This window comes from Apium graveolens, chromosome 8 (assembly GCF_009905375.1).
Source record: "Apium graveolens cultivar Ventura chromosome 8, ASM990537v1, whole genome shotgun sequence".
NCBI classification, from domain to species: Eukaryota; Viridiplantae; Streptophyta; class Magnoliopsida; order Apiales; family Apiaceae; genus Apium; species Apium graveolens.
The window spans coordinates 263,288,039-263,432,217 of NC_133654.1; the positions used below are offsets into that span (position 1 = coordinate 263,288,039).

Consider the following 144,179-nt stretch of genomic DNA (forward strand, 5'->3'; position numbering starts at 1 on the left):
TAACGTTTAAAGTCTGTAAAAATGTCAAAGAGCAGACTGAAGTCTTTTTCTTTAAACAGTATCAAGCCTAAGAATTCTATCTGGAGGAAGATCAAGAAGATCGTGCCTCAGAAGAATTATGAAGAAGTATGGAGTTGAATAAATCTGTTTTAAGAAAAATATTCTAAGTCAAGATCTCTACAAGTCACAAATTTAGTGTTATAGAGAAGTCATTCGAGAACTCCAAATGACTTATCGAGAACTCGGGAAAGCTACTAGAGAACTCAGAGATATCGACAAGTCAATTGAAGATATGAAGATTGGAGTTATCGACAAGTCATTTCTTCACTAGAGAACTCAAACTTATCGACAAGTCAAATGTCATTAGAGAACTCTGAGATATCGATAAGTCAATTATCACTAGAGAATTCTGAGTTATCGACAAGTCTATTAGTCACTAGAGAACTCAGAGATGTCTATAAGCCAAAGTGAAGACATGAAGTGGAGAGATCTCGACAAGCTAAATTCTCTTATAGAGAACTCAAAGACCTCTACAAGTCTAATCAAGTATAGGATAATGAGAGATCTCGATAAGCCATTATACTTATCGAGATGTCAAGTTCTCTATATAACAAACTGTAGTTCACGAAGTAAAACTCAAAGTACAAAGTGCAGATCAGTTCTATATCCAAGATTAATAATCAACTAATAATTCAACCAAATGGATTGACAAGTCTACAAAAAGCAGCTTGAAGAGTGTGCAAGATCAAGGGTGAAGATTAACTGACAAAGGAAGATTAAAGTTAACACAGTATGCAAAGATATGCTAAGCCAGAAATGGAAGATATACTTTTCCTAAAATGGAATGATTAGTAACAGCTTACTAAAGTGAATAGCATGTCTTATTATACACTGTGTAAACCAGTAGTTAACTAAGATATAAAGTTAACACTGGTCCTTTGTTAAAAGTAACAATTTAGATCAAAAAATCTTGTATTTCTCTCAAGAAAGAAGCTAAGCTCTTTAGCAACAAATAGCCTAAAAATTTTGTAGCAAAATGTTCTTAATTTTAATATAAAATTAAGTGAGTTTTGAAAGATTTGTGTTCACTGTTATTGCTTGTTTAATTTCAGTATTAATACAACTCACTGCAAGAATTAATTCACTTTGTTCACAACCATATAAACTGCAAAAAAAAGCATAAAAACATAAAAACACATTCACCCCCCCCCCCTCTGTGTGTAACTCACTACCTAACAATGTTATAATATGAAATTATAGATGTTTGCATACAAGTACTAGGATAATTTGAATTAGCAAAAAAATGTACTAAGATAATGTGGTATGACTATTATATTTTTCTACGTTACTAGTAAACTACGCTTTAGGTCCCTGCACCTAAATGCATATTCTTTTAAATATCCACATTTATATTTAATTTCATTTTTATTGTGGTCATAAATACAGTACGATGGATGGATGGATTAAACTTCCAAAATTCAGTAAAGGATATATGAGAGGGGTCAGAGATTTTTTACGGAATGTATTTTCTAGATACTCTGTAGGTGATGAAATCTTATGCCCCTGCAAAGACTGTAGTAATCGTAAATAGCATCACGAGGATGTGATTTATGACCATCTCGTCTACAATGGTCGATCTCCATTCATGTGAACTGGATTTTGGAGGTTTGTGGGCCAAATTCCGAAAATATAAAAATGGAGTGTGAAGAGGGTATAGATTTTGGAGATCATTTAGGTGATATGTTACACCATACAGAGATGTGTCAAGATGGGGTTTTTGGTAAGCAAAAATGAAGAAGCTAAAATATTTATAACATGTGTTGGTGCAAATTTAAAGTATATTCTCTAAAACAAATAGAAGCCAACTTTTCCTTTTTCAGAAAAAGATTTTGAAGTGATAATATGCTTTAAACTCTCACTGTATGGTAACTAAAGAAGTAGTTTATGAAGTCTTAATCACATCAATTTGACATTTACTGAATAAAACATACATCTCATTAAGTTTACCATGGTCTTCAACTTTCGTACTGAACACCTCAATAGATGCTTTAATATTTATACATTATGAGGTTTGATGTTATAACTTGTGTGCCTGTTTTAGCTCTTTAATAACATTTAAGTGATAGGAGATTTTTTATCTAAGAAACAATATAATTTAGAACATGGGCATCTATCACAAGATTAAAATCTATGGATAAATCATGCATCTATTTTCCATTCTCATGCAATTATACTTTACCTAACTCGTTCTCTTTGTATGTACACAATCACTATTACATGTCCAAGAAATAAATTCAGGAAGCATATTTAAAAAAAAATAACTAATTTAAAAAGTCGAATTCATTCCAATGAATACATATTTTCCCTTGTATTTGGTGAATCTTGAAAAGGTGATGTTTGATTATATTATGGTAGTAATTGAACATGAGTTGTACGCACTCGGAGTAAGGCAGAAACATGAATCTTGAAAAGTAGATGTTTGATTATAATTATGTGTAATGGAACACTTGTAATAATAAAACTCAATTCGGAAATTACTCAACAACGACAATGTTTCCACTACTGAACTCCTCGCTTACTACTTATTACAAATTAAAACGAATTGACAGGAAGCTTTCAAGAGGCCCCTTCTCTCCAGATTCAGAATATACGACTACACAATACTGAATGCCTAATTTCTTTCCTCCTCATTCCCTTTACTACCTCCTCCGTGCATTGACTTATTTTCCCTTGTTATTTTCCCGATCCAATTTCTTTTGGGCTTTCAACTCAAGTATACTTGTATAACTGGGCCTTACTCACCTTTTGGGCCTTGATACATCACAATACCCACCCCTGCAAGTTTCACCTTGTCCTCAAGGTGGAATGCATGAAAAGGCTGGTCTGTGAGATACTTATCTTCCCATGTCACTTCAAATGGCGGAAGTCCTTTCCAATGAATTAACACATCCCCCCTTACTGCTTTACCGGTCTTCACATGTCTGGTATCAAGCACCTGCTCAGGCTCCATTTTCAGTTCAAGTTTCTGTATAAGTTGGTATGGGATGTAGTTAATGACTGCTGAAGAACCAATTGATCGTTTAAGTTGAGATATATGAAAGACGAGATGGATCTTACTGGAAGGTGGGAGGTCCAGTTTGTAAGCCATGTTTCCCACCCGTTGAGTGATGGTAAACGGTCCATAAAACCTGGGAGCCAATTTTTTATAAGGCCTGCGTGTCAGGGAACTTTGTCGATAAGGCTAGAGCTTTAAGTAAGCTTGCTCTCCTACTTGAAACAAGTCATCACAACGTTTTTTATCTGCAAATAATTTCATACGTTGTTGGGCTTGTATCAGGTACTACTGAAGATCATCCAAAATAGCTTCCCGTTCCTACAATAACTCATCTAGGCTATTAACCTGAGTTCGTCCATGACATATGTGAATTAGATGAGGGGATCACTGCCAAATAAAACTTTGAATGGACTTTTTTTTGTTGAAGTATGCGGGGAGGTATTGTATGAAAACTCCACCCAATGAAGCCACTTCACCCATAACTCCGGCTTCCCTCCAATAAAACACCGTAAATATGCTTCCAAACCTTTGTTAACTATCTCGGTTTGACCATCCGATTGTGGATGGTAGGCTGTGTTACGTTGCAAACTGGTCCCTTGCAAACGAAAAAGCTCCTTCCAGAATGTACTTAAGAAAATTTTATCCTGATCGGATACAATCGATTTGGGAAACCCATGCAAGCGCACTACTTTCTTTATAAACGCCTCTGCCACCATGACTGCACTATAGGGATGTTTGAGCCCTATAAAATAGGAATATTTAGATAAACGATCAAAGACTACTAAAACTGAATTGTACCCCTTGGAGAGTGGCAACCCGTCGATAAAGTCCTTGAATATGTCGTTCCAAACTGAGGTGGGAATAATTAGTGGTTGCAGCAGCCCTGTAGGGGACTGTTGGGAACTTTTCTGTTGTTGACAAATACCGCAACTACACACATGCTGAGCTACATCCCGTCGCATACCTACCCAAAACCACTCCCCTTCTAATCTCCGGTAGGTCTTCAATTTTCCTGTATGCCCACCCATGACTGAATCATGAAATCCGGAAAACAAAACTGGGACAAACTTAGAGGTTCTTTGTATAACATAACATCCTTTATATCTCAATTTTCCATTCAGCAAATGAAACCCCGGGTATTGTCTGTCCTCATCTTGTAACCCTTGTTTAATGCTTTGAATCATGGTGTCTTGTGTGCAATTTCTGTCTCTACGTCATCCCAATGTATGCATATAGATGTTACCGAGGCTCCAAGGCCCACCTCTGTACTTCCCTTTCACGACAGTGCATCAGCTACGCGGTTTGCCACCCCTGGTTTGTATTGCACCTCGAAATCAAACCCCAACAACTTTCTAACCCATTTTGGTACTCCATATTTACGTCTCATTATAGCATCAAGTGACGTAAACTCTGTTGGTCCGTTTATACAATAAAATGACGGCCTAACAAGTAGTGCTTCCATTTTTGTATCGCTAAGCACATGACCATTAACTCCTTCTCATAAACAGATTTCTGCTTAGCCTGAGGCCCCAACAATTTGCTGAAAAAGGCCAGGAGCCTATTATCTTGCATAAGGACTGCCCCCAAACCATAACCGGAAGCATTAACTTCTATAAAAAATGGTTTTTGAAAGTCGAGCATAATGAGGACTGGGGGACTAATCATAGCAGCATTTAAATTCTCAAACGATTTCGTTGCAGCCTCTGACCAATCAAAATTATCTTTCTTGAGTTGTTGTGTTAGAGGTTATGCCAATTGTGCATAGTTCTTTACAAATTTACGGTGGTACCCGGTTAAACCAAGAAACCCTCTAAGCTCTCGGAGGTTTCATGGCTGCTTCCAATCCATCATCGGCTTTACCTTTTCATAATCCACAACAACTCCTTCCTCTGAAATTACATGTCCTAAGTATAATACCTTTGTTTTTCCTATTTCACACTTCTTGAAATTTTCAAATAGTGTGTGTTCTTCCATTTTTTCTAGGATTGACCTTAGATGGTTTATATGCTCCGTTTTAAATGTACTACATACTAGTATATCATCGAAGAAGACCAAAATAATTTTTCTAAAAAATGGAAGGAAAATATCATTCATCAACGATTGAAATATAGCTGGGGCATTCATAAGGCCGAATGACATTACTACAAACTCGTAATGGCCATCGTGGGTTCGAAATATAGTCTTATGGGTGTCTTCAGCCTTTACCAAAATCTGGTGATACCCCGCTTTCAAATCAAGTTTAAAGAAAACTCGTGCACCGTGCAATTCATCGAGTAACTCGTCAATTATCGGAATGGGATGCTTGTCGGGAATAGTTTCTTTGTTTAGAGCTCAGTAGTCGACACAAAAATGCCAATACCCGTCCTTCTTTTTGACTAAAATCACTGGGGCTGGAAAACAGGCTGTTGGATGGTTTAATTAGGCCTGCTGCGAGCATCTGATGGATTAAACGCTCTATTTCATCTTGTTGACTCTGCGGATAACAGTATGGTCTCACCCCGACCGGATTGCTGCCTTGTTTAAGATTAATGGAATGCTCATGCCCTCTTTTCGGGGTAACCCTGCTGGTTCCCGAAACACCCCCTTGAATCTGTTCATTATAGTTCACAAGTTTTGGGAATACGGATTAGCCTCTCCTCCCATGTTTCACTGTTATCCACCTTCAATTTCTAGTTGATTGCATTTGAGCCAAAACCCATTATCTTCTTTTCGTAAACTCTTCAACATGGCTTTAAGTGATATTCTAGAACGAACTAATGAGGGATAACCTACTATCATAACTGCGTTGCCCCCTACTTCGAAATTTATCTCCTGAATTTTCTAATTAGTGGGGACCAGTCCCAAAGTTTTGAGCCATTGAACTCCAAGTATGAGATCTGATTTACCTAGAGTCAATGGTAAGAAATCTGTCAAAACTTCTATTCCCACTATCCAGAAACAACTTCACCCCTTACACATGTCATTCCCCCGAATTGCTTCCCCATTACCTAACAAAATGCCAAAACAGCCAGCCTTACTCACTGGAATCTTCAACTGCTCAACCAAATTCAGCGACAAGAAATTGTGGGCTTCCCCATGATCCACCATAACTACCACCTCTGTTTTGTTAATCAATCCCATTAGCTTCATAGTTTTCAGATTTGTTAGCCCAATAACCGAGTTTAAAGACACCTCTGTGATCCATTCTTCCGTAGGTGATAACAGAGGATCACTGCTTGCACCATCAGTCTCCTCCTCGTCTTCTTCACTCATGAGTAACACACTCAATTCTTTCTTTCGACAACGATGACCCATCGACCATTTGTCGTCACAACGGAAACAAAATCCTTTCGCCTTCTTTTCTTGTAACTCCTTCTCAGTGAGTCGTTTTACCTCTCACAGTGGTTTAATTCCGCCTCTGCTGTAAGTACCAGCTTTTGGTGAATAAACCGAAGCTTGAGACTCAAACCCCCAATTCCCAACTTTTAGACGTAGTAGTTGGAATTGATGGTAGTCCAGCTGTAGAGTATGACACACTATACCCTCTCCTTCCAATCGACGGAAACACACCAATTTTTATGGAACCCAAACTCATCCTCCTCACACATGTCACTCTGTATTTCTCCTCTAGTCTAACAGTTAATTCCATTGCTTGATCTAAATTAACTGGGTTTAGGAGTCTCACCTCGCTTTTATATCGTCCTTCAGCCCATTAACAAAATGGCCCAGCAGAATGTGTTCTGGAACTCGATCCAACGGCGTAGCAGTCTCTATGAACTTCCTTCAGTACTCAAGCACGATGGTCTCCTGGGTAGTGGCTAACCATTGTTCGTATAAGGAGCCACCATTTTCTGGGCGAAATTGTCGTAACAGGAACTCTTTCAAATTTATCCAATTTCGAATGTATCTGCGTTTATGTTCCCATTGAAACCAACGTAACGCATCTCCTTCCAATGCAACGACTACAACTTCCATCATTTCTTCCTCCGTCAAGCGATAAAAACCAAAGTACCTTTCTACCCGAAGAACCAACCATCCGGGTCTGTGCCATCGAATATTGGCATATCCAGCTTCCTATACCTCCAATTTCCCGGACCTCCACCTGACCCCTTGCACCATACCCATTCGACCCATATACAGCCCCTTCTATCACTTTTGTTCCTAATCCATTACTCATCCGACCTCTCCCAACTCCTCCAACCCTATTCAAAGATCCAATATGATTAGCGCTCCCTTCTCCCTTGTCTCCTCCTGTTGACAACATCGTATGCAACCTCGTCATTATCGAACGCATCTCCGATTGAAACTTAAGTTGTTCGTTACGCAACATATTAATCATTTGTTCTTGCTGCTCTTGAGAACGACTAATTTTCCCTTCTAATCGGCGGGCCAACTCATCTACCAATAATTTCGTCAGAGAATGCTTCATCGCACTTACCGCCGTCCCCACTGCTTGCGCCACCATCTCTGACATTGACTCCTCTACACCCCTAGCTTTTTCTTCTAGCTAATCGATGCGTTGATTAACTGTTGGAGGACCCATGAAATTAGGGCTCTCATACCACTTGTAATGGAACACTTCTAATAATAAAACTCAATTTAGAAAATACTCAACAACCATAATGTTTCCACTACTGAACTTCTCGCTTACTATATATTACAGATTTAAACGAATTGACAGGAAGCTTTCGAGAGGCCCCTTCTCTCCAGATTCAGAATATACGGCTACACAATACTTTTGATCGAGTGCTTACATTACTTGTCCAACAGCCTCAATTGCCCTTCAGGTAACACAATTCTTTCTCCTAAAACTGTGTCATACTTTACCAGTCCCAGCCAACCGGCTAAATGCCCAGCACAACTCTTTAAATTACAAATGCAATATCATGCCTTAGTTCTGCTGCGTTAGTAAGCAATCTAACAGAGACACTTCCACCCATTTTCAGTCCACCAGGTATCTAACAAGCACTTCAACTCATTTTTAATCGACCCATTTGAGAATGGCTTTGTTATCCATCTGCAGTAGTGGATGTACTAACAGGTTAGTAAAATCCACTATTATTTGAACAAAATAGAAAAATCATTGCACCTTTTTTTAGCCCCGATATAATTCCTGTAAAGAAATTAGAGATTAGAGGTCGACTTGGATTGTAAAAGGTGCTAGAAGTCCATAAACTTCTACAAAAATGCAACTAATAGCAAGTGCAAGTAATAGTAAAGCTAAAACTGCAGAAGTCCAGTTATTTTTTTACAACACAGCAGGAAAACAATATTGCATCTGCTACCGACAATTACATAACCAACAAACCACCACCTCCACGAATCAATGGAATAATGCATCTACAGGACGATAAAGGGAAAAAGGTTTGTCTAGAATGAGAAGCTGAATTACCAATGAGTTCCTTGCCAAGGTTTGCCTAGGTGAATGTTGGGTCTTTGAATCGTTGATGCCGGCTGAAGTTTCATTGTTTGTTGAACGCACAGCAGAGGGATAAAACTGTAACATGTGACGTGGCTTGAGTTGTTGCTCTGACATGGATCAAAACGTTTCCCCAAGCATGTTGCCGTATTAAATACATGAAAGATAGCTAATAGATTAAAAAGAACAAAGGAATACAAACTTACCAAAACAGATAACAACACTGAGATATACGTGCCAATATGTTTGGAACGAAATCCTGAATACATTACTTGACAAACAAAAATAGTTCATGCTACTTAATAATGAAGAGACATGACTAGAAGAAATATAATAGACCCCCAACAACGCAAAATTAAAAATAATTAAAAATGACTTCAAACTGCAAAGAATAATTAAAAATGCAAAAGACCCCCAACAACGCAACCCAGACTACAAGTAGTAACGTCTACACAGTGATGCTTCTAAGCTGATGTTTTGCCGGGGAACTGCTTCCCTTTAGCGCCAAATAATTTCTGCATCTAAGGACAATCTGGGGAACTGCTGCAATTCTTGTTTAATCCTCAAATTCTCTTTAGGGTCAGAAGATTTAATGCTGCAGAAAACTGAAATGACTTTTAGCGAAGGACAAGATGCAAGCAATTGCTTTATAAAGTAAAGCGCATATCTGGAATCCACGAAACCCTGTATTTTCACAGTTTGGAGTTGGTCCAGAAACATGTCTTTCCAATCTAATGATCCCAAATAATCTTCAGTTTCTAATTCTGTAGAACTCAAACTCTTCACTTGATCAAGCGCCTACATGCAAAAAAAAAGTTACAACCATAACTTAAGCATATTAACATTAAAACTCGAGCCTAAACGTACAAGATTAATACAAATAGATCAATGATTAATGTATACAAATCTTAAACTGCAGCTTTTTTAAATCCACAAGCAGGCACTTTTTAAGATGTAGAAATCGCTAAATACTTTGCTTCAATCTGTTCCATACTTGAGCATGTAAAAATTAAAATTCAGATATACAAGAATATGAGTTTACAAGCACATTCCCATCAGAATTTTCATAACTTGAAAATCATTAATTACATTGCATACACTAGTTCTCACCAGTACAAGGCAAAGATCTTGCAAGTTTGGAAAACTTCTGATCAAGTAAACAACTTTTGAGATCGGGCACAATTCACATAATTTAAGCCTGCACAAGGTCAAATTTCTCACGTTATCAGCTTTTGTTGTAGGCCTCATGCTTGTCACATCTGACGGAGGCGGCCCCAAAACCTAAACAAACACAATAAATTAAAATGTTGGTCACGCCAACGCCTTATAATTCTTTATTTTCTGCATTAACAAGTTCAGTACAAAACTGAATTATAATTTGCTAACCTCAAGGGTGGGTCCACCAAGAACTAAACAACTTAAGGTAGGAATTTCACCGAGAAGCTTGATCAATTCGTGGACTTTTATCATTTTTGAATTTGCAGCGGTGAACACAAGACCCAGGTATCCTAGTTTTTTGGTGCGTTGTAACCACTGCCAATCAAATTTTGTGCGTATCTCGAAATACAGACTTTTTAAATTGTTACCCTTTCTAAATTGGCGGGCGAGATGTTCGATCCCTTCACAGCGCCACAGATGCAAAATTTTAAGTTGTTTCCCAAATGTCATGTCACAAGTAATTGAGGTATCAAAAAGTTCAACCGTTGTCAGACTAGTGAAGCTTCCAGATTTAAAGAATGGCGCCAATGCCCAGTTAAAGAGCCTTAACCGGGTCAATTCTGGACAAACAAATAAAGAATAAGGAAGTCTGAAGATCTCCCTCTTCTTAAAGGAAAAATCTACAGACCTAAGCCCCTTGTCAGACAATTGATCAATCCAAAGTTGAATGGAACAGTAACGAATCACAGGAGTAATGTATAGATGAAAGTACAAAATGGGGCCTGTGCGAGATGAAAGAATCATATTGACGACCTTTTTAAATTCAGATGGGATTGTGTCTATTTCTTTTTTTGAAGTCAGCTTTGAATAAAATCGTGTATCGAGAACTAGGAACGGACAATTACACCAATTATTTCTCCAAAATTTTGAGAGGACACTTGTTCTTGCCACATCATGAGTCGGCAGAAGGAATAAGATAGGATCAATCAACTCCTGAGGCAAGTTGCTTATCTTGTCCTCCTCATAACCACTGAAGTTAACGAGTTGCCTTTTTGAAACTGGCTCAGCAACAATGCCTCCGCAATCCATTAGCCCCCTTTTGACATCACCTGTCATACTTTTGTTTGAACTAGTCTTTTGTTTGACATTCCATAAACACAAAAATCAGAAGATGTATAGAAATAACTATGAATGTAATCAAGAAAGCAGCATTTGTACAAATAGAAGATGAGTACATATTGAGTAACCCAGAGTTTCAAATCATCAAGCTCTAGTAAACCGAGCTATGGAGATACCAGTAGATCAAGTACGCACGTACGATTTACATTATCCCCCCCCCCAAAAAAAAAATTTAGAGGCCAAGGTTTTTTTTCTACCACCATTTACAATTTATCAAATCAGTCCTAAAAGGGTTGTGAAATACTTAACCCGAAACAGGATTCTAAAACTATCAAACATAATCGTAAGTCCAACTAGATATTCATGAAAGAACAACACAAAGGCTTCAAATGTCAAATGTAGCATAGGATCAAACTATAATCTATTCTCATGATTCTAAGAATCACCTATTTAACCCATCCATTATAAGGAGCTCTGCCGGTTCACCAAATCTGATCAATTGCTAGGTAATTTTCTTAAACTAAAATTACAAGTTTAGTGTGTTTAAAGTTATCATAGTATCTTAATATATCCGACTAGTGCCCTGATTAATCATCCTATTAATTCCTATTACCCAATTATTGTATTTTAAAGTATTAAACGTAAAAGCAAGTTCAACTATAGATTTGTGAAAGAACAACAGAAAGGCCTCACATGCCGAATATAGTATAGGATCAAATTTAGATCTACTCCCAATGGTTCAAGAAATCACCTATTTTAATTAAGCTTTACAAGGCTCACCCAAATTCAATTTTTAAAATCCGATTAATCGCTACATATTTTTGTACAATATATTCGATTAGGGCTCCGATTAATCATTCAAATTAATTATCGATTACTTGATTAGCTACGTGATCTTGCAGATCAGTTCCGATAATCGGATTTTACAAGATTGGCTGCTCCTAGCAATTGAACACAAGTTTCGGGGAGTTTAAATTATTAGTTTGCATGCGTGGTTTGAGGTTTTTGTATGTTAAGCAACACATAGTGAACAAATTGATGATAACATGTAATGATCTCAAGATAACGCGCATCATGCATGTAACTAAGAAACAACACTATACAAAAACTATCATGAATAATAATAATAATAAAAAAAAAAAGATTATAAATAGAGAGATTACCGGAAGATTAGTCAGCCAGGTTCAAGCAGATCGTGATTCACTCTGTACCATCTCGTGGAGTATTTATAAAGTCCTTATATACACGAATTGACCAAAATACCCTCTCTCCACAAATAGACTAAAATACCCTTATGTGAATCAAATCAAACCAACCCATAAAATTTTTAGCCCATTTGTTTTATAGACCAAATGAGGCCCTATACTTTCAACGCCACATTTGCAATTGGCCCGGTATAAAATAAGACTAGTTCATTATATGGACCTCGTTTTGGTTTTGGTCTTCTCATCATCATTTTCATGTTCATAATCTTAAATTTCTTTTTTTTTGTTTTTATAATTCTAATTTAAAATTCCACTTGTTTTCTGTTAGTTAATATAATATAATTTTTCATTTCTACAACTAAATTAATGTTGTAGAAATGAAAAATTATATTATATTTGCAACTAAAATATTAAGACTACACTGTTTTCTTAAATTAATATATTTAGTATAATAAATAAATCACCGATTTTACCGTTTAATTACTCGATTAATCTTTTTGATATATTCTGTCGATTCGATTTTATAATCTGATTAATCACTGCACCATTTTCTTAAATTAATATATTTAGTATAATAAATAATTTTTTTTATAGAAGGACCACAAGACTCAATCAGGCTGTTATTTGAGTTTGAAGGAGAATCAGTCAAGCATCACAACAAAATTAGCAACCATAATTCGAAGTGGGAGAAAAAGAGGGGGCGGTCGGAGAAAAAGAAGGAAACTGTTGGACCAGGACAAGACGGCCCAAAGGAATTATAGTTAGAATAATTGCAGTACATTATGTAAAGCCCAAGAAGGCCCACATTGTAAGGATTGAGCCCATTTGGGACTTAGTATAAATAAAAGACAACAATCCCGTTTGAAGGGGTTGGAAAATTAAGTAAAGAAGATCATCTCCTAAAACTGTAGTCTAATAATAATAATAATATTATTGGAACATCATTTGGCGCTAGAAGGAGTTCTCCTTTAACAAGATCCAACCAGAAGATGATTGTAGAAGAGCTTGATCCGGGAACCGCCGGACCGACTCAGGTAAAGGAGTTGACGGCAGAAGATGCCGCCGACCCCTCGACCCACAGCGATCGCGAGCTCCCTAAACAACCGGCATTGAAGCCGAAGTGTTTGTTCCCTCCACCTGAGGCTCCTCCAGAAGATCAATTTCTGGGCTTGAAGGACTCACTCCAAAGGGACAGAAAAAGAAAAACTGTGTCAGATCAGCGTTTTAGAGTTCGAACTTCTAAAGGAAAGAAAGTCCTCTCGAGCGACATGCGATTGCATTTGGAAAAGAAAGAAAGGCTAAAAGCCCAAAACCAAGAGAATCCAGAAGACTCACTTGATTCAGATGAAGAACTCGAGTTTCTAGAACACGAAGCTCAAAGATTGCAGGCTAAGCTTGAGCGAAAACGCGAGATTCACCGTCTTCGTCGAGAGGTCCAACAAGCCCAAGTTCAAAATGAAGGACAAGGCGATGAATTTTATGACGAGGACGATGCTGAGTACGAGTATGAACCGTCGGCAGAGTCAACATATTCGCAACCACGCGAACGTCGACAGAGGACAGTGTCATCTGCCGATGTCTCGCGTCAGACAGAATCCACAGAATCTATATCTCACGAGGAATTCGCTAAAATGCAGGAGGAAATCGCCCAGATGCGTACCTTGATGAGAAATCAGGCAGGCTTTGAAACCGTTTCCGAGAGCCCCCTATCATTAGTGCTTGAGAAGGCGCGCATCGACAGGACATTGAAGACACCTGCTCTCGATCATTTCGACGGATCCTCGGACCCGTTAGCATTTCTAAACATATTTGATGGTCGCATGGCTTTCTTCGGCCACTCGGAGATCGCTAGGTGTCAGTTCTTCTCCACTTGCCTTCAAGGCACGGCTCTCCGATGGTACAGTAACTTGCCATCTCGGTCAATCGACTCGTGGACAACTCTGAAAAGCAAGTTTCAAGCCCGATTCTCCAGCAACTACAAAGGAATCAAAGTTACAGCATCCTTGATAACAATGCATCAACGCTCCGGCGAAAGTCTCAGGAGTTTTCTAACCCGGTTCAGAGAAGAGATAGCAGAAATTCCAGACTTAATAGAACAGATGGCTGTCAATTTCCTGACAGCGGGCATCGATAAGTCTAGGCATTGCCTCCTTTTAGAAGAGATCTTTGAAAAAAGACCAAAAACCCTACAGGCCGCGTTCCAGATTATAGAACACCGCATGATGCTTCAAGAAGCGGTAAGCTGTATACAATCTCCACGGAGATCGTCAAAATATGAACGACGCCCAAGCTACAGTCCACGATCCCCTGCGAGGGAAAGGCACCGAGAGCGCCGTAGGTCGCCCCCGCCTCGCACATCGGACCTTCCCCGAGGGATAGAAGAGAAAGAGATTGGCAGCCCCACAATCGATCTGAAAAAGAGTTCACTAAACTCAACACCGAAAAAACGACAATTTTGGCGGTGTTAAAAACGGAACCGGATTATCGCCCTCCAAGACCCATGAAACCAGGAAGACCCCCAAGCTCCAGATATTGTGAATATCATGAAGACACCGGCCATACAACAGAGCAATATTTTCAACTTAGCAATCTCATCGAAGGAAAAATTCGTCGAGGGCAACTAGTCCACTATGTGTAGCACGATGATGAACCCAGACGTCACCATCGAGGCGAGGACGATCGTGTAATCGACGTTATTTTTGGTGGCGTAGCCGCCGGGGGCCTCTCCCACAACTCTCGCAAGATTTATGCTCGAGAAGTCTTTAATGTCAATCCCTCGACAGCTAAACGCCCTCGAGCGAATCCCTCCCCCTTCATCTCTTTCTCTGATGACGATTATCGTCCCGGTCTCATCGAAGGTCATCAAGATGTTCTCGTCATCACAACACGTGTGGGAAATAACACGGTTAAGAAAATGTTGGTCGATAATGGTAGCTCTGTCGACGTGTTATATCACCATGCTTTTTCCCGAATGGACATAGGAGATCGAAGACTCGAAAACTCCCGAACCCCGTTATACGGGTTCACAGGCAATGAGGTTCACGTTGTAGGAACCATCGACATGCCAGTGCTTTTTGGCTCCCCACCCTGTCAGATTTGGAAAATGGTCAAATTCCATGTGATTAGCGCTTCCTCAAGCTTCAACGTCATTTTGGGACGAACAACGATAACCGCACTCCGAGCTGTAACATCTATCTCCCACTTAAAAATGAAGTTTCCCACAGATTTCGGCGTGGGAAAAATGATTGGGGATCAAGTAACAGCAAGACAATGCTACCTAACCACCGTTTCTCCAAGAAAAAAACAGAGGAAGAGTTAGAAGTCAATCAAGTGCTAGACATCGATCCAAGAGAATTGATCGACTCATCCACAAGCAATTCATGTTCCCCTCTCGAGGAAACAGAAGATATAGAAGTATTTGAAGGAAACCCCGATAAAACAACAAGAATTGGCAAAAACCTCTCATCAGATCTCAAAAAAAAAATCACGAACCTCATCCGGGAATTCTCCGATATTTTTGCTTGGGTCCCGAGGGACATGCCTGGTATCCCAGAGACCATTGCTCGACATTCGTTGCACATCAGTAAGGACACCAGGCCTGTGCGACAGAAACAACGCATATTCTCGGCCGAGAAAAGAGCAGCCATCGACCAAGAGGTCGACAGACTCCTCGACGCCGGCTTCATCGAGCCTGTACAATTCCCCACATGGATATCGAACGTGGTTCTGGTTAAGAAAAGCAATGGGAAGTGGAGAATGGGCATTGATTATTCAGATGTGAATAGGGCGTGCCCTAAAGATTTTTACCCTTTGCCCAATATCGACCAACTCATCGACGCCACAGCGGGAAATGAACTCCTGTCCTTTATGGATGCCTTTTCGGGGTATAATCAAATTAAAATGGATTCCCATGATTGGCAACAAACCGCTTTCATCACTCACAGGGGGGTCTTTGGTTACAAAGTAATGTCCTTCGGATTAATCAATGCGGGCGCTACTTTTCAGCAGACAATGGATAAAATATTCTCCTCGCAGATAGGAAGAAACATGCTAATATACGTCGATGACATGATCACAAAGTCAAAAGCTACCTCCGACCACGTGACAGACCTTCGAGAAACGTTCACCAACGCAAGGGCAAATAACATGCGACTGAACCCGGTAAAGTGTTCATTCGGCCTTACTGCAGGTAAATTTTTGGGGTTCCTGGTTACCCAGAAAGGCATCGAGGCCGATCCAGCTCAGACAAAAGCTATTCTAGAAATGAGCAAACCAAGATCCATTAAAGACTTACAAAAGCTCACAGGGTGTATAGCCGCTCTTCGAAGGTTCATTCCTCAATCTTCAAAGAGATGCCTCCCATTTTTCTCTGCAATGAAAAAAGCTTCCAGATCATCACAGTTTCAATGGAATGAAGATTGTGAAAAAAAATTCACGGAGTTAAAGATGTTTTTGACAAATCCAACAGTTTTAACGCGACCCTTAACAGGCGAACCGCTACGAGTATATCTCTCAGCTTCCGACGAAACTGTCGCGGCAGTATTGGTCCGTGTCGATGAGGGAAAATATATTCCTGTATATTACATCAGTCACTCACTCCGAGACGTGGAAACAAGATACCCTCAAGTCGAGAAACTCGTATACGCTCTCGTTGTCGCGAGTCGAAAGCTACGCCATTATTTTCAAGCGAGAGAAATCCATGTTCTGACCAATCTTCCTCTAAAAAGAATCCTGCACAAGCCCGACATAACAGGCAGGCTCGCAGCTTGGACCATCGAGTTAAGCCAGTTCTACATCGAGTATAAACCTCGAACGGCGATCAAGGCCCAAGTTCTCTCAGATTTCGTCGCTGAATGCCAGTTCAAATCCAAGACAAATAAACCTGAAGATGATCAATCTCGCCCGTGGCTTCTGTTTGTTGATGGCTCATCGACATCCAACTCTGGAGGAGCAGGTGTCATACTAATCAGTCCAGGAGGATTCAAAATCCAACAGGCTCTCAAGTTCGGGTTCTCCGCCACAAACAACGTGGCTGAGTACGAGGCACTCATCGCCGGGCTAAAGCTCGCATCTGATCTCGAAGCAGAGGTCATTGACATATTTGGGGATTCTCAGTTGGTTTCCAAACAGATAAGTGGCGAATTTAAGACGCATAATGAAAGGATGGCCCGATATTTAACAAGAACACAAGAGCTTCTTAGCAAATTCCCTTCATGGAAAATGTCAAACGTCGACAGGGAGGAGAACCAGTGGGCCGACTCTCTAGCCAAACTGGCCTCTTCCAACCTCCCTACTAATCTCAGCCCAACGTACGTCGACATTTTGGAGACCCCCTCTATCGACCAAGTATCAGTTAATCAAATCCAGGCTAGGCTCGATTGGCTCCAACCCTTCCTTGAGTACATTATCGACAACAAGTTGCCTGAGCATAAGTCCGAAGCCCGCGCTCTCATGTTCAAAGCCAAGAACTACTGTGTTGTGGGTTCGGAGTTATATCGACGTGCCCTCTCCGAGCCTCTACTCCGTTGCTTGTCTCCAGAAGAGGCCCTCCAAGCGATCATAGAAATACATACGGGAATCTGTGGTGAGCACCTAGGAGGGAAAACATTAGCCCTCAAATTTATCCGACAGGGCCTATTCTGGCCTACAATTCGAAAGGATTGTGAAGAGTACGTCAAGAAATGTCAAGCATGTCAGCTGCATGGAAATGTAAACCGTCGACCCGCGACTGAGCTAAACTCTATTCTTAGCCCGTGCCCCTTTTTCCAATGGGGAATAGATATTGTGGGTCCCTTTCCAAGATCCAAAAATCAGTGTCAATACATCGTAGTCGCTGTGGATTACGCAACCAAATGGGTCGAAGCAAAACCCCTTGCTAAAATTCGAGAAAAAGAGATGATAGAATTCTTTATGGAATACATTGTCTTCCGCTTTGGGATCCCCAGAATCTTAGTTTCTGATAATGGCACTCAGTTTGTAGGAAAACAATTTGAGGAGGCCCTGCTTGAATTAAAGGTCCAGCATATCAAAGCATCTGTAGCATACCCCCAAGCAAATGGACTAGCAGAGGTAACAAATAGAACCATCCTACAAGGCTTGAAGAAAAGAATTGAAGAAATACCTCGATATTGGGTCGATGAACTTCCGAACGTGTTGTGGTCGTATAGGACGACTCCCCGAAGTGCGACGGGTGAAACTCCTTTCCGACTTGCATACGGAGTTGATGCCGTCATACCTGTTGAGATAAGTCTCACATCACCACGGGTCGATGTATTTGATCATGTTCTCTCTCTCGAAGGTCTTCGCCTTCACAATGACTTATTAGAAGAAACAAGGGAAGAAGCCCGAATGCGGATGATCGCCCAGCAAGAAAAACCGGCAAGGTACTTCAACAAAAAGGTCAAACCCAAAGACTTCAAGGTTAACGACCTCGTCTTAAGGCATCACAACCCACTGTCTCAGGAAAATTCAAACCAGCATGGGAAGGCCCTTATCGGATCTCGAGACTTGTAAGTGCGGGGACCTATGAGCTTGCACACCTCGACGGGAAACCCATCAAAAATGCTTGGAATGGGATTCATCTCAAAAAGTTCTATCAGTAATTCAATTTCAGTTGTAACCTGTTATCTTGAGGCAATAAATGCCATACCAAAGACAAACCCTCGATGCAATGAGGGTCGTTATGAGACCCCCATCGAGGGGTGGTTAAATTATGATAAACAAATTTCTTTAATTTGGTCCAAGTAAAGAACATAGACTTTCGCTTTCTTCATTCCTTACATAACCAACAAAAAATGAAAGGATAACCTTCGAAAACTTTCATCGACGTAAACATTTCAAAAAAAGGGGGGGGGGGAACTCGAAATCACTCATCTTTAGGCAAATATCTATACAGTCTCATCACGTCGACGAGCTGAGGTATAGAATCCCTCTCATAATGCAAACACTCAAACATAAACTCGATAAATGACTTAATATTTCAAATTCGAGGCAAGTAGATAATAAAACCAGACAATATGCAACTGCTTACAATATGGAAATAAACTTAGACCATGGTCCGCGTATCCGAAACTTGCTACAAATCCATCATCCGGTGTTATCAATCAAATTCTTAAACATATAAAAACATTCAAATCCAGTTACAAAGATCCACAGGGCATACCCCGCCTTCATGCATTATCACCCTTCGACGCTAGATCACGAAGATAGTCATCGAAGGCATGACCCTCGACGGCAAAACCAGCCTCTTCCATCCTTCGAAGACATTGTCCGTAACCATCTCCCAAAGCATCAGCAATATCTTCAACAGCTTTCTCTACTTCTTTTTTCAAGTCTCCATTTTCCTTTACTATCAACTTGTAAGAGTTATCAATTCCTTCGACCTGTCGATCCAAGCCTTGACGCTTGCTTTTCTCCTCATCAAGCTCCTTTTCAACCTCGAGAAGTCGACCCTCGAGTTCTCGCACCCTCCCACTCGATGCCTGCTCAGCAACTTCCATCTCAGCAATCTTCCTTGACAAGCTCAGTTAGTTTTTCTTATATCGGAGGAGAAAGCCATAATGTTGTTTCGAAATATATAATTGTACCCGAGGGGGAATTCCCAATTGGAGAAACAGCGCCACAACATGAATCTTCCACCAACACCAAGCTGGCCACCTACTATTCTAGCTACAGGTTGAGGCTTGTATGCAACCACTTCACCACCTTCATCTCCTGTTATAAAGAAGATTATGTAATAAAATATTTGCATTTTCAAATTAATATAAATCTCTAACCTGCCTTTACCAGCTTACTATGAGAAGCCAAATGTCTAGAAGCCTCATCTAAATGGAAGCCAAACATAAGGTGAATAAAATAAGACATCATATAATTCTACATTTATTGAATAAAACATACATCTCATTAAATTTACCATGGTCTTTAACTTTCGTACTAAACACCTCAAGAAATGCTTTAATATTTATAAATTGTGAGGTATGATGTTGTAACTTGTGTGCCTGTTCTAGCTCTTTGATAACATTTAAGTGAAAGGATTTTTTTTATCTAAGAAACAATATTATTTAGAACAGGGGCATCTATCACAATATTAAAATCTATGGATAAATCATGCATCTCTTTTGCATTCTCCTGCAATAATACTTTACCTACTTCGTTCTCTTTGTATGTACACAATCATTATTACCTGCCCAACAAATAAATTCAGGAAGCGTATTTAAAAAAATAACCAATTTAAAAAGTCAAATTCATTCCAATAAATGCATATTTTCCCTTGCTTTTGGTAAATCTTGAAAAGTAGATGTTTGAGTATAATTATGGTAGTAATTGAACATAAGTTGTACACACTCGGAGTAATGCAGAAAAAGAAATATATATTTTGATGGAGTGCTTACATTACTTGTCCAACAGCCTCAATTAACCTTCAGGTCACATAGGGCTTTCTCCTGAACTGCGTCATACTTCATCCGTCCCAGCCAACCGGCTAAATGCCCAGCCCAACTCTTTCACCTGAAAATCCAAAGTAGAAGGATAGTAGGTAGCAATAAGACAACAGTAAGCAAAGAAACAAAAGAAGGTACAAATGAATTGTTAAACTTAGTTTATTTACTTCTTGGAGGAAGAAAACAAGATGAAAAGGCTGGAGTAAACAAACCATAATACAGTCTCAGAAATATTTAGACCCAAAAGAGAAGAATATACAAACAAGTGAACAAAATAATATATGTAATAGAAGCCCAAGATCAGACCCAAACCTTCATTCTCTATCAACCTCGTGAATGAGTCCATCACTAACTGTACCACTTTGTTTTTTTTCAGTAGCTCGTACAAGACCTCAACTTCACTTTCACCGAAGAATCTACAGGAAAATAAAGGAAAAAAAGGAATGTCTAGAATGAGAAACTGAATTAGTTCTTTACCAAGGTTTTCCGAGGTGAATGTTGGGTCTTTGAATCGTTGATGCCGGCTGAAGTTTCATTTATTTGTTGATCGCACAACAATAACAAGGGCATAGAAATCAGACTTTAATATTTGACGTGCCTTGACTTGTTGCTGTGACGTGGAATTAAATGTTTCCCCAAGCATCTTGCAGTATAAAAGTACATGATAGATAGCTAATAGATTCAAAAGAACAAAGGATACAAACTTAACAAAACAAATAACAGCACATGATAAATAGCAACATGCTACTTAAAGAAAGACAGAACTTGAAGAAATATAATAGTACATTCTAAGCTTTTCAACTAATAGTCTGAAATATATGTTTATTTTAAAAGCTGGTAGTCTGAAATTACTTCAAACTGCATAGAATAATTGAAAAGGCATAAGACCCCCAATAACGCAACCCAGACTACAAATAGTAAAGTCTATGCGGTGATGCTTATAAGCTGATGTTTTGCCCGAGAACTGCTTCCCTTTAGCACCAAATAACTTCTGCATCTAAGGATAATCTGGGGAACTGCTGCAATTCTTGTTTAATCCTCAAATTCTCTTTAGGGTCAGAAGATTTAGTGCTGCAGAAAACTGAAATGACTTTCAGTGAAGGGCAAGATGCAAGCAAATGCTTGATAAAGTAGAGCGCATAACTGGAATCCACGACACCCCGTATTTTCACAGTTTGGAGTTGGTCCAGAAACATGTCTTTCCAATCTAATGATCCCACATAATCTTCTGTTTCTAATTCTGTAGGACTCAAACTCTTCACTTGATCAAGCGCCTACATGCAAAAAAAGGTTACAACCATAACTTAAGCATACTAACATCAAAACTGGGGCCTAAATGTACAAATCCCAGACTGCAGCCTTTTTAGATCCCCAACCAGCACTTTTTAAGACATAGAAATCGCTATATACTTTGCTTTAATTTGTTCCATACTTAAGCATGTAAAAAATTTAAAATTCAGATATGATATACAAGAATATGATTTTACAAGCACATTTCGATCAGCATTTTCAAAACTTAAGTATCACTAATTACATTGCATACTCTAGTTCTCACCAGTCCAATGCAAAGATCTTGCAAGTTTGGAAAACTTCTCATCATGTAAACAACTTTTGAGATCGGGCACAGTTTACATAATTTATGGCAGAAAAAGCTAAAACTTCTCACGTTCTCAGCTTTTGTTGTAGGCCTCATGGTTGTCACTTCTGAGGAAGGCGGCCCCAAAACCTAAAATACACAATGCATTAAAATCTTAGTCACGCCAACGCAAAATATTTCTTCCTCTGCATTAACAAGTTAAGGTAGGATTTTGCTAACCTTGAGGGTGGGTCCATCAAGAGCTAAGCAACTTAAGGTTGGAATTTCACCGAGAAGCTTGATCAAATCGTGTCCTTTCATCATTTTTGAATTTGCAGGCGTGAGCACAAGACCCAGGTATCTCAGTTTTCTGGTGTGTTGTAACCACTGCCACTCAAATTTTGTGCAATTCACAAAATACAGGCTTCTTAAATTGTTATCCTTTCTAAATTGTGGGGCTAGATGTTCGATCCCACTGCAGCGCCGCAGATGCAATGTTTTAAGTTGTTTCCCAAATGTCATATCATGGGTAATTGAGGTATCAAAAAGTTCAACTTTTTTCAGACTAGTGAAGCTTCCAGATTTATAGAATGGACCCACTGCCCAGTTATAGAGCTTAAACCGTGTTAATTCTGGACAAACAAACAAAGCATAGGGAAGTGGGAAGGCCTCCTTCTCCTTGAAGGCAAAAGATACAGTCCTAAGCCCCTTGTCAGACAATTGATCAATCCAAAGTTGAATGGAACAGTATCGAATCGCAGGAGTAACGTATAGTTCAAAGTATAAAATGGGGCCTGTGTGAGATGAAAGAATCATATTGACGGCCTTTTTAAATTCCGATCTGATTGTGCCTATTTCTTTTTTTGAAGTCAGCTGTGAATAAAATTGTGTATCGAGAACTAGGAACGGATACGTACACCAAATATTTCTCCAAAATTTTGAGAGGACGCTTGTTCTTGCCACATCATGAGTAGGCAGACGGATTAAGATACTAGTAATCAACTCTTGAGGCAAGTTGCTTATCTTGTCCTCCCCAGAACCTCTGAAGTAAACAAGTTGCCTTTTTGAAACTGGCTCAGCAACAATGCCTCTGCAATCCATTAGCCCCCCTTTGAAATCACCTGTCAAACTTTCGTTTGAACTAGTGTTTTTTTGACATTCCATAGTCACAAAAGTCAGGAGATGTTATAGAAATAACTATGAATGTAATCAAGAAAGCTGCATCAAAATAGAAGATGAGTACATATTGAGTAACCAGAGTTTCGAACCATCAAAATCTAGGAAACCAAGCTAGAAAGACACTTCTAGATCAAGTGAACACGTGCGATTTACATTATCCTCATGAAAGAACAATAAAAAGGCTTCACATGTCGAATATAGCATAGGATCAAACTATAATCTACTCCTGTGATTCTAAAAATCACAAATTTAACCCATCCATCCCCCGATTAATCTTTACAAGGAGCTCTGTAGGTTTGCCCTTTAAAATCTTATTAATTGCTGCATATTTTTCATAAACTAAAATTAAAAGTTATGTTCAAAATTATCATATTATCTTTCCGTGAAAAAAAACATCATATTATCTTAATAAATCCGATTGGTCGTCTGATCAATAATTTCAATTAATTCCTGATTACACGTATTCTAAAGTATTAAACGTAAAAGCAAGTTCAACTATAGATTTGCCGAATATAGTATAGGATCAAATTAAGATCTACTCCCAATGGTTCAAAAAATCACCTATTTTAAATAAGCTATACAAGGCTCACCAAAGTCCAATTTTTAAAATCCGATTAATTGCTACATATTTTTATACAATATATCCGATTAGTGCTCCGATTAATCATTCCAATTAATTATCGATTACTTGATTAGCTACGTGATCTTGCAGATCAGTTCCCATAATCGGATTTTACAAGATTGGCTGCTCCTAGCACTTCAACACAAGTTTCGGGGAGTTTAAATTATTAGTTTGCATGCGTGGTTTGAGGTTTTTGTATGTTAAGCAACACATAGTGACCAAATTGATGATAACATGTAATGATCTCAAGATAACGCGCATCATGCATGTAACTAAGAAACAACACTATACAAAAAAATATCATGAATAAAAATAATTAAAAAAAAGATTATAAATAGAGAGATTACCAGAAGATTAGTCTGCCAGGTTCAATCAGATCGTGATTCACTCTGTACTATCTCGTGGAGTATTTATAAAGTCCTTATATACACGAATTGACTAAAATACCCTCTCTCTACAAATAGACTAAAATACCCTTATATGAACAAACACAACGGAAGAGATTTACTGAAATGCCCTCAACATAGACCGAGAAATAAAAGAAATGGGCCTTGTAATTAGGTTTGTAGGTTACTCCTGTAGTTTTGCTTTTTAACTTATCTATTTTGTTTTGGTTATTAAATTTAAATATATAAATAGTGTTATATATTCTGTAAACTACTACACACATAATTTATTTATCCTACTGAACAACAATCATAACTTATCCTATCATTAAAAAGAATAAAAAAATAGTATTATATATTCATTAAACTACTAAATTATTAAACTACTTGATATAGTATACTTATTCTATTAAACTACGACTGTAGGTTGTCCTATTATTTTTATATATTTATATAAATAATTTTAAATTATAATATAATGGGATAAATAAAAAATTTAAATTGAAATACGTGCATTGCACGAGATTTAAGGTAGTATGATATAAATCTTAAAATAACTCCTATTACAGGTAAATGATGATAATTAATTAATATTCTCGGAATTGAAAAAATATATCAATTAATTTATTATATAATTAATCGATAAATTAATAATTTATTAATTTATCAATATATTAATAACTTATTAATTTATCACTAAATATCATTTCTAATTTTTTAACTTATAAAAAATATATATACAAAAATGTTATTGATTATCATAATGCAATGGTTATTGGTTATCCCGAGCGAAAATGAAGCAGTGGTATAATTGTTGAATGATGAACAAATAATTAATAGTGTTATGAAAAATGAGAACAAAAATGAAGTGAAAGATCATATTATTGAGAGTTAAATGCAGGATGTTTACCTGTAGTTTTCTAAGCAAGTTTTGTACCTCAATTATCTAATATAGCAAACTGTGTACCCAACGTTACATTTCCTTTGTTGTACATTTTGTGTACTTCCGTCCAAGGGACGTTGACACCATTAAATATTTATGGCAAAAGTGGATGAAGGTGGTGATGAAAATGCAATTTGACACAGTAATGGCTATAACCACCCGATTTAAAAGAAAACGGATCAATATGTATAGGTAAAATCATTCCAAAATAAAAATCTCTAACCCTAGAGTTTCAATAAAGCTTAATTTTGTAGTTGAGTGGCTGAATATTGTTTATGTGGACGCTTGATGGTGATTCGAACTGCTTAGACTAAGAATAATGTGGGGAAGAGGTTCGTCAACTGCGTTCAAGGCTGGCTAGGGTGCAACTACTTCCAATGAATCGAGGATCCTATTTGTCCTCGGGGTCGAGCTGTGATATGTGGTTTATTAGCATGATGAAAAGGTCTTGAAAATTTTGCATATGGGAATAATTCAAATGGGGGTTCCAATGAAAATGTGCAAGTGATGAATGAGGGTCATCGAAGTGTTTGATTTTGTTGTATGTTGTCCTTGCATTTTATATTGAGTTGTTCTTTAAAATTGCAAGCAAGGACCAATGTAATGCCAATAAATTAGTCTTGAATATGTACATGGTGTATTGTTTTTAAGTTTAATGAATGTACATAATTAGTAATGAGGCTCTAGTTTCGTGGATTGTAATTTAGCATTTTCAGTGTTATATTTTTGCAAGTTAAATGAAATTTAATGGCATGTTTTTATGCACAATACATCAGTTAATATACGATAAAGCAAGAAGAAAATAAATGGTCATTTATCTAGATAATGAGGATTTTATTACATGGCCATAACAGTTACAAATATAGTGACAAAATAGGCTTTAAGACATCTTTTCTGAAGTCAAAATTGGCCTATCGATGGATGGTGACACAATTAGCTCATCAAAGCCACCATCATTAGATGTGACTTTGTTAGCAAGAGCAGCAGCTGCAATGTTTGCAAAGGAAGGAATGTAAATAAGCTTAGAAAGCTTCCATGATTCAGACATGATTTTTTTGATCGTGCAAATTAACTCATACATCTCAAAGTAGTGCTACCCGGTAAAGATATAATTGTTTACGCGGGTTGAATATAATTTTACTAATAAATCAAAGTCAGGATGTAAGATCAATAATAATTTATTAAATTTGATTAAACTGTTATAAATTCTCTCAAGAAATTGTGATGTTCTTGAGACCTGCAACGTTACAATAATTTTCGAGATAAATTTAATCAAAATGATAACCTATTTAGTGTTTATATACTACACAACTACTATATCAATTACAAGATATGTTATAAATATATTTATCTTGATTTTATACGTATCTCAATTAACACTTACATTCCTATAAATCAAGAACCAAAAATAAACATCTCCTCAAATACTGGAACTGTATAAATCAGTAGATACTGATTTATCTTGTTATCCTGACAACCAGTCTGTTATTCCCTAACAATACAACAAGAATTACATAAGGGGGGGTTGAATGTAATTCTAGCTTCTTTTTGAGATTTATAAAAATGTTCTAACTTAATACATATATAACAGTGTTTGATTTGCATAGTACAGAATGAAAGAATTATATAAATCAAAATACAAGTAATAAAAACACAAGCTTTTAAAACTCTCTGGTGGATTTGAATGTATCCATCATATATATATATATATATATATATATATATATCAGGTTGAGAACTCTATGTAGCTTACAAATGGCTCACAACTGCTTTACAAGTAGAACAAACACACTACAGAGAAATTCTTGACAAGTACAACTTGGTTTATATATCACCAAGTTTACATAGCAATACGACAAGATAATACAACAAAACATATCTAGCCTAACTCCATGCTGCTTCATTACTCTATTCCCGCATATTTGAAAATCTTCATAACTTGCATGGAAATGGTAATGCTTCTTTATTCTCATAATCCTGCTTAACAGGCTGCCACATTCCTTTTGCATACAATCAACGAATGTGACTGTCAAGTCACTATCAACTGCTTTTTTGAATTTAAGCATCTGTTGAAGCTTCAGTGGATCATTCGTTGAAGCTATGTATGATCATCCGTTGATACTCTGGATGATCATCCGTTGAAACTTTATAGAACATCCGTTGAAGCTTTATCTGAGCATCCGTTGAAGCTTTGTGAAGCATCCGTTGAGACTATCTTTTAGCCAGTTAACTCCATTTCACTTACACAAAGATTTCAAGGCATCATCTATTTATAATTGGCCAACCTATCTTGTATATCAACCTAGTAGTCAACATGACTTAAACATTTCTCACTAATTTAGTTCACTAAGCTTATACAAGTATGCAGAATTGTGCTACTGACCTTATTTTACATAAGCTACTCTTTCAACGGATAGTGAAGTAATCATCCGTTGAAAGCTACAAATTCACTATGATAAATATACTAAGGTGTTTTGTTTAACTTATCATCAAGTTCACAACATATTCCTAACACAGTCATATCCTGATGACTGTCTTCATCTTGACGTCATGTAGATCCTGAGGGCAAATCCTGATGCCATGTAGCTTCCGAGCAGATCTTGATGTTTACATAGAGCATTCTCACCCAAAAATCTCCCCCAATTTATGTTTCATGGAATAAGCATAAATTCTATACTCTGCTTGATGCCAAAAACAGGAAGACAAAATGTTGAGTAGAGATGCATAGAGCATACTCAGTAACTTCTGTTAATATTAATTTCTTGGTTCTTCATAAACCCTTGAGTATCTCTTGATGAAAGATTTAACTCTCTCATCTACCTTCATTCTGAGAAGTTGCTTTATTTTGATCTTCAAATTTCTTTCATATTCGGTTTCTTTAGATAACTGATATATGGCAGCTCTCAAGTTCCCAATAGGAGTTCTTTCTACCATCAAATCATCAAAAAATACATGACTAGTTCTCAGACCTTCAGTATTAAGTGTCAACTATTATGAACTAAGAATTATTTTAAACACAGATGTACCCCTTTTCATTTTTACTTTTTGATGTCTGTAGTTCATGTACATAGAAATGTAGTGACCAAAATATTCAAAGCCGCTATCTTAAATTCTTCTTCTGATTGAATACAAACCAAATCATACCATTCTTTAGATGCTTGATTCTCAACAATTAAAAGATAATATATATATATGTATATATGTATATATATTTCAACTCCTTGGTTGACATCATCAATAGTTCATCAGAAGAACAAATTTGAACTTGATCACCCTCTAGCATTAACTTGATTTTCTCTATTTGGTTTTGAACCATCATGTTAGTCAACAATAATCTTCATAGCTTCAAGCCTGTTAAGATGATCAGCAGTGACTTCCTGGTCAGGTCTATCATCCAAAGTAAAGTTTATCATCCTTGGATTTATAAATTCAGCTTCTTCATATCCAATTCATGGTCCAGTATGTGACCTCAACAATCTGAGACCTTGTGTTTGTCTCAACCACGATGGTGTATCTGATTTTTTTTCCACAACAGGTTGAATTTGATTTATTTCTCTCATTCCACCAGGAATATAGTTCATCTGAATAGAACAATAAATGTCATTTATTTTTTCCATTTTCTGTCTTGTTTTCTGATTGGAAGATACGTCCTTGTCCTCTTCTTTTCTTTAAGATTTTCAACTCTCCATCTTGTCTTTTTTGTATTCTTGAGTATAGCATTAAAATCAGCATTTTCCTTGCTCACTGCTCTCCTAATTCTTGCTTCTTCTATTCTTTTTTCTTCATCGACTTCAAAATTATGAGAATCAATAAAAACGGAGAGAATCATGACATTCAGTTGCTCTTGACACTCTTGATCCTCTTCTGAGCTGACCTTTCTCATAGCAGCTTCAGAACCAGGATTTACAAAAGTATTTCTTGAGTCATGATCGTGGTTTGATCTATCAGGATGACTTATGTCAGGATCAGATGTTGATGGTTGCCCATAAGATTGATTTTCTAATTCCTCATAAGATTCTGGTCCAACATGATTCAAATTCCTTATTTCACCTTCTCTTGGCATGAGATTGAGAAACATTAGATCAATAGGAATATTTGGAGCCTAAGACTGAGATGTCTCATGAATTTCTTCAATCCTGATACCACTTAATCGTGTCCTTCTTTGAGGGGGAACAATGGCTTGACTTGAAATGGGAGTCCTTCATCTTCCTCCCCTTCTAGCACCTCTAGGTCATCCGGCTCTTTCTCTTCCTCTAGATGGACCTTCACTTCCAGCTTGAAATTGTTTCAGAATTTCCTCCTATTTTTTTAATATTTGTTCTTCTGTCATGTCAGAGAATTCATCCACTAGATGTGTAAAAGCATTTATATCAAATAATTCTTCAACTCTTTTATGTTTGTGATAAAGAGTGACAATTTCCCCTTTCTTTGTCTTATAAGACCTATAGAACCTTTGTGCATCTGTAGAATTATTAATGATCACTTCATCATCCTCAGGAATTGCAGATTGTATTTGCTTTTACATCAATATCTGAGAGTGAGAGACTGTTTCAGTTTTAAAAGTGTTTGCACCGTTTTTAGGGACATGAGTTGACTGTGTGGTTTGTGTTTGAGTCATGATTCAAGCTCTTGATTGTACCAAAACAGCATCAGCGGTCCCTGTGTAATGATTTCTACCATCGTCATCAGTATTGGCATCATGTTTCCTCGATACCAACTCAGGCAGGTGCATATTTTGTCTGACTTACCTTCCCCCTTTTTTGGCATCCAATTTTTGATTTGTAGCATTTTGAGCTAATTCACCGGCAGAAAGCCTATCAAGCATAGAGTCTTGTGTAGATTTCACATTCAGCAACTCTTAGCAAACCCCTAATGCTTATTAGTGCCCTTGATGGTAGTGACCAAATCATCCACTTGATCTTTGAGTGCAGAATTATAGTCCTTGATGCCTGAGATTCTTGAAAGCAAACCCTTGACCAAAACTGTAGAGGCCTTGACAACACTGTTGAGATCAGGATTATTGATAGAATTTACAGCATGATCAATAAGAGTGTGGGCTGCTTCATAAGAGATTTTCTTATTTGGCAGGCTCCAAGAATTATTCCATTTATAATTTTTGTGATGATTGAGAACTGGAGTGTCAGGAACTAATGCATGTCATGGTGAAGAACCAAAAGCAAAATGCTTAGAGGCCTCCAAGACAGCTTTAAGAGTTTGAGTCAAGATCATCACTATCATCATCACCACCATCATCACCAGTAATAGGTGGAAAATCAAGATCAATATTAGGAATTGGTTCTTCAGCTATACCCTTTTAGCTCTTGATCAGCTTTAGAAATGGAAGGTACAACATCATGATCTGTCCCTGAAACAAAGAAACCAGTAACACATAAGTCTCTCTTTTCTTATAAAGTGATCTCATCACTTCTCGCACTTATATTACTTTTGATAGTAACCTTTTTCTCACTCTTTTCTCTTAAAGCTACCTCTCATTTTGCTAGTACAGGAGACCGCCTTACAATATTTTGATTTTTTACTAATTATTTTCCCTCAGTCTCACAAGAAAGGCCCACTTCACTCACAACAGAAGAAATAATAGAGGGCTGAGAGGAGTGGTCTGCAGTCATATAAATAGGGGTATCCTCATATAAAGGTCTATTTATATTCATACTGACAGATAACGTAGAAGTGTGAAAAGAAGATATACCTTGTGAAGCAGGCTCCAAAGGTAGAACCAAGATAGCTCTGGTATTCTATTTTTCAGCAATTATGTCAATATCGGGATCAGAATTTGAAGAGTAGGATTTGATGCATTAGGATGAGCACTGTCAGAAATTGGCTTTAAGTCAGAAAACATGATATTACCGTACTACTATAAAATGTGCCACTACGCCATAGGTTCACCTCCGCAACACCATTACGGTAGCTCAACTAATTTATCCACCGCAACCTTGCTTTTGTAATGTTTCCGTACAGTAAACATGATTTTACCGTAGACTACTATAAATTTTTTTTTTTGTCTAATTAAATAAATTTACTTTTAAATACTAGAAAGATATATGTAATTTAATTTTTCAATATAAAATATAATGATTTATATTAAAGTTGATTATGATATTTGTATTAAAATATTGTATTTAAATTGTAATAGTTTGAAAATGATTAAGCTATAAAAAGTAATTATATATATTTGATTTTTCTAAAATTTAAAATTAAATATTTAAAATTTTACACACAAATGAATATATGTATATATAATAGTAATTATACTATTACTAATACAAATAGTGGGGTACAGTTGCAAAATTTAATATAATTAGAGGGGACAGTTGGAAAATTTAATAAGCAACAAAAAATTTAGTAAAGCCTGCTCTTGTTTTTAGTAAAGCCCACACATCGAGGCAAACATTCTTTTCTGTATTTCTCTCTTTGACGCTCTCACTCTTTCTCTCTTTCTCTCTTTCTCAGTTCAAAATCAACGAATTCAAGTATACATTGAGTTTTTAAAATCTGGGGACCTTCAAGATTTGCTTAATTAGGGTTTGAGTTGGAGCCTAGTTAGTAGGGGTGTGCATGGTGCGGATTGGTGCGGTTTTTAGCATTAACCGTAGCCAAACCAATATATGCGGTTCGGTTTGGTTAAATTCTATTAACAGCCACCAAACCATTTAAAACGGTTTTTCGGTTTCGGTTGACCATTCATCAGTTTCGGTTTTTATTCGGTTTTTTATACATTTTTTATTTGTACAATTTTTTGTTGGTAATGTGTTGGATAAAAAAATGACATCAAGTTAAATAATAATATTACATTAACACCAAAGATTTATCACTTTAGAATTCGTTAAATAAAATTGATATATTTCATAAAGTTATTTTTTGAATGTATAATTCATATTATCTTAAATAATAGATACGAAATATGATAAAAATATATGTTCACAACAATGGAAAAAAGAGTATATATCAAAACATATGATAAAATTGGTTATATATATTAAAAAATTATGATTTAAGAGTATTTACATATTAATCTTAATTAATTTATGGTATTATACTATAAAATTATACTAATGTTAAGTAAATATTTATGGTATCTTATCATATTAATGTTAGGTAAATTTTTAATTAACAAAATATTAGAACCGGGTTATGATAATTTATACATGTATATATACATAATTATATATATATATATAATTATATATAATATAGAGGTGCGGTTAATTTCGGTTCGGTTTTGATTAAAAACCGGAACCGAAACCGCACCGCTAATTCGATTTTTGTCGATTCGGTTTTCTTCGATTTTTCTAGCGGTTTGATTTTTTTCGATTTGGTTTATCGGTTTTTTCGGGGGGGGTTTTCGGTTTCGATTTTTTTGCTACCCCTACCAGTTAGGGTTTCAATTGGTGGTTCAATTTTCGTTTAATTACGGCTTCAGTTGGCCTTTTCTTGTCTCATAAGGTATTATTCTTTCACTCTTACTCTCATTATGTTTCAGATTTGGGGTTAATTTAGGGTTTCGATTCCGGTTCAGATTGAGTTTTTTTTTAGTTAGGGTTTCAAGTATGTTTGTTTATTTTTAGTATGTTGTTAAAATTTGCCCTTATCTCCCCCTCCATCCCCCCTCTCTCTCTATATGTCTCTCTCACTGTCTCTCTCTGTCTCTGTCTCTCTCTCCCCCCCTCTCTCTGTTTCTTTGTCTTTGCTATATCCCTGTTAAGTATTTTATTCTTGTTGCATTTGTTTTGGTGATTTTGTTTTGTTTAAATATTTAAATTTCAATTTAAAACAACTTGAGTCGATGCTTCTTCATCGTGATATTGTTGGCTATTTATGTGTGCCATATGCCATATAGTTTAGAAATTTTGTTCCCGCATTACTCTTACTTTAGAAATAATGTTTTTGTTATTAAGCAATAGTCTGTCATTTAGTTGCGTACAAGTAGTTGTGTTTGTTGTGCAAGACATGCCTGAACAATTACAAGACTAAGTCAAATTGACAACCCTAAGTAAGTTGTATTGTAATCTTAGTTTGCATTTTTGTATTGTAACATTTAAAGTCTGTAAAAATGTCAAAGAGCAGACTGAAGTCTTTTTCTTTAAACAGTATCAAGCCTAAGAATTCTATCTGGAGGAAGATCAAGAAGATCGTGCCTCAGAAGAATTATGAAGAAGTATGGAGTTGAATAAATCTGTTTTAAGAAAAATATTCTAAGTCAAGATCTCTACAAGTCACAAATTTAGTGTTATAGAGAAGTCATTCGAGAACTCCAAATGACTTATCGAGAACTCGGGAAAGCTACTAGAGAACTCAGAGATATCGACAAGTCAATTGAAGATATGAAGATTGGAGTTATCGACAAGTCATTTCTTCACTAGAGAACTCAAACTTATCGACAAATCAAATATCATTAGAGAACTCTGAGATATCGATAAGTCAATTATCACTAGAGAATTCTGAGTTATCGATAAGTCTATTAGTCACTAGAGAACTCAGAGATGTCTATAAGCCAAAGTGAAGACATGAAGTGGAGAGATCTCGACAAGCTAAATTCTCTTATAGAGAACTCAAAGACCTCTACAAGTCTAATCAAGTATAGGATAATGAGAGATCTCGATAAGCCATTATACTTATCGAGATGTCAAGTTCTCTATATAACAAACTGTAGTTCTCGAAGTAAAACTCAAAGTACAAAGTGCAGATCAGTTCTATATCCAAGATTAATAATCAACTAATAATTCAACCAAATGGATTGACAAGTCTACAAAAAGCAGCTTGAAGAGTGTGCAAGATCAAGGGTGAAGATTAACTGACAAAGGAAGATTAAAGTTAACACAGTATGCAAAGATATGCTAAGCCAGAAATGGAAGATATACTTTTTCTAAAATGGAATGATTAGTAACAGCTTACTAAAGTGAATAGCATGTCTTATTATACACTGTGTAAACCAGTAGTTAACTAAGATATAAAGTTAACACTGGTCCTTTGTTAAAAGTAACAATTTAGATCAAAAAATCTTGTATTTCTCTCAAGAAAGAAGCTAAGCTCTTTAGCAACAAATAGCCTAAAATTTTTGTAGCAAAATGTTCTTAATTTTAATATAAAATTAAGTGAGTTTTGAAAGATTTGTGTTCACTGTTATTGCTTGTTTAATTTCAGTATTAATACAACTCACTGCAAGAATTAATTCACTTTGTTCACAACCATATAAACTGCAAAAAAAAGCATAAAAACATAAAAACACATTCACCCCCCCCCCTCTGTGTGTAACTCCCTACCTAACAATGTTATAATATGAAATTATAGATGTTTGCATACAAGTACTAGGATAATTTGAATTAGCAAAAAAATGTACTAAGATAATGTGGTATGACTATTATATTTTTCTACGTTACTAGTAAACTACGCTTTAGGTCCCTGCACCTAAATGCATATTCTTTTAAATATCCACATTTATATTTAATTTCATTTTTATTGTGGTCATAAATACAGTACGATGGATGGATGGATTAAACTTCCAAAATTCAGTAAAGGATATATGAGAGGGGTCAGAGATTTTTTACGGAATGTATTTTCTAGATACTCTGTAGGTGATGAAATCTTATGCCCCTGCAAAAACTGTAGTAATCGTAAATAGCATCACGAGGATGTGATTTATGACCATCTCGTCTACAATGGTCGATCTCCATTCATGTGAACTGGATTTTGGAGGTTTGTGGGCCAAATTCCGAAAATATAAAAATGGAGTGTGAAGAGGGTATAGATTTTGGAGATCATTTAGGTGATATGTTACACCATACAGAGATGTGTCAAGATGGGGTTTTTGGTAAGCAAAAATGAAGAAGCTAAAATATTTACAACATGTGTTGGTGCAAATTTAAAGTATATTCTATAAAACAAATAGAAGCCAACTTTTCCTTTTTCAGAAAAAGATTTTGAAGTGACAATATGCTTTAAACTCTCACTGTATGGTAACTAAAGAAGTAGTTTATGAAGTCTTAATCACATCAATTTGACATTTACTGAATAAAACATACATCTCATTACGTTTACCATGGTCTTCAACTTTCGTACTGAACACCTCAATAGATGCTTTAATATTTATACATTCTGAGGTTTGATGTTATAACTTGTGTGCCTGTTTTAGCTCTTTAATAACATTTAAGTGATAGGAGATTTTTTATCTAAGAAACAATATAATTTAGAACATGGGCATCTATCACAAGATTAAAATCTATGGATAAATCATGCATCTATTTTCCATTCTCATGCAATTATACTTTACCTAACTCGTTCTCTTTGTATGTACACAATCACTATTACATGTCCAAGAAATAAATTCAGGAAGCATATTTAAAAAAAAATAACTAATTTAAAAAGTCGAATTCATTCCAATGAATACATATTTTCCCTTGTATTTGGTGAATCTTGAAAAGGTGATGTTTGATTATTTTATGGTAGTAATTGAACATGAGTTGTACGCACTCGGAGTAAGGCAGAAACATGAATCTTGAAAAGTAGATGTTTGATTATAATTATGTGTAATGGAACACTTGTAATAATAAAACTCAATTCGGAAATTACTCAACAAAGACAATGTTTCCACTACTGAACTCCTCGCTTACTACTTATTACAAATTAAAACGAATTGACAGGAAGCTTTCAAGAGGCCCCTTCTCTCCAGATTCAGAATATACAACTACACAATACTGAATGCCTAATTTCTTTCCTCCTCATTCCCTTTACTACCTCCTCCGTGCATTGACTTATTTTCCCTTGTTATTTTCCCGATCCAATTTCTTTTGGGCTTTCAACTCAAGTATACTTGTATAACTGGGCCTTACTCACCTTTTGGGCCTTGATACATCACACTACCCACCCCTGCAAGTTTCACCTTGTCCTCAAGGTGGAATGCATGAAAAGGCTGGTCTGTGAGATACTTATCTTCCCATGTCACTTCAAATGGCGGAAGTCCTTTCCAATGAATTAACACATCCCCCCTTACTACTTTACCGGTCTTCACATGTCTGGTATCAAGCACCTGCTCAGGATCCATTTTCAGTTCAAGTTCCGGTATAAGTTGGTCTGGGATGTAGTTAATGACTGCTGAAGAACCAATTGATCGTTTAAGTTGAGATATATGAAAGACGAGATGGATCTTACTGGAAGGTGGGAGGTCCAGTTTGTAAGCCATGTTTCCCACCCGTTGAGTGATGGTAAACGGTCCATAAAACCTGGGAGCCAATTTTTCATAAGGCCTGCGTGTCAGGGAACTTTGTCGATAAGGCTAGAGCTTTAAGTAAGCTTGCTCTCCTACTTGAAACAAGTCATCACAACGTTTTTTATCTGTAAATAATTTCATACGTTGTTGGGCTTGTATCAGGTACTACTGAAGATCATCCAAAATAGCTTCCCGTTCCTACAATAACTCATCTAGGCTATTAACCTGAGTTCGTCCATGACATATGTGAATTAGATGAGGGGGATCACTTCAAAATAAAACTTTGAATGGACTCTTTTTTGTTGAAGTATGCGGGGAGGTATTGTATGAAAACTCCACCCAATGAAGCCACTCCGCCCATAACTTCGGCTTCCCTCCAATAAAACACCGTAAATAAGCTTCCAAACCTTTGTTAGCTATCTTGGTTTGACCATCCGATTGTGGATGGTAGGATGTGTTACGTTGCAAACTGGTCCCTTGCAAACGAAAAAGCTCCTTCCAGAATGTACTTAAGAAAATTTTATCCTGATCGGAGACAATCGATTTGGGAAACCCATGCAAGTGCACTACTTTCTTTATAAACGCCTCTGCCACCGTGACTACACTATAGGGATGTTTGAGCCCTATAAAATGGGAATATTTAGATAAACGATCAAAGACTACTAAAACTGAATTGTACCCCTTGGAGAGTGGCAACCCGTCGATAAAGTCCATGAATATGTCGTTCCAAACTGAGGTGGGAATAATTAGTGGTTGCAACAACCCTGCAGGGGACTGTTGGGAACTTTTCTACTGTTGACAAATACCGCAACTACGCACATGCTGAGCTACATCCCGTCGCATACCTACCCAATACCACTCCTCTTCTAATCTCCGGTAGGTCTTCAATTCTCCCGTATGCTCACCCATGACTGTATCATGAAATCCGGAAAACAAAACTGGAACAAACTTAGAGGTTCTTTATAAAACATAACACCCTTTATATCTCAATTTTCCATTCAGCAAATGAAACCCCGGGTATTGTATGTCCTCATCTTGTAACCCTTGTTTAATGCTCTGAATCATGGTGTCTTGTGTGCAATTTTTGTCTCTAAGTCATCCCAATTTATGCATATAGATGTTACTGAGGCTCCAAGGCCCACCTCTGTACTTCCCTTTCGCGACAGAGCATCAGCTACGCGGTTTGCCACCCCTGGTTTGTACTGCACCTCGATATCAAACCCCAACAACTTTCTAACCCATTTTGGTACTCCATATTTACGTCTCATTATAGCATCAAGTGACGTAAACTCTTCTGGTCCGTTCATACAATAAAATGACGGCCTACCAAGTAGTGGTTCCACTTTTGTATCGCTAAGCACATGACCATTAACTCCTTCTCATAAACAGATTTCTGCTTAGCCTGAGGCCCCAACAATTTGTTGAAAAAGGCCAGGAGCCTATTGTCTTGCATAAGGACTGCCCCCAAACCATAACCGGAAGCATTAACTTCTATAAAAAACGGTTTTTGAAAGTCGAGCATAGTGAGGACTGGGGGACTAATCATAGCAGCATTTAAATTCTCAAACGATTTCGTTGCAGCCTCTGACCAATCAAAATTATCTTTCTTGAGTTGTTGTGTTAGAGGTTATGCCAATTGTGCATAGTTCTTTACAAATTTACTGTGGTACCCGGTTAAACCAAGAAACCCTCTAAGCTCTCGGAGGTTTCATGGCTGCTTCCAATCCATCATCGTCTTTACCTTTTCATAATCCACAACAACTCCTTCCTCTGAAATTACATGTCCTAAGTATAATACCTTTGTTTTTCCTATTTCATACTTCTTGAAATTTTCAAATAGTGTGTGTTCTTCCATTTTTTCTAGGATTGACCTTAGATGGTTTATATGCTCCGTTTTAAATGTGCTACATACTAGTATATCATCGAAGAAGACCAAAATAAATTTTCTAAAAAATGGAAGGAAAATATCATTCATCAACGATTGAAATATAGCTGGGGCGTTCATAAGGCCGAATGACATTACTACAAACTCGTAATGGCCATCGTGGGTTCGAAATACAGTCTTATGGGTGTCTTCAGCCTTCACCAAAATCTGGTGATACCCTGCTTTCAAATCAAGTTTAAAGAAAACTCGTGCACTGTGCAATTCATCGAGTAACTCGTCAATTATCGGAATGGGATGCTTGTCGGGAATAGTTTCTTTGTTTAGAGCTCAGTAGTCGACACAAAAATGCCAATACCCGTCCTTCTTTTTGACTAAAATCACTGGGGCTGGAAAACAGGCTGTTGGATGGTTTAATTAGGCCTGCTGCGAGCATCTGATGGATTAAACGCTCTATTTCATCTTGTTGACTCAAGGATAACAGTATGGTCTCACCCCGACCGGATTGCTGCCTTGTTTAAGATTAATGGAATGCTCATGCCCTCTTTTCGGGGTAACCCTGCTGGTTCCCGAAACACCCCCTTGAATCTGTTCATTATAGTTCACAAGTTTTGGGAATACGGATTAGCCTCTCCTCCCATGTTTCACTGTTATCCACCTTCAATTTCTAGTTGATTGCATTCGAGCCAAAACCCATTATCTTCTTTTCGTAAACTATTCAACATGGGTTTAAGTGATTATCTAGAATGAACTAATGAGGGATAACCTACTATCATAACCGCGTTGCCCCCTACTTCGAAATTTATCTCCTGAATTTTCCAATTAGTGGTGACCGGTCCCAAAGTTTTGAGCCATTGAACTCCAAGTATGAGATCTGAGTTACCTAGAGTCAATGGTAAGAAATCTGTCAAAACTTCTACTCCCACTATCCAGAAACAACTTCACCCCTTACACATGTCATTCCCCCGAATTGCTTCCCCATTACCTAACAAAACGCCAAAACAGCCAGCCTTACTCACTGGAATCTTCAACTGCTCAACCAAAACCAGCGACAAGAAATTGTGGGCTGCCCTAGGATCCACCATAACTACCACCTCTGTTTCGTTAATCAATCCCATTAGCTTCATAGTTTTCAGATTTGTTAGCCCAATAACCGAGTTTAAAGACACCTCTGTGATCCATTCTTCCGTAGGTGATAAAGGAGGATCACTGCTTGCACCCTTCAGTCTCCTCCTCGTCTTCTTCACTCATGAGTAACACACTCAATTCTTTCTTTCGACAACGAGGGCCCATAGACCATTTGTCGTCACAACGGAAACAAAATCCTTTCGCCTTCTTTTCTTGTAACTCCTTCTCAGTGAGCCGTTTTACCTCTCACAGTGGTTTAATTCCGCCTCTGCTGTAAGTACCAGCTTTTGGTGAATAAACCGAAGCTTGAGACTCAAACCCCCAATTCCTAACTTTTAGACGTAGTAGTTGGATTGATGGTAGTCCAGCATTAGAGTATGACACACTATACCCTCCTCTTCCAATCGACGAAAACACACCAATTTTTATAGAACCCAAACTCATCCTCTTCACACCTGTCACTCTGTATTTCTCCTCTAGTCTAACAACTAATTCCATTGCTTGATCTAAATTAACTGGGTTTAGGAGTCTCACCTCGCTTTTATATCATCCTTAAGCCCATTAACAAAATGGCCCAGCATAATGTGTTCTGGAACTCGATCCAACGGCGTAGCAGTCTCTATGAACTTCCTACAGTACTCAAGCACGATGGTCTCCTGGGTAGTGGCTAACCATTGTTCGTATAAGGAGCCACCATTTTCTGGGCGAAATTGCCGTAACAGGAACTCTTTCAAATTTATCCAATTTCGAATGTATCTGCGGTTATGCTCCCATTGAGACCAACGTACCGCGTCTCCTTCCAATGCAACGACTACAACCTCCATCATTTCTTCCTCCGTCAAGCGATAAAAACCAAAGTACCTTTCTACCCGAAGAACCAACCATCCGGGTCTGTGCCATCGAATATTGGCATATCCAGCTTCCTATACCTCCAATTTCCCGGACCTCCACCTGACCCCTGCACCATACCCATTCGACCCATATCCACCCCCTTCTATCACTTTTGTTCCTAATCCATTACTCATCCGACCTCTCCCAACTCCTCCAACCCTATTCAGAGATCCAATATGATTAGCGCTCCCTTCTCCCTTGTCTCCTCCTGTTGACAACGTCGTATGCAACCTCGTCATTATCGAACGCATCTCCGATTGAAACTTAAGCTGTTCGTTACGCAACATATTAATCATTTGTTCTTGTTGCTCTCGAGAACGACTAATTTTCCCTTCTAATCGGCGGGCCAACTCATCTACCAATAATTTCGTCAGAGAATGCTTCATCGCACTTACCGCCGTCTCCACTGCTTGCGCCACCATCTCTGACATTGACTCCTCTACACCCCTAGCTTTTTCTTCTAGCTAATCGATGCGTTGATTAACCGTTGGAGGACCCATGAAATTAGGGCTCTCATACCACTTGTAATGGAACACTTGTAATAATAAAACTCAATTTAGAAAATACTCAACAACCACAATGTTTCCACTACTGAACTCCTCGCTTACTATATATTACAGATTTAAACGAATTGACAGGAAGCTTTCGAGAGGCCCCTTCTCTCCAGATTCAGAATATACGGCTACACAATACTTTTGATCAAGTGCTTACATTACTTGTCCAACAGCCTCAATTGTCCTTCAGGTAACACAATACTTTCTCCTAAAACTGTGTCATACTTTACCAGTCCCAGCCAACCGGCTAAATGCCCAGCATAACTCTTTAAATTACAAATGCAATATCATGCCTTAGTTCTGCTGCGTTAGTAAGCAATCTAACAGAGACACTTCCACCCATTTTCAGTCCACCAGGTATCTAACAAGCACTTCAACTCATTTTTAATTGACCCATTTGAGAATGGCTTTGTTATCCATCTGCAGTAGTGGATGTACTAACAGGTTAGTAAAATCCACTATTATTTGAAAAATCATTGCACCTTTTTTTAGCCCCGATATAATTCCTGTAAAGAAATTAGAGATTAGAGGTCGACTTGGAATGTAACAGGTGCTAGAAGTCAATAAACTTCTACAAAAATGCAACTAATAGCAAGTGCAAGTAATAGTAAAGCTAAAACTGCAGAAGTCCAGTTATTTTTTTACAACACAGTAGGAAAACAATATTGCATCTGCTACCGACAATTACATAACCAACAAACCACCACCTCCACGAATCAATCGAATAATGCATATACAGGACGATAAAGGGAAAAAGGTTTGTCTAGAATGAGAAGCTGAATTACCAATGAGTTCCTTGCCAAGGTTTGCCTAGGTGAATGTTGGGTCTTTGAATCGTTGATGCCAGCTGAAGTTTCATTGTTTGTAGAACGCACAGCAGAGGGATAAAACTGTAACATGTGACGTGGCTTGAGTTGTTGCTCTGACATGGATCAAAACGTTTCCCCAAGCATGTTGCCGTATTAAATACATGAAAGATAGCTAATAGATTAAAAAGAACAAAGGAATACAAACTTAACAAAATAGATAACAACACTGAGATATACGTGCCAATATGTTTGGAACGAAATCCTGAATACATTACTTGACAAACAAAAATAGTTCATGCTACTTAATAATGAAGAGACATGACTTGAAGAAATATAATAGTACATTCTAAGTTGTTTAACTGATAGTCTGATTTTTTTTTCTAAAACGTAGTCTGAAATGACTTCAAACTGCAAAGAATAATTAAAAATGCAAAAGACCCCCAACAACGCAACCCAGACTACAAGTAGTAACGTCTACACAGTGATGCTTCTAAGCTGATGTTTTGCCGGGGAACTGCTTCCCTTTAGCGCCAAATAATTTCTGCATCTAAGGACAATCTGGGGAACTGCTGCAATTCTTGTTTAATCCTCAAATTCTCTTTAGGGTCAGAAGATTTAATGCTGCAGAAAACTGAAATGACTTTTAGCGAAGGACAAGATGCAAGCAATTGCTTTATAAAGTAAAGCGCATATCTGGAATCCACGACACCCTGTATTTTCACAGTTTGGAGTTGGTCCAGAAACATGTCTTTCCAATCTAATGATCCCAAATAATCTTCAGTTTCTAATTCTGTAGAACTCAAACTCTTCACTTGATCAAGCGCCTACATGCAAAAAAAAAGTTACAACCATAACCTAAGCATATTAACATTAAAACTCGAGCCTAAACGTACAAGATTAATACAAATAGATCAATGATTAATGTATACAAATCTCAAACTGCAGCTTTTTTAAATCCACAAGCAGGCACTTTTTAAGATGTAGAAATCGCTAAATACTTTGCTTCAATCTGTTCCATACTTGAGCATGTAAAAATTAAAATTCAGATATACAAGAATATGAGTTTACAAGCACATTCCCATCAGCATTTTCAAAACTTGAAAATCATTAATTACATTGCATACACTAGTTCTCACCAGTACAAGGCAAAGATCTTGCAAGTTTGGAAAGCTTCTGATCAAGTAAACAACTTTTGAGATCGGGCACAATTCACATAATTTAAGCCTGCACAAGGTCAAATTTCTCACGTTATCAGCTTTTGTTGTAGGCCTCATGCTTGTCACATCTGACGGAGGCGGCCCCAAAACCTAAACAAACACAATAAATTAAAATGTTGGTCACGCCAATGCCTTATAATTCTTTATTTTCTGCATTAACAAGTTCAGTACAAAACTGAATTATAATTTGCTAACCTCAAGGGTGGGTCCACCAAGAACTAAACAACTTAAGGTAGGAATTTCACCGAGAAGCTTGATCAATTCGTGGACTTTTATCATTTTTGAATTTGCAGCGGTGAACACAAGACCCAGGTATCCCAGTTTTTTGGTGCGTTGTAACCACTGCCAATCAAATTTTGTGCGTATCTCGAAATACAGACTTTTTAAATTGTTACCCTTTCTAAATTGGCGGGCGAGATGTTCGATCCCTTCACAGCGCCACAGATGCAAAATTTTAAGTTGTTTCCCAAATGTCATGTCACAAGTAATTGAGGTATCAAAAAGTTCAACCGTTGTCAGACTAGTGAAGCTTCCAGATTTAAAGAATGGCGCCAATGCCCAGTTAAAGAGCCTTAACCGGGTCAATTCTGGACAAACAAATAAAGAATAAGGAAGTCTGAAGATCTCCCTCTTCTTAAAGGAAAAATCTACAGACCTAAGCCCCTTGTCAGACAATTGATCAATCCAAAGTTGAATGGAACAGTAACGAATCACAGGAGTAATGTATAGATGAAAGTACAAAATGGGGCCTGTGCGAGATGAAAGAATCATATTGACGACCTTTTTAAATTCAGATGGGATTGTGTCTATTTCTTTTTTTGAAGTCAGCTTTGAATAAAATCGTGTATCGAGAACTAGGAACGGACAGTTACACCAATTATTTCTCCAAAATTTTGAGAGGACACTTGTTCTTGCCACATCATGAGTCGGCAGAAGGAATAAGATAGGATCAATCAACTCCTGAGGCAAGTTGCTTATCTTGTCCTCCCCATAACCTCTGAAGTTAACGAGTTGCCTTTTTGAAACTGGCTCAGCAACAATGCCTCCGCAATCCATTAGCCCCCTTTTGACATCACCTGTCATACTTTTGTTTGACATTCCATAAACACAAAAATCAGAAGATGTATAGAAATAACTATGAATGTAATCAAGAAAGCAGCATTTGTACAAATAGAAGATGAGTACATATTGAGTAACCCAGAGTTTCAAATCATCAAGCTCTAGTAAACCGAGCTATGGAGATACCTAAAAGATCAAGTACGCACGTACGATTTACATTATCTCCCCCCCCAAAAAAAAAAAAATTTAGAGGCCAAGGTTTTTATTCTACCACCATTTACAATTTATCAAATCAGTCCTAAAAGGGTTGTGAAATACTTAACCCGAAACAGGATTCTAAAATTATCAAACATAATCGTAAGTCCAACTAGATATTCATGAAAGAACAACACAAAGGCTTCAAATGTCAAATGTAGCATAGGATCAAACTATAATCTATTCCCATGATTCTAAGAATCACCTATTTAACCCATCCATTATAAGGAGCTCTGCCGGTTCACCAAATCTGATCAATTGCTAGGTAATTTTCTTAAACTAAAATTACAAGTTTAGTGTGTTTAAAGTTATCATAGTATCTTAATATATCCGACTAGTGCCCTGATTAATCATCCTATTAATTCCTATTACCCAATTATTGTATTTTAAAGTATTAAACGTAAAAGCAAGTTCAACTATAGATTTGTGAAAGAACAACAGAAAGGCATCGCAAGCCGAATATAGTATAGGATCAAATTTAGATATACTCCCAATGGTTCAAGAAATCACCTATTTTAATTAAGCTGTACAAGGCTCACCCAAGTTCAATTTTTAAAATCCAATTAATCGCTACATATTTTTGTACAATATATTCGATTAGGGCTCCGATTAATCATTCCAATTAATTATCGATTACTTGATTAGCTACGTGATCTTGCAGATCAGTTCCGATAATCGGATTTTACAAGATTGGCTGCTCCTAGCAATTCAACACAAGTTTCGGGGAGTTTAAATTATTAGTTTGCATGCGTGGTTTGAGGTTTTTGTATGTTAAGCAACACATAGTGAACAAATTGATGATAACATGTAATGATCTCAAGATGACGCGCATCATGCATGTAACTAAGAAACAACACTATACAAAAACTATCATGAATAATAATAATAATAATAAAAAATATTATAAATAGAGAGATTACCGGAAGATTGGTAATCAAAAACTATGCATGTAATGCAGATCGTGATTCACTATGTACTATCTCGTGGAGTATTTATAAAGTCCTTATATACACGAATTGACCAAAATACCCTCTCTCCACAAATAGACTAAAATACCCTTATGTGAACGAACACAACGGAAGAGATTTACTGAAATGCCCTCAACATAGACCACCGAGAAATAAAAGAAATGGGCCTTGTAATTAGGTTTGTTTATAGTGTGCCACAGGGCACAGGTTAAGGTCAATGTATTATTTCAAACGGACTCCTGTAGTTTTGCTTTTTAACTTATCTATTTTGTTTTGGTTATTAAATTGAAATATATAAATAGTGTTATATATTCTCTAAACTACTATACACATAATTTATTTATCCTACTGAACAACAATCACGACTTATCTTATCATTAAAAAAAATAAAAAAATAGTATTATATTCACTAAACTACTAAATTGTTAAACTACTTGATATATTATACTTATTCTATTAAATTACGACCGCAGGTTGTCCTATTATTTTTATATATTTATATAAATAATTTTAAATTATAATATAATGGGATAAATAAAAAATTTAAATTGAAATACGTGCATTGCACGAGATTTAAGCTAGTATGATATAAATCTTAAAATAACTCCTATTACAGGTAAATGATGATAATTAATTAATATCCTCGTAATTGAAAAAATATATCAATTAATTTATTATATAATTAATCGATAAATTAATAATTTATTAATTTATCAATATATTAATAACTTATTAATTTATCACTATATATCATTTCTAATTTTTTAACTTATAAAAAATATATATACAAAAATGTTATTGATTATCATAATGCAATGGTTATTGGTTATCCCGAGCGAAAATGAAGCAGTGGTATCATTGTCGAATGAGGAACAAATAATTAATAGTGTTATGAAAAATGAGAACAAAAATGAAGTGAAAGATCATATTATTGAGAGTTAAATGCAGGATGTTTACCTGCAGTTTTCTAAGCATGTTTTGTAACTCAATTATCTAATATAGCAAACTGTGTACCCAACATTACATTTCCTTTGCTGTACATTTTGTGTACTTCCGTCCAAGGGACGTTGACACCATTAAATATTTATGGCAAAAGTGGATGAAGGTGGTGATGAAAATGCAATTTGACGCAGCAATGGCTATGACCACCCGATTTAAAAGAAAACGGATCAATATGTATAGGTAAAATCATTTCAAAATAAAAATCTCTAACCCTAGAGTTTCAATAAAGCTTAATTTTGTAGTTCAGTGGCTGAATATTGTTTATGTGGACGCTTGATGGTGATTCGAACTGCTTAGACTAAAAATAATATGGGGAAGAGGTTCGTCAACTGCGTTCAAGGCTGGCTAGGGTGCAACTACTTCCAATGAATCGAGGATCCTATTTGTCCTCGGGGTCGAGCTGTGATATGTGGTTTATTAGCACGATGAAAAGGTCTTGAAAATTTTGCAGATGAGAATAATTCAAATGGGGGTTTCAATGAAAATGTGTAAGTGATGAATGAGGGTCATCGAAGTGTTTGATTTTGTTGTATGTTGTCCTTGCATTTTTTATTGAGTTGTTCTTTAAAATTACAAGCAAGGACCAATGTAATGCCAATGAATCAGTCTTGAATATGTACATGGTGTATTGTTTTAAGTTTAATGAATGTACATAATTAGTAATGAGGCACTAGTTTCTTGGATTGTAATTTAGCATTTTCAGTGTTATATTTTTGCAAGTTAAATGAAATTTAATGGCATGTTTTTATGCACAATATATCAGTTAATATACGATAAAACAAGAAGAAAATAAATGGCCATTTATCTAGATAATGAGGATTTTATTACATGGCCATAACACTTACAAATATAGTAACAAAATAGGCTTTAAGAAATCTTTTCTGCAGCCAAAATTGGCCTATCGATGGATGGTGACACAATTAGCTCATCAAAGCCACCATCATTAGATGTGACTTTGTTAGCAAGAGCAGCAGTTGCAATGTTTGCAAAGGAAGAAATGTAAATAAGCTCAGAAAGCTTCCATGATTCAGACATGACTTTTTTGATCGTGCAAATTAACTCATACATCTCAAAGTAGTGCTACCCGGTAAAGATATAATTGTTTACGGGGGTTGGATACAATTTTACTAATAAATCTAAGTCAGGATGTAAGATCAATAACAGTTTATTAAATTTGATTAAACTGTTATAAATTCTCTCAAGAAATTGTGATGTTCTTGAGACCTGCAACGTTACAATGATTTTCGAGATAAATTTAATCAAAATGATAACCTATTCAGTGTTTATATACTACACAACTACTATATCAATTACAAGATATGTTATAAATATATTTATCTTGATTTTATACATATCTCAATTAACATTTACATTCCTATAAATCAAGAACCAAAAATAAACATATCCTCAAATACTGGAACTGTATAAATCAGTAGATACTGATTTATCTTGTTATCCTGACAACCAGTCTGTTATTCCCTAACAATACAACAAGAATTACAGACGGGGGGGGGGGGGTTGAATGTAATTCTAGCTTCTTTTTGAGATTTATAAAAATGTTCTAACTTAATACATATATAACAATGTTTGATTTGCATAGTGCGGAATGAAAGAATTATATAAATCAAAATACAAGTAATAAAAACACAAGCTTTTAAAACTCTCTGGTGGATTTGAATGTATTCATCAGATATATATGTATGTATATATATATATATATCAGGTTGAAAACTCTGGGTAGCTTACAAATGGCTCACAACTACTTTACAAGTAGAACAAACACACTACAGAGAAATTCTTGACAAGTACAACTTTTTCTATCTCTCTTCTAAAATGTGTTTGCTTAGTTGAATATTCTACTAGCTACACTTGGTTTATATATCACCAAGTTTACATAGCAATAGGACAAGATAATAAAACAAAACATATCTAGCCTAACTCCATGCTGCTTCATTACTCTGTTTCCGCATCTTTGAAAATCTTCATAACTTGCATGGAAATGGTAATGCTTCTTTATTCTCATAATCCTGCTTAACAGGCTGCCACATTCCTTTTGCATACAATCAACGAATGTGACTGTCAAGTCACTATCAACTGTTTTTTTGAATTTAAACATCCGTTGAAGCTTCAGTGGATCATTCGTTGAAGCTATGTATGATCATCCGTTGATACTCTGGATGATCATCCGTTGAAACTTTATAGAACATCCGTTGAAGCTTTATCTGAGCATCCGTTAAAGCTTTGTGAAGCATCTGTTGAGACTATCTTTTAGCCAGTTAACTCCAGTTCACTTACACAAAGATTTCAAGGCATCATCTATTTACAATTGGCCAACCTATCTTGTATATCAACCTAGTAGTCAACATGACTTAAACATTTCTCACTAATTTAGTTCACTAAGCTTATACAAGTATGCAGAATTGTGCTACTGACCTTATTTTACATAAGCTACTCTTTCAACGGATAGTGAAGTAATGATCCGTTGAAAGCTACAAATTCACTATGTTAAATCTACTAAGGTGTTTTATTTAACTTATCATCAAATTCATAACATATTCCTAACACTGTCATATCATGATGACTGTCTTCATCTTGACATCATGCAGATCCTGAGGGCAAATCCTGATGCCATGTAGCTTCCGAGCAGATCCTGATATTTACATAGAGCATTCTCACCCAAAAATCTCCCCCAATTTATGTTTCGTGGAATAAGCATAAATTCTATGCTCTGCTTGATGCCAAAAATAGGAAGACAAAATGTTGAGTAGAGATGCGTAGAGCATACTCAGTAACTTCTGTTAATATTAATTTCTTGGTTCTTCATAAACCCTTGAGTATCTCTTGACGAAAGATTTAACTCTCTCATCTACCTTCATTCTGAGAAGTTGCTTTAGTTTGATCTTCAAATTTCTTTCATATTCGGTTTCTTCAGATAACTGATTTATGACAGCTCTCAAGTTCCCAATAGGAGTTCTTTCTACCATCAAATCATCAAAAAGTACATGACTAGTTCTCAGACCTTCAGTATTAAGTGTCAACTATTGTGAACTAAGAATTATTTTAAACACAGATGTACCCCTTTTCATTTTTACTTTTTGATGTCTGTAGTTTATGTACATAGAAATGTAGTGACCAAAATATTCAAAGCCGTTATCTTAAATTCTTCTTCTGATTGAATACAGACCAAATCATACCATTCTTTAGATGCTTAATTCTCAACCATTAAAAGATAATATATATATATATATATGTATATACATATATTTCAACTCCTTGGTTGACATCATCGAGAGTTCATCAGAAGAACACTTTGAACTTGATTACCCTCTAGCATTAACTTGATTTTCTCTATTTGGTTTTGAACCATCATGTTAGTCAACAATAATCTTCATAGCTTCAAGCCTGTTAAGATGATCAGCAGTGACTTCCTGGTCAGGTCTATCATCCAAAGTAAAGTTTATCAACCTTGGATTTATAAATTCAGCTTCTTCATGTCCAATTCATGGTCTAGTATGTGACCTCAACAATCTGAGACCTTGTGTTTGTCTCAACCACGATGGTGTATCTGATTTTTTTTCCACAACAGGTTGAATTTGATTTATTTCTCTCATTCCACCAGGAATATAGTTCATCTGAACAGAACAATAAATGTCATTTTTTTTCCATTTTCTGTCTTGTTTTCTGATTGGAAGATACGTCCTTGTCCTATCCTTTTCTTCAAGATTTTCAACTCTTCATCTTGTCTTTTCTGTATTCTTGAGCATAGCATTAAAATCAGCATTTTCCTTGCTCACCGCTCTCCTAATTCTTGTTTCTTCTATTTTTTTTCTTCATCGACTTCAAAATTATGAGAATCAATAAAAACGAAGAGAATCATGACATTCAGTTGCTCTTGACACTCTTAATCCTCTTCTGAGTTGACCTTTCTCATAGCAGCTTCAGAACCAGGATTTACAAAAGTATTTCTTGAGTCATGATCGTGGTTTGATCTATCAGGATGACTTATGTCAGGATCAGATGTTGATGGTTGCCCATAAGATTGAGTTTCTAATTCCTCATAAGATTCTGGTCCAACATGATTCAAATTCCTTATTTCACCTTCTCTTGGCATGAGATTGAGAAATATTAGATCAGTAGGAATATTGGAGCCTGAGACTGAGATGTCTCATGAATTTCTTCAATCCTGATACCACTTAATTTTGTCCTTCTTTGAGGGGGAACAATGGCTTGACTTGAAATGGGAGTCCCTCATCTTCCTCCCCTTCTAGCACCTCTAGGTCAGCCAACTCTTTCTCTTCCTCTAGATGGACCTTCACTTCCAGCTTGAAATTATTTCAGAATTTCCTCCTATTTTTTTTTAATATTTGTTCTTCTGTCATGTCAGAGAATTCATCCACTAGATGTGTAAAAGCATTTATATCAAATAATTCTTCAACTCTTTTATGTTTGTGATAAAGAGTGACAATTTCCCCTTTCTTTGTCTTATAAGACCTATAGAACCTTTGTGCATCTGTAGAATTATTAATGATCACTTCATCATCCTCAGGAATTGCAGATTGTATTTGCTTTTACATCAATATCTGAGAGTGAGAGACTATTTCAGTTTTAAAAGTGTTTGCACCATTTTTAGGGACATGAGTTGACTGTGTGGTTTGTGTTTGAGTCATGATTCAAGCTCTTGATTGTACCAAAACAGCATCAGCGGTCCCTGTGCAATGATTTCTACCATCGTCATCAGTATTGGCATCATATTTCCTCGATACCAACTCAGGCAGGTGCATATTTTGTCTGACTTACCTTCCCCCTTTTTTTGCATCCAATTTTTGATTTGTAGTATTTTGAGCTAATTCACCGGCAGAAAGCCTATCAAGCATAGAGTCTTGTGTAGATTTCACATTCAGCAACCTCTTAGCAAACCCATAATGCTTATTAGTGCCCTTGATGGTAGTGACCAAATCATCCACTTGATCTTTGAGTGCAGAATTATAGTCCTTGAAGCCTGAGATTCTTGAAAGCAAACCCTTGACCATAACTGTAGAGGCCTTGACAACACTGTTGAGATCAAGATTATTGATAGAATTTACAGCATGATCAATAAGAGTATGGGCTGCTTCATAAGAGATGTTCTTATTTGGCAGGCTCCAAGAATTATTCCATTCATAATTTTTGTGATGATTGAGAACTGGAGTGTCAGGATCTAATGCATGTCATGGTGAAGAACCAAAAGCAAAATGCTTAGAGGCCTCCAAGACAGCTTTAAGAGTTTGAGTCAAGATCATCACTATCATCATCACCACCATCAACACCAGTAATAGGTGGAAAATCAAGATCAATATTAGGAATTGGTTCTTCAGCTATACCCTTTTAGCTCTTGATCAGCTTTAGAAATGGAAGGTACAACATCATGATCTGTCCCTGAAACAAAGAAATCAGTAACACTTAAGTCTCTCTTTTCTTTTAAAGTGATCTCATCACTTCTCGCACTTATATTACTTTTGATAGTAACCTTTTTCTCACTCTTTTCTCTCAAGGCTACCTCTCCTTTTGCTAGTACAGGAGACCGCCTTACAATATTTTGATTTTTTACTAATTATTTTCCCTCAATCTCACAAGAAAGGCCCACTTCACTCACAACAGAAGAAATAATAGAGGGCTGAGAGGAGTGGTCTGCAGTCATATAAATAGGGGTATCATCATGTAAAGGTCTATTTATATTCATACTGACAGATAAAGTAGAAGTGTGAAAAGAAGATATACCTTGTGAAGCAGGCTCCAAAGGTAGAACCAAGATAGCTCCAGTATTCTATTTTTCAGCAATTATGTCAACATCGGGATCAGAATTTGAAGAGTAGGATTTGATGCATCAGGATGAGCACTATCAGGAATTGGCTTTAAGTCAGAAAACATGATATTACCGTAGACTACTATAAAATGTGCCACTACGCCATAGGTTCACCTCCGCAACACCCGAGTTTGGTATTGCAAAGAAAAACATTACGGTAGCTCAACTAATTTATCCACCGCAACCCTGCTTTTGTAATGTTTCCGTACAGTAAACATGATTTTACCGTAGACTACTATAAAAATATTTTTTTGTCTAATTAAATAAATTTACTTTTAAGTACTAGAAAGATATATGTAATTTAATTTTTCAATATAAAATATAGTGATTTATATTAAAGTCGATTATGATATTTATATTAAAATATTGTATTTAAATTGTAATAATTTGAAAATGATTAAGCTATAAAAAGTAATTATATATATTTGATTTTTCTAATATTTAAAATTAAATATTTAAAATTTTACACACAAATGAATATATATATATATATAATAGTAATTATACTATTACTAATACATATAGTGGGGTACAGTTGCAAAATTTAATATAATTAGAGGGGACAGTTGGAAAATTTAAGAAGCAACACAAAATTTAGTAAAGCCTGCTCTTGTTTTTAGTAAAGCCCACACATCGAGGCAAACATTATTTTCCGTCTTTCTCTCTTTGACGCTCTCACTCTTTCTCTCTTTCTCAGTTCAAAATCAGCGAGTTCAAGTATACATTGAGTTTTTAAAATCTGGGGACCTTCAAGATTTGCTTAATTAGGGTTTGAGTTGGAGCCTAGTTAGTAGGGGTGTGCATAGTGCGGTTTGGTGCGGTTTTTAGCATTAACCGTAGCCAAACCAATACATGCGGTTCGGTTCGGTTAAATTCTATTAACAGCCACCAAACCATTTAAAACGGTTTTTCGGTTTCGATTAACCATTCATCGGTTTCGGTTTTTATTCGGTTTTTTATACATTTTTTATTTGTACGATTTTTTGTTGGTAATGTGTTGGATAAAAAAATGACATCAAGTTAAATAATAATATTACATTAATCACCAAAGATTTATCACTTTAGAATTCGTTAAATAAAATTGATATATTTCATAAAGTTATTTTTTTTAATGTATAATTCATATTATCTTAAATAATAGATACAAAATATGATAAAAATATATGTTCACAATAATGGAAAAAAGAGTATATATCAAAATATATGATAAAATTGATTATATATATTAAAAAATTTATGATTTAAGAGTATTTACATATTAATCTTAATTAATTTGTGATATTATACTATAAAATTATACTAATGTTAAGTAAATATTTATGGTATCTTATCATATTAATGTTAAGTAAATATTTAATTAACAAAATATTAGAACCGGGTTATGATAATTTATACATGTATATATACATAATTATATATATATAACTATATATAATATAGAGGTGCGGTTAATTTCGGTTCGGTTTTGATTAAAAACCGAAACCGCACCGCTAATTCGGTTTTTGTCGATTCGGTTTTCTTCGGTTTTTCTAGCGGTTCGATTTTTTTCGATTTGGTTTATCGGTTTTTTCGGGGGGGTTTTCGGTTTCGATTTTTTTGCTCACCCCTACTAGTTAGGGTTTCAAATGGTGGTTCAATTTTCGTTTAATTAGGGCTTCAGTTGGCCTTTTCTTGTCTCATAAGGTATTATTCTTTCATTCTTACTCTCATAATGTTTCAGATTTGGGGTTAATTTAGGGTTTCAATTCCGGTTCAGATTGAGTTTTTTTTAGTTAGGGTTTCAAGTATGTTTATTTATTTTTAGTATGTTGTTAAACTTTGCCCTTATCTCTCCCTCTATCCCCCCTCTCTCTCTATATGTCTCTCTCACTGTCTCTCTCTGTCTCTGTCTCTCTCTCCCCCTCTCTCTCTATTTCTTTGTCTTTGCTATATCTCTGTTAAGTATTTTATTCCTGTTGCATTTGTTTTGGTGATTTTGTTTTGTTTAAATATTTAAATTTCAATTTAAAACAACTTGAGTCGATGCTTCTTCGTCGTGATATTGTTGGCTATTTATGTGTGCCATATGCCATATAGTTTAGAAATTTTGTTCCCGCATTACTCTTACTTTAGAAATAATGTTTCTGTTATTAAGCAATAGTCTGTAATTTAGTTGCGTACAAGTAGTTGTGTTTATTGTGCAAGACATGCCTGAACAATAACAAGACTAAGTCAAATTGACAACCCTAAGTAAGTTGTATTGTAATCTTAGTTTGCATTTTTGTATTATAACATTTAAAGTCTGTAAAAATGTCAAAGAGCAGACTGAAGTCTTTTTCTTTAAACAGTATCAAGCCTAAGAATTCTATCTGGAGGAAGATCAAGAAGATCGTGCCTCAGAAGAATTATGAAGAAGTATGTAGTTGAATAAATCTGTTTTAAGAAAAATATTCTAAGTCAAGATCTCTACAAGTCACAAATTTAGTGTTATAGAGAAGTCATTCGAGAACTCCAAATGACTTATCTAGAACTCAGGAAAGCTACTAGAGAACTCAGAGATATCGACAAGTCAATTGAAGATATGAAGATTGAAGTTATCGACAAGTCATTTCTTCACTAGAGAACTCAAACTTATCGACAAGTCAAATATCATTAGAGAACTCTGAGATATCGATAAGTCAATTATCACTAGAGAATTTTGAGTTATCGACAAGTCAATTAGTCACTAGAGAACTCAGAGATGTCTATAAGCCAAAGTGAAGACATGAAGTGGAGAGATCTCGACAAGCTAAATTCTTTTATAGAGAACTCAGAGACCTCTACAAGTCAAATCAAGTATAGAGTAATTAGAGATCTCGATAAGCCATTATACTTATCGAGATGTCAAGTTCTTTATATAACAAACTGTAGTTCTCGAAGTAAAACTTAAAGTACAAAGTGCAGATCAGTTCTATATCCAAGATTAATAATCAACTAATAATTCAACTAAATGGATTGACAAGTCTACAAAAAGCAGCTTGAAGAGTGTGTAAGATCAAGGGTGACGATTAACTGACAAAGGAAGATTAAAGTTAACACAGTATGCAAAGATATGCTAAGCCAGAAATGGAAGATATACTTTTCCCAAAATGGAATGATTAGTAACAGCTTACTAAAGTGAATAGCATGTCTTATTATACACTGTGTAAACCAGTAGTTAACTAAGATATAATGTTAACACTGGTCCTTTGTTAAAAGTAACAATTTAGATCAAAAAATCTTGTATTTCTCTCAAGAAATAAGCTAAGCTCTTTAGCAACAAAGAGCCTAGAAATTTTGTAGCAAAATATTCTTAATTTTAATATAAAATTAAGTGAGTTTTGAAAGATTTGTGTTCACTGTTATTACTTGTTTAATTTTAGTATTAATACAACTCACTTCAAGAATTAATTCACTTTGTTCACAACCATATAAACTGCAAAGAAAAGCATAAAAACATAAAAACATATTCACCCCCCTCTGTGTGTAACTCATTACCTAACAGTGTTATAATATGAAATTATAGATGTTTGCATACAAGTACTAGGATAATTTGAATTAGCAAAAAAAGTACTAAGATAATGTGGTACGACTATTATATTTTTCCAGGTTACTAGTAAACTATGCTTTAGGTCCCTGCACCTAAATGCATATTCTTTTAAATATCCACATTTATATTTAATTTCATTTTTATTGTGGTCATAAATACAGTACGATGGATGGATGGATTAAACTTCCAAAATTTAGTAAAGGATATATGAGAGTGGTCAGAGATTTTTTACGGAATGTATTTTCTAGATACTCTGTAGGTGATGAAATCTTATGCCCCTGCAAAAACTGTAGTAATCGTAAATAACATCACGAGGATGTGATTTATGACCATCTCGTCTACAATGGTCGATCTCCATTCATGTGAACTGGATTTTGGAGGTTTGTAGGCCAAATTCCAAAAATATAAAAATGAAGTGTGAAGAAGGTATAGATTTTGGAGATAATTTAGGTGATATGTTACACCATACAGAGATGTGTCAAGATGGGGTTTTTGGTAAGCAAAAATGAAGAAGCTAAAATATTTACAACATGTGTTAGTGTAAATTTAAAGTATATTCTCTAAAACAAATAGAAGCCAACTTTTCCTTTTTTAGAAAAAGATTTTGAAGTGACAATATGCTTTAAACTCTCACTGTATGGTAACTAAAGAAGTAGTTTATGAAGTCTTAATCACATCAATTCGACATTTACTGAATAAAACATACATCTCATTAAGTTTACCATGGTCTTCAACTTTCGTACTGAAGACCTCAATAGATGCTTTAATATTTATACATTCTGAGGTTTGATGTTATAACTTGTGTGCCTGTTTTAGCTCTTTAATAACATTTAAGTGATAGGAGATTTTTTATCTAAGAAACAATATAATTTAGAATAGGGGCATCTATCACAAGATTAAAATCTATAGATAAATCATGCATCTATTTTCCATTCTCATGCAATTATACTTTACCTAACTCGTTCTCTTTGTATGTACACAATCACTATTACATGTCCAAGAAATAAATTCAGGAAGCATATTTAAAAAAAAATAACTAATTTAAAAAGTCGAATTCATTCCAATGAATACATATTTTCCCTTGTATTTGGTGAATCTTGAAAAGGTGATGTTTGATTATATTATGGTAGTAATTGAACATGAGTTGTACGCACTCGGAGTAAGGCAGAAACATGAATCTTGAAAAGTAGATGTTTGATTATAATTATGTGTAACGGAACACTTGTAATAATAAAACTCAATTCGGAAATTACTCAACAACGACAATGTTTCCACTACTGAACTCCTCGCTTACTACTTATTACAAATTAAAACGAATTGACATGAAGCTTTCGAGAGGCCCCTTCTCTCCAGATTCAGAATATACGACTACACAATACTGAATGCCTAATTTATTTCCTCCTCCGTGCATTGACTTATTTTCCCTTGTTATTTTCCCGATCCAATTTCTTTTGGGCTTTCTACTCAAGTATACTTGTATAACTGGGCCTTACTCACCTTTTGGGCCTTGATACATCACACTACCCACCCCTGCAAGTTTCACCCTATCCTCAAGGTGGAATGCATGAAAAGGCTGGTCTGTGAGATACTTATCTTCCCATGTCACTTCAAATGGCGGAAGTCCTTTCCAATGAATTAACACCTCCCCCCTTACTGCTTTACCGGTCTTCACATGTCTGGTATCAAGCACCTGCTCAGGCTCCATTTTCAGTTCAAGTTCCGGTATAAGTTGGTATGGGATGTAGTTAATGACTGCTGAAGAACCAATTGATCATTTAAGTTGAGATATATGAAAGACGAGATGGATCTTACTGGAAGGTGGGAGGTCCAGTTTGTAAGCCATGTTTCCCACCCGTTGAGTGATGGTAAACGGTCCATAAAACCTGGGAGCCAATTTTTCATAAGGCTTGCGTGTCAGGGAACTTTGTCGATAAGGCTAGAGCTTTAAGTAAGCTTGCTCTCCTACTTGAAACAAGTCATCACAACGCTTTTTATCTGCAAATAATTTCATACGTTGTTGGGCTTGTATCAGGTACTACTGAAGATCATCCAAAATAGCTTCTCGTTCCTACAATAACTCATCTAGGCTATTAACCTGAGTTCGTCCATGACATATGTGAATTAGATGAGGGGGATCACTGCCAAAAAAAACTTTGAATGGACTCTTTTTGGTTGAAGTATGCGGGGAGGTATTGTATGAAAACTCCACCCAATGAAGCCACTTCGCCCATAACTTCGGCTTCCCTCCAATAAAACACCGTAAATAAGCTTCCAAACCTTTGTTAACTATCTTGGTTTGACCATCCGATTGTGGATGGTAGGATGTGTTACGTTGCAAACTGGTCCCTTGCAAACGAAAAAGCTCCTTCCAGAATGTACTTAAGAAAATTTTATCCTGATCGGAGACAATCGATTTGGGAAACCCATGCAAGTGCACTACTTTCTTTATAAACGCCTCTACCACCGTGACTGCACTATAGGGATGTTTGAGCCCTATAAAATGGGAATATTTAGATAAACGATCAAAGACTACTAAAACTGAATTGTACCCCTTGGAGAGTGGCAACCCGTCGATAAAGTCCATGAATATGTCATTCCAAACTGAGGTGGAAATAATTAGTGGTTGCAGCAGCCCTGCAGGGGACTGTTGGGAACTTTTCTGCTGTTGACAAATACCGCAACTACGTACATGCTGAGCTACATCCCGTCGCATACCTACCCAATACCACTCCCATTCTAATCTCCGGTAGGTCTTCAATTCTCCTGTATGCCCACCCATGACTGAATCATGAAATTCGGACAATAAAATGGAACAAACTTAGAGGTTCTTTGTATAACATAACACCCTTTATATCTCAATTTTCCATTCAGCAAATAAAACCCCGGGTATTGTCTGTCCTCATCTTGTAACCCTTGTTTAATGCTCTGAATCATGGTGTCTTGTGTGCAATTTTTGTCTCTAAGTCATCCCAATTTATGCATATAGATGTTACCGAGGCTCCAAGGCCCACCTCTGTACTTCCCTTTCGCGACAGTGCATCAGCTACGCGGTTTGCCACCCCTGGTTTGTACTGCACCTCGATATCAAACCCCAACAACTTTCTAACCCATTTTGGTACTCCATATTTACGTCTCATTATAGCATCAAGTGACGTAAACTCTGCTGGTCCGTTCATACAATAAAATGACGGCCTAACAAGTAGTGGTTCCACTTTTGTATCGCTAAGCACATGGCCATTAACTCCTTCTCATAACAGATTTCTGCTTAGCCTGAGGCCCCAACAATTTGCTGAAAAAGGACAGGTGCCTATTGTCTTGCATAAGGACCGCCCCCAAACCATAACCGGAAGCATTAACTTCTATGAAAAAACGGTTTTTGAAAGTCGAGCATAGTGAGGACTGGGGGACTAATCATAGCAGCATTTAAATTCTCAAACGATTTCGTTGCAGTCTCTGACCAACCAAAATTATCTTTCTTGAGTTGTTGTGTTAGAAGTTATGCCAATTATGCATAGTTCTTTACAAATTTACGGTGGTACCCGGTTAAACCAAGAAACCCTCTAAGCTCTCGGAGGTTTCATGGCTGCTTCCAATCCATCATCGCCTTTACCTTTTCATCATCCACAACAACTCCTTCCTCTGAAATTACATGTCCTAAGTATAATACCTTTGTTTTTCCTATTTCACACTTCTTGAAATTTTCAAATAGTGTGTGTTCTTCCATTTTTTCTAGGATTGACCTTAGATGGTTTATATGTTCCGTTTTAAATGTGCTATATACTAGTATGTCATCGAAGAAGACCAAAACAAATTTTCTAAAAAATGGATGGAAAATATCATTCATCAACGATTGAAATGTAGCTGGGGCGTTCATAAGGCCGAATGACATTACTACAAACTCGTATGGCCATCGTGGGTTCGAAATACAGTCTTATGGGTGTCTTCAGCCTTCACCAAAATCTGGTGATACCCCGCTTTCAAATCAAGTTTAAAGAAAACTCGTGCACTGTGCAATTCATCGAGTAACTCGTCAATTATCGGAATGGGATGCTTGTCGGGAATAGTTTCTTTGTTTAGAGCTCAGTAGTCGACACAAAAATGCCAATACCCGTCCTTCTTTTTGACTAAAATCACTGGGGCTGGAAAACAGGCTGTTGGATGGTTTAATTAGGCCTGCTGCGAGCATCTGATGGATTAAACGCTCTATTTCATCTTGTTGACTCTGCGGATAACAGTATGGTCTCACCCCGACCGGATTGCTGCCTTGTTTAAGATTAATGGAATGCTCATGCCCTCTTTTCGGGGTAACCCTGCTGGTTCCCGAAACACCCCCTTGAATCTGTTCATTATAGTTCACAAGTTTTGGGAATACGGATTAGCCTCTCCTCCCATGTTTCACTGTTATCCACCTTCAATTTCTAGTTGATTGCATTCGAGCCAAAACCCATTATCTTCTTTTCGTAAACTATTCAACATGGGTTTAAGTGATATTCTAGAATGAACTAATGAGGGATAACCTACTATCATAACCGCGTTGCCCCTTACTTCGAAATTTATCTCCTGAATTTTCCAATTAGTGGTGACCGGTCCCAAAGTTTTGAGCCATTGAACTCCAAGTATGAGATCTGAGTTACCTAGAGTCAATGGTAAGAAATCTGTCAAAACTTCTACTCCCACTATCCAGAAACAACTTCACCCCTTACACATGTCATTCCCCCGAATTGTTTCCCCATTACCTAACAAAACGCCAAAACAGCCAGCCTTACTCACTGGAATCTTCAACTGCTCAACCAAAACCAGCGACAAGAAATTGTGGGCTGCCCTAGGATCCACCATAACTACCACCTCTGTTTCGTTAATCAATCCCATTAGCTTCATAGTTTTCAGATTTGTTAGCCCAATAACCGAGTTTAAAGACACCTCTGTGATCCATTCTTCCGTAGGTGATAAAGGAGGATCACTGCTTGCACCCTTCAGTCTCCTCCTCGTCTTCTTCACTCATGAGTAACACACTCAATTCTTTCTTTCGACAACGAGGGCCCATAGACCATTTGTCGTCACAACGGAAACAAAATCCTTTCGCCTTCTTTTCTTGTAACTCCTTCTCAGTGAGCCGTTTTACCTCTCACAGTGGTTTAATTCCGCCTCTGCTGTAAGTACCAGCTTTTGGTGAATAAACCGAAGCTTGAGACTCAAACCCCAAATTCCTAACTTTTAGACGTAGTAGTTGGATTGATGGTAGTCCAGCATTAGAGTATGACACACTATACCCTCCGCTTCCAATCGACGGAAACACACCAATTTTTATAGAACCCAAACTCATCCTCTTCACACCTGTCACTCTGTATTTCTCCTCTAGTCTAACAACTAATTCCATTGCTTGATCTAAATTAACTGGGTTTAGGAGTCTCACCTCGCTTTTATATCATCCTTAAGCCCATTAACAAAATGGCCCAGCAGAATGTGTTCTGGAACTCGATCCAACGGCGTAGCAGTCTCTATGAACTTCCTTCAGTACTCAAGCACGATGGTCTCCTGGGTAGTGGCTAACCATTGTTCGTATAAGGAGCCACCATTTTCTGGGCGAAATTGCCGTAACAGGAACTCTTTCAAATTTATCCAATTTCGAATGTATCTGCGGTTATGCTCCCATTGAGACCAACGTACCGCGTCTCCTTCCAATGCAACGACTACAACCTCCATCATTTCTTCCTCCGTCAAGCGATAAAAACCAAAGTACCTTTCTACCCGAAGAACCAACCATCCGGGTCTGTGCCATCGAATATTGGCATATCCAGCTTCCTATACCTCCAATTTCCCGGACCTCCACCTGACCCCTGCACCATACCCATTCGACCCATATCCACCCCCTTCTATCACTTTTGTTCCTAATCCATTACTCATCCGACCTCTCCCAACTCCTCCAACCCTATTCCCTATTCAGAGATCCAATATGATTAGCGCTCCCTTCTCCCTTGTCTCCTGTTGACAACGTCGTATGCAACCTCGTCATTATCGAACGCATCTCCGATTGAAACTTAAGCTGTTCGTTACGCAACATATTAATCATTTGTTCTTGTTGCTCTCGAGAACGACTAATTTTCCCTTCTAATCGGCGGGCCAACTCATCTACCAATAATTTCGTCAGAGAGTGCTTCATCGCACTTACCGTCATCTGCACTGCTTGCGCCACCATCTCTGACATTGACTCCTCTACACCCCTAGCTTTTTCTTCCAGCTAATCGATGCGTTGATTAACCGTTGGAGGACCCATGAAATTAGGGCTCTCATACCACTTGTAATGGAACACTTGTAATAATAAAACTCAATTTAGAAAATACTCAACAACCACAATGTTTCCATTACTAAACTCCTCGCTTACTATATATTACAGATTAAAACGAATTGACAGGAAGCTTTCGAGTGGCCCCTTCTCTCCAAATTCAGAATATACGGCTACACAATACTGAATGCCTAATTTCTTTCCTCCTTCTTCCCTTTACTACCTCCTCTGTGCATTGACTTATTTGCCCCTGTTATTTTCCCGATCCAATTTCTTTTGGGCTTTCATCTCGAGTATACTTGTATAACAGGGCCACACTCGGAGGTCGACTTTATGGTAGTAATTGAACATGAGTTGTCCACACTCGGAGTTGGGCAGAAACACAAATATATATTTCGATCGAGTGCTTACATTACTAACAGGTTAGTAAAATCCACTATTATTTGAACAAAATAGAAAAATCATTGCACCTTTTTTTAGCCCCAATATAATTCCTGTAAAGAAATTAGAGATTAGAGGTCGACTTAGATTGCAACAGGTGCTAGAAGTCCATAGTTATTTTTTTACAACACAGCAGGAAAACAATATTGCATCTGCTACCGACAATTACATAACCAACAAACCACCACCTCCACGAATCAATCGAATAATGCATATACAGGACGATAAAGGGAAAAAGGTTTGTCTAGAATGAGAAGCTGAATTACCAATGAGTTCCTTGCCAAGGTTTGCCTAGGTGAATGTTGGGTCTTTGAATCGTTGATGCCAGCTGAAGTTTCATTGTTTGTTGAACGCACAGCAGAGGGATAAAACTGTAACATGTGACGTGGCTTGAGTTGTTGCTCTGACATGGATCAAAACGTTTCCCCAAGCATGTTGCCGTATTAAATACATGAAAGATAGCTAATAGATTAAAAAGAACAAAGGAATACAAACTTACCAAAATAGATAACAACACTGAGATATACGTGCCAATATGTTTGGAACGAAATCCTGAATACATTACTTGACAAACAAAAATAGTTCATGCTACTTAATAATGAAGAGACATGACTTGAAGAAATATAATAGTACATTCTAAGTTGTTTAACTGATAGTCTGATTTTTTTTTCTAAAACGTAGTCTGAAATGACTTCAAACTGCAAAGAATAATTAAAAATGCAAAAGACCCCCAACAACGCAACCCAGACTACAAGTAGTAACGTCTACACAGTGATGCTTCTAAGCTGATGTTTTGCCGGGGAACTGCTTCCCTTTAGCGCCAAATAATTTCTGCATCTAAGGACAATCTGGGGAACTGCTGCAATTCTTGTTTAATCCTCAAATTCTCTTTAGGGTCAGAAGATTTAATGCTGCAGAAAACTGAAATGACTTTTAGCGAAGGACAAGATGCAAGCAATTGCTTTATAAAGTAAAGCGCATATCTGGAATCCACGACACCCTGTATTTTCACAGTTTGGAGTTGGTCCAGAAACATGTCTTTCCAATCTAATGATCCCAAATAATCTTCAGTTTCTAATTCTGTAGAACTCAAACTCTTCACTTGATCAAGCGCCTACATGCAAAAAAAAAGTTACAACCATAACTTAAGCATATTAACATTAAAACTCGAGCCTAAACGTACAAGATTAATACAAATACATCAATGATTAATGTATACAAATCTCAAACTGCAGCTTTTTTAAATCCACAAGCAGGCACTTTTTAAGATGTAGAAATCGCTAAATACTTTGCTTCAATCTGTTCCATACTTGAGCATGTAAAAATTAAAATTCAGATATACAAGAATATGAGTTTACAAGCACATTCCCATCAGCATTTTCAAAACTTGAAAATCATTAATTACATTGCATACACTAGTTCTCACCAGTACAAGGCAAAGATCTTGCAAGTTTGGAAAACTTCTGATCAAGTAAACAACTTTTGAGATCGGGCACAATTCACATAATTTAAGCCTGCACAAGGTCAAATTTCTCACGTTATCAGCTTTTGTTGTAGGCCTCATGCTTGTCACTTCTGACGGAGGCGGCCCCAAAACCTAAACAAACACAATAAATTAAAATGTTGGTCACGCCAACGCCTTATAATACTTTATTTTCTGCATTAACAAGTTCAGTACAAAACTGAATTATAATTTGCTAACCTCAAGGGTGGGTCCACCAAGAACTAAACAACTTAAGGTAGGAATTTCACCGAGAAGCTTGATCAATTCGTTGACTTTTATCATTTTTGAATTTGCAGCGGTGAACACAAGACCCAGGTATCCTAGTTTTTTGGTGCGTTGTAACCACTGCCAATCAAATTTTGTGCGTATCTCGAAATACAGACTTTTTAAATTGTTACCCTTTCTAAATTGGCGGGCGAGATGTTCGATCCCTTCACAGCGCCACAGATGCAAAATTTTAAGTTGTTTCCCAAATGTCATGTCACAAGTAATTGAGGTATCAAAAAGTTCAACCGTTGTCAGACTAGTGAAGCTTCCAGATTTAAAGAATGGCGCCAATGCCCAGTTAAAGAGCCTTAACCGGGTCAATTCTGGACAAACAAATAAAGAATAAGGAAGTCTGAAGATCTCCCTCTTCTTAAAGGAAAAATCTACAGACCTAAGCCCCTTGTCAGACAATTGATCAATCCAAAGTTGAATGGAACAGTAACGAATCACAGGAGTAATGTATAGATGAAAGTACAAAATAGGGCCTGTGCGAGATGAAAGAATCATATTGACGACCTTTTTAAATTCAGATGGGATTGTGTCTATTTCTTTCTTTGAAGTCAGCTTTGAATAAAATCGTGTATCGAGAACTAGGAACGGACAGTTACACCAATTATTTCTCCAAAATTTTGAGAGGACACTTGTTCTTGCCACATCATGAGTCGGCAGAAGGAATAAGATAGGATCAATCAACTCCTGAGGCAAGTTGCTTATCTTGTCCTCCCCATAACCTCTGAAGTTAACGAGTTGCCTTTTTGAAACTGGCTCAGCAACAATGCCTCCGCAATCCATTAGCCCCCTTTTGACATCACCTGTCATACTTTTGTTTGAACTAGTCTTTTGTTTGACATTCCATAAACACAAAAATCAGAAGATGTATAGAAATAACTATGAATGTAATCAAGAAAGCAGCATTTGTACAAATAGAAGATGAGTACATATTGAGTAACCCAGAGTTTCAAATCATCAAGCTCTAGTAAACCGAGCTATGGAGATACCTGTAGATCAAGTACGCACGTACGATTTACATTATCTCCCCCCCCCAAAAAAAAAAATTTAGAGGCCAAGGTTTTTATTCTACCACCATTTACAATTTATCAAATCAGTCCTAAAAGGGTTGTGAAATACTTAACCCGAAACAGGATTCCAAAACTATCAAACATAATCGTAAGTCCAACTAGATATTCATGAAAGAACAACACAAAGGCTTCAAATGTCAAATGTAGCATAGGATCAAACTATAATCTATTCCCATGATTCTAAGAATCACCTATTTAACCCATCCATCCCCCTATTAATCTTTATAAGGAGCTCTGCCGGTTCACCAAATCTGATCAATTGCTAGGTAATTTTCTTAAACTAAAATTACAAGTTTAGTGTGTTTAAAGTTATCATAGTATCTTAATATATCCGACTAGTGCCCTGATTAATCATCCTATTAATTCCTATTACCCAATTATTGTATTTTAAAGTATTAAACGTAAAAGCAAGTTCAACTATAGATTTGTGAAAGAACAACAGAAAGGCCTCACATGCCGAATATAGTATAGGATCAAATTTAGATCTACTCTCAATGGTTCAAGAAATCACCTATTTTAATTAAGCTTTACAAGGCTCACCCAAATTCAATTTTTAAAATCCGATTAATCGCTACATATTTTTGTACAATATATTCGATTAGGGCTCCGATTAATCATTCCAATTAATTATCGATTACTTGATTAGCTACGTGATCTTGCAGATCAGTTCCGATAATCGGATTTTACAAGATTGGCTGCTCCTAGCACTTCAACACAAGTTTCGGGGAGTTTAAATTATTAGTTTGCATGCGTGGTTTGAGGTTTTTGTATGTTAAGCAACACATAGTGAACAAATTGATGATAACATGTAATGATCTCAAGATGACGCGCATCATGCATGTAACTCAGAAACAACACTATACAAAAACTATCATGAATAATAATAATAATAATAATAAAAAGAGATTATAAATAGAGAGATTACCGGAAGATTATTCAGCCAGGTTCAAGCAGATCGTGATTCACTCTGTACTATCTCGTGGAGTATTTATAAAGTCCTTATATACACGAATTGACCAAAATACCCTCTCTCCACAAATAGACTAAAATACCCTTTATGTAAATCAAATCAAACCAACCCATAAAATTTTTAGCCCATTTGTTTTATAGACCAAATGAGGCCCTATACTTTCAACGCCACATTTGCATTTGGCCCAGTATAAAATAAGACTAGTTCATTATAAGGACCTCGTTTTGGTTTTGGTCTTCTCATCATCATTTTCATGTTCATAATCTTAAATTTTTTTTTTTTTTATAATTCTAATTTAAAATTCCACTTGTTTTCTGTTAGTTAATATAATTTAATTTTTCATTTCTACAACTAAATTATCTAACTTATAAAATTTCACATTTAAACAAACAACTCAATAAATCTTTTTCAATATTATATTTGCAACTAAAATATTAAGACTACACTATTTCTTAAATTAATATATTTAGTATAATAAATAAATCACCGATTTTACCGATTAATTACTCGATTAATCTTTTTGATATATTCTGTCGATTCGATTGTATAATCTGATTAATCACTGCACCATTTTCTTAAATTAATATATTTAGTATAATAAATAATTTTTTTTATAGAAGGACCACAAGACTCAATCAGGCTGTTATTTGAGTTTAAAGGAGAATCAGTCAAGCATCACAACAAAATTAGCAACCATTATTCGAAGTGGGAGAAAAAGAAGGAAACAAATTAGAAGATAAGAGAGACTAATTTGAATATACAAGGGGACACACAGACAACTCGAGCTGATCATCTTCAGTGAGTACAACGACCCGCAGCATACAAAGATACATACTCAAAGAGTCAAACACTAAAATAGCATTACTCTTAGCAAGGGATCAAGGCAATGTATTCTGAAAAATTCATTGTAATCATTCTTAAATATCTAGTGGATCATATTTAGGTTGGGTAATCAATCTCACCCGCGATTTTTCCCATTTACAGGTTTTCCGCGTCACCAATCTCTCTTTTCAATATTTTTTACATTTTTGTTTTATTTGGCTACTTCAAACGAATTAATCAATCAATAATCCTTAGCATTTAACATAATAATTTTGGTAAAAACAATTGGCGTCGTTTGTGGGACACTTGCTAAGGATTCGGTTGGTTCACTACAATGGCAGGCGACGGCTTAGAAGAACAGGTTACCAATCAAGGGGCTGAAGCTGAGAGCAACAAAGAGATGGCGGCAACGTTGAAAAAACTACAAGATGAGATAGAGAAGATACGTTCTGTAAATGAGACGTTGAAGAAAGAACTAACCATGGCCAAATCCAAAACCAAAACGGCAACAAAGAAGACGATCCCAAATGTGGTTAGACGTTTGGACATTGATGATCCCGAGGAATGGGATCAACACAAAGGGCCAACAAAGGGTACTGATGATATCATTAAGATAGAGGACATAGAGAACATACCAAATAATGATGACAGCATAGAAAGACAACGCGATGAACAACGTTATGATGATCGTGAAGATCGAGATGGGGATAATGATAGAAGGAGATCACGTCACAGGAGTACAAGGTCTCGAAACCAAATTGCAGAGGAATTCAAAAGAGAATTACAGGAAGTGAGGGACTTAATTGAAAGAATCCCCAGTGTCCCGAAGCCATTAGAGAAAGCGACTCCTACGAGCTATGCTGATTCACCTTTTCATGACAACATCGCTTTGGTAGAGATGCCAAATGTTTCACAGTGCCACAAAGGAGGCCATATAATGGTACTAGTGACCTATTAGAACACATCGCACAATATAAGCAACGAATGTTTACGGTACCTATCACACATGACTTGAAGGAGGCTTGTATGTGTAAGGGATTCGGTTCCACATTGTCAGGACCAACCCTACAATGGTTCATGAATCTTCCACACAGGAGTATCAAAACGTTTGCCAACCTGGAAGACGCATTCAACATGCAATTTTCTAGTAGTAGAATGTTTGAGAAGACAACCGGTGACTTATACAAGATTGTGCAACGTCATAGAGAGCCATTGCATGATTACTTGACACGATTCAACAGAGAGAAAGTGACCATTACCAACTGCGATGTACTCACGGCTATTGAAGCATTCAGAAGGGGATTAGAAAGGGAATCTCCACTTTACGAAGAATTGACAAAGTACCCGTGTAGAACTATGGATGACGTGCAAGTTAAAGCTATGGCACATGTGAGGTTGGAAGAAGACAGAAGGGAGGATGGTGAGAAATATTACAGGACTTTGAGAAAGATTACGACGCCACGGTCTAGGGAATACAAACCCTATTCGAGGCCCTCAAGAGATGAATTTTATGTCAACACGACGCGGGAACGCAGTGATTGGATAAGGAGGAATGCAGTGATTGGAGAAAGGACCCAAAATCTGCCACCAACATATGACAGCTACAGTTTCATGATAACACCACCATCCATGATGAAGGAGTTCACAAAATTAGGAGATATAGTCAAATGGCCAATGAAGAGCAACAAGCCTAAGGCAAATCCAGATTCCAAAATATGGTGTGACTATCATGGAGATTATGGGCATAAAGCTTATGACTGTGTGGCTTTGCGGAAAGAGCTATCATTTTTGACCAAGAAGGGATATTTAACTGAGTTCATGACATCTAAAGGACGTCTTACGTCAGGAGAGACAAGTCACCCAATAGCGACAACATGAAACCAATAAGACAACCTCCACCACCACCACATCATAAAGTAATTAACTTCATTGTGGGTGGTTCTAAAGTGTGTGGGTCTACATACTCACAAGCTAAAAGGGTGGCTAGAGAGACAAACATACGAGTTACTCAGGTAGGATTTAGTAGTAAAACTCTACCATCTTTGATGTTTGACGAATCAGTAAAGGAAATATTCGAGAATCACAACAAGATGGACTTGTCATTTCACTCCCTGTGGGGAATTGCCTGATCAAAAAAATATTAGTTGACAACGGGAGTACTGCCAACATCATGATGTTGGGCATGTTGAAATAAATGAGTTTGGCAGAGAGCGACATGATTAAGAAATCGACGACATTGGTGGGATTCAGTGGAGAAACTAAATGAACAATATGCGAGATCATACTTCCTACGTATGCATAAGGAGTCAATCTTTTGGAGAAATTTTTCATAATATATGTCGATTCAACGTACAATATAATCATGGGAAGGCCTTGAATTCACAATTTGAAGGCTGTACCGTCGACATACCATCAAGTTCTCAAATTTCCAACACCGTGGGGAGCTCAGGAGATATGAGGAGATCAAGATATGGCATGTGAATGTTACAAGACATGTTTGAAACCGACTGTCCAACACATGGGAATGAGACACATGTGGCCACAATCACAGGACCTGAGAAATTATATGAGGTTGATTTAAAGACGAGAGATAAGAAAGTGTTAATAAGAGAAGATCTGTCGCCAACAATTGAGGCAAATTTGGTGAATTTTTTTACTACGAGATTGGATGTGTTCGCGTGGGAACACGACGACATTACTAGCATAGACCCAAATGTCATCACGCATAAGTTAAATGTCGATCCCAGTTACACCTATGTTCAACAAAAAAGAAGGAAATTTGCAGCGTAGAGAAACAAGATAATTAACGATGAAGTGGTCAGGCTTATGAAGGCTGAAATGATTAAGGAGGTTGACTATCCCGAGTGGTTAGCAAATGTTGTTATAGTGCAGAAAATGAATGAGAAATGAGAGTTTGTGTCGACTATACGGACTTGAACAAAGCTTACCCCAAGGATCCCTATCCACTACCCCACATTGACACCATGGTGGACTCAACAGCTGGAAATGAATTGCTAACATTTTTGGACGCTTCAAGTGGTTTTAATCAAATTCAGATGGAGCCGTTTGATTGCAAGAAGACAGCATTCATTACGGACAGGGGGATATATTGTTACTTGGCTATGCCTTTTGGACTATGCAACGCTGGGGTAACATTTCAAAGGCTTGTCAACAAGATGTTCAAGGATAAGATAGGTAAAATAATGAAAGTGTACATAGACGACATGGTGGTCAAGTCTGTAAACACTGAAAATCATGTTCGCGACCTACATGAGGTGTTTGACATATTGGGATCATACAACATAAAGCTGAACTCATCTAAATACAACTTTATTGTGTCATCAGGAAAGTTTCTTGGACACATGGTGACCAGGAGGGGTATTGAGGCTAGTTCATAATAAACTAAGGCAATTCTCGAACGGGAAAGTTTCTTGGACACATGATGACCAAGAGGGGCATTGAGGCTAGTACAGAATAAACTAAGGCAATTTTCGAATTAAAAAGTCCATCGAATGTCAAAGATGTTCAGAAATTGACGAGAAGGTTCGCGACCCTAAACAGGTTTATCTCACGCTCGTCGGACAGATGCAGGCTTTTTTATGACGTGTTAAGGAAGAACAAGGGGTTTATATGGTCTAAAAAATATGAAGCTGCACTACATGATTTGAAGAGTTATCTCGCTACACCTCCACTTTTATCCAAGCCCCTTCAAGGTGAAGACCTTTATATCTATTTATCTGTTACAGACCATACAGTAAGCAGAGTTCTCGTCAAAGAAAGTGAAGGTATCCAGTCGCCTGTTTATCATGTCAGCAAGAGTTTGGTAGATGCAGAAACAAGGACGACCATAAAATCACAAACCCTAGATGACTTTGTGGCTGATTTTAGTCCAAGGCAAATGACGACAGCTGAAGAGGAATTTCAACGAGTCATTTATAGGGTGTACACCAAGCTGTTGACATTGTATACTAATGGAGCCTCGAACGTGAATGTAACGGGGTTGGGGCTTGTCCTCAAATTGTCACAAGGGGTATGATAACACATTCAATATGATTTGACTTCAAATCTACCAACAGTAAAGCCGAATACGAAGCACTGATTGTGGGACTCACGACTGCTAATGACATGAAGGTCAAAAACATTGATGTAAACTGTGATTCATTATTAATTGTTAATCATGTCAATGGTTCCTATGAAGTTAAGGATCCCAAGATAATCACATACTTGGACATCACCAAAAAATTGACAAATTACTTTGACACTTTCAACATACAACAAGTTACAAGAGAAAATAATATACAAGTTGATGCACAAGACGGTTTGGGAGTTGTTTCCAAGGGTCTCGACCTAAACAACATTCCAGTTATTCATATCACGATGCCTGCTGTTGAAAGACTGGTTCATGACATAGAAGTGTTGGCTCTTAATCAATATAATGACAATACCAATGAAGACATGGAAGACTGGATTCGAGCATACAAAGATTACTTACAACTTGGTGTTAAACCAAAAAATAACAATGAAGCTATGATTTTTAGGATGAAAGCTTCAAGATTTACAGTCATAGATAACATGTTGTTCAAGAAATCTTCTACGGGGCTGCTTCAAAAATGCTTGAGAAAACACAAGGCTGATATGGTATTAAGAGATGCACATGAAGGAGAGTGCGAAAATCATACCAACGGAAGAAATCTCTCATTAAATATTCTACGTTTGGGTTATTACTGACCGACGCTAAGACAAGATGCTCTATATTAACATGTCTATTCCCTCTTGGCCTTTCATGAAATGGGGGATGGACATTGTAGGGAAGATGCCTCCTATACCTGTGCAAAAGGTGTTCATGCTGGTCATGACAGATTACTTTTCAAAATGGATCGAGGCAAAGGCGTTTAAGCAAGTCACGTCAAAAGAAGTAATATCGTTTATCAAGAGAAACATTCTTTGCAAGTTTGGTGTTCCATCTGAATTTGTTTGTGATAATGGATCATAATTCATAAGCGACAAGACAGAAGCATTTTGTAAACGTTGGAACATCAACTTGATTAAGTCGACACCAAGATATCCTCAAGCCAATGGACAGGCTGAATCGAGCAAAAAGATCATCATCAACAATCTTAAAAGGAGACTAACGTCATGTAAAGGAAAGTGGGTTGAAGAATTTCCTTGGGTGTTGTGGTTGGACATGACGACTCCTAAGACGTCAACAGGACAGACGACATACATCATAATCTATGGCACTAAAGCTGTCTTACCAACAAAAATCATGATGCCAACAGTCAGGTACGGACTATTGACGACTGACATGAAAAACATACAATTGGCACATGACCAGGACACTGTGGACGAGCTTCGAGAGATGGCGAAGATTCGTATGATTTCTTATCAACAAAGGGTGGTCAACACATATAACAAACATGTCCATGTGAGAGCTTTCCATGTTGGTGACTTGGTGTTAAAGAAGATATTCCAAAATACTATGGACGTGATGACAGGAAAATTCTCTGACACTTGGGAAGGAACTTACTTTATTGACGCAGTCATTGGACGTGGGCCTTATCGATTGTCGAGTATGGACGGCACTCAAGTACCAAGAAGTTGGAACGCTTTACACTTGATGCTTTATCATGTGTAAAGTTTTCTAACTCATCCTTTTAATTCAGTTTTTAGGAATCTTTGATTAATAAGTCGATAGGACATAGTTGATTGTTGTTATTTGCTTCTGTTTGGTATGACGTTCTATTTGAAGAAACTTGATCCCATGTTCATGTTTCCAATTTCTTGCATTTTGCATCATGAATTACATCGTTATGCAAGTTATTTCTATCAATTGTGCTTGTTTTCTAGATTTGTTTACGAAAGTCTACTTTGTTAGAATTATTTCTATAATGTTAGTATATACCAATACATGACAAACAGAACATGTCAATTACGGACGTAAGGGCTGATCACCCAACTACAATCGTGTTGTTTCAAAAAAAATGTTATAAACATTCAACAATCATAGTCAAGATGAAAGTTTTATTGAACTTATTGCAATGACAGATAACACTTATACGCATCTACGTTATACTAATAAATGATGTAATATTTAGTGAGTTTCAAGAGGGTTAAAGGTCTTTTAACCACTCTACGAGTGTATGCACCAACGTATATTGACTAATCGAATACAACGAATTGACAACTACAATTACATTTGAAACAAAAAGTACTCTTAAGTACGTAATTAGACAACTTACCATAATAAGTACAGAGGAATAAGTACTCCCTCTGTCCATCTAATTGGTTTTTTTAATACTCAACACGTATTTTAAGGTGAATATAAAATATATCTCCATAATTTATTTTTGAATTTTTCTTTCTTTGTATTAAAATTTAAACATCAAATTTTTATTAAGAAAAAAAAATTAAAAATTATTTACAAAATTATATTTTAGACGAGTATTAAAATATGTGCCGAGTTCTCGCCCCAGATGTATATAATTTAGGGGAAAGAGGAAGTATATTTTAATTGCATAATATGATCACCATAACTACTAATATAGTATTTAAACTGGGTGATTGTGCCCGAGTTTGGTCTAACGGCTTACTTTTTTGTTGCCCAAGTTCCTCTGTAGAAACTGATATATTTGTCAAAAATAAAAAATAAATGGGTGAATAGGTTATTCATAGTAAAATATTTAAAATACTTGAAAACAAGTAAAAAGAAAAATAGTATTCTCTAGATTAAGGGGTTGTCTGTTGAGCACGGTTGGATAACTCAAGTGGTTAAGAGTTTATCCTCTTTCGTCCCAGATCCTGGGTTCGATTCTCGCTCACCCCGAAAATTTCTGAGAACAGATACTCATTTATAAGATTATAAGTCATATTTGTCAAAAAAAAGGGTTGCCGGTTTCTTTTAAAGTTCGGACTATGCTGACTGTTTGAGGGTATTCTAGTCCATGTACATATATCTCTAGAGTTGGTTTGACTCATGTTGAGGGTATTTTCGTCCATTTGTTTATATAAGGATGAGTTATATATATTCCTCAAGATGGTACAAAGTGAATCACTATCTTTGCTTGCTTCTGATCGACTAATCTTCTGGTAATCTCTAAATTTTTAACTTTATCTTAAACATCTTTCATGATTATTTCTGTATAGTGTTGATTTTTAGCTACATGTTTAAGTAATGTTCTTGTTACACGTTATTATTTATCTTTTTCTTCATTAAGTGTTTGCTTACAAAACCTCACACATGGAAACAAAAAAATTTATATATCGACCTCTCCCGAAAACTTTGCCGGAATTAATCGGCAAGATCGCAAGACCTTGCACCGGTTAATCTTGCAGTGGTTAATCGGATACAATATTAAGTAACTTATGCTATAATAACTTTGATCGTTTATAGTCCTGAATTCGATCATAAATCATATTTAACATACCACCTTTAGATTTAACCAACTTAGAATTTTGATACTTTTAGAATAGTGTTGCCCTTCTAGTATATGTTTAATGTATGAGTACTCATCTTTTGACGAGATGTTGTTATAAACAGTGTTACAGATTTCGGAAATCGGAACTATTCGGTTGAGGTATCGATTTACGATTTATCGGACGATTTTTAAAAAATCAGATGATTTATCGGCGATTTATCGGAAATCGGTCAAATCGGATAAATATTTTTGAGCGATTTATCGGCGATTTTTGAAAAATCGGCCGATTTATAAATAATAATTATTTAATTGATAGAAGTACTATTTGTTAACAGTAAAAAACAAATACCAATGTTCCAACTTTGATGTACACAGCTGCTATTATGTATTTGCATGTTTTTTATTAAGTATAGGTATTGAATTTCAGATAAATATACCAATGCAAAAGAAAAGCATGACAGATGATGTCAAAAATGGGCAAATCAATTGTGGAGGTAATGCTGTTGCTCCATTGTCGAAGAGGCAGCTTGTTAATTTCGGAGCTGCAGGGAAGGATAGGAGAAGCTACTTGCCCGGAGAGTTAATTACTCGAATCTTAACGGATGCAGGGGAGGATAGGATAAGCTACTTGCCCGGAGAATTAATTACTCGAATCTTAATAGATGAAGGGGAGGATAGGATAAGCTACTTGCCCGGAGAGTTAATTACTCGTATCCTAATGTGTTTACCAATTCATGATGGAGCGAGAACAAGTATACTCTCAAAAGCTTGGAGAAATTTTTGGCCAACACATCATCACCTAGTTCTTAATAGCCAATTTCATTCTCTGCTGACTTCCAATAAAGAGGAAAACACACACAAATCTGAATTTATCAAGGCCTTCAATCTGATCATCTCGTCTCACACCGGCCCCATACAGAAATTTTGTCTGCATATTACTCCTGCGCTTCGCCACTGGTCTATTCATCAATGGGTCATTCAACAGTTATCAGGCAAGGGTCTGACAACATTATTTCTTTCCTTTGAGCAGCTTGTGCCCTTTTGCACTTTCGCCTGCTTTGTTTGATTGTCCTGAGTTAAGTCTGCTAACTCTCCAGAACTGTATTGTCGGTCCGTGCATTGTGGCTAGAAACTTCCGTAATCTGACACATGTTCAACTCTCCAAAACCTCAACTCCACTTGACATGACATTTGGGACACAACTTCAGAACTTGCAGCTGCGGAAATATGTCGGAATTGGACATCTAACCCCCCAATTCATGAGTGGCAACAATTTACGAAGACTATTTATTGCTGCTAGACAAAAATTGAGTGGAAATGGTTCCAAAGTACCACAAAACTGGAATTCCTGAGCCTTGTATTGATGACTACAAATTTCAACATGAATGGAGTGAGCGAATTTATCAAGCTTCTCAGTAAAATTCCTACCTTAAGCTACTTAGAATTTGATGGCCCCACCCTCGAGGTAACGTAATTTTATTCCTGTTTAGTCTTTTAACTTATTATTAGTACTTATTGTTAAAGAGTACAAGATCTTGATGTTTTAGAGCGACTGGTTACTTAACACTTACGAGAATCATGTGATTGTGCACGCCTTACTCACACAAACACATATTTAGGTTTTCGGACCCCCTCTTTCAGATTTGGCAAGGCCGGCAACAAAAGCTGCAAACTTGAGAAGTTTGACGATATACCGGCTCAAAATACATAATTTCTGTCAGATATTAAACGTTCTTTACATTATTGGAAGTTTTCCCAACTTGCAAGATATCTGCATTACTCTGGTAAGAACTTTCACTAGTATGAAGTAATGTTCTAACCTTTGTAAGTTTAAAATGTTGGTCAGGCTTTAATTGTTAATATCTTTAATTTCGTATTAGTATTAAATATAAAAATTTCATTGTATTAAAATCCTCATGAATACGAATCCGATAAGATCAGTAATGACTATATTTGATCTTATAAATTAGACATAAATTAGTAGTAAATCGCTTATCAGTGTAAAAAGTCAAAATAAGAATTGTTTTAGGGGACGGAGGGAGTAACATTTATCAATTTTTCATAACTTGTTTTACGATAAGAGAATATAATTAATTTATAGAATACATAACTAACTGTCTGATTTAATTAAATTTGAGTTTCTTTAGATAGTATAAAAATTCATGAATAAAAGTTCTATGATTAAAAGGTCTAAAAACCCTGTCAACCCAATGCAAGATTACAAACAGTTGCAATTAACTAGCACCATATAACTTGTGCATCTATGGATGATTTATGGGATTGCTGCAGATCTCGTTTAATCCTCAACTTCTGTTTGGAACCAATAGTTCTTGTGCCGGAAAGTGAAATCACTTCAAGTGAAGGCGAAGATGCAAGCAAAAGTTTTATGAAATTGAGCACGTATCTTGAATCCGTGACACCCTTCACTTTTACAGTTTGAAGTCGATCTAGACGCATATCTTTCCGATCAAGTGATGCCAGATAAGTTTCAGAGTGTTGATTCTTTAGGACTCAAACTCTTCACTCTATCAAGTGCCTACATGCAAACATTATAGCACAGTCTCTTAATATTCAGTATATATACATATATACTTTTTACCATCTTTGAAATCCTCTGACATGTATAATATACACAGAGTTCCAGTTTATAACTATATAAAAATTTTATTGCAAGGTGATCTCATATATCTAACCTTGTCTCAACGTTTTTCTGAAAATCTTTGTCATTCATAAGATAATCATTAACTGGATATAAGTTGAAAAGATGAAGTTACAAGATACTCCAATATACTTATATCTTTTCCGAATACTACTTGAACCACCACCGTTAAGAACATTACTCTTAAAAGTTTAAAATTTTAATTTTGCTCTGCCAGATACCAGAAATTTAAGTGAAAATGAGAAATATAAGTCTTCTTAAATAAAAAAAAAGATATTTAAAATTTAATTATGTTCTACTAGAGCCAAGAAATTTAAATAAAAATGGGAAATAAGAAAATTGAATAAGATACCACATTTACTTAGTAGCAAATTGAATGGGGTGACTAAATTTGATTAAACGTCACCTAGGCACATTAAAATGAAGTTTATTAAGACAACATTCATTTGCGAGTTACTGAAAGTTAACAAAGACAATTTTTTAAAGTGATACCATAACATGCATTATACATCACAGTCACCTTTCTATATAAAAAAAATTCAAAGCTGTTTACAAGCTAGCTCCTCTGCACATATGTCATGATCATCAATGCCGCCAAACCTCTATAGGCACCCCAGGTCTCGTAATCTGCATCAGGATATCCATGGTAAAGTGTTGCAACCCTGCTTCTCAAATCCATCTCCCAATCTGGCATAAAGTCTAAGCGATGCATGCCAAACACAAGCATATATAATGCTGCGTACACTCCTATCCCTCTGGTAAAATAAAACCTTGTTAGAAAATTAGGATTTTAGAGCTTAATTTAATTATGTTCTTGATATTAATCCTAAAAACTAATGATTGGAAATTGTTCAATGATATTTGAACTTAAATTTTCATGTATGGTTTTAAGAATTTTCTTAATGAAATTCATAAGAATTGAGAGTTGAAAGTAGCTTGGAAAAGCTTGTAATTTTGAGAATGTTTGTCCCACATTAAAATAAATAAAGGGGGTTGTGTGCTTTATATGGGATTATCCACATGAGTAGTATACAACTACTAAGGTGTGTGATGGTCCATTGTGTTGTTGTGTGCTTCACGCAAACACACACGCGCGCCCCGCCACGCCACGCACCGGACCGGGTCGGGTCGAAGGGCGATTTGGGCGAATGTCTCGGCGTCTCGCGTACGCGAGGTGACCTGGGCGAGGATTTTATTTATTTGAGAATTAATTTTAATTCGAATTTATTTATCGGTGACTGGATTATTATTATTATTATAATAATAAATTGTTTGGGCTGGGTTAAATTGGGCTAAGTCACTTTGTTAGTGGGCTTGGTCTAAATACATTGAACCTGGACAAGTAATCTGATATGAAACTGATGAATTAAAATTAAATCTGATAATAATGTGGGTTTTAAGTGAAAAAAACTGTTACAAATAATTTAAATTCAAAATCTGATCAGTTTTGATTTTTTAAATTAATGGTGCAGTTTAATTCAGACATTAAAGTGTGGAACAGTTTCATTTTTCCTCTCCTATAAATAGAGGCTTGAGTAAATATTTTTTTTAACACCACATAACATTCTCATCTCTTCTCCCTCTCTGCATTTTCTCTCCCACAAAACACAAGTTCGAAGTACTGTAGGTTGGTTTTTCCGGCGACTGAGGTGCTGGTCGAGGTGGAGGTTTTGTTGCTGCTGTTAACATCAACTCCGAGCTGTTTTATCCTGGTGGAGATATTGCACGCATCCCAAACGCAGCAGGTAGGGGCAATATTCTCTTCAAGAGCAGCCAGGACTTCGAGCAAGGCCTGGTGACTCAGCTGTGATCATTTTCTTGGCATTTTGTATCTGTGAACCTTTATTTCAGTCACTGTTGAAAGCTATGGTTTCGGGTACATCTTTCTTTCTCTCTTCGTTATTTCAGTTACTGATTTTGTTTTCATGCATGCTTTGTTTTGTTGACTGTGGTCTTGGCCTGAACTTGCTAAATTCTTTATACAGTTGCCTCTATGTTGCAATATTTGTTAGTGAGATTTTCAACATTCTTGAAGAGAATATTAGTTATTTAGAATTTAGCATAATGGTTAACGAAAGTGAGGTTATCGTTAGTGGTGGTAGCGGTTCGGGTGCAACTGCTGGGGCCATTGATTGGACCACCTATAGTTTCCCACAAGCTGTTGAACTAACCGGTTTACCGGAGAAATTCAACGGTGGCATTGGCTTTTCTCGCTGGCAGAAAAGGATTAAGTTGTGGCTGACTATAAAGGGTCTGTGGCCGGTTGTGGAATATGAGAAACCAGTAGTGGATCAAGAGAAGGCTGACACAGTTAAGGCTTTTGCGAAGTGGGCTGAGAAGGATGGAGTGGCTAGGGCGGCCATTCTGGCGGCACTAATAAACACTTTGTTTGATGTCTATTCTTCTGATGCCTACTCTGCAAAACTCTTATGGGAGAAGCTGGACCAGACACATAATACTGACTCACAAGGTCTAGAAAAGTATTCTGTGACAAAGTTCCTCGAGTTCAAGCTGGTGGACAATAAGTCCATGACTGAGCAGGTGCATGAGTTCGAGATGATAGTGCATGCTTTGAAGGAGTCTGGAATGAATCTCCCGGAGAAGTTCAAGGTGATGAGTGTGATTGAAAAGCTCCCGAAGTCTTGGGAAGAGTTCTCTCTCTCCCTGAAAAGACAGAAAGGAGAGATCACCTGGACCAACCTTATGCTGGACATCTCGGTGCAAGAACAACACAAGTCCAAACAGGGACATGTGATGCCAACTGAACACGGTACCTCGAAGGTAAACATAGCAACTGTAGGACAGAAGAGGAAGGCTTTTGCTAAGAAAGCTAATAGTAATAAACCTAAGAGTGACAAGGACAAGGCCAAGAAATCCAAGGCAAACAAACCATGCTGGTCTTGTGGGCAGGTTGGGCACTGGAGTAAGGACTGCCCTACGAAGAAAGCGAAGAAAACCGATGTTGTGCTTGGAACCGCAAGTGGGCCTATAGTGAACATGGTCGTTGGTGAGGCTACGGCTTCTGAAACCGACGTTGACCGGTATGTATCCTACAACCCTGTGATATTTTCTACCTATCTGTCAAATGAATGGTTGATAGATACTGGAGCTAATGTACATATTTGTGCTGATATTAGTTTATTTGTATCTTATCAACAGAGTCATAGCCTGACTGTGAAGATGGGGAATGCTAGTGCTGCTCAAGTACATGGAGTTGGAAACGTGGATCTGAAGTTCCCTTCAGGACGTATTCTATCTCTGAAGAGAGTGCATCATGTTCCCGACATGCGTAGAAATATAATAAGTGGAAGCTGTTTAGTTTCTAGTGGTTTTGAAATTTCGTTCAAATGTAATAAAGTAGTTCTTATTCACACTTGTACATTCTTTGGCAAGGGTTACTTGTCAAATGGTTTATTTGTTATTAATGCGGATCCCGTTTTGGGAAATTTGAATAATAATGTTATTGCCTCTGTTAACTATATTGAATCCTCGAATATATGGCATGCTAGACTAGGTCATTTAAACTTTGGTGCTCTTAAGAACATGATGAACTTAGAGTTGATACCAAAACATATCATAGAAAAGAATTCTAAATGTCAAATATGTGTGTCTGCTAAACAAATAAGGAAACCTTTTCATAACGTTGTTAGGGATTCAGACTTGTTAGATTTAGTACACACTGATATTTGTGAATTTGGTGGTGTGTTGACCAAGGACCAGTTTAGATACTTCATTACTTTTATAGATGATAGTAGTAGATACTGTTATGTTTATTTACTTAAATATAAGGATGAAGCACTTAGTAAATTCATTATATATAAAACTGAAGTAGAAAAACAAACTAGTAAGTTACTTAAAAGGTTGAGATCTGATAGAGGTGGTGAGTATACGAGTAATGCTTTTAATGAATTTTGTGCAAACAATGGTATAGTTCATGAAGTTACTCCACCATACACACCAGAGTCTAATGGGGTTGCTGAGCGAAAGAACAGAACATTTAAAGATATGATTAATAGTATGCTTATTAACTCTGGGTTGCCTAAATACATGTGGGGGGAGGCTCTAAATACGGCTTGCCATATTTTGAATAGAGTCCCTCTGAAACACATGGATAAAACACCCTTAGAGTTATGGAAAGGCAGGATGACTAGTCTTAAGTATCTTCGTGTGTGGGGGTGCCTTGCTAAGGTGCTTGTTCCTGAACACAAGAGAAAGAAACTAGGTCCAAAGATTGTTGACTGTATCTTTCTGGGCTATCTTGACACCACTACAGCTATGAGATTTTTAGTGTTAAAATCTGACATAGATGGTATAGTGGCAAACACGATAGTTGAATTTCGAGATGCGACATTCTTTGAGGATGTCTACCCTATGAAGACTGGAATACCTGAAACAACTTCTGAGGAAGATCCTACTCACACATCAAGTTCTATTCCTGATCATGTGGAAAAGATGACAAATGTGGGGGCGGAACCTAGTAGTAGCTCTATTCCTAAGGAACTAGAGGAACCAAGGAGGAGTAAGCGTGCAAAGGTAGTCAAGGATTTTGGAGGTGATTTCATCACTTACAATATTGAGGACGAACCTTTAACTTTCCGACAAGCTATGGATTCTTCTGAGTCAAGGCACTGGAAGGGCGCCGTGAAGAGTGAAATTGATTCTATTGTTTCTAATGGAACATGGGAGTTGGTTGATCTCCCTCCTGGGAGTTCTACTATTTGGTGCAAATGGGTCTTTAAAAGGAAGTTGAACCCTGACGGCTCAATAGACAAGTACAAAGCTAGACTAGTAGCTAAGGGTTTTAAGCAAAAGGAAGGAATTGATTACTTTGATACATACTCTCCGGTTGCAAGAATGGTAACAATCCGAATGCTTATAGCATTGGCTTCAGTCCATGGTCTTATCGTCCATCAGATGGATATAAAGACGGCTTTTCTTCATGGTGAACTTGAAGAAGAGATTTATATGGATCAGCCTGAAGGATTTGTTGCATCAGGCAATGAAAGGAAAGTATATAAGTTGATCAAATCCATCTATGGCTTGAAACAAGCTCCCAGAGATTGGCATAAAAAGTTTGATAAAACTGTATTGCCTTTCAGTTATAAGATTAATGAAAGTGATAAGTGTGTCTACACTAAAGTTAAAGGTAATGAGTGTGTTATTTTGTGCCTATATGTGGATGACATTTTACTGTTTGGAACAAATATTGAGATTATTAACGAGACTAAAGAGTTCTTGAAAAGGCATTTTGAAATGAAGGATATGGGTGAGGCAAGTGTGATTCTTGGAATCAAACTGATTCATTCCACTGAAGGAATATCCTTGACTCAATCTCATTATATAGAGAAATCTATACTTGAGAAATATGGTTATTCACAGTGTAGAATCGCTAGTACACCCTATGATTCGAAAGTTGCCCTTGTCAAGAATACTTCAGGAGTGCCTGTGTCTCAGTTAAGGTATTCTCAGATTATTGGGAGCTTGCAGTATCTTGCTAACTGTACTAGACCAGATATTTCATATTCTGTGTCTAAATTGGCTAGATATACAAGCTGTCCAAACAGAACTCATTGGGATGCTCTTGATAGAGTACTTTGATATCTAAAAGACACAATGTACCTTAGTTTACACTACAGGAGATTTCCTGGTGTGCTTGAAGGGTACAGTGATGCAAGTTGGATAGCTAAGAAGTCTGGTTCCAATGGAGTGACTGGATACGTGTTCACCTTGGCTGGTGGAGCAATATCCTGGAAGTCAAGCAGACAGACTATAGTTACTCGGTCTACTTTTGAGGCTGAGTTGTGTGCACTTGATGCCACAGGGACGGAGGCTGAATGGTTACACGGACTTATGTCTGTAATACCTGTAGTAAGCAGACCGCTTCCTGCTATTGCTATTCACTGTGATAGTCGAACAACTATCGATAAGATTAGCAGTAAAAAGCATAATGCTAAAACTAAGAGACACATCCAAGTTAGACTCAAGTCTATAAGGGGTTTAGTGACTGATAGGATCATAGCTATAGAGTTCATAGGAACTCAGAATAATATAGCTGATCCTCTTACTAAAGGACTGGAACCTGTAGTGGTCCTTAAGTCAAGGTTGGGGATGGGACTGTCAACCCATCATAATTCATCAACAGTGGGAACCCAATACACATGAGAGAAGATCCCTCGAAGTGTATTCAATGGGTAATAACAAGCTGTAAGGATGAATTGGTAGTACCTTTGCTACATAGTTGATACTATAGTATCTGAGTCTATCCCCTGTAAACCTAGAAGGTACTGACACTGCTAGAAAAGCAAGAGTGTTAAAACTCTGAATGGGGTCAAGTCATTTGACGAGATAGAAGCAGTATATCTCTGGAGATGCCCAGCTAAGCGAATGTAATTGTGTGGTCGCAATTAGAGGATAGGGTTAATCCTTGAAGCATTCGACGAACAGGATCGAGACATGACCATTAATGTCTTAAAGCCGTAGATTGGCACCATAGCCTTTGACTTGTCATCGTCTATGGAACATGGTTATACTAAACGGATTAAGATTCAAGGTGAAACATTCCATCTGAATCCGATAGCCATTGAAGTAGAGGACTTAGGAGGGTTCAAACCCGGAAGGGTACCTACTCTGAAAAAAAAAGTCATGATGAAAAACCTGATCGCATTTCTGTATGGATTTATGGGGGATTGTTAGAAAATTAGGATTTTAGAGCTTAATTTAATTATGTTCTTGATATTAATCCTAAAAACTAATGATTGGAATTTGTTCAATGATATTTGAACTTAAATTTTCATGTATGGTTTTAAGAATTTTTTTAATGAAATCCATAAGAATTGAGAGTTGAAAGTAGCTTGGAAAAGCTTGAAATTTTGAGAATGTTTGTCCCACATTGAAATAAATAAAGGGGGTTGTGTGCTTTATATGGGATTATCCACATGAGTAGTATACAACTACTAAGGTGTGTGATGGTCCATTGTGTTGTTGTGTGCTTCACGCGCGCACACACACACACATGCGCGCCCCGCCCCGCCACGCACCGGACCGGGTCGGGTCGAAGGGCGATTTGGGCGAATGTCTCGGCATCTCGCGTACGCGAGGCGACCTGGGCGAGGATTTTATTTATTTGAGAATTAATTTTAATTCGAATTTATTTATCGGTGACTGGATTATTATTATTATAATAATAATAAATTGTTTGGGATGAAATTGGGCTAAGTCACTTTGTTAGTGGGCTTAGTCTAAATACATTGAACCTGGACAAGTAATCTGATATGAAACTGATGAATTAAAATTAAATCTGATAATAATGTGGGTTTTAAGTGAAAAAAACTGTTACAAATAATTTAAATTTAAAATCTGATCAGTTTTGATTTTTTAAATTAATGGTGCAGTTTAATTCAGACATTAAAGTGTGGAACAGTTTCATTTTTCCTCTCCTATAAATAGAGGCTTGAGTGAATGTTTTTTTTCACACCACATAACATTCTCTTCTCTTCTCCCTCTCTGCATTTTCTCTCCCACAAAACACAAGTTTGAAGTGCTGTAGGTTGGTTTTTCCGGCGACTGAGGTGCTGGTCGAGGTGGAGGTTTTGTTGCTGCTGTTAACATCAACTCCGAGCTGTTTTATCCTGGTGGAGATATTGCACGCATCCCAAACACAGCAGGTAGGGGGCAATATTCTCTTCAAGAGCAGCCAGGACTTCGAGCAAGGCCTGGTGACTCAGCTGTGATCATTTTCTTGGCATTTTGTATCTGTGAACTTTTATTTCAGTCACTGTTGAAAGCTATGGTTTCGGGTACATCTTTCTTTCTCTCTTCGTTATTTCAGTTACTGATTTTGTTTTCATGCATGCTTTATTTTGTTGACTGTGGTCTTGGCCTGAACTTGCTAAATTCTTTATACACTTGCCTCTATGTTGCAATATTTGTTAGTGAGATTTTCAACAAACCTACGGTATAGAATATGGCTAGTAAGATTGTTTAGATCATTAATCTCCTCTTGGGTATAATTTCTGAGAGAACCGGCAAATGTTATGATAGGCTCAGCCTTAAACCTGCCTTGGACACCTATATTAACCAACTGTTGAAACCCTAGCCCAGCTACTGAAACAGGATTTATATTATCATGGCAAAGTAGGCTCAAACTCAATTGATAAAATCTGGTATGTCTATTGGCAGGACTCCCACCCTCTTCGATAAGAGCCCTCATCATATTCTCAAAAGTATTCATCCCTTGACGGTTAAAAACAGGCAACACTGGATGTGCTTGAATCAGAGTATTAATCCTAGCATCATTGCCAAGATGCTCAAGACCTAAATGAAATATATCAACACCAACGCCAACACCTGGTTGCTCCCGATTAACCACCACCAACTCGAGACCATCAACCACCTCCTCCTCATCTAGTAAATAATAATACAAACACACATACAATACCTTAATCAATGACATTACTAGAGAGAAATAAAAATATAAATTAAGTCCTTGCTCAAGTAATTGCACTTAATTCGTACTCCCTATGTCCCATTAGATTCTATACATCACTTTTGGCACGCTTTTCAATACTAGTTTAAAGTATAGTTCCTTAATATATTTTTAAATTATTTTTTTTGAATTAAAGTTTTATGTTTTAACTTTTATTAAAAAAAAATTTGATCAAAAAAAATATTATGAAAGTATATTTTATAAAAGTCTCGAAATACATGCAAACAGTGTACGTATATATCCCAGTGGTACGGAGGTAGTACCAGTTTTACACATAATTAAATAATACGTACCAGCTGTACCTTCTTAATATATATGAAAATCTGGAAATGTCATAGTTTCATACCTTCTGCCCACATAGCGGAGTCCGCCAACCACTCATCAAATATAGGGTCTGTAAAAGAGGTTAAATATGAATTTATCAATTAAATTGTCAAAAGAAAAAGTGAAAATTTCAAAAAGAATTCTGAATAAAATGGACTAATAAAATCAAAATTTAAAGTAATTGTTCAATTAATCATACCGTTAATGTTAGGATCAGGCAAGTTGACTCCTTCGTTATATCCTAGAGTCAAAAGAAGCAAAACCAAAATGTTTCAAATTTATTAATATGTAAAATAATGATGTCAGCATGTCTATGAAAAATATACATGACCGAACTATGTGTATATATGGGGTCAAACCTCTAATTAGAATGTTGGAAGAAAATTAAACCAAATAGAGAGATGTGCACTCTGTGCCAGCTGAAAATGAGCCAATTCCAGATCTTGATTCCATGAATCCAAAGAGGGCCATGTACCATTAAAAATGTTTTAATCCAAGTTGATAAACACCAATTAGTCAAAAAAGGTGGTTGATTATATGCTTACAATTGATGTCTCCTTCAGGCAAGTTTTGTACAATACCAAATCCACTTGCTGATGTTGGAAAAGTAATCTAAACTTATTCTGTTATTTCAGTATTTTATTTTATTAATTTGGTTGTGCTGTCATGATCTGTAACCGAGTATTTGGTTGCAATGGTTAATTATTAATTGAGAGTTTTTAGGAAGAATAAAAGAATAGTCACTAAGTAATTGTAGGATATTAGTTGTAGTTTCTGTTTTTAGCATCTTGTCTGTACATTGAGTCTTGTATAAGTACGCTGGTTATGATGAATGGAAAAACACATTGCTGCAATATTTCTTCCCAGTTCCAAAACAAACACATATATCTATATTTATTTCCAAGAATCTGGTATCAGAGCCACAGTGAATTAACGGATGTCAAAGGACAGTAAGATGGAGACAAGCAAAACAAAAGAGATCGGACTGACCTATCCTATGTTGAATCATGGAAACTACACGGCATGGGCTTTAAAAATGAAAGTCTTTATGGAGGCGCACGGAGTGTGGGATGCAATTGAGCCTAAGGATCCGAAAGTAGTGATTGAGGAGAGAACTGACAAGGTTGCACTTGCCACTGTGTACCAGGGCATTCCGGAGGACATCTTGTTGTCGGTGGCGGAGAAAAAGACGGCAAAAGAGACTTGGGAAGCAATTAAGACGATGTGTCTGGGTGCCGATCGTGTTAAGAAGGCGAAAATTCAGACCCTCAAATCTGAATTCGAGTCTCTAAACATGAAGGACAATGAGTCACTTGATGATTTCTGCATGAAATTGTCTGGACTAGTGACAAGCATACGAATGTTGGGAGAAGAAATTAAGGAAGCATATGTCGTGAAGAAGCTATTTCGAGCAGTCCCTGCAAAGTTCTTGCAAATTGCTTCAACTATCGAGCAGTTTGGCAACTTGGAGGAGATGACAATTGAAGAGAATGTTGGGTCTCTTAAAGCCCATGAAGAGAGGCTACGAAGTCAAGTCGAGACCTCTGGAGGACAGTTACTTCTCACAGAGGAAGAATGGACCAAGAAAGACAAGGAGGAAAGAAAGCTGTTGTACACGCGAGAGGAATGGATGCGGAAAAACAACAAGGGTGGAGCCGATGTGTCCTTGAGCCAGAGAGCCAGGAGTAACAGTGAATATCGAAGTAGAGAGTCCGGACGTAATTGGCGTGACAGGAGTAAAGTCCGGTGTTTTAATTGTGGCGCATATGGTCATTATGCGGCTGAATGTAAGAAGCCTAGACGAGATAAGGACCGGAAGGAAGAAGTAAATATGGTGCAGATGCAGGATGATGAACCTGCTTTGCTAATGACAGAGTTTGAAGAAAATAATGAAAAAGTGATGCTGCTCAATGAAGATAAAGTAGTGCCAAAACTAAATAAAAGTGATGTGGGGAATCAAGTAGACTCAAATCTATGGTATTTGGACAACGGTGCCTCAAATCATATGACGGGTCAGAGATCTAAATTTGCAGAGTTGGACGAGAACATTACAGGGCAGGTCAAATTTGGAGATGGTTATGTCGTGCACATTAAGGGAAAGGGTTCAGTAATTCTATGCTGCAAAAATGGAGAGGAAAGAATTCTTCGTGAGGTATACTACATTCCCACTATTTGCAATAACATTATTAGTCTTGGGCAAATGTCGGAGGAAGGAAATAAGGTGATTCTTAATGGCGAGTATCTATGGGTCTATGACAAAGAAAATCTGTTATTAATGAAGGTCAAGAGATCGATGAATAGGTTGTATAAAATCATTATAGACAGCAGGAAATCAAGTTGTTTGTTATCAAAGTGTGATGAAATCTCGTGGCTCTGGCACTCTAGGCTTGGCCGTGTAAATTTTAAAGCGATATCGTTGATGTCCTCAAATCAGATGGTGCGAGGCTTGCCAATGATTAAACAGAAAAATGAAGTGTGTTCTGGATGTTTAATGTCAAAGCAAAAAAGGCGACCTTTTCCGTCTCAAGCTACTTATAGTGCAAAGGAGGTTTTGGAACTGGTATATGGTGATTTATGTGGGCCAATTACACCAGCAACTCCTGCCGGAAATCGATATTTTCTTTTGTTGATAGATGATTATAGTAGAGTGATGTGGGCTTATATGTTAAAAAAACAAGGATGATGCACTTGAAGCGTTCAAGAAATTCAGACTCCTAGTTAAGAACAGCCCCGAGAAGAAAATCAAAACGCTAAGAACAGATAGGGGAGGAGAATTTTGCTCAAAGGCATTTAACTCGTACTGTGAAGGGGCAGGAATAAATCGACATTATACAGCCCCCTACTCGCCACAACAAAACGGCGTAGTAGAGAGAAGGAATAGAACGATGGTTGAGATGGCCCGGAGTTTTTTGAAGCAGATACAGTTGCCATCTATGTTATGGGGAGAGGCCATTCGACACTCAGTGTACATTTTAAATCGCTTACCCACAAGAGTCGTGTCTGGAGTAACACCATACGAGGCCTGGTGTGATACTAAGCCTGATATTGGGCATGTTCGTGTCTTTGGTTGCATAGCCTATATGAAAATACCATCACAATACACGAAAAAACTCGATGACAGAAGTAAAGTTGTAATTAATCTGGCAAAGAACCGGGGACTAAAGCCTACAGGTTATATGATCCTGAAAATAAAACATTACACGTAAGCAGAGATGTCGTATTTGACGAGAAAAAGGCATGGGACTGGGAGAAAACCAGTGAGGTTGAGGAAGCTCGAACTGGTACATTTTCTGTGATGACTGGGTTTACAGATGAAGAAGAAGAAATAACTGAAGGGGAACAAACACCAGTGACACGTGGTCAAAACTCAAGTGAAGAAAGCTACCAAAACCCAAGCAGTGAGAGTTCGAATGATCAAACAGGGGAAAGTATGTCAAGTTCTGAGTCTGAAAGCAACACCGAGCAGCCAAGAAAATTCAGAACTCTACAAGAAATATACGATGTCAGTGAGGCAATCGAACTTGAAGACGAAGAATTGTTACTCATGGGCGTGGATGAACCATCGAACTACAAGCAAGCAGCGACGCATAAGAATTGGCGATTGGCTATGAAACAAGAGATGGGCGCAGTTGAAAAGAATAATACCTGGAAACTGTCCGAGCTACCCCCCGTCCACAAAGCTATTGGCTTAAAATGGATCTACAAGCTCAAAAGGGACAAGAATGGCAAAATTGTGAAGTATAAAGCGAGAATTGTAGCTAAAGGGTATGTGCAAAAACGGGGAGTGGATTTTGAGGAGATTTTTGCACCCGTCACTCGACTTGAAATGGTGCGACTTTTACTAGCTCTGGCTGCAAAACATGGCTGGGAGGTGCATCACCTGGATGTAAAAACAGCATTCCTGAATGGTGATATTCAGGAAGAGGTATATGTTTGTCAACCAGATGGTTTTATAATAAAGGATAAAGAACACCTCGTATATAGACTCATTAAAGCATTATATGGCCTAAGACAGGCCCCTCGTGCCTGGTACGCCAAGCTGAGTAAGAACTTGGAATCACTTGGGTTTAACAGTGTCCGTATGAACATGCGGTGTACACAAAAGGCATTGGTGATGAGAGACTAATTATTGGCGTATATGTGGATGATCTTTTAGTGACAGGGACATCAGTTTCGGTCATTGAGGATTTTAAGAAACAGATGGGCGAAAGATTTGAAATGAGTGATATGGGTCGTTTGTCTTACTACCTTGGAATCGAAGTAGCACAAGGATCTGGTTTTGTTGAACTTAAACAAACGGCGTATGCCAAGAAAATTCTGGAGAAGGCTGGGATGGTGGATTGCAACCCAACAAAGTTCCCCATGGATCCAAAGGAGTGTCTCACGAAAGATGAAGGTGGTAAAACTGTGGATGCCACTCAGTTTAAAAGTATGATCGGAGGTGTGCGCTATCTGGTACACACTCGACCCGACATAGCTTACTCGGTTGGGATGGTTAGTAGATTCATGGAACGTCCAACTACACTCCACCTAAATGCGGCGAAGCGTATTTTACGTTATGTGAAGGGTACACTTAAATATGGCTTGGTATATACAAGGGAGAGTGGTAATAATTTGCTTACTGGGTACTCAGACAGTGACATGGGTGGAAGTATTGAAGATCGAAAGAGCACGGGAGGAATGGTTTTCTACATAAATGAGAGTCTCATAACCTGGGTTTCGCAAAAACAAAGGTGTGTGGCACTTTCAACTTGTGAAGCAGAATTTATGGCAGCAACTGCAGCTGCGTACCAAGCTGTTTGGTTGAGAAAGCTCTTGGGACAGTTAACTGGGAATTATGTGGGTCCTGTAGTACTGTATATCGACAACAAGTCAGCTATTGACCTAGCAAAAAACCCGGTTTTTCACGGACGAAGCAAGCATATAGACATTCGCTATCACTTTGTTCGGGAGTGTGTTGAACGGGGAGAGATTTTAATCAAGCATGTGGTCACGGACAGTCAACGAGCTGATATAATGACTAAAGCTCTCAACACAGTCAAGTTCGAGAGCATGAGGAAACTTTTGGGTGTGAAAGATTTGCATAAATAAGTTCAGATTAAAGGGGAGAATGTTGGGAAAGTAATCTAAACTTATTCTGTTATTTCAGTATTTTATTTTATTGATTTGGTTGTGTTGTGATGATCTGTAACCGAGTATTTGGTTGCAATGGTTAATTATTAATTGAGAGTTTTCAGGAAGAATAAAAGGATAGTCACTAAGTAATTGTAGGATATTAGTTGTAGTTTCTGTTTTTAGCATCTTGTCTGTACATTGAGTCTTGTATAAGTACGTTGGTTATGATGAATGGAAAAACACATTGCTGCAATATTTCTTCCCAGTTCCAAAACAAACACATATATCTATATTTATTTCCAAGAGCTGAATACATAAGTAGTCAAACAAGATCATTCGAAACATCCACACAAAATGTAATACTAATATTTTGAAAAACATAAGAGATTCTATAAGAAACATGTAATTTTGTGTTGGGTTTTTGGTAACACAGTTGCTATTAAATTCAAAAAAAATAAAATATAACTGTGAAATGTCTCAGCTACAAAATACTAAAGAATATCAAAGAAGAAAATGGGTCCCAGTGTTCTCCCTTCCCTATATAACCCCTAGTAACCTACATGCAAGCCATCTAAACCATTTATAACACTATTTATATACACAAAGTACATAGATTTATAGGAACTAACAACAAATCAATGGGAAAAATTTTAACCAGGCAAACTTTTATCAAAAAAATCTCATATCAGGAATATCTAGAAAAGAAGTGTCAGTGTCAATATTAATATTATAAACAAAGCCAACAAAAGTAATAAAGACTCGAGGCACAATAGGCATAAGTAAGTCCTTCATTATACTTCATACAAAGTAATTGAGAAAGAGACCCAAATTTACAAAAGTATGCACTGCTGTAATGATCATAATTTACTAAATTACTAAATAATAGCAACCTGAAACATAACATATAATTCTTTCTTGTAATATATAAATATAGATGAAAAATACACAATTATTTTCTTTCCGTCAAGAAATGATCATAATTTACAAGGTACAAAGATAAAAAAAGATCATTGCTAAAAACTTATCTTTCAACCATTTTGAAATTGTTAATGTCCAACATGAGGACCAATCAATTATATAACAATTCAAATATTCCCCAGCCCTAGTTAAAGTGGAAGACAGGACACTGCTATTCTATGTAAAACAGCATACAAGTTTCTTTGTTCCAAGAAAAAAATGAATCAAAGACAGAAATTAGCAAGGTAACAGCATACAACTTTCATCTATCCAAAAAAAGGAACAAAAATAGAAGAGTAAGGTACCATCGTGACCATGGGGAGCCTCATCTTCTCCATGCACAGAAAACTCATTTCCACCCAGCACATCACCCTCAAATTTTGCAAACCTGTCAAAGTTTTGAAACGGTATCATTCAAAGATCAAATCATTTATATCATATAACACTATTTAAAAAAGGATATATAAAGCAAGAAAAAATACAGGAGAGACAACCAGCTGACTATTTAAGTTTCTTCTTTTGAAAAAAACTGTATACAAGTTTCTACATTCTAAGAAAAAAATGAACAAAGACAAAAATTAGTAAGTTACCTTGGTCAAAATGGCGAGGCTCAGCTTCTCCATGCACAGTAAACTCACTTAGCACATTAACTTCCACATTTTACAAACCTGCCAAAGTTTTAAATCAGTACACAAATAAGACATTGATAAAAACAACATACAAGTTTCTTTATTCCAAGAAAAAATGAAAAAAAGACAGAAACACGTAAGGTACCATGGGGAGCCTCAACTTTTCTATCCACAGAAAACTCAGTTCCACCCCGCATATCACCCTCCACATTTTGCAAACCTACCAAATTTTAAAATAGGTTTCATTCAACCATCTAACCATATATATTTAACACTATTTACAAAACAGAGATTTCAAAAAGATACATATATTCAACAAGAAACATTAATTTGCAGCAACTTGGCTATACTTAGATTTTGTTGGAAGAAACTTATTTACAAGTGTTTTTACATATAGTTTTCCAAAATAATATGAAGAATTTATAAAAATGAAGAGCACAGAGTAGGAGAAAGTGTATACCAGGCTGAACATGGGGAACATGAGCTCCTCCCAACACAGAAGACTCAACTCCTCCTTCCACATCATTGTCAACAGTATATGAGCCTAAATAATATGTAACACGGATTCAAAATGTTCAGAAATGATTTTAAAGAAAATAGCAATAAATACTAATACTATTACAACAAGAAGCATTCATTTGCATATTATTAGCTAAGGTTTTGTTAGAAGAAACTTATTACAAGTGTTTTTACAAATAGTTTTTCAAAACAATAAAAACAATTGATGAAAATGAGGAAAAAAGAGTATGAGAAGTGTACCATGTTGAACATGGGGAACCTGAGCTCCTCCCAACACAGAAGATCCAACTCTTTCTCCCTCAACATCATTGTCAACAATATATGAACCTAAATAAACAATATGTAGCAGAAGATTCAGAATGTTCAGAAAAGATTTTAAAGAAGCATAGAAATAAGTACTATTATGATTAGATCGGATTTTGTAAAATTTAAATCTGATATATAATATTTGTTCCGATCCTTCAAATTTTTCGGGTTCGAATTTCGAATAGTATTTACATGAAAGGTGACATGGCTGCCCATGTGGCGACCATGTGGAACGCCACATGGGCAGCCACTTGGCAAGTGGGGGGCCATTTGAGATACATGTACCAATTTCTACTAAGTAGCATTTCTGACCTGAGCAATTCCCACCAAACTACTTGGCAGGAATTGACCCCTTTTCCTACCAGATTATGACCATTTCCTACCAAAGTACGATTAATGTATATTTACTTATTTAGTATATATTAATGTATTATTTTTTAAATTATTTTTTAGTGACATGAATTAAGTCGAATAATCAGTCGCTTTGAAACATTGTATTAAAGTACGGTCTCAATGGAATCCTTATGCTATAACAAATATTATTCAACACTCCTCGAATTCGAATATCAAGGACTCGAACCTGAGACCCTCGGTGAGTAACTAATCGCTCTTAAATATTGAGAAGTGAAAGAAATTCCCAAAAAAATCTTATGCTTCAACAAATTAGCGGTGGAATCAGAAATTTTCAACAGGATGGCAAGAAAAATTTGGAGAAAATTTTGGAAAATAATTAAGTGCATATAAAATTTTTACTAGTTTCTAGAGTAAATTACAGGGGTGTGGCTGTAGTATACACTGATTTTCAAAATATTAGCCGAATTTTCACTTTAACGGAATGTTGGCCGATGTTCATTTCCGCATTTTAAACATTTGGTTGCCGTTAAGTAAAGGCTAACAGGTGTAACGGAGTAAGGGGTAATTTTGGAATTTTCAAAGTTGTAACGGTCATAACAAATAACAGATATATATAAACACCCATATATGCCCTGGTTAGTATACACACAACTATATAATTAGAAAAAGCAAACCCAACACCCAAAATCACCTCCCCTTGATGGCTTTTTGTTATTGTGGAAGACTTGCGGCGGATAGAGTTGCCTGGACTGATGCTAATGTTGGTCGTAGGTTCAAGAACTGCATGGAAGGAAGTCGTGGATGTAGGTACTTCCAATGGGTCGATGGTCCTCTATGTAGTCGGGCACAGATTGTAATTCCAGGTTTGTTGAGGAGATTGAGAGCCATGGAAGGCGATTATGAGATGCAATTGGTAGAGGTGCAGAAGAGGGAAGCTCGAAAATGGAGAATTCGAATTTGTGTAGTGTGTTTAGTTTGCTTGTTTCTGTGTTTGTTCAGGGGGGTGAGAAAGAGTGAATTATGGTAGGGGTAGATGTAGTTGGCGGTTGTATGTAGTGAATTAATGTAGTGAATGTTGATGTTGTTGTGAAGTAAGAAGTTAATGAAAATGTAGTTGGTATTGAATGGAAGTGGCAGCTTTGTTTTGCATTGTGCATATCTGAATTGTTTGTGTTCTGAATTGTTTGTGTTAATTGCAAAGAAATAACAACAGTAGGGCAATATTTAGAGTACAGAAAACTGATAATGGCAAAGAAATAAGTTAGAAATTAATAATGCCTTGGCACAATATTTGCATACAAAAGATTTATGGCACAATATTTGGCACACAAAAGACTTGGCACATCATTTGCCTTACACCTGATTTGCCTTCAGTTTTGGCATACAAAATACTAGCCAACCAAAATTCTAATTTTCACCAACTAGCCTTAATAGTTTTAACAAAAATACATGCCACAAGTTGGTACTTCTAAATACTTAATCTGCATATTTCTTGTTCATTTTTCTTTCCCTAGTACTCCTGGCCCTCATAATCTTAGCCCTTGTGGTAACAACTTTATGTTGATTCTGTCATGCCTTAAGAGTGACACCAGTGGTCCCTGGAAATGGATTTGTAGTTGGTGATTGAGGGCTGAATACACCTCCTTGGCTTTCATCCATCTCATGTGTAGGCTGAGATGCTCCATGCATAAATTCAGATGCAAAATTTTCACCACCTTCTTCTGGCTCTCTAGCAACTTCTTCATCCTCAGTGTTTTGATTTGCATTTTCATTGGTCACATTTTCATTCCCCTCAACAGTTTGATTTGCATTGGTCATATTTTCATTTCCCTCAGTAGCATTCCCCTCAATTGTAGACTCATTATTCTGTATTTAAAAAATACAACATAAAAAATAAAACAAACAACAGACAAATATATCTTGATAAAGAAAAATGACAAGCACAAATACCTTTGAAGGACATGTCCTCCTATTGTGACCCCATACATTGCAATTTCCACATTGCACACTTGTCCTCCTTCTTTTCAAAGAAGTTGCATCAGGAGCTGTTGGAATATCATTATTCTTGTTTCACCTTACCTTAGGTCTACCAGTTGAAGGTTTGACAATTGGAGGTAGGGGTTTGGTATAAGCAGTCCTTTCCCACTGTTCCTTACCATTAATTGGCTCAACAAAATGTGAATATACCTAACAAGTTAGACTGAGTTAGACAAATGCATATTAAATTTGACCAAATGAACAAGTTACTACTTTTACCTTCTTAAACATGTTTACTGAGTAACATCTGTGAATGTAGTCATGCAGATTAAAACCATGTGAATTCAGGCATGCCACAGCATGAAAACAGGGAATGCCAGTAAGTTGCCATTTGTTGCATGCACAAGTTCTATAAACAATGTCAACCACAAGCTCATATCCACCTGCAGAAGTTTGAACTAAATACCTAGGACCTCCTGACCAAGTGACATGGCAAGCTACAGGCTTCTTCTTTGCCCTATAAATAAAATATTAGTACTAAAACATGACAACTAGGTGTAAATAAAATATTAGTACTAGAACTTAAATTAACTCACTCTTCTAGTCTTTTTAGTGGATTTGGACAGAATTCCTGCTCCCAAGTTTGAGCCTCAGCCATCCTTCTCTGGATTCTACTCATGACAGCTAGGTGTATGCATCTCAGCATTGCAATTATTGGTAGGTGTCTCACCTTTCTGATAGAGGCATTGAAGACCTCACAATGGTTATTGACAAAAATGTCAGATTTACAAGTGGTTCTGAAGCCTGACCTACTCCATTGTTCCTTTGGTTTGTCATTTAGCCACTCCCAACAATTTTTGCTCAACTTGTATAAACAACAGTAATATAAGTTCATTCCATGTTTCAAGACACAAAATAAATAAGTTAATTTATCTAACTGCATAAATTAAATTTACCTTTTTAACTGTGTCCATGTTCCTCTCAAAATGAAATGAGGTTGTTGACCTTGCAACACTCCAAAGTATACCTCTCAGACCCAGCCCTTTATGCTCCTTGTGCATATTGTTATACAAATGTATAACACAAAATCTGTGTTCAGCATTTGGACACAATTGCTCAAGTGCATTGATTAGACCCTAAATAATTAAATCAGTTGATTTAGTGAAATGCTATTAAATAAAATGAAATAGGTGAGTAAGGGAAATAAGTCACCTTCTGTTTGTCACTTATGAAGGTCCATGCTCCATCATTGTTAATGTTCAAGTCTTCTTTCAACTTCTTCATGAACCAGCACCAGTTATCAGTGTTTTCTGCATCTACAAAACTCCATGTTATAGGATACATTCCATCCACTGGATCCATACCAACTGCACTAAACAGCTACCCTCTAAAAGGCCCTTTAAGATGGCAGTCATCCAAGCCAATAACTAGTCTGCAACCTGCCTTGTAACCCCTCTTAACTGGTCCAAGACATATATAAATTCTCTTGAACCTTCCTCTTTCTTGCCCAACTTCAACCTCTTCAAGTTCAATAGCTATGGTGCTTTCAGGCATAACTCTTTTAATTTCATTACCATAGTCCCAAATTTGAGCATAAGATTCTTCATGAGTGCCATTGATAGCCTTCAGAGCTATGTTCTTTGCTCTGTAGCACATGGATTTGTTAACATGACATCCCAAATCATTCACAACCTTCATCTGAAAAGCCTCACCTTCCCATTTAGGATTCATCCTAATCTCATCAATATATCTCCTTGCTATCCAGTTTGCAGTCACCTGTTTTTGATGAAATGTTGTTTGGCAAGTGTGTTTCCCTTTGTATGTCCTTATTTGGTAGGACTCAATCCTTTGGCACTTAGCTGCATAAATTTTCCAGGTGCAGGGAGGGGTGCACACATACTAGATCTTGCTTCCCATGTTCCTTGTCCTGAGCACTGGTCTTCTCTCAGCTATGGCATGACTCTTAATGGCCCTTTTCAGTACATCCTTATCTCTGAATAACAGTCCCAAGTGGAATTTAGGATTAGCCATATCAACCTCCTCATTGAACTCTGGAAATTGATCATCCATCTCATCCTCACTATCAACTGCCATCTTTTCATCCTCACTATCAAAGAACTCATCATTTAACTCCACATTTTCATCACCCTCATTAGCAGCTCCAAAGTCATTACCTCCACTCCTTACATTAGCATCCCTGTAATCACTGAACCCCTCAAACTCAGAACTGATATCTCCAAAGTCTTCTTCATGATCTGAATTCCCATCATTAGAGCTATCTGGAAACCATTCATGATCTTCTTCATCTGTCTCTTCCTCATCCCTATACCTATCAAAGTTAACTTCCTGTCCTTCAAAACATTCCTCATAACCTTCATGTGGATGTTCTAAATCATACTCTTCTTCTTCTTGCATTTCAGCAGTTGAACCCTCATGCTGCTCATTGCCTTGACCTTGATCATTACCTTGACCTTGATCAACTTCATCATGATGTTCATCTTCAGTCACCTTCTTCTTTGGACTTGGTTTTTTTCCAACCTTCTTCACATTCATCTTCTTTGGACTTGGTTTTTTTCCAACCTTCTTCACATTCATCTTCTTTGGACTTGGCTCTACAACTACATCCTCAGCTTCTTGCTCTCCTTCACTACTTGAATCAAAAGAGGGAACCTTCTCCTCATTACTAACATCCTCATCTTCCAACTCTATGACTTCTGCAACTTTACGATGTGGATCTGTTAAGGGCAAACCTTCCACTTCAAGAGGTTCAATGACAACAGCATACACCTCAACATACTGCACTTCTTCATTAATCAAAGTTGTCATCATCCTTATTTTCTCATCAGTTTCTAACATCCCCAGTTCATCCATTCCCTCTTTTGGTGATTTAAAGAACAAATCCACCCCTACTGATTTATGATCAATAGCAGCACTCAACATCCCAACTACTACAAGCATAGACATCAAATCCAAATTGCAGAAATCAAAGTAATCAATCTTATAGTCAACAAATTTCGAGTTCAAATTGTCAAATTGACCTCCATGATATATTTTAATAGTAAAGAAACCAGGATAGTCTGCAATAATAAATCAATAAAAATACATAAACGATGTCAAAAAGGGGGGGTCATCCACTGAGTTGTTTAACTAGGGCAAAATCACTTTCTATTAGTCATGCACAGAGTATATGGGTCCATTCAAAAGCAATAAACAATATTCCGACACCAATAAACATAGACAATAAAATTCGGGACCACATCAGCAATATTCTACTCTAACATAAAGTAAGTAATGAATTAAACTGTAAAGAATTACCCTAATCACTTAATTAGGGCATGGAAAGAATTACCTTTGTAATTAGGGCACTCAACAGCTCCGTATTTTTCCAACTCACTCCTAGGTCGCATAAACCACTCCATCTCACTCAAAAACCACTCCAACTCAGCTCCGTCGATTGAGAATTGTTAACTAGGGTTTTAGTAAGTAGAGAGACTACGATTTAGTAAAGTAGAATATGTTTAAGTGGGTCGGTTTCTATTTCTTTATTTGTTTTAAACTTGTTTTACCAAAATACCCCTTCATTTTACAGGTTTTTTTTTATTATTTAACGGTGCTAAGTTAACGGACTAGACGGCAGCCAAATTTTTAAAATGCGGGAATGAACTTCAACCAATATTCCGTCAAAATAAAAATTCGGCTTAATTTTTGAAAATCGGTATATACTACAGCCACACCCCTGTAATTTACTCTAGTTTCTAAGACTAGCTATCGTGGATGAAAGTGTGAGAGCAATATGTGACTCAAACACTATGCAGGAAGGAAAATTCTGCAATAAGTCGTCTAAGCTACTTAAATTTTAGATCAAATTTGCAAAAATTTTACTACAAACCGCAACATATTCGCAAATGTTTAGTTATATTCAAGTAAGAGAAAAAGAGAGTGAGAGGGGTATATTGTCACTTACCAGGATAAGAGCTTTAATACATTATTTATCCAATTTTATGAAATTTTGTACTCATTTTTTGCTACAAGTTCGTAAAGTTGCTAGTGTTAAGTAATCAGTTCATCTAAAATTTTAAGGTTGTAGAAGAAGACCCGAACAATATTTTATACTCTTCAACACTCCTCCTCAATAGTACGATGCGTTTCAATACGATTGACAACAACAAATATAACCAATACCAACACCCGTACTAATAACAAATATTTAAATTAAATAAATGGGGGTGGGAGAACTCGAACCCGAGCTCCTCCCTAAACCGAGCTCCGATACCATGTTAAGTAACCAATCCGTCTAAAATTTTAAGGTTATAGTGGAAGGATCGAACAAGATTTTATACCGTTCAACATCTGAAACGCTCTTACTCTCTGTGGTGGAAGGATTTCGAAAGGGGCCAGAACTAAAAATATGTAGTGTTCATTTTTAAAAGTTAGTTGAGATTTATATCAATTTATCCAAGTTTTTGTCTCCAAACTAAACACGGTAATTTTATGGACAGTTCTAGGGTTGTTGATGGATCAGATCCGGATCGGTCGACCTTGATCCGTATCCTGATCCATCTAATTTTATCAGATTTGGATTCATATCGGATTTTAGTCGGATTTTTTCTAGTCCGATCCATATCCGAAAATATCAGGACTGGAACTCCGATCCATTTATATTTATAATTTTTATTTTTGATTTATAATTGTGCATAATTCTCTTCTCGCCAAGTTTAGTCTTTTCCGGTAGATATACGTCCATAAATATTGTAGATAGAATGAATAAATTGATTAATTAATAATAATAATAATAATAATAATAATAATATTTAAGATGATAGCATAGTAAGGAATTTATTGATGCAGAAATTGTGTAACAGAGAATAAAATTTCATGCATGATTCTACGAAAACTCAAGGTAATTGATGGATAATAAATAAGAAACGTGAAGTCAAAGATTTACGGACTCACATGAACTCGGAACATACTTCGTTTGCAGAACCTGTGACCGGAGCGGACAAGAAAAGTGACAGTTTCAATCTTCTGTTATCTAAATTAGTAATATAGTATATTTATTAAAATAATTAATATTATATGATAAATATATAAAAATATAAATAAATAAATGTATATATATAATCGGATTGAATTATTAACGGATCATATTATATTAAATCCATATTATATATTTATCGGATCGGATATTTTCCGGATCAGATTATTTTCAGATCAAATTTTATTTTAAGTGATCCATATTTGTTCTATTAGTTTTCGGATCGTATCAAACTGAATATCTGATCCATTGACATCTCTAGACGGTACGAAAAAAATGATATGAAAATGACAAGGACATAAAATACAACATTCTGATCTAGGGCTGAGGATTCGGTCGGTTCGGCCCAAAACCGAACCGAATAGATCGAAAAAAACAAATTATCATTTTTTCTTGGACCGGGCCGGACCGAAATTGTAATATGGACCGGACAGAACCGAACTGAAATAATTCGGTCCGGTTTTGGACCGAACGGACCGATTTTTTTTCAAAAATAAAATTTTATTAAAATTTTAAACCAAATTATTATAAAATCTAAAAGATATTTAAAATAAGGTGATATATAGAGTGCTAAGAGTTTATAAATTCAATTACAAATTAAAAATTATGATTATAATTTTTAATATATATGTAAAATGTATATAATATAAAATAACAGTATTTATAATTTGGTCGATTCGGTCTATTCGCTCCGGACCGAAATATTTTTTAAAAGAACCGGACCGAACCGAACCAAATTTTATTTCGATCTATTCGGTACGGACCGAATAGACCGAATTTCGTAAAAATCAGAACCGAACCGTACCGAATTAGCACGGTTCGGTTCGATTTTGCTGAGCTCGGATCTAATATTTTGTATGGCTTTACTTAGGATATATGACACAACAAGAAAATATATGACATTTCTTGAACTTAAGTCTTAATAATTTAGTTGCTAATATAATGTTGAGAAAGATTTATTGTGTTGTTTGTTTAAATGTGAAATATATATGTTAAATAATTTACTTGTAGAAATGGAAAATTAAATTATTGTTAAATAATAGAAAATAAGTGGAATATTAAATTAGAATTATAAAAAGAAAGAAGAAAATTAAATTAAGAATATGAAAATGATGAAAAGACCAAAACCAAAACGGGGTCCATAATGAGCTAGTCTTACTTTATACTGGGCCAAATGCAAATGTGGCCTTAAAAGTATATGGCCTCATTTGGTCTATAAAACAAATGGGCTAAAGAATTTCATGGGTTTACTTGAAAAATAAAAAGTACTTATTATATCCTTCTATATAAGCCTAATATGAAAATTATCCAGAATTTTGATTGTAGCCATATATTTGTATGCCTGCAGTGTTACAGATTTCGGAAATCGGAACTATTCGGAAATCGGAACTATTCGGTTGAGGTACCGATTTATGATTTATCGGACGATTTTTAAAAAATCGGATGATTAATCGGCGATTTATCGGAAATCGGTCAAATCAAACAAATATTTTTGACCGATTTTTGAGCGATTTATCGGCGATTTTTGAAAATTCGGCCGATTTCTATAACAGAGTATGCTTGTCGAAGAAAACCATATATTTGTATGTCAAAATGATAAGAATCGTTAAATAAATATATTTCGGTCCTAAAGAATCGTTAAAACTGTAGTCAACGGTCACGACATGTCCTCTATGTGATCCTAATTTTTCTGCGATAATGTACCGAGCTAAATGTCTTATTCGAGAAGCCTATCTAAAGAGGGAACTCGGCCTTTTTCATGTCTCCTGACTGGTCCTAGTAATCTGGACCATTAACGATGTAGATATAGATACCACCCTTTTACTATATTTTTGTGTCTGCGCAATGTAGCATAATCATAAAATCAAGAGAAATTACCCAAAATACTAATTTTTCTAAATTTTTTAACGATTTTATTATCTTTTGAATTATTTTATAAAAGTACGGAATTAAGCACAATAAATGAGATATGAAACTAGTTGAATCGAGTTTTTTTTTGTTCCATTTAAGGTTGTATGAGGTTGCATGTTCAGAAACTCGTCGAAAATTGCACTGCAGTTGATTCCAGTTGCAAAAAATCGTATTTTTGCAAATGAAAAAAGTATTTTTACAATTTATTCTAAAAAACAGTATTTTTACAAAAATATTTTTAGGCGTGGTATTTTTCAAAAAAACCCCAAAATCAATTATCTATCTAAATTTATATGTTTAACATGTTAAGATAATGCATGTAATACAATTAGTCTCTTCTCCTAACATCTCGAGTTCTAGGCTGAATCTCAAAAAAATGATCACTCCGCCAAATGAAATTCAAACATAAATAGCAAAAAACGACACTTAAAATGAAACAGATTGAATATTATTGTGATAGAGGACGATAGATGATGCACAAGCACGTGTGTGGGATTAATTAAAAGTAGACGCAAATCATACGACATACATGTGATGGACCGATAGAGAAATGCTGAAAATGCATATGTGATAGAGGTGAGTTGAGGGCTTTACAAGTGATCAAGATAAGGAGACAGTTGAGGGTCATGAACCAAACAACTTGTCTTGCCACTAGTACTAAGCATCACAGTATTGGCCAACTTTTGCCCTAATCCACACCCTCCGTCACAAAAAAGTTACAAAATGCCAAGTGTCAAATTTTTATTGGCTAAATAAAAATGGGCCCCCTTACATTTACATCAAAAGCACCAATTAAATCATTTTAAACTATCAAATCAACCATGACACATCATTTTGTAACAATTTTTTGTGCATTTAGCACTGCTCTTACATACCCAAAACATCCGTATACACAAAGGAGGATCTAGTAAGGAACATAGTGGGGCACGTGTCCTTGCTAAAATAAAATTTTATATTTTTTGTCATTTTTTTACAAAAATATATGAAAGTGCCCCAAAAATTGAAAAATATAAAAATGTATTCATAAAATATAATCAGTGTCCCACAGAATTTAAATCATGGATACGCCCTGCATATACACACAATGCATGGTTGATGATATGAATAGAACTCATAAAAGCAATAACAAATGCAGTAGGGCTGATCAACTGTCACCATTAATGAACAGTCAACATTACACCAACATTTGCCTTTTTACATATTGTTTAGTTTGTTTTCCAAACTATATGAAACGTACAGAACATGAAACTTGGGGCAACATATATGACATACTGGACTCACTAATATCAACATTTGTGGCTGCGAAGTGTTTACTTCAAATCGCGTTGTGCATAGTACCAGACAGCATCGATGTGATCCATGCTGCTAGTGACCACCCTCCCTCAAAGAATTAGCCTTTTTACTGTACTTGATAGTTTCTGGAGGAACTAGGAACGAACTTTCGCAGGAAGGGGCGGCCCTCGAGTTCATGGGCACTTAGGTAAAATCAGTTTTCGGGATCCTATATTTTACGGTTTTCGGAATAATAAAAATTCGAAAATTTTAGAATATTTCGTTATTGATGCCCTTATACTCGGTTTTTGCTGCCTATAATCCTATAGCTGAAATCTTTAACTATATAAGACTCAGTTTTTGCCCGCCTATAATTCTACAGCTGAAATACTTTACTAATGCTTCGTTTGGGAGTGCTGTTGAAAACTGCTGTGCTGTGAGAAAAAAGTGCTGTTAGGAAAATTAGATGATGGTTTGGTAAATTTTTTTAATTTATTCATATTTTGAGATATAATATATATAAATAATGTTTTTGAAAAAGTCTGATGATGAAACTGATAACTACTTCTTGCAAAAGCTATAAACAGCTTTTTCCAAAAGCATGGGGACATGTTTTTGCTAACAGTAGCTTTTGGATCAAAAACACTTTTCAGGACAGTAGCTTTTAGAATTTATCAAACACCTTTCTGACAGGTTTTCAGCAAAAAACTATTGTAGCTGTCTGCAACAACAAAGTTAACATTGAATGGGACAGCTTTGTATGAATCATGCATGATTATGTAGAATAATTAACGAACGATTATCTAAAGTAGTCCAAAAAAGAGAAGTCATTATCAGAAGAATGACCCATTGTAACAATGATAATAATGATGCACGAGACGAGATTTGCATGTTGTGAGGTTGAGATACACATAAGTATATTGTTTTAGTGACTGTATCGGCTGGCCAAGTGTCGACACAAGTTGAAAGCTAAACTAATTATTCTCCACTATGAGAATAAAGTGAGATAGTAAAAAGAATCCAAAGTCACTCCATAAACATCTGCAGTTTTATCACATAATTCCCCAACGTCGATAACTCGATATTTGATTATTGAATAATTTCATCGACCAGCTCGAACTGAACTCGATGTAATTAAACTTTCAAAAAATCTCGTCCGAGAACTTGTATAGAGAAGTATTAACGGTTCGTGATAATCATAATATATCTTTGATCTCAATAAATAATTATGATCTCTTATTCTAAAATATTCATTGGTCGAGATTTGGAAATATTTAGTAAGAAAAGGGAGTACTTTTTTATAAATAAAAGTCTTACTATTTTAGCAAAAAAAATGATATCTATATATTATGATCATTGATGAAATTATTCACTAATCGAGTATAGATAAATGGATACTATTTTTCGTATTCTAAAAATATTCATTTATCGGGTTTTGATGGTATATAGTATGGAAATAGACTGCTTTTATTTCTATTTTTGCAAAAAGAAATTAAATTGATATATTTAAACTCGTTGAACATGATCTATACTAAACTATAATAACCGAACAGGGGTATAATTTATAGTTTGGTTAACCCTATTTTTGTTATCCCTTTCGATCACGACCGTCAGATTTCTTAACCAAATGATCATAACCGTTAACCGTTAGATCCGAATACTAAAAAAAATACACCAACCAAGATTACAGGTTCGAATCCCGTCAACAACAAATATTTATATTATTATTTATAAAATTACAAATAAATTTATAGGTTCGAATCCTGCCAATAACAAACATTAATATTAATATTTATAAAAAAAATACACTAACCAAGTTCACAGGTTCGAACCCCGCCAACATCAAACATTTAATTATTATTTATAAATAAGGTTAATGGTTCAAATCTCATCAACCATATACTATTTTATACTGTACTATTTGATTTAACTTAAAATTATACACAATCAAATTATAATTATATTGTTATTAATTTACGTATTTAATTATTTTTGTTAGAATTTCAATAAAATCATATAAAATAAAAATAAAAAAATTTAAATATTAACGGAACCCGTGCATCGCACGGGTTTTAAGCTAGTACTTTATTAACGAACAAAAAAGTACTCTGCTGGGTGAAAACGAAAGAGTACAAGTAAAACTTAAGTAAATCTGCCCCCACTAATTGATGAATCTAGCTACTCATCATGCTTCACATGAGTAATCTGAAGGAACAGTGAATAGCAAACCTACTTTCACCTTTGTGGTTGAGAAACATTTGTAGCCTAATTAAGCCTTTGAAACAGACGTCTAAGCAAAAGCCTGCCCTCTCGAGTTATGGTTAATCAAATGTACCTTAATTACACTTACCTCAGTAACAGTGACACAACCTAACATATGTAATCAAATCATTAATCTCAACAAACATGAAGAGAGGAGATGCTGATGGGATTAGGGCCCCTTGTTCCTGTTAGATTAAGCTATAATCAAGATACTCTTGTTATTTACAGCCCAAATAATTTCTGTAACACGGCATGCAAACAGAATAATAGGGTGGTAATCACTACTAGAAATCTGTTAATAGACATCGTCAGTTAGACATCGGTTGCTTGTGCGACCAGGGGCGGATCTAGTAAGCGGTACCGGGGACACGTGTCTTCCCTAAAATTAAAATTTAGGTTTTTTCACAATTAAATTTTATGAAAATATATAAAAGTACCCCCATGAAATTCAAAATCATAATACCGTTTTTTCAAAATTTGCTTGATGTACCCCTAAAAATATATTCCTGGATCCGGCCATGTATATGACTAATGGGACTCATTTTTTAATATCGAAAAGCTAAGTTTACTCGTGCTGCCGAATAATATCGAAATAGAATAATACCACGATAGGGTATGTAATAACATACGTCTGTTGTATACCAGGCCTCAATTTTATTTTACGCGTCGTACATTGCTATAAATACAAGATAGAATGATGTTCATAGAGATGGTGCAATAGCTTAGCACTATCTAAAGTGACACTCCATCACTCCTCTCTCAATCTTCACAAGGAATCCACTCCCAGCAACTTCTCTTTCAAATTTCTCTTGAAACATAAAATCCTCGAAACTATTACACTCGAAACAAATTACATACGCAGTTTAACTTCGAGATCAAGGGCAAATTATCAGTCATGTCCATCCAACAAGTACCCGAAAGAAGTCACAAGAAATCTTATCACAAATGGCATGACTTAGAAGCTGCAAGATATTTCTCCGGTGCCAACGAAGTTTCTGGTCATCAAAAAATGTCGAGATCTGGGGGAAGAATTAGCCTGGACATTCCGATGATGAGTAGTACAAGAAGCTCAGCATTTCAGTCGCAAACTCATCAACACAATCATGCAATGACAGAAAAGGCAACAACAACAACAAAAGAGAAGAAACACAAACAGCCTCATTCACCAGGTGGCAGGCTCGCAAGTTTCTTGAATTCGATTTTCAGTCAAACTTCTTCGAAAAAGAAGAAATCCAAATCTTGCTCTGCACAATCGATAAAAGATGAAGATCATGACAGCCCTGATGTGAGGAGAAAGAGGAGAAGCAGCATCAGCCATTTTCGCAGTACTACTAATATTTCTTCCTCTGCAGAGAATTCGAGTTCAGAATTCGCAACTCCTCGGTGTACTGCAAACACTCCTGCAAAAAATAGTTTCAAGGAGTTCAAAAACTTTCTTGATCATCACAAGCCAGCAGTACTACTCAATGTGTCCAAAAACAACTGTCCTATTAAGTCCTCGGCTTCACAAAAAGGTTTGCATCATAATTATAGTACCACGGAAATTAGCAAAAATCGCGATAATACTAGGCTAGATGATGATACCTTCAAGTTTTGCACGACAACTACGACAACTAAGGATAATCAATTTCCTTTCGAGAAATGCAAGATCTTTGGTAACGGATATCTGGATCACGACATAAATCAATCATCCGAAAGAAATTTCAGGAACTTTGTCGATGAAATCGACGATGGTGCAGATAGTGATTCAAGCTCAGATCTATTCGAACTGCAAAACTTCGAATTGGGTGGATGTTATTCAAGTGGACTTCCTGTCTACGAGACTACTCATATGGAAAGCATCAAGAGAGGTGCACCTATTACTAGCGGTGCTTTATAAATATTTACTACTTTGCATTTATCTTACACACATGATCACGTTCATAGATCTGCAAGAGAAGTTTCTTGTTTTTATATTTTTTCGTACTTTTGGGGCTAATATGTGGCCTTTGATCCGATTTTCGCACAAGTTATTCGAATATTTATATATGCATATCGTTTGGAATGTTTATGTTTTCTTGCTTGACGTTGGATATCTTGTGGAATACAAGAGCATTACAAATGTAGTACTTGTTGGAATATTTATTTAAATCTAAATATGATTATTTGTTTTTTGTTATTTGTAAGAATAAACCAGATGTGTATACGTGGTTGTATGCAGCTAGAACGGTTCATAGTAGTTGAGTCTTTTTAGGAGAGTCGCGGAGATAAACCAGGTATGTAGTTCCTGGTTTGTAGTACTGGTTGTTAACGTTTAAAACATTCTATATGCATTGTTTTCAGTTATTTTCTTAAAGTGTAATCCATTCAGAAATAATATACAAGCAAGTTTGCTTATTGAAAGTCTGTATTACTATATCTACATCCTTTATCTGGTATCAGAGCTTGATACATACGAACTGCCTGCACACTCATGGAACCCAGCAAACCAAAGTTGGGCTCATTCGGCTTAAGTTATCCAATGCTCACTAAGACAAACTATACCGCATGGTCACTGAAAATGAAGGTTTTCATGCAAGCCCATGGCATCTGGGATGCAATAAAACCTAAAGATCCAAAGGCAGCTGTCGAGGAGAAGGTGGATAAACGTGCAATGGCCCTAATCTACCAAGGAATTGCTGAGGACCTGTTGTTGTCAATCGCAGAAAAGAAAACCTCAAAAGAGGCGTGGGATGCCATTAAAACAGTGCATCTGGGTGCATATAAAGCAAAGAAAGCGAAAGTTCAAACTCTCAAATCAGAGTTTGAGGCCCTCACTATGAAGGACGCTGAGCAACTTGACGATTTTTGTATGAGGCTGAACGGTTTAGTAACCAATATACGTGTTTTGGGAGAGGAGGTTGAAGAAGCATACGTGGTCAAGAAAATTCTGCGAGCTGTACCCACCAGATTTTTGCAGATAGCTTCAGCCATCGAACCGTTCGGAAACCTGGAGCAAATGTCTGTTGAGGAGACAGTGGGCTCTCTCAAGGCCCATGAAGAACGAGTACGTGGGAAAGCTGAGAACAGTGAACAACAGCTTCTTCTTACCGAAGAAGAATGAGTTAGAAGGGAGAACAAGGAAAGCCAGTTATTACTCACTCGGGACGAGTGGCTGAAACGAGCAAACAGAGGCAGTGCTCGAGGCCGAGATGAAACAAAGGGAAGACACTTCCCCAGAGGTGGCCGTGACAGGTCCAAAATACGTTGTTTCAATTGCAGTGCTTACGGACACTATGTTGCGGAGTGTCGTAAGCCCAGGCGAGAAAAGGAGCAAACACATGAGGCTAATTTAGCCCAGGTAAATGATGATGAACCCACTCTTTTGCTGGCAAAATGTCAAGAGGTCAAGAATGAGATGATCTTGCTGAATGAAGGAGGAGTGAGTCCAAGATTGAACAAAGCAGGGCACGAAGGACAAAGGGACACGAGTGTGTGGTACCTTGATAATGGGGCTAGTAACCACATGACTGGCCACCGTTATAAGTTTACTACATTGGACGAAGAGGTGAGAGGAAGAGTCAATTTCAGGGATGGATCTACAGTTGAAATTCATGGGAAAGGATCAATCAACCTCACAATGCAGGACAACAAGGAATGTACTCTCAGGGATGTATATTTTATTCCTAGCTTGTGCAATAATACAATTTCATTGGGTCAGTTGTCTGAAGGTGGTAGCAAAGTAATTATTAAGGGAGATTTCTTGTGGGTGTATAATGAGAAAAATGATATGATAATGAAAGTGAAACGTGCAGCAAATAGGTTGTACAAGGTTTTAACAAAGGATGTTAGTGGGATGTGTTTGTTAACAAAAGCAGATGACGTGACCTGGCTTGGGCATGCACGGCTTGGTCATGTAAACTTTAACTCCATGAATTTGATGTCCAAGAACCGAATGGCATATGGCCTACCTATCTTCACTCACCCAAAGGAAGTATGCAACGGTTGTTTGATGTCTAAACAGGCAAGACACCCGTTCCCTACACAATCTGCTTTTAGTGCCAAGGAACGACTGGAACTCGTTCATGGAGACATTTGTGGTCCTATCTCTCCACCAACACCAGCTGGTAACAAATACTTTCTACTACTTATTGATGATTTTAGTCGTACAATGTGGGTTTATATGCTCAGGACAAAGGACAAGGCACTGGCACATTTCAAAGTGTTTAAGGCACTGGTGGAAAAGGAATCAAACCAGCATATTAAAGTCTTTCGCACTGACAGTGGAGGAGAATTCTGCTCAAACGATTTTGCGAGGTTCTGTAATGAGATGGGAATTGTCCGTCATTACACAGCTCCGTACACTCCACAACAAAATGGAGTTGTGGAGTGACGCAACAGAACTGTGGTCGCTATGGGGAGAAGTCTACTAAAAGAAAGAAACATGCCTTCATACATAGGGGGAGAAGCAATAAGGCATGTAGTCTATCTCCTAAACTGAGTGCCAACCCGAGCTGTCGAAGGTGCAACTCCGTACGAGTCCTGGTCAAAGAAAAAACCACATGTGGAATATCTCAAGGTCTTTGGCTGTATTGCATAAATGAAAGTCCCAAAGGTGCATACAACTAAGCTAGATGACAGAAGCACTTGTGTCGTGCATCTTGGAAGATAAGCAGGTACAAAGGCTTACCGCATGTTCAACCCTGACACAGGAAGTGTGCATATCAGTTGGGACGTTGTCTTTGATGAAGCAAAGGGATGGAACTGGAGTGATACAACTAAAGGTGATACACATGTGCCAATTTCATTCACTGTGGCTGTAGTGTTTTGCGAAGAAATTCAGGACGAGGAAACGTCGAGTGACCAAGGCACACCTCGAGTAGAAAATATGAGAGATGACAACTGGTCAGGTGAAGCACATTCACCTCAGTCTGTTGTGTCACAGACCCCTCAGTCCCGTTACGAGGTGTTGAATGAAGAGAATTACGATGACAATAAGCCACCTTGCCATTACAGACTACTCCGGGATATATATAACGAGACTGAGCAGCAGGAATTGGATGATGAACTAGCTGATGAACTGCTGTTAGCAGGGGTCAATGAACCAGTTCATTTCTCCCAGGTAGTGAAAGAAAATTGCTGGAGACAGATCATGGACTGTGAAATCGAAGCTATAGAGAGGAACAAGACCTGGGAATTAACAGACCTGCCACCTGGTCACAAGTCAATTACTCTGAAATGGGTATACAAAGTCAAAAAGGATACTGATGGGAAGATTTTGAAGCATAAGACACGACTCGTCGCAAAGGGATACGTACAGAAACATGGCATTGACTTTGAAGAAGCGTTTGCCCCAGTAACAAGGATGGAGACAGTGAGACTTCTACTAGCATTGGCAGCAAATAACTCGTGGGAAGTTCATCATTTTGATGTAAAATCAGCGTTTCTCAATGGTAAACTATATGAGGAGGTGTATGTTCAACAACCAGAAGGGTATGAAAAGAAAGGTGAAGAGCATAAAGTCTACAGGTTATTCAAGGCGTTGTACGGACTTCGACAAGCCCCTCAAGCTTGGTACAATCAGCTGAATAAGTGCTTGGAAAAACTTGGGTGTATCAAATGCCCGTTGGAACATGCTGTGTATACAAAAAGGGAGGGCGATGAAACATTGATTATAGGTGTGTATGTAGATGATTTGATCATCACGGGCACGAGTGTACACAACATTGTTCAATTTAAGGCATAAATGAGCAAAGAATTTGAGATGTCAGATCTTGGAATGCTGAGTTATTATCTTGGTATTGAGGTAAAACAAGGAGCAGGGCATATTGAGTTAAAACAGGTTGCATATGCAAGGAAGGTGTTGGAAAAAGCTGGTTTATCAGAATGCAACTCAGTCAAGTATCCGATGGAACCAAAAGTCCAGCTACACAAGGATGAGACCGACAAGGCTGTGAACTCTACGGACTACAAAAGCATGGTGGGTGGTTTGAGATACTTAGTGCATACACGTCCTGACATTGCATATGCAGTGGGTTTGGTGAGCAGGTTCATGGAGAGACCTACTGTCTTGCATTTGAACGTAATAAAGAGGATTATGAGGTACGTGAAGGGGACATTAAATTATGGACTGGTGTATACTCGAGGTCGAGGTGATTATATGCTCTCTGGTTTCTCCGACAGCGACCTTGCAGGTGATATTGTGGACAGGAAATCAAGAGGAGGTATGGCTTTTTATCTTGATGAATCATTAATCACGTGGGTGTCTCAGAAATAGCGATGTGTGGCGCTGTCATCGTGTGAAGCTGAGTTCATGGCAGCTACGGCTGCAGCGTGTCAAGGGATTTGGTTGCATAGCTTGTTAAGTCAGATCATGAACATTAAAGCTGGGTCAGTAGTACTTTATATTGATAACAGGTCTGCTATAGACCTTGCTAAAAATCCAGTATTCCACGGGCGTAGTAAACACATAGATGTGCGCTACCATTTCATCCGAGAGTGTGTAGAGAAGGGTTCCATAGTTATCAGACATGTTTGCACAGAAGCACATCGAGCAGACATCCTTACTAAGCCCATGTCGATTGTTAAGTTTGAGAGAATGCGTCAGCTATTGAGAGTTAAAGAACTTAATCATTTTTAGATTAAAGGGGAGTTTGTTGGAATATTTATTTAAATCTAAATATGATTATTTGTTTTTTGTTATTTGTAAAAATAAACCAGCTGTGTATACGTGGTTGTATGCAGCTAGAACGGGTCATAGTAGTTAGTCTTTTTAGGAGAGTCGTGGAGATAAACCAGGTATGTAGTTCCTGGTTTGTAGTAGTAGCTGTTAACATTTAAAACATTCTGTATGCATTATTTTCAGTTATCTTCTTAAAGTGTAATCCATTCAGAAATAATATACAAGCAAGTTTGTTTATTGAGTGTCTGTATTACTATATCTACATCCTTTAGTACTAACATGAATATTATCTTTGTAACAAATAAAATTGAAGTTAACCTTGAGCTAGTATCATGATTATCAACTATATGTAACAGTGCATGAATAGATATTCTACCAAATTTGTCAAATATAACAAGTAACAATCAATATTACAAGCTGTTAAAAAAAATCAAGCTAGTGGATCTTACACTCTAAGCACCAATTGTTGTTTGATTAAAACACAGGTATCTTTGTAATAATACACATAATTAATGTTAAAATTTACTTCCTCTGTTTTTTTATCTGACATTTGACTCTTGTGCAAACATTTCTAAGTTCTTTGATCACATAATTAGAATAATAATTTTTAAATTTCCTTTTTGCGAATAAAAGTATATAATTAAAACTTTAATTTATAAAAAAAATAAAAAATTATTATTTTATATATACAGTCAAAGGACTTAAAATTGTCCACAAAAAAGTCAAACGACATATAAAAAAAAATAGAGAAAGTATAACGGTACCATTGTAACGGTAGTCAGAAGAAAAGGAAGAGCATTATTATCGTAAAGTCTTGGAATCTAGATGGGATTTGCACTTTTAATCAGCTGGCCGATCAAATCAATTAAGATTTGTGGTGTTATTAATATAATAAAATTAATACGATGTGAGTCTGGCTTTACAAAGCCTGTGCATGCATACAAACAAATGGTCAGTTAATTGAGCAATCAAAGGAATTACAAATCTTAGGTGATGATTACAGCTTTTGCAAAGTTTAAGCAAATCTACAGAAAGATCTATTATACAAATGATTAGAGTCCTTACCTTTAGGTTTAGCTAGGTTTTGATCACTTTTTCACAAGCTATACTACTGATCTACACCCGTGCGGATTAAGCTTGTTAAATATTGTGTTTAGCTCTAATTTTTTGTTCACATGCTTTGGCGTGTTTAGGAAAAACCGATACTCACCTGTCTCTCCCATTTGTTTACCCTTTTTTTTTCGAATATCACTTCCAAATGTTTTTATTTCAAAAAATTTCAAAAATAGTACTACCTCTATCATAACCATTTATTTACATTTTTCTTTTTGGGATGTCACATCTAATTCTTTACATTTCAAAACTTATCAAAAATATTCAATGGGTCCCACCACTTTCCCTACTTTTCCTTCCTTTTCACACTACTTTTACTCCACTATCATACTTTTATATATTAAAAAACAACGGGTCCCGCCACTTCACCCACTTTTCTTTCTCTTTTTCACTACTTTTTACATATTTCTTAACCTACGTACTCAAATCAAACGTAAAGAATTGGCTGGGACGGAGGGAGTAAAACTTTTATAATATAAAAATTTACTACATCCACTAATTCTCTTCATTATATCCACTTTATATATATAATATTAATTGGTCTCAATACTTTACTCATTTTTTTAATTTTCCTCCACTTCTTTATCATTTTTCTTAATTTTCGCGCTCAATTCAAATGTAAACAAATGGGAGGGACGGAGGGAGTATTTGTATATTTCAGTGACGTTTGTATTTCTAACGTCCGGTCAATACAAGCGATTATTGTAATATATAATATCAAGGAAAATTTCCGATATATTTTCAATAGCAATTTGATTTTATTGGATTTATATTTCTAGAAAACAAGAGTTGGCATAAAATTTCTGACGGTACATGGACATTAAAAGTTATGAATCAACTCTGCAAAAAGATTTCATGTTGTTTAACTATCAATTTTCCAATTCCATAACCAAAGTTCGTATTTGACTATTCCATTTCCGAACAGAAGATATTCAGAACGTACAATATCATACTCAGAGCTTCATTTTCGCACCATTACATTTGGTTCTCAAACAATGCTAAACAAAAATCAAAATATTAAAAGTGATAGATCAATGTTAGAACATTGTTTGCAGATGGTTGGAGCAGCATTCTCCACCATGCACCTAGCTGCAGCTAGAGGTGGCCAGACGATCGGGCCGGCCGTGCCGTGCCGAATTTCCGGCGAGCCGATTCAGTTAGCAAGTAACCCGTGGACGGCACGCAAAAGGGGCCGAGCCGAGCCGATCCGTGCCGGTTTGATAAAATGATAACCCGGGATCGGCTCGTGAATTAGGCGAGTTATCCGAATTAGTCGAATTCAGCGAATCCGAGCCGGTTCGTTCGTGCAGGCGAGTTAGGCGAATTCAACTTTGCAAACCGTGTGTGACTGTGCATGTCTGTGTATGTCTGCGAATTCAACTCGGTTTTTTTTTTATTATTATTATTATCAATGTGCATGTCTGCTCTGCTGTGTCTGTGTGTGTGACTGACAAGACAAGTGACAACTCAAATATGAATACCAATTACCAACTTGTACAGCTAGAATCAAAATTAACTATTTAGATAATATTTAAATGGCAAATAAAATTCTGATTTACAAATTGATTGTAAAGATTAAAGTTACAATATTGTAAACATAATAAATTGATTAATTTAATTCGGTAATTTTTGAAACATAATAATATTTGGTGAGAATTAAAATCTTTTTTCTTTTTTTTATCTTCATTTTTTCTGTTCAAAATATATTTCCAAATTTTAAAAATTAATATGCATTAAAATAAGAAAAAGAGGACGGTACCTCTATAAATTTTATTAATTAAAAAAAATGTTACAATTGATTTGAGAGGACCCTCTCTAAAAATAAGATACAAAATATAACAAATTTTAAAAATACAAGGCAAACAAATAGTATCAACTAATCAAATTCTTCTTCTTCTCGTGGATCGTTCGCTGACATACCCGATTCCGATGAAGTGTCCATCGTCATCCAAGTATCCTCTTCGCCGTCCGAATCATCTTTTTTCATCCCTTGTTGTCTCTTTGCCGCTTGATCCCAATCCTTTTTGCAAACACATATCTTGACCACATCCGGTGCAAGACTTGATCTTTTCTCGTCCAATACTCTTCTACCGGCACTAAAAGCAGACTCGGAAGCAATGGTAGAGGCGGGAACTACTAAAATGTCCCTTGCAATTTTAGCTAATACCGGAAATTGGTTCTCGTGATTCTTCCACCATGTTAGTATTGAAAAATCCTCATCGAACTCATAGTTATATGAAAAAAACTCTCTAAGCATGCTAAATGAAGTTTGAGGTGTAGATGCATTTTCGGAAATTCTACACTTTTGTTTTTTAGTTAGGATACCAAGCAATGTGGGATTAAACCTACTAGACTGACTAGTCTTAGGTGGTATAATATTTTGAGTTCTAGGAGTGTATAGATCTATAAGACGGTGTAACAAGTCTAAACAATTTTGCACATAAAGCACGTGATTATATGAAACTCCTAATACCGAGTAATAATGTTCTAACATATTTTCTAAACCTTCTTTTCTAACACCGGGATCAATAAGACATGCAACACCGTAAATAAAAGGAAATTCGGTAAAATATTCTATCCACTTTTTTTTCATATCAACAATAATTGCACCAAAACAATTATCTTCTTCATATGCTTTTAAAGTAGTAATAATATTAACACACTCAATAATAACAAGATGTACATTTGGCTCGTAAACGTAAGAAAATATCTTAGTACCACGTGCATAACAATCAAGCAAATCACGTACCCTATTTGCCAAGTCCCAATCATTTTCGGTAATAAGTCTATCCTCCACTTGATTTCTTGGATCGGAATTATATAACTCGGTGATAACTATCTTATATTTAATTGCCTCGCATAGTAATTTATAAGTCGAACTCCATCTCGTGGGACAATCAATTCCCCACTTTTTGGGTATTAATCCATTTTCCCTACACAATTTTTTATATTGTCTCTTTAATGTGTGTGCGATACGTAAATACTTAATTATTTTTCTAATAGGTGCTAAAAATTCGGTTATTTGTTGAATACCCTTTTGAGCCGATAAATTGACAATGTGTGCACAACATCTAACATGCAAAAAAAGACCGTCTAAAGTAGTAGGAATATCTTGTGCAATATAGTAAATAGCTTTATCATTTGCCGAAGCATTATCCAAAGAAATAGTAAACACCTTGTGTTGCAAATTAAAATCGTTAATAGTTTCGACAATTCTCGTCTTTATATTATAACCCGTGTGTTGCTCGTCCATAACATCGAAGGCAATTATTCGTTTTTGTAAAAAATAATCAGAATCAATCCAATGCACGGTAACACAAATATATGGCTCACCGCAACTCGAACTCCAACAATCACTAGTTAAAGAAACCATGCCATCATAATCACGAAAAAATTCAATTAATTGCGCACGTGACTATAATATTGTTTTTGTGTGTGACGTTTAAGTGTGTTCCTAGGAATTCTTTTAAAAGCCGGGTTTATTGATTCTTTCATCATGTGCTCTAAATTAGGACTCTCACCGTGAGAAAAAGGTAACTCGTCTAGTGTAACATAAGTAGCAAAAGATTCGATCATTTTATCTCGACTATAGTGGAAAGGCATACCTCCACCGGGAGACGATGTCACAAAACCACCAATTTGTGTTTGTTGCGGTGATTCCCCGCGTGCTTCTCCACTTTCGTGACTTTGTTTCGAAATTCCGTGATGCGTTTTCAAGTGTCGATCAAGTGTACCTGTGCCGGCACCTTTAGAGTGAAGAAACGGGGATTGATTTCGGCCGCTTTGAATACAAAGTAAACAAAAGCATTTAAATTTGTTGGGATCTTCCGGTACTGCCTGTCTCGAAAAATAATTCCAAACGTGCGAGGAATGTCTCGTAGACGTACAAGAGGGCCCTGCAAAATTCGAACATATACAAAATTAATAATATACAACATTCGAATATATACAAAATTAACATAAAAAACATAAAAAAATTATACAACATTCGAATATATACAAAAAACATAAAAAAAAAAATATACATCATTCGAAAATGCAAAAAAAACTGAGGAAGAATTTTACCAACTTCCGGTCGAGGAGGTCGCATAGAAGTTGCTTGACTCGATCCCTGAGAAGAAATAGTACCCCTTCCTTCTTCCATTGTTCAGAAAGAAAAAATTGAACTCGCCGGAATCTAATTTGTTGCAGTGTTGCCGGAATCTGATTTGTGAGCAGAGAGCTTGAGAGAACAGAGATAAATCGAGTGAGTGAGAGAGATTGAAAGATTGATAGTGAGTGAGAGGTGAGAGCTACACAGTGAGGTAGACTTTATTTATAGAGAATGAAGAGGTAACCGTTGGAGTAGCAGGTTAACGTTGGAGGAGCTGCAGGTTAACGTTGGAGACTTGGAGCGCAGGTGGCCGTTGCCGAATAACGGTTTACGGTTCAAACGGGCCGAATATCACGTGCCGTGCCGAATATCACGTGCCGTGCCGAATAACGTGACGTGCCGTGCCAAACTATAACAAATATAGTTCCTATTCGTTTACGGTTCACACGGGTCGGTTCGCGGCCGGGCCGGTCCGTTCGCGGTTTCTATTCTCCTGATTCGTGTTCGGTTCGCATATAAAGCCGGTTATTGCCGAATAATGAACCGGCACGCAACGAGCCGAGTCAAGCGATTATCAGACGAGCCGGTTCACGAACGGTCCGACTCAAACCGGCCGTCTGGCCACCTCTAGCTGCAGCTAGCCCATACATTACTGTAATACTTTATAATCTTTGATGCTAGTAAACGTGTCCTCATACTTTATAATCTTGCTTTCTTGCCCCCTAGCTTGTCTACTTAAGAATTGACTCCTCACTTGTTTGAAATCTCAATTTAGGGCACATAACTTTAAATAGTTAGGTGCGGGACTGTTTTTTTAAATACTAGACAAGTTCGGTCTAATTGCGCGTAAACTAACACAAACACCTGGTTAACAAAAATTACGGTAATATATTGAATGTATGATTCATATGGTAATTATTTAGAAAAAGAGCATATTAAATTATTTTCTCGCAAAATTTGATTTGGCCTTCTATCTAATTTGTTTGTTTAGTAAATCGCAGAATAAAAATTTAAAATTGTTGCATGTTAATTTATCGAGAGTTTAAGCAATTTTGCTAGAATTTAAAAAATAAAATTGAAAATTAGGACATATCGATTTATCTAGATCGTTTAAGCAACGGTTGTACATTTTAGAATAGGAATTAACCTTTTTATTAATCAAATATTTCATTTTAAAAGATTATTATGCTATAATTCTACAATTTTATTCTTGCATATATATTCTGATCAAATAAAAAAAAATAAAGATACTCGAGTAGTTGAGCCGTATAATTTTTAATTTTTACTTTTCAATAAAAACAAGCTACAACATTCATTAAAGGCAGATGGGCTTGTACGGCGTTATACAGAAAATTAACATTGGTCCAATCCACATTACTACACATTAATGGGCTGTAACGAAGATAATGACACTAGTCAATTTAATGGGTCCTTCCTAAAGGACCCAATAACCACGTGGGCTACATTTGTCCATCCCTTGCCTTTTAGTACTCCATTTGTCCCGTTTAATTGGATACCGTTTTTTTTCAATACTCGTCGTGAATGTAAAGTATATTTTTAAAATTTATTTTTGATTTTTTCTTTTTTGTATTAAAATTTAAATATCAAATTTTTATTCAAAAGAAAAAAAAAGATAAAAATTATTTACGGAACTATACTTTAGAGTGCAGCCCTTTTTCTCCAATGTATACAAATCTAGGTGGATTGAGCGAGTAGTTTTTTCGGGTACAATTATTAGTACTTCAGATTGTGGTACTTTTTAGTTGTCATTTATAATTTTAAAAGAATCTTCTCTTATTTTAAAAATTATATTTTGATTTGTATTTTATATTTTAAAATCTAGAGTTCAAGTTTTATCGGTGTATACTAGATATGCACAAAAGGCCCACCGGGCCAGGTTTTGACCGGGCCTTAAAAAACCCGGGTTTTGACCGGACCGAGCTTTTAGGACTTTAACTTTGACCGGGCCGGGCCTGATTAGCAATAATTACCAACACGAAGATGATGAGACAGAACAAGCTACCTACTCATCAGTTCTCAGTCTAAGTCATTAGCAACACATTAGAGTAGTTACATAGTTTTAAACTTGGCAAACAAAAGCCTTAGGTTAGTAATTAAAACCATGGTTAACTCTGACTTAAGAAAATTGCACTTCTTGATCAATAAATCAGCTCTCAATTTGCAGCTTCAGCTAGATATCCGCACAACATTCATTCCTTCATGCAAACCAAAGTTATCCAAATAATAACAATTTAATTATTCAGAACAAAATAGTAATTAAAATTATATGATCAAAATTAGATAAGCAGTAATCATGTTTATACACTTACATTGTTGTGGGTCCCGGGAATGGTGTTGAAGAGAGGCATACTTGGAGTGCACCTAGACCACTGTATCAATATTGACAACAATTAATTTAGGTTATGATCGACATGTATTCTAAAACACTACAATATATAAGCATGCAAATTATATTAGATAGATACGTGCATTTGCGTAATACAAAAATTAATACATTAAACTACTTACATTCTTTGATGCTGCACTGAAGGCATCTCTATGAGGTATGTTCGGATTAGCAGCTTTGATTCTTTGTATCTCCTCCCTTTATTCCAAAGTAAACATTATTCACCGTCGTATTGGGTTGTGTGTGTGTGAGAATTTAAATTTACTCACCTCATGAACCGGTTGTACGCCGAAGGAAGCCTATGCTTCCTCTCCGGAGCTGCGAAAATGAAATTTTACTCTATTGCGCTAATTAATGGAAACTAATTAAAACAGGTTAAATATCTATACTTACGTTTTACAACAAAAGGTGCATTGGGGGACGATGAGTCATGACTAGAAGTGGATTCATGCTTAATAGGCGATAAATTACGAATGTGCTTACTTTTCTTCTTCTTCTTCTTCAAATCACTACAAGTCTGCATTAGCTCACAGTATCAACAACGACACATTTTATTCGAAAACTTGAAAATCTAATTCAATCAAGTTTCGGAAATGCATACAAACATTTTTAACCTGCAGATGTGTAGTCGAGTAATCGAGATTTGGTGATTGCACTGGTGGAAGGGTTGCACTCAGATACGAGAGATTGCTACACTGCCCACATTTCACAGTTACCGTATCCATCATCCTTTTGCATGGTATCCTAATCTGTAATTCAATACGCAAAAGTTATACGATACAAGAAAACAGGACATTTCCGACCACCTAAAACCGACCGAAAAATACTAAAGTGAGGATAGATATTAACATATACCTCAAGAAAAGTGCTGCAGAAGTTGCACCGGACATAACACACATGCTCATAAGGTTGAACCAAATCCATGGAGCTAGGCTAGCTTGATTGTTTGAGAATAAAGTGAACCAGGAAGTGGTCAGTGGTCACATATGTGTTGCATATATATACTAGTTCATCTGTGCTACTTGTTAAAAGAGTCGTGACAAAGTTGTGTATGATATTTGATATATTTTTTTGAGCAGAGCGTTTACAAAGAATGCTGTAGTCAACTAATTTGAATTGAAGGATGCATGAATGATTCTCCCTGGTGATCGTGATAGCTCCTATGAACTTTGGGTAGCTAGCTACCAGGCTATATATATCGTTTTCTTTTCATATTCATTATTTGTACAAGTTGTATTTTCACATTACAATTTACATATGCATGCATGAGAATCATTGTGACATTTGCATGCATAATTATGATGTATTAGGGTTTTGTTTGCCTTGATAGCTAGTCATCGACTCCACTGAAATGTTGATGTTTATAGAGATATTGAGTGATCTGAAATATGTACTTTTGCTTTTACACTTTAGCTATAGGTAGAATATGCTCATTAGCTCATGGGATGTAATGTAAGGTTCCAAAAGCAAAAAAATATAAATAAATAAATAAAATAATTGCAGAACGTATACTCTGAATTATCCTGAGTATCTTGCGGGTTGAGACCGAGACTTTAGAAATTTATCAGCCCAAAATTTTAAATTCGATTTAAGTGAACACTCGAATTTAAAATAGGGTTATGGCGTCTATGTAGGAGCTTTTCGTGATTAGTCGAATTATGCGTAAAATGACTATATCATTTAGGTAAAAAATATAATAATAGTCACGGATAATTATAAGATATACTGCAACAAGCCAACAATCATATAATTGAAATTCAATATATTCAAGATGCAAGAATACATCAACTTAGCGTACGATGTTTATGTACAAGTCGATTACCTTGAACTATGCTAGAAGTGACATATGCTAGTTAAAAGGAGATGTCAAAATCTCAGCAGTGATTTCAAAGACGCATGTGTAAGTAAGAACGCAGCCGCTTAATTATACGTATCAGACGTACACACACTCACACACAGATATTTTTGTGTATGAAGGATGGGACAGGTGCTTCAGTTTACCAAACATAGAAACTTTTCATTTATCGAATTGATCTCTGCAACTTTCTTTAACGGTATAAAATGACTTTCCTGCTTGCTTAGCCTCATTCAGGGTCCTTTGATTGTTGCAATTCACTGCATGATCTTCTGATACTGAATCATGCTACCTAGCTACTAGCTCACAATTGACACTTTATGGTAACGCCCTTGTTTTTCATAGAAGTGTGTGTTGGTCATTGACGAATGTTGTTTGAGAATAAAAAACATAGGATTAAGCCATTTGAATGACTCGATCAACAAACAAACCTCATGCATGTTCTTTGGTTACAACTCCTTCTGCATTCTTCTAATTTAAAAGAAAATGTATAACAAATAGTATAAACGGACCGGGCTAATATTTTAACTAACTCCGGTCGGTTTATAATCGGAGCCAATTATTCATTAAATGAGTTCAAGTTATATCGTAAACGAGCCGAGTCAAATTGCTCACCAAAGTTAAACGAGCTCGAACCAGCTAATCTTTATCTAACCCGAGTCATTTAATAAATGAGTGGAGTTTAGTTGTGAGTCAAACCAGTCGAGCATAAATGAGTTGAGCTGGTTTGCTAGCAATCTAAACATTCAAAAATAATAACAATAATTAATTTTCAAAATATTTTAAATTAAAAATATAAACGAGGTGGAATGATGTTGGAGTGCAGCTATGATAGTGTTTATGTTGGCATAGTTTGCTCGAGAGGAGTGCGTGTAACCTAGTCTAGTTTCTACATCTAAACAAGTGGGATTTGATTAATAACAGAAATAGGACCTGGTCATGTAGTCTATATTCACTCTCTATTCATATCTATTTCTGGGGACTGTCGATTGGACATTTCTCTCCCTCCACCTGCTGCCTACACTACATGCCTGCATGAGTTCAGTCTTTTTTATTTATCGGATTGCGAATCAGCCCCAAAAAATCACAAATCGATAGGAAGGGTCTTTTATGTTTTCAGAGTCAAAGCATGTAGCTTAAATGCGATTTATCTTGATTCACGTATTTTGCAGGGTTATTGTGTAAATCCATGAAGTTTACCCAGCATACGAAGCTGGCGGCTGCGGGTTCTTTACAATAAAAAAATGATCGGAAATCTAGAGGCGTCAAGGGCCCTCTCTCCGTAGGCTCCTGTCTCTTTTATTCTGATCACATTTCTTTTCATATGTGTTCTAAAACGATTATCCATGTTCGGTTAATATGATACTTTAAGGATTGATTATGTTATTTCATCTAAAATGTAATATATTTTTTTGGTAGTTATTAATTTGTTTAATTTAATTAAATTAAAGGTGAAAATTTAATTTATCACCAAATAAGTGGAACGGAGGGAATTTTTTTTTTTTAATTTTTGATGCTCAGTAGTCACCTCCCATTGATACGCTGACCGTATAAAAGTAGGAGTTGATTTTGTTAAAAATATTATCTTTGTAATTGAGTTTCTTACCGATAACAGTTTCAAGTTCTGAGGTTGGTGTTTAAATTATGAAACATATTTTAATTATGGCATTTCATTATTTTCAATGCATCTGTGTTATATGTGAACTGAAGCTTACATAATGCATTGCTATAAGATTCAGACTAGAAACTGGTGGGCTCACTTCAAATTAAACTATCACTTGCAGAAATGGGCTGAAAAGAATATTAATGATCCAGCAGATCTCTAACTACTATTGGGCTAATCATCATGTTCATCCTTAGGGCCAACAAGTTTATTTTTTATGAAAAGTGATATTTTTTATGATGTTTCACTTCTTTTCCATTGACCATTTAAGAATAGGAGTCGGTGAAACAGAACTCCGAACAAATACAATGCTAAATTCGAAATGATTATAATTATTATTATAGTTTGAAATTGAATAGTATATTTTGGTGTAAAATAGCACTTTAATTTCGATGCTAGTTTCATTTTATAATCAAATATTTTTAAATTTAGTGAAATTTTGTCTCTCTCCTAATTAATTTCATATAAAGTAAATCAATATACATTTTATTTATAGTTATTTAGTAATTTGATAAGAATAGTTGTAGTTATCTTTGATCCTAAATATAAGATCATGCATTTGCAAGAGTAAGTCTATTATAGTAGGAATGACAATTTTTATCGAACCTATGGATATCCGGTCCGTACTGATTTGATCGGGTTTTACCGAACCCGAATATTTCGGGTTTTACCAAAACCGAATATTTCAAGTTTGGATTCAGGTACTGGTTTAAGGCATATCGTTTCGAACCCGACTTGAAAACTCGAAATCCATTCTGTTCCGACCTGAACCAGATCCGAAACTCGTATTAATATATAAATAATATTTATATTTTATAAATAGTAATATAATATATTACTAATATTAGTACTAAAAATTTATACTTTCTACAAACTATTGCATTAAAGTCTAATATTATTGAACCATAAACATGTTTTCAGCATTCAGCATGTTCGATACAAGTATGTTCGATACAAGTATACTGAAGGTCAAGATTATTGCATTATTTCACCAACAATTTATTCATATAAGTATGATCTATTATTTTCTCGAACACTCTTATTTAACCCCAAAAATTTCAATATCGTCAGATTTATGAGCACTTTGCTCAAATCAGATCCTAATAATCTTTTACTTGTGCAAATTAAGATACAATTTTGTAGAGATATACTAACCCGAACCGAACCCGAACAAAATCCGGTGGGTTCGGATTCGGATTTAACGATCGGGTTTTTTCGGGTTCGAGTTAGAATTTAATAGTTCGGATTTTTCCGAGTTCGGGTTCGAGTATGACAAAAAAATCAAATTTGACTTTTACTAAACATGTTTCGACCGACCTAATTGTCATTCCTAATTTATAGTCTATATTATTTTTAGTTTTGCCAAGTAATAGAATCCGCAGTACCCATGCCAAATTAAAGCTATGTTCTACTAGGTTATAGTGCCTGTTTGGGAAGTGTCCATTTCGACTTAAATGGTCTTTCATGCCCATTCTGATTTCCCCCTACTGTTTGGCTAAAAATAAAAACCATCATTTTTAACTACTTATATGGTAGAATTTGAAAGTGAAGCCACAGCCCACAGGTACTTTCTCGATCTTCATTCTTCCATTTCTTTCATTTCAAATCTCATGCATATATAATTATATTTTTAGACTTTATCCTATTATATTTATGTATTAATATTATTATGTTGAAATTATTTCTTTATTTGTTAAGCTAAAATTATCTTTTTATTTATTTATTTAAGTTATTCTCTCCGTCCCAATAAATTTTTAACATTTTAAAAAAAGTGTTCGATACGTATTTTAAGGTTCTTCTAGTAGGACAGAGGACTTATCGCGATGCCCGCGGACCAATTTACGATGTCTCCGTCGCTGACGTTCGTCAAGCAGGCCGCGTGGATTGGCCAGGGTCTTCTTCGGCTAATGAGACCTCGATCCCGAAGCCTTCGGAGTATCTTTTTGATAGGCGCCTCTATTTGTATGGGGAATTCGCTGCTGATAGATCTCGCCCAGTGTCCCCCTCCTTCCCCCGCCGCCTTCCGACTCGCGTGCTATAGTTACATAAATTATTTTAATTTTTTTATTTGAATTAAAACTAAAATTTTAAATTTCTATTCAAAAAAAAGAAAATCTTAAAAATAAGTTATGGAACTATAATAGATTAGAGTTTTAAAATGCCTCTCGTACTCTCTATTTCAAATGTTAAGAATTTACCGAAACGGAGGGAGTAATAAATATGGCCCAAAATATTCGCGTCATTTCAACTAGTTCAAAATATTTACCCAACTCTCCTTTTTTTAAAATTTCTTCTGTAAATATAATTTTATTTTTTAGAAAAATTAAATAGGTGGTCAGTGAATTTTAAAATTTGTGCAACAAGTACAAAAAATCGTAAAATTTATTTCAATTTATTTTTAAATATTTAAATTTTGTTTCAAACAAAATTATAACTTATAAATTATGATTTACAAAACACAATATCAACTTATAACTAACTTATACGTAAAATTATCCAAACACATAAATAACTTTATCACTTATACGATACTTTTTAACTTTAAGTTATAAGTTACATTTTTGAAGAAACCCCAAACGAGCCCATAATGTTATATTGTCCATTTAGACGTATAACAATTACACCTAGCAATTCATTTGTGTAGTATACTTTCGTTTCGTGTGTTTTCGTGTTTTACGTATTTGATGGTTAAACGTAAAATCAACATATTTAGGTTCGTGTATTTTCGTATTCATGTACTTTCGTTTCGTGTCGTTTCGTGTGTTTTCGTGTAAAATTAAAAATTAATATTAATCAATATAAATAAATAAAAATATAAGATTTTCAGGCAATTTTTTTACAAAAGATATTAAAAAAATATATTTAAATCACATTTATATACATATTATAAAATTAGGTATTTATTTTTAAAATAAATATTCATATATTTATTATAAATATACATATATTCATTATAAATATTAATATTTAATTATAATATTTATTTATGTCGTATACTTCGTGCCGTGTACTCGAAAAAAAACATAAAACTGACACTAAATTGCGGTCGTGTATTTTCGTATCGTTTACTAAAAAGGCAAACTCAAATACTAAATTTTCTTGTCGTTTCGTGTCGTATAAGTCATGCCTAAGTCATGCCGTGTTCAGAATTGCCGGATCTAAAAACAACCCTTTGGCAATTTATTTTTCGGGTTCAATTCCCGTTTGCGGAAATATTTTTTTAATTTTGTTGAAACGTCAGACTTTATTATTATATGCAATGTAAAAAAAAATATTCTTTTTCGTTTGGTATTTGGTACTTGCATTCCGAACGTGGGAACACTTCCGTTGGCAATTTAATGAAAAAGAAATGTTAGAATATCAAAAATCGTTCTTGAATGATAAGTTATCATTATTCTATTGGTTGTTTGCTCATTGACAAAATAAATATTTTTGAATTAATATGAATTTCACGAAAAAACACATTAAACGTGTAATTTTGGGTAAAAAATCGGGATACTTTTTTGGTACATATGCAACAAGGGAGCTTTCCTGAATATTGTTCGCTTCTTGGGCTATTGAACTTAATTTGGATTGCTTCCGGCCCTTTTGTTATCCAAACCTTTATTTTGTCTAATATTGGGCTACTCATCATGTTCATCCTTAGGCCCAACAATATATTTTTCTAATTTCTGATGCTCAACCCCATTGATATGATTTTGTTAGCAATATAATTATTTATTTTTATTTTTTTCATTAATTTTTAAAATCAGAATCCGCAGTAGCAATGATTCCATACGATATGTGGCTTTATGGTTCCCGGGTTCGATTCCCTGCTTGCATTCTGAATTTGGTCAAATAACAAGGATCTCGAAGAACCTGAGGGGCGAAGTCGAAGCAAGAAGTTTCTTCCAGCAGAACTAGTGGCTACTACAATGTTTAAAATGTCGTTATGGAACTTCTGTTGTATAGATGTTAGCATCAAGCAGTAGAACTGCACTCTTAGATTATACTTCTGTTGTCATATTGTACAAGTAACATGAGACATGTTTCAAATACGAACAGCATAACGTCTATAACAGGCAGTATCGCACATTATCAGTACCTATTGATTCTGTAACTTGATGCTCCGGCATTATCAGTTGAATCTGATGCATTAACACTGGTAAAACTATACAAGCTCTGCAAAAAACAATTCTGAAATGCATGGCATTCATCAAGCTAAAATTGTAAACATTTTGAATGTTTCAGTTCAGAGATGTTATGGATTGCCTTTAGAGTTTTCATCTAGTACTTAAGTTTCTTAGGATACCTTACCGGGAAACAGAGACAGCTCTTTGGAGGACAATTAATTCTAGTGATCTATTGATAAAATCTGGAATATCTTTCTAACTATTGACAAACACAAGCTACGTTTAGAATGCACCAACTAGCTTTAACAGGCTATGTTTCTACCTTTGGATTCTTCAACTAGATACACTTCGGTACAGGAGAACATCACTATTCAGATTTGTGAGCACATGAATCAAGCTTCGATGCAGCCAACTTGTCCAAAAACCAAGTCAATTTTCCATTGGTTGGCTTCACCATCTTTGCAGGCAAGGAAGGACATTCATGACCCACATCATCAATTGCCAAGTGCACAGCGTCCGCTTTGCTGCTGCCTATTGCAACCACAACTACATTGGCTGCGGCATTGATTACAGGCATAGTGAATGTTATCCTCTCTGGCGGGGGTTTGGGTGAGTCGGTGACATAAGTCACCCAATCCTCTGTGTTGTCGAGAACCGAATGATTAGGGAATAGTGAGGCGACATGACCATCCGAGCCCATGCCAAGAAGTATTAGGTCAAACTTGGGACAGTCGCTGGTCTCAGAAACCCCAACTAATCGGGTCTTCACTAGCTGCCTGATGAGAAACTCATACCCCTCGGAAGCTTCCTTTGCCGATAACGAATCATTGATAGAATGCATCTGACTAGGAAGAACAAGCACCTGAAAATTAGAAACATGTACAGTCAGTTAGTCACACTGTTATCACATTTTCCCAACACAGCCAACTTCAACAGAATCAACAACTATTGCAAGACAATTGCACTTGATTATTTGACAACTTTGAAGAAAAAACAAATGGGTAAACTATAATTTAGGATTCACTTTTCAGAATTTAAAAAGATACTACTTACTTATTTTTGGCTACAATGTTCAACCAATATTGAGAATATTTATCCTGTGTTTCTGCCCCTCTTATGTAAGACGCGATAAATAATCATAATTTCCAGACACCGGCCATAAAATTATAATTATAAAGTTTTCACTTGCACCATAAAAAAAGAATAAAAGTGAAACAAGACGATAATATAAAGGGAGATTGACATATTGACCATAAATGTTTCCTCATTTATACATAAACCATAAAATAAATGTACACATCAACTCTTTTTCAAAATTTTCTTCCCAAATGTCACTGAATACAAATTTAACCTTGAATGAATTCCTTTCAACGAAAGCAATGGTAGGCCATCACCAAAGCAGATCATCGTTGGAGAAAATTAGCACTTCTCTTACTCCTCGGTGTTTTTTTTTAACTTATCTACTTTTTGCATCCATGCATATGCAGATAGTTTGTATATTGCCGAACATAAAGTAGGGTGTGAGAAATGTCAGATGTAAGCAGTTATACCTCTACCCTCAAGAGAGAATAGAGAAATTGTTATTAAAGAATCCTTAATCGACAAACAATACGTGGAAAATCAATTTTGCCTTCTTCTTTACAACAATTTAATATGTGCAGGAATTGCTTTCCTTTATTTACAATTTCCCGTCTAATTACAGTAGTTTTATGTGCAAAAAGTCAAATAAAAAATGCTTAGAGATACTGTAAAACGGTAATATTCAACTCTATTGTTTGCCAAAGTAGCCCAGTGGAAGCGCATTGGCCAACATTTGGTATATGTTGAACAAATTGTTGCCCTGGTACTTGCCCCCAGCTAGCTGGCTCTTATAGAAGACCAACTAACCTAAGCCCTTCATTTTATACTTTAATTTGAATTTAAAATAAAGTTGGCTTCGGGCCTTTTCCCTGTTAGAGCCGTTCCTGCCACCGTGGTGCAACAGTACGCCTTATTTTTTGGAGCTAAATGCAGCTTTATAGAGTTGTGTAGAGTTTTGTATCTAATAGCCTGCTACAGGGTTACACCTGTTCCTCTAACAATTTAAGATCATGAACAGACTGCGCAGTATGATGCTTCTCAAACAATTAAAGCTTGGATTATAAAATTATAACAAGCCTAACAATCATATGGTAAATTATCGGTGAACCCACTCACACTAGAAGTTTACAGAAGATCAAAAGATAAAATATACCTTCGGCAAAAGATTATCCTTTGCTAGCTTATAGTTGCTATCGGGATGATTCTTTGGCACCACACGTTCATCAGCCCAAAATATATGCCACAGGGCCCAATCAAGAGTCTCAATGTAAGGAGGATGACGAAGTTCCCTGCTTTTTTCCGCCCACAATTAAACAAAATGGTAGAACATTTAGATAAAGAACAAACAAACTTACAAAGTACAAACTTAAAAGAACACAGAAAGGGAATAAACCATCTACCCCATCAAGCCAATGAGAGAACCGCCCGATAAAGCTACAGAAAAAGTTCCCCGCTCTTTAACAGCTGCCTCCGACAATTCTGCTACATATTCTGCAAGATCAATTTTGAGGTCATCCAAATTTTCATAAATCTTCACTTCCTTTCCTTCTTTTTCAGCTCCAGAAAAAGCCATCCCTGTCAAAAGTCTAGTTAAAAAAAATCTTCAAAACAGAGAACAATTATAGTCTACAGAATTCTGCAAAATCTTAACCTTAAACTCGAAAAAAGAATGAAAGCGCTACGCAAACACACTCATCATGTCATTAGTCATTGCCTTTTACTAAATAATCTCTTGCTCTTGCAACATTAATACTAAATAAAATGCATTTTATTTAAAAACAATTTACGTCGAAAAAAACCATCTTCGTCAAAAGTATAGTAAAAAATTGATCTTCACAACAGAGAACAATTATAATCTACACAAGTCTACAAAATCTTAACCTTAAACACGAGAAAAAAATGAAAGCGAGACGCAAACACACTCATCGTGTCATCAGTCATTGCCTTTAGACTAAACAATATAGAGACTGGGAACATAATTACCGAGGGAAATGCATTTTATGTAAAAACAATTTAGACTATAAATGTAGGCAAAATTAAGGGGGGCTAAGCTTAAAATTTTAGCAAGTATTTTTAAAAATCACGAATTTTAGGTAAAAATCAGTGGGAAGTTTAGTTTAATTTAAGGCCCCGTCCGGCCTAAAAAAATTAGCGATAATTCATTTAAGCCCCGACTGTTTTGTGATTGTAATCTTGGTTCCGCCAATGCCATAAATTGAAGGAATAATTGATTTTGATTAGACTAAGACATAGATTTAGCAAGGATCGTGACAATTAAGCTTCATACAAGACAGAAAGATTGTGCTTTTAACAAAAAAATAAAGTGATGTCCAACAATTATAATTTAGAATCACAGGGCATTCCAATTAAAGTTACACAATATAAAGAGATACACAAATGAATTCACATGATCAGCATAACAAATGAATTAAAGTTCAGTTCTTGGCAAACCCCATTTCATAAAAAATCAAATCACCAACACAGCAACAAAGTTACATGTACAAAGGAATAAAAATTATAATCATACAGAGGGAGGGAGAGAGGGAGGGAGAGAGAGAGAGAGAGAGAGAGAGAGAGAGAGAGAGAGAGAGAGAGAGAGAGAGAATGCTTACTGAAGAGAGAGAGGGAGAGGGAGGGAGAGAGAGAGAGAGAGAGAGAATGCTTACTGAAAAGAGTGAAAGAGATGGGTGGGCAAAGAAGACAAGAAAGCGCACAGAGTGACACAGACAGACAAGTACAAAGGTGATATATGTTTGATTCTTAAAAGAGAATACTCTGGTCTATTCAGTCACTTGTGGGGCCGGTATTAATTTCGAGAATTTTGAAATTTTAATTTGTAAACAAAATAATGTGTTTTTATCATAAGTACATAATTCAAAAAAAATCTCATTTTATTTTATTATATATTTTTTTATCGTAGATAACTCGCAGCCGCTAAACTTCGGGTGTGCGCTTGGTAACCTTACGGACTCATGCAATAGCCACGACCGATTTGAAAATAATTATTAGACAAATATGATATAAATAATATAATAAATTTATGTATTAACTTAAAAATAACTAGTAAAATAAAGATATTTGACTAAATTCAAAAATGTATAGTTTTACAATTTAACAATGTGACAAAATCTTTATAAATATTTTTCAAATAGCAAGTTTCATATCAAAAACCTCTATTTTAAAAATCACCGATTTTACCAATTAATTTTTTCAATATATTTTGCAGATTCGATTTTATAATCCGATTAATCATTACATTTTTTTCTTAAATTAATATATTTAGTTTAATAAATTAATCATTTTTTATTTTATTAAATACATCCGATTAATCAATCTGATTAATTACCGATTATTCGATTAATCACTAAAAAATTATTATACCGAATAATATTGATTTTCGCTTTTCATAACAATGTCGGAAACACCTTTGAAAAGAGTAACTTTATCAATTTCACTATATTTCAGCAGAAAAAATGACGTTCTCTATTAAAGCACGGCCAAATGAACCAATATTTTTCCAAGGCCTATTTTTTCACCTTCATACTACAGACCTATAAAACACCTTCATGCTATATTTTTAAAAAGTCAAATAAAATGATTCAAAAAAAGTCGAATAACAAAAAAAGAAAAGAAGCAACAGTACAACTGTGCAGCACTCAACAATGTTGCTCAATCCTTTTTTTTTTGAAATTACCAGAAAGCTTTCATTGTAAAGAAGTATCAGCCACTACAATGGAAATTACTTCAGCAGAACAATCCTCTACCTGAAGTACACCACCTAAATAGAAACAAGAGTCCCTTGCAATGCAGTGAGCGGCTTTGTTTGCAGACCGTTTAACATAACGCAAAGTAATATTACGTTTAGAAAATAAACTTTCTTGACAATCCTGAACTAACAGACCAAACTGTGATGGCATGAACATATTACTGTTGATAGCTTGGACACAAACCAGACTATCAGTCTCCAGGACAACAGGAGGCCAAGAGTGTCTATCGATCCAACTTAACGCCTCCTTAATTCCATTGATTTCAGCGATTTCTGGTTGAACATTACAAGCCTTTCCCAACATAAAGGCTTCCACAAATGACCAGTGCTATCTCGAGCCAAACAACCCATACCAAACCTTCCATTCAAAAATTGCCCCATCAACATTAACTTTGATCTGATTATTAACAGGTGCAGTCCAATGCTCTCTCTCTTTTCCTCCATCTAAATGTAAAGACAGAGAAATACCTTTTCTAGCTTGAGCATATCTATATTGATCAAGAGTAATTCTTGCTGAGAAGACAATAGATGCCGCAGTGGAATTCTTTTGATTCCAGACAAGATCATTACACGCTCTCCATATAGCCCAACCAATCATCGCCGCCTCTTCCAACACACCTACATTTGTCCATATATGTCAACAACCAATCGCTAAACTCCGTTTCATACCAGCTGCCTATATCAACTGTAGACCTGTTCCAGCAAGCACGCGCGTAGGAACAACTTAATAATGCGTGAAAGATAGTTTCATCATGGGCGTTGCAAAGTGGACAGATTCTACTAACAGGGACATGCCTCCTCTGTAATTGGACACATGTAGGAAGAGATCCTGAAGCTACCTTCCATATAAAATTCCTTACTTTAGGTGGAATTTTCAAAATTCCAAAGCTTACGCCAAAACCCAGCTGAGTTGTTTGTCGACCATTCAGTTTTTTGATCTTGTAGATAGCGATAAGCACTCTTAACAGTGTAAATACCTTTCTTCTCAAAATACCACAACCAGTGATCAGGACTATAGTCAGAACTCAGCTAATTGGAAAAAATTAAGTTTTTATCTCTACTCTCAAACAAATCGTGAATAATATCTGGATCCCAACTCCGGGACCCAATTCTCATGAGGCTGCTAACTGGTTTATCAATCAAACCGGGATGGGTTGAACTTACAAATGGATTTGTACTATCAGGAAGCCAAGGATCGTTCAAAATGTTTATAGTTGTGCCAGAACCAACGCACCTCCGAACTCCTGCCAACACAAGAGGTTGAGCCTCCGTAAGACTTCGCCATATGAAACTTGGATTAGCTCCCATCCGTGCTGTAATGAAAGACCCATGAGGAAAATACCGTGCTTTATAAATTCTCCCCACAAGTGAATCTTCATGTGTGAGCAGTCTCCAACCCTGTTTACCAAGCAATAGCAATAGTTCAATACTAAGTTGAAGTCCCGTAAATTCCGAAAACCCAATCCACAAGCATGTTTATGACGACACATACGATCTCAGCTCATCCAATTAATGTTTCTCCTACGAGAAGAGCTTGTTTTTCACTAGAATTTAGTCATAAGACCCTCCATTTCCTTACAAGTATGAAGAGGTTGAAGAAAAATGCTCATACGTAATTAGGAAGAGTTTGTGCAACTGTCTTCAGCAAGACCTCTTTGCCTGATCGAGCGATCAACTAATTCTCCCACCCTTGAATCCTGTTTCGAAGCTTGTCGTTTTATTTCTGCCTATTGATATAGGAAATCCTAAATACATGGAATCATCATCTGCTTCAAGAATTCCCATAAAACCACACACTGTATCCCGCATAGCAGCACTCGTATTAACACTGAAAAAAGCAGATGACTTTGAGAAATTTATCTTCTGGCCCGAGGATATCTCAAAGGTGTGTAATAACTCCATCACATGATTAGCCTCATCCTCCGTAACCCAACAGTAAATGTAATTATCATCCGCAAATAACCTGTGTGATACTGTGGGAGCCCCCTGGCAATTCTACAACCTCTCAATGATCCACACATCTCAAACCTTTTTAATAGACTTGAAAAACCCTCAACGCAAATAATAAACATGTACGAGGATATCGGGACGCCGTGACGTATTCCCCTTGAAGGCTTAACTGGACCCATTTCTTTACCACCATGGACAAAAGTGCAAGACACCGAACAAACACATTGCATAACCAGATTGATCCATCTACCATCAAACCCCATTCTCTCAAACATAGGCCGATAAAAACCCTATTCAAGTCTATCGTAAGCCTTACTCATGTCAATTTTCAACGCCATAAACCCTCCGTGCCCTCTTCTTTTCCGCTTTAACAAATGCATAATTTTATAAGACACCATAATGTTGTCAGATAAAAGCAGTCCTTGGAGAAACACACTTTGATTTTCTGAAATAACTTCGGGCAGAATGACCTTTCAACCTATTGGCGATAACTTGAGAAACGATTTTATGTAAAACATTGCATAGCGAGATCAGTGTTGTTAAAAGCGTGCACGAGGCGCACAAGGCGCAACGAGGCGCGACGAGACGCACTATTAGCGCATAGTTCTTACCGAGGCGCAGCGCCTTCAATGATGCGCGCGCCTAGACCCCTGAGGCGCGAGGAGAATAAGTCATCGCTTGCGGCTTCCCGCAGCGAGGCGCAAAAAACAGTAAAAATAGTCAAAAACAGCTCTAAAACCCATACTGTTTTAAGCCTATAAGTGTTTAGAAATTTATGTTATCAATAATAACAAAAGTTAAGATATATCCTTACATTGACATAAATATTCTACTTCTTTTCTACTCAGTAAAGCAGTGTGTGTATTATGTATATATATAGTTTAAATAAATAAATAAATATATATATATTGGGTGTGTATACAAATATATATATATAGTGTATATTTTTACAACTGTAGTGTTATACATACTAATATACCATGTATTTACTTGTTCTTTTGTGTTTCCGGCTACATACTAATATATATGTATGAATTTACACTGTAAAGGAGCAATGACTATTGAAAAAAGTGATAGTAAAAAAATTAATCCAACATGGAAGTTCCTATAAGTTTCAGTTTTTGCATAATTCTATAATAAATAATTTATTTTTTAAATAAATTCTTTTCACTTCGATAAGGCGCGCGCCTCGTCTCGCGCCTCATTGCCTAGGCTCCAAGGGACCGTAGCGCCTCGGTGCGCATCTCGCCTTTAATAACACTGAGCGAGATGGGACGTAAGTCACCCATATCAATTGGGTTCTTTTTTCGGATCAAAACCACATTTGTTGCATTCAATCCTTCAGGGAAATAACCCAACGAAAAGAAAGACTGAACTTGGTTAACCATGTCACTTCCTACAACTGCCCAACACTTTTGATAAAAGCATAGTGTCATACCCTCCGGGCCTGGGGATTTATCTGGGTGCATTTCAAAGAGCGCTCTACGAACCTCTTCCTCCGTAACTGGTTCTAAGGGTGAACACAGTTAGTAACCTCCTCCACTCAGACCCAGTAGTAGTAAAAATATCTCTAAAATAGTTCAGCATTACTACATCCAGGCCTGAGTCCCACTCTATCCAATTACCTTCAGGATCTTTGAGTGTGATGAAATTATTTCGTCTTCTAGCTGTAGCATAAGCATGAAAAAACTACCTATTTTGGTCTCCTTCCTGAAGCCACAACTGTTTAGATCTTTGACGCCAATATACTTCGCGCTGAACAAAGGCTTCAGATTACTTCTTTCTTACACTCTTTAATTCTTCTTGCAAAGTTACCTGTGTAGTCCTTTCCCCATCCCTGCAACTTCTATCCACAATATAAAATTTTCTCTTGTAATTCAAGATTTTTGTATACCTCCCAGCTATCTCTAACTACCTGTTTACAAAGAGTTTCTCTCAGTCAGGCATTTTCAAATCGAAACTTCCTTGACTGTGGCTGAACCATCTCATTAGATAGAACTAGTAGAATTGGGCAATAATCTGATACAGAGTACTCAAAGATAAACAGCTTAGCTGAGTTAAAATGATCAATCCAGCCCTAACTCGTCAATGCTCGATCACACCTGACCTTCACCCATTCATTCGGACCTCTGCCTCGTTCCCATGTAAAAGGGTACCCGATTAATTCTAGATCTTGTAAACCGCAGTCCGAAAGAGCTTGTAAAAAGCCTTGAATAAGCCACTCCGGATATCTATTACCTCCTTGTTTATCCTCGTGTGAAGTCACATTATTTAGGTCACCCATAATACACAAGGATGAATGCGAACTTTAATCCATTTAATATATATAAAAAATTCTAAGCAAGACATCTGCATGATATTTTTTAATTTGTAGACACATGTCATCTATTCACTTGAAAAATTTGCAAAAACTTAAGACAAATATTAATAAAGAGCAAAAAAAGCAAAAAACACTCATATCTTTTAATCTGCCAAATAGGTGCATTGGGCTCATGTCCCATGGTCCCAGGTTCATCTCCTGGCTTTGGTCTTCTATAATCTATTAGTTTTGCAGGTACAAGATTTTTGTCTTAAATTTTACTGAAGTTATATATATAAAACGACTCAATTAAGATCAGAAACCGGAATGTAAGCCATAGTGTCCATTCCTCCACAAAAACCTGGCAGAAAGCAAGTATCAACAAACTACGATATTTTTTTCTTCACCTGGATAATTGACAAACTTCGACTCTTTCTGCCTCTGACAGAAACCTGGCAAAAGGCAAATATCATCAAGAAACTATGAATTTTTTTTTCTTGTTTATCTGGATAATTAACAAACTACGACTTAGAGACTGATAAAAAACAAATTCAAAAGGAGAATTCTCAATCATCCATATGATATCAAGTAAAAACAGTACTTTAATCTTCAAATGTTCAGCAAGTGATTAGATAACGGAACAAAAAAAAGAAAGAAAAAAAAATCTTAGCGCGATAGTTCAAATCAGAGCTCCATCGATAATGTTTAAAAGAATAAAAAATTAGGAACATAAGAAGCAAAACTCATCTATAATGTTAAATCTGGTAAAGTGGCATAATGGCAGCACATTGGGCTCATGACCATGGACCCAAGTTCAACTCCTGGCTTTAGTTTTTAAAGTGATATATTTTGAGAACAAGAGAGCTACATGGTTAGAGAAGCAAAACTAGTGTACAGTGTTTAATCTGCCAAAGTGGTTCCGTGGCAGCGCATTGGGTTTATGACTCATGGTCCCAAGTTCAATTCCTAGGTTTGGTCTTCTTTTAAGTTATATTATTTCTGAACAAGATATCTATATGGTAATTCACTAATTCTTTATGTAAAAATACATGCAAAAAGTTATTCGACAATAATAAAGAAAGAAGGAAGCAAAATGCACCTATACTGTTGAATCTACCAAAGTGGTGCATTGGACACATGTCCCATGATTTCGGGAGGCTTTGGCCTTTTTTCATTACATGTTTTTGGTAATTTATCAGTTTTGAGGATTCGATAATTGTCTTTAGTTATACTTGAGTTGAGTATCTAAGATAGCCTGCTACACCTGTTTTATTAACAAAGCAGAATCAAGCAGATTACCATGTCTATTGAGAGCTTACAATGAGTAGAGCCTGCTAGGCTAGTGTCTCGTATGTCTCTTGTGTGTTCCGGACTTTTGCTTAACTAAAGTTGTATATTCCACAACATAAACACACATTGAATGAAGACAGTTTATATGGTGATGGCAATAATGGTAACAATAGTTAAAAATTAAACAAGATTAAACAGACAAAGTACGTGATGGAAACACATTCAATTCCTGACTTTAGCCTTTTTAAAAAACAGAGGCACTGGGAGCAAATTCAATTCTTGACTTGAGCCTTTTTAAAAAAGTCTTTCACTTTTGAATATAAAAAGATTAAAAGATCAATAAAATGCAATAGTTAAATATACTACAATAATTATTTTAATTATTATTGCATTCATATTTAAACATCAGGTACCAGTTTGCCAAAGTAGCAGGGTTAGCGCATTGGGCTCATATTTCATGGTCCCAAGTTCAATTTCTGGCTTTGGCCTTTTAAATTTTTTTCTGATCAAGAGATTTACAAGACTATTTCTGATTTTTAAACACGTCATCCATTCACTAGAAAATATTTGCAAAATTCTAACGAGGCAAATATTAATAAAGAGAAAAGGAAGCAAATATCACTCATATCATTAAATCTGCCAAAGTGGCACAGTGGCAGCGCATTGGGCTCATGTCCCATGGTCCCAGGTTCGATTCCTGGCTTTGGTCTTTTAATTTATTTTTTTAGAGCAAGAGATTTACATGGTTATTTCTAATTTATAAATATATGTCATCTAACTTGAAAATATTTGCAAAAACTTAAGAGACAAATATTGATTTAGAGCAAAGGAAGCAAAAGTCAATCATATTGTTTAATCTGCCAAAGTGGTGCAGTGGCAGCGCATTGGGCTCATGTCCCATGGCATGGTCCAAGGTTCGAATACTGGCTTTGGTCTTTTAATTTTTTTTCCGAGCAAGAGATTTACATGGTTATTTCTAATTTATGAATACATGTAACCTAACTTTAAAATATTTGCAAAAAATTAAGGACAGATATCAATATAGAGCAAAGGAAGAAAAAATCACTCAAATTGTTTAATCTGCCAAAGTGACGCATTGGGCTCATGTCCCATGGTCCCAGGTTCGATTCCTGGCTTTGGTCTTTTAATTTTTTCCCTGAGCAAGAGATTTACATAGTTATTTCTAATTGAGAAAAATGTTTCTGAGATTCCCTCAAGAAACTTTCCTAAGGTTCAACTTACAAGTGTATTTTACTAATTGAATTTTTGTAAATGTATATAATTTCATATAATTACAATTACACCCTCGTGTTTTACTAATCGCTTTCTACTTTATAAATACATGCCATCTAACTCGAAAATATTTGCAAGAACTTAAGAGACAAATATTAATATAGAGCAAAGGATGCAAGAATCACTCGTAACATTTATTCTGCCAAAGTGGCGCAGTGGTAGCGCATTGGGCTCATATCCCATGGTCCCAGGTTCAATTCCTGGCTTTGGCCTTTTTAATATATTTTTTCCAAAAATCCGCACCTAAACACACAGGTTTCTATTTTATGATAATTTTCTATGTAATTCTAGTATGTTACCTGCCACACTATGTTTAGATTTTTTCCAAAAATCCGCACCTAAACTGACAGGTTTCTATTTAATGATAATTTTCTATGTAATTCTAGTATGTTACCTGCCATACTATGTTTAAGAGATTGTATTCCTTAAGATTTGCCCACTAGTTGCAAATTCAAACCGTACACTTCCTTTCCATGTAGCTTTATGAAGTTGACTATCTAACAGCCTTCTACTTGCTACACCTGGACTGCTCCATTAACAAAATGAGATGGTAAAATCAAACAGAGTACCATGCCTAGCGCCTCAAGAAATCAAAACTTGATTATAAACATAATAATCCTAACAAATGAATAGTAAGATTTTAGGTAAACCACAAACTCACTAAGTACTCACACTAGCAACATAACATAAAAAGACCAACGACTCAATTAGGGTCGAAAACCAGAATGTAAGCCATACTTACTGCTCATACCTCTAGACAAAAACCTAGCTTAAGGCAAGTATCATCAACAAACTTCGAATTCTTTTCCTGCATAATTGACAAACTACGACTTAGAGTCTGCCAACACAAAAATTCAAAGGACTATGCTTAAGCATTGTTATAAGATCAAGTAAGAACACTAATTTGATCTTCCTTTTAACACGATGTTCAGCAAGTGACTACATTAAAGACCTATAAAACATCTTCGTGCTGCGCAAGAGTACTATCCGGAGCTTAATCTATATTGATAGATGTAAAATAATAAAGAACAAAGGAAGCAAAACTCAAAAATGTTGTTTAATCTGCCAAAGTGGCCTACTGGCAGCGCACTAGGCTTATAATCCGTTTTCCGAGGTTTAGTTTCTGGGTTTGATCATTTTTAAGTGATATTTTTATCTGATCAAGAGATCTACACGGTTATTTGTAATACATGTCTTGAAAATATTTGCAAGAACTTAAGAGACAAATATTAATATAGAGCAGAGGAAGCAAAAATCACTCGTAACGTTTAATCTGCCAAAGTGGCGCAGTGGTAGCGCATTGGGCTCATATCCCATGGTCCCAGGTTCGATTGCTGGCTTTGGCCTTTTTAAGATATTTTTTCCTAAAATCTATACCTAAACTGAAATGTTGTTTCTATTTTATGATAATTTTGTATGTAATTCTAGTATGATACCTTCCATACTACGTTAAAGAGATTGTAATCCTTAAGACTTGCCCACCCGGTTGCAAATTCCGACCATACACTTCTTTTCCTTGTAGCTTAATGAAGTTGACTATCTAATAGAAATAGCCTTCTACTTGCTAGACCTGGACTGCTCCATTAACAATATAAAATGATAAAATCAAGCAGAGGACCATGCCTAGCAGCTCAAGAAATCAAAACATAAATATAAGCATAACAATCCTAGCAACTAAAAAAATAAGATTTTGGGTAAACCACTCACATTAGCCAAAGAACATTAGAAGACCAACGACTCAAATAAGGTCAGAAACCAGAATGTAAGTCATAATCATTGTTTATACCTCTTGACAAAAACCTGGAAGAAGACAAGTATCATCAACGAACTATGATTTTTCCTTCTATTCCTGGATAATCAACAATACGGATTATTTTAAATTATTTGCAAAAATACGACTGTGCAACTCATGCAACCAAAACATTACGAAATATACAACTGAAACTTTAAGGTGTTAAAGAAGGCCCCAACATGATCTTACATTATATTTTAACACTAACCGAATGCAGGTACAATTTTTCGTCCAACCAGAACAACCAAATGCAACTGCAATTCCGTAACATAGTAGCATTTTGGGTAATATCACCTTCTAATTAAAACATTTCATTTTCAAAGACAATTTGGGTTTCTAACACAACCCTTACTCTACCCTCTATACTCGAAATGAGACCCTATTTTTGACCTCTTATGATCAAGAAATTATAATTTCGCAATAGGCTACAGAGCAAGGAAATGCTAATAGTAACATGCATTTACTCAAACATGAAAACAATAATATAAAATACACATTAATCTCTAATAGAACTTCAATCAAACAGGTGGTGAGCAGGCAACAAAAATTCATAATGTACAACTTAAGTATTAAAAATAAAGGGAGTTTACCTGTACTATCAGCACTAACACTACTATCTAAAAATGAAGCATTAGAATGGTTTTTGAATGAAAATGTAGCAGCATTTGGGTTTGAAGAAGAGTGATCTAATGGGAGTATAATTAGTTAAAGAATTTCTTATGATTTTTATTCTCATCCTGATAGAAATTAAAGGTAAAAATTTGATCCGATTTTAAATAATTTAATTTTATAAATTATCTCATTTTGAACCAAATTAATTTTTAAAAATATATTTATAAATTTTCACGCAATTAATATTGAGAAATTATCAAAAATACTATTTTTTCTGAGTTTTTTGCGATTTTATCATCTTTTGAATTTTTTGCAAAAATACGGAATCAATCAAAATCAAGTTTGTTGAGTCAGGGCTGCTTTTGCATGTAATACCGTTGTCGGAGTTTTTTTTGTTGTATTTAAAGTTGTACAAGATTGAATGGAGTTACATAAACTCGTCGAAAATTGCATCTAGTTGAATCGAGTTGCAGAAAATCTTATTTTTGCAAAAAAAAATTAAAAAATAGTATTTTTACAAATAAAAAGATATTTTAATTTTTTTTATTTTAAATGACAATATTTTTACAAATTTTTTTTTTACTTTAGATATTTTTCAAAAAACCTCATTAATATTTACATGGGAGTGAAAATGCACCTTTGTAGTGTTGTGGAATTAAATTAAACTAGCATAATAACTCGTGCGAGACGCGGGTCATTTTCTAGAGTTTTTTATGTATCATGTAATTATAATGTTTGTAGAGCAACTCTAACAATATCTTTATATAGGCTTTTGAGGCAAATTTTGAAAAAATGAAGATAAAATTTCTCTCCAACAAGCTCCATGTCCCCCTCTATAACATTAAGAGCTTCGAATGCTTCCTCACTTTTAAAAATGAATATCCCCTCGACTATTTATATTATATTTTTCTTACCCGTTATTTTATATTTAATGAATGAATATAAACAAGGTAGTAACTGTACATTTTAAAACGAAACGATTAAATTTAATCTGTATAATGTCGTTAGTATGTTTATAAATAAAAAGTTACAAATTAACATATATGTTGAATACAGAGTTGACCAAAATCTTGAATTTTTTTTAAATAAACTATATGTACTGTTCTATATTATTACTGAGTTCACTACTAACTTATAATTAACTTACTCAATTTAAAAAGATAAAAAATACATAACTGAAGTCAGACCTGCAATCATAATATACAATAATGTAAAATTTACATTATTGTTAATATTAAAGTTGATTTTAATGAAAAATATTAGTTTTTGAAATTTAACGTATGTATGTATGGGAACATTTAGTTTTTTATTTACACTATTGTTAATAAAGTAAAATTAAGTTATATGTATGTGTGTGTATTAGCATGTAAATTATTGTATGTTACATATTTGTTTGTAAATTATGATGGTTTCAATTATTTATATGCTAAATATCTTATTTATGTACATGTATAATCATTATTAACATCTAGTGAGATAATTGATTACTTAAATAACATGCATTTATAATTAATCAAAAATTAAAATTATGTAATAAATAAATTGCTATAATTTATATATAGTATTCACATTATCATTGATAAACAATCCATATCTATTTATTACGCAACCGGGTATCAATCATGGTTGTAACATAAAAATGAATTATTTATTTTTAAGACTTATTATTGATATTCATGATTTTTTTCATGAATTGGAAAGAAAAATTGTATTTATATCGTTATTTAAACTGTTTTTAAGTTTCTTTCATTACGACTCTAATATTTTTTCATATAATAATTTGATAACATTTTATACTATTCTTCTAAAATTAAAAAAATTCAGTTCGATAAAGTTTTATAAATATCAGTTGAACCGGTTAATTCCTTCAAATTATTGAACAATATATGTTTTTTCCTTAAATAATATAAAATGTATTGAATCAAATGCTACAATATAGTATAGATATAATTTTTATTTGAATAATTCAAAATATTTGTACAATATTATCTTCATCAATGAATATTGCTGATCTAAAAGAATTCTTTTTAAAAAGTTAGTTTTTTTAGAGTGAAAAATGAAAAATAAATCGATTTAATATATCATTGTAGTTTTAACAAATCTAGTGAGATCTCATTTCAAATTTCAAATATTCTTAAAATTGGGACAAATCCCAAAAATTAAAATTGGGACAA

General features: G+C 36.0%; 9 protein-coding genes, 1 long non-coding RNA gene and 2 other non-coding genes across 21 annotated transcripts; 5 read left to right on the forward strand and 7 right to left on the reverse strand.

The window, feature by feature from the left end:
* Window positions 1-7,683: 7,683 nt before the first annotated feature.
* LOC141678785 (F-box/FBD/LRR-repeat protein At1g13570-like) lies at window positions 7,684-24,125 on the reverse strand. 5 transcript variants are annotated; one of them, XM_074485175.1, is made up of 6 exons: window positions 24,098-24,125; window positions 9,840-10,745; window positions 9,564-9,734; window positions 8,660-9,251; window positions 8,427-8,563; window positions 7,688-8,051 (listed from the first exon to the last, which is right to left on the reverse strand). In XM_074485175.1, the coding sequence occupies exons 2-4, from the start codon at window positions 10,725-10,727 to the stop codon at window positions 8,952-8,954; spliced, it is 1,359 nt and encodes a 452-aa protein (XP_074341276.1). In that variant the 5' UTR covers window positions 10,728-10,745; window positions 24,098-24,125; the 3' UTR covers window positions 7,688-8,051; window positions 8,427-8,563; window positions 8,660-8,951. The 5 variants fall into 5 exon arrangements, with proteins under 5 accessions (XP_074341277.1, XP_074341276.1, XP_074341278.1 ...); XM_074485176.1 differs by having other exon boundaries at window positions 7,684-8,147; window positions 8,427-9,251; XM_074485177.1 differs by having other exon boundaries at window positions 7,689-8,051; window positions 8,427-9,251; window positions 9,840-10,720.
* On the reverse strand, window positions 21,179-23,457 carry LOC141678784 (F-box/FBD/LRR-repeat protein At1g13570-like). Of its 2 annotated transcripts, XM_074485172.1 has the most exons (4): window positions 22,867-23,457; window positions 22,190-22,743; window positions 21,929-22,099; window positions 21,179-21,647 (listed from the first exon to the last, which is right to left on the reverse strand). In XM_074485172.1, the coding sequence occupies exons 1-4, from the start codon at window positions 23,111-23,113 to the stop codon at window positions 21,348-21,350; spliced, it is 1,272 nt and encodes a 423-aa protein (XP_074341273.1). In that variant the 5' UTR covers window positions 23,114-23,457; the 3' UTR covers window positions 21,179-21,347. The 2 variants fall into 2 exon arrangements, with proteins under 2 accessions (XP_074341273.1, XP_074341272.1); XM_074485171.1 differs by having other exon boundaries at window positions 22,190-23,454.
* A 16,694-nt stretch (window positions 24,126-40,819) lies between the features above and the next one.
* On the reverse strand, window positions 40,820-65,196 carry LOC141678385 (F-box/FBD/LRR-repeat protein At1g13570-like). Of its 3 annotated transcripts, XM_074484686.1 has the most exons (6): window positions 63,881-65,196; window positions 63,605-63,775; window positions 62,678-63,292; window positions 62,445-62,581; window positions 62,208-62,231; window positions 40,820-41,175 (listed from the first exon to the last, which is right to left on the reverse strand). In XM_074484686.1, exons 1-3 carry the CDS (start codon window positions 64,766-64,768, stop codon window positions 62,993-62,995), a joined length of 1,359 nt encoding a protein of 452 aa, XP_074340787.1. In that variant the 5' UTR covers window positions 64,769-65,196; the 3' UTR covers window positions 40,820-41,175; window positions 62,208-62,231; window positions 62,445-62,581; window positions 62,678-62,992. The 3 variants fall into 3 exon arrangements, with proteins under 3 accessions (XP_074340787.1, XP_074340786.1, XP_074340785.1); XM_074484685.1 differs by having other exon boundaries at window positions 62,445-63,292; XM_074484684.1 differs by lacking the exons at window positions 62,208-62,231; window positions 62,445-62,581; window positions 62,678-63,292; window positions 63,605-63,775; window positions 63,881-65,196 and adding exons at window positions 41,541-42,388; window positions 42,701-42,871; window positions 42,977-43,870 and having other exon boundaries at window positions 40,853-41,175.
* Window positions 65,197-67,804: 2,608 nt separating this feature from the next.
* LOC141680864 (uncharacterized) lies at window positions 67,805-68,698 on the forward strand. Its single transcript, XM_074486966.1, has one exon. The coding sequence runs from the start codon at window positions 67,805-67,807 to the stop codon at window positions 68,696-68,698; it is 894 nt and encodes a 297-aa protein (XP_074343067.1).
* Window positions 68,699-69,726: 1,028 nt separating this feature from the next.
* Window positions 69,727-71,548, forward strand: LOC141680865 (uncharacterized). Its single transcript, XM_074486967.1, has 3 exons — window positions 69,727-70,198; window positions 70,567-70,783; window positions 70,897-71,548. The coding sequence occupies exons 1-3, from the start codon at window positions 69,727-69,729 to the stop codon at window positions 71,546-71,548; spliced, it is 1,341 nt and encodes a 446-aa protein (XP_074343068.1).
* A 35,188-nt stretch (window positions 71,549-106,736) lies between these two features.
* Window positions 106,737-108,196, forward strand: LOC141678820 (protein BIG GRAIN 1-like E). The gene has a single exon (XM_074485226.1). The coding sequence runs from the start codon at window positions 106,936-106,938 to the stop codon at window positions 107,917-107,919; it is 984 nt and encodes a 327-aa protein (XP_074341327.1). The 5' UTR covers window positions 106,737-106,935; the 3' UTR covers window positions 107,920-108,196.
* Window positions 108,197-119,848: 11,652 nt separating this feature from the next.
* LOC141678887 (protein DROOPING LEAF-like) lies at window positions 119,849-121,356 on the reverse strand. Its single transcript, XM_074485311.1, has 7 exons — window positions 121,149-121,356; window positions 120,908-121,042; window positions 120,687-120,810; window positions 120,563-120,611; window positions 120,416-120,491; window positions 120,217-120,276; window positions 119,849-120,102 (listed from the first exon to the last, which is right to left on the reverse strand). The coding sequence occupies exons 1-7, from the start codon at window positions 121,215-121,217 to the stop codon at window positions 120,097-120,099; spliced, it is 519 nt and encodes a 172-aa protein (XP_074341412.1). The 5' UTR covers window positions 121,218-121,356; the 3' UTR covers window positions 119,849-120,096.
* Window positions 121,357-128,002: 6,646 nt separating this feature from the next.
* Window positions 128,003-131,519, reverse strand: LOC141678163 (putative 6-phosphogluconolactonase 1). Of its 2 annotated transcripts, none has more exons than XM_074484413.1 (3): window positions 130,404-131,519; window positions 130,157-130,295; window positions 128,003-128,785 (listed from the first exon to the last, which is right to left on the reverse strand). In XM_074484413.1, the coding sequence occupies exons 1-3, from the start codon at window positions 130,574-130,576 to the stop codon at window positions 128,291-128,293; spliced, it is 807 nt and encodes a 268-aa protein (XP_074340514.1). In that variant the 5' UTR covers window positions 130,577-131,519; the 3' UTR covers window positions 128,003-128,290. The 2 variants fall into 2 exon arrangements, with proteins under 2 accessions (XP_074340514.1, XP_074340515.1); XM_074484414.1 differs by having other exon boundaries at window positions 130,157-130,292; window positions 130,404-131,510.
* Window positions 131,520-132,707: 1,188 nt separating this feature from the next.
* LOC141680867 (uncharacterized) lies at window positions 132,708-134,077 on the reverse strand. Its single transcript, XM_074486968.1, has 3 exons — window positions 133,915-134,077; window positions 133,128-133,387; window positions 132,708-133,061 (listed from the first exon to the last, which is right to left on the reverse strand). Exons 1-3 carry the CDS (start codon window positions 134,075-134,077, stop codon window positions 132,708-132,710), a joined length of 777 nt encoding a protein of 258 aa, XP_074343069.1.
* Window positions 134,078-135,789: 1,712 nt separating this feature from the next.
* LOC141677055 (uncharacterized) lies at window positions 135,790-142,122 on the reverse strand. 2 transcript variants are annotated; one of them, XR_012557313.1, is made up of 6 exons: window positions 141,984-142,122; window positions 141,388-141,450; window positions 141,038-141,176; window positions 140,353-140,409; window positions 139,996-140,127; window positions 135,790-137,470 (listed from the first exon to the last, which is right to left on the reverse strand). It is a non-coding gene; the product is annotated as an uncharacterized LOC141677055 (long non-coding RNA). The 2 variants fall into 2 exon arrangements; XR_012557312.1 differs by lacking the exon at window positions 141,038-141,176.
* TRNAM-CAU (transfer RNA methionine (anticodon CAU)) lies at window positions 139,743-139,813 on the forward strand. Its single transcript has one exon. It is a non-coding gene; the product is annotated as a tRNA-Met (tRNA).
* Window positions 140,877-140,947, forward strand: TRNAM-CAU (transfer RNA methionine (anticodon CAU)). Its single transcript has one exon. It is a non-coding gene; the product is annotated as a tRNA-Met (tRNA).
* Window positions 142,123-144,179: the final 2,057 nt, after the last annotated feature.

Bases quoted from the DNA above. Each gene is read 5' to 3' on its own strand.
- LOC141678785 (XM_074485176.1), bottom strand. From the start codon at position 10,727: ATGACAGGTGATGTCAAAAGGGGGCTAATGGATTGCGGAGGCATTGTT. The intron at 9,735-9,839 runs GTTAGCAAATTA...GTGTTTGTTTAG, and splicing joins TTGGTGGACCCACCCTTGAG to GTTTTGGGGCCGCCTCCGTC. The intron at 9,252-9,563 runs GTGAGAACTAGT...TTTTGCATGTAG, and splicing joins AAGATCTTTGCCTTGTACTG to GCGCTTGATCAAGTGAAGAG.
- LOC141678784 (XM_074485171.1), bottom strand. From the start codon at position 23,113: ATGGAATGTCAAAAAAACACTAGTTCAAACGAAAGTTTGACAGGTGAT. The intron at 22,100-22,189 runs GTTAGCAAAATC...TGTGTATTTTAG, and splicing joins TTGATGGACCCACCCTCAAG to GTTTTGGGGCCGCCTTCCTC. The intron at 21,648-21,928 runs GTGAGAACTAGA...TTTTGCATGTAG, and splicing joins AAGATCTTTGCATTGGACTG to GCGCTTGATCAAGTGAAGAG.
- LOC141678385 (XM_074484686.1), bottom strand. From the start codon at position 64,768: ATGACAGGTGATGTCAAAAGGGGGCTAATGGATTGCGGAGGCATTGTT. The intron at 63,776-63,880 runs GTTAGCAAATTA...GTGTTTGTTTAG, and splicing joins TTGGTGGACCCACCCTTGAG to GTTTTGGGGCCGCCTCCGTC. The intron at 63,293-63,604 runs GTGAGAACTAGT...TTTTGCATGTAG, and splicing joins AAGATCTTTGCCTTGTACTG to GCGCTTGATCAAGTGAAGAG.
- LOC141680864 (XM_074486966.1), top strand. From the start codon at position 67,805: ATGTTTACGGTACCTATCACACATGACTTGAAGGAGGCTTGTATGTGT.
- LOC141680865 (XM_074486967.1), top strand. From the start codon at position 69,727: ATGAGAGTTTGTGTCGACTATACGGACTTGAACAAAGCTTACCCCAAG. The intron at 70,199-70,566 runs GTATTGAGGCTA...TATCTGTTACAG, and splicing joins ACACATGGTGACCAGGAGGG to ACCATACAGTAAGCAGAGTT. The intron at 70,784-70,896 runs GTATACTAATGG...ATCTACCAACAG, and splicing joins TACACCAAGCTGTTGACATT to TAAAGCCGAATACGAAGCAC.
- LOC141678820 (XM_074485226.1), top strand. From the start codon at position 106,936: ATGTCCATCCAACAAGTACCCGAAAGAAGTCACAAGAAATCTTATCAC.
- LOC141678887 (XM_074485311.1), bottom strand. From the start codon at position 121,217: ATGGATTTGGTTCAACCTTATGAGCATGTGTGTTATGTCCGGTGCAAC. The intron at 120,811-120,907 runs GTTAAAAATGTT...GAGCTAATGCAG, and splicing joins ACTCGACTACACATCTGCAG to ACTTGTAGTGATTTGAAGAA. The intron at 120,492-120,562 runs GTGAGTAAATTT...TTTGGAATAAAG, and splicing joins GCGTACAACCGGTTCATGAG to GGAGGAGATACAAAGAATCA.
- LOC141678163 (XM_074484413.1), bottom strand. From the start codon at position 130,576: ATGGCTTTTTCTGGAGCTGAAAAAGAAGGAAAGGAAGTGAAGATTTAT. The intron at 130,296-130,403 runs GTAGATGGTTTA...GGCGGAAAAAAG, and splicing joins TCTCTCATTGGCTTGATGGG to CAGGGAACTTCGTCATCCTC. The intron at 128,786-130,156 runs GTATATTTTATC...TCTAATTTTCAG, and splicing joins AGGATAATCTTTTGCCGAAG to GTGCTTGTTCTTCCTAGTCA.
- LOC141680867 (XM_074486968.1), bottom strand. From the start codon at position 134,077: ATGGGAGCTAATCCAAGTTTCATATGGCGAAGTCTTACGGAGGCTCAA. The intron at 133,388-133,914 runs GTTTGATTGATA...GGACAAATGTAG, and splicing joins TGTAAGTTCAACCCATCCCG to GTGTGTTGGAAGAGGCGGCG. The intron at 133,062-133,127 runs GTTTGGTATGGG...ATGTTGGGAAAG, and splicing joins GGGCAATTTTTGAATGGAAG to GCTTGTAATGTTCAACCAGA.